At 36.7% G+C, this 142,631-nt stretch overlaps 14 protein-coding genes, 3 long non-coding RNA genes and 3 pseudogenes across 26 annotated transcripts; 8 read left to right on the forward strand and 12 right to left on the reverse strand.

Annotated features, from left to right (window-relative positions):
- Positions 1-2,038: 2,038 nt before the first annotated feature.
- On the reverse strand, positions 2,039-3,025 carry LOC137739417 (AP2/ERF and B3 domain-containing transcription repressor TEM1 pseudogene; annotated as a pseudogene).
- A 533-nt stretch (positions 3,026-3,558) lies between these two features.
- On the forward strand, positions 3,559-4,450 carry LOC137739418 (AP2/ERF and B3 domain-containing transcription repressor TEM1 pseudogene; annotated as a pseudogene).
- Positions 4,451-4,624: 174 nt separating this feature from the next.
- On the reverse strand, positions 4,625-5,277 carry LOC148694079 (uncharacterized). The gene is made up of 3 exons (XR_015966483.1): positions 5,186-5,277; positions 4,915-5,081; positions 4,625-4,823 (listed from the first exon to the last, which is right to left on the reverse strand). It is a non-coding gene; the product is annotated as an uncharacterized LOC148694079 (long non-coding RNA).
- Positions 5,278-24,494: 19,217 nt separating this feature from the next.
- LOC148694080 (uncharacterized) lies at positions 24,495-32,109 on the reverse strand. Of its 2 annotated transcripts, XM_088700751.1 has the most exons (5): positions 32,038-32,109; positions 31,165-31,236; positions 29,435-30,864; positions 25,495-25,561; positions 24,495-24,693 (listed from the first exon to the last, which is right to left on the reverse strand). In XM_088700751.1, the coding sequence occupies exons 3-5, from the start codon at positions 30,858-30,860 to the stop codon at positions 24,687-24,689; spliced, it is 1,500 nt and encodes a 499-aa protein (XP_088556877.1). In that variant the 5' UTR covers positions 30,861-30,864; positions 31,165-31,236; positions 32,038-32,109; the 3' UTR covers positions 24,495-24,686. The 2 variants fall into 2 exon arrangements, with proteins under 2 accessions (XP_088556877.1, XP_088556878.1); XM_088700752.1 differs by lacking the exon at positions 24,495-24,693 and having other exon boundaries at positions 25,491-25,561.
- Positions 32,110-43,541: 11,432 nt separating this feature from the next.
- On the forward strand, positions 43,542-45,129 carry LOC137740235 (LOB domain-containing protein 41-like). The gene is made up of 2 exons (XM_068480080.2): positions 43,542-44,026; positions 44,143-45,129. The coding sequence occupies exons 1-2, from the start codon at positions 43,837-43,839 to the stop codon at positions 44,874-44,876; spliced, it is 924 nt and encodes a 307-aa protein (XP_068336181.2). The 5' UTR covers positions 43,542-43,836; the 3' UTR covers positions 44,877-45,129.
- Positions 45,130-47,994: 2,865 nt separating this feature from the next.
- LOC137739420 (uncharacterized) lies at positions 47,995-51,542 on the reverse strand. Its single transcript, XM_088699686.1, has 6 exons — positions 50,859-51,542; positions 50,596-50,728; positions 50,017-50,120; positions 49,741-49,912; positions 49,493-49,624; positions 47,995-49,262 (listed from the first exon to the last, which is right to left on the reverse strand). Exons 1-6 carry the CDS (start codon positions 50,897-50,899, stop codon positions 48,162-48,164), a joined length of 1,683 nt encoding a protein of 560 aa, XP_088555812.1. The 5' UTR covers positions 50,900-51,542; the 3' UTR covers positions 47,995-48,161.
- A 2,347-nt stretch (positions 51,543-53,889) lies between these two features.
- LOC148694081 (uncharacterized) lies at positions 53,890-56,694 on the reverse strand (annotated as a pseudogene).
- Positions 56,695-58,860: 2,166 nt separating this feature from the next.
- Positions 58,861-60,041, reverse strand: LOC137741183 (NDR1/HIN1-like protein 6). The gene has a single exon (XM_068480990.2). It carries the CDS (start codon positions 59,792-59,794, stop codon positions 59,060-59,062), a length of 735 nt encoding a protein of 244 aa, XP_068337091.2. The 5' UTR covers positions 59,795-60,041; the 3' UTR covers positions 58,861-59,059.
- A 758-nt stretch (positions 60,042-60,799) lies between these two features.
- On the reverse strand, positions 60,800-61,574 carry LOC148694082 (uncharacterized). The gene has a single exon (XM_088700606.1). The coding sequence runs from the start codon at positions 61,510-61,512 to the stop codon at positions 61,117-61,119; it is 396 nt and encodes a 131-aa protein (XP_088556732.1). The 5' UTR covers positions 61,513-61,574; the 3' UTR covers positions 60,800-61,116.
- Positions 61,575-70,373: 8,799 nt separating this feature from the next.
- On the forward strand, positions 70,374-71,082 carry LOC148694083 (protein EPIDERMAL PATTERNING FACTOR 1-like). Its single transcript, XM_088700217.1, has 2 exons — positions 70,374-70,546; positions 70,660-71,082. Exons 1-2 carry the CDS (start codon positions 70,453-70,455, stop codon positions 70,917-70,919), a joined length of 354 nt encoding a protein of 117 aa, XP_088556343.1. The 5' UTR covers positions 70,374-70,452; the 3' UTR covers positions 70,920-71,082.
- Positions 71,083-71,793: 711 nt separating this feature from the next.
- LOC137741046 (uncharacterized) lies at positions 71,794-80,233 on the forward strand. Of its 6 annotated transcripts, none has more exons than XM_068480852.2 (10): positions 71,794-72,255; positions 73,156-73,261; positions 73,593-73,687; positions 73,965-74,033; positions 74,330-74,445; positions 74,572-74,626; positions 74,722-74,842; positions 75,022-75,069; positions 75,210-75,304; positions 75,770-75,995. In XM_068480852.2, exons 3-10 carry the CDS (start codon positions 73,610-73,612, stop codon positions 75,869-75,871), a joined length of 684 nt encoding a protein of 227 aa, XP_068336953.1. In that variant the 5' UTR covers positions 71,794-72,255; positions 73,156-73,261; positions 73,593-73,609; the 3' UTR covers positions 75,872-75,995. The 6 variants fall into 6 exon arrangements, with proteins under 6 accessions (XP_068336953.1, XP_088556341.1, XP_088556338.1 ...); XM_088700215.1 differs by having other exon boundaries at positions 71,796-72,255; positions 73,602-73,687; XM_088700212.1 differs by lacking the exons at positions 71,794-72,255; positions 75,770-75,995 and adding exons at positions 72,620-72,780; positions 79,957-80,233.
- Positions 74,927-76,968, reverse strand: LOC148694084 (uncharacterized). Its single transcript, XR_015966711.1, has 3 exons — positions 76,698-76,968; positions 76,519-76,616; positions 74,927-75,775 (listed from the first exon to the last, which is right to left on the reverse strand). It is a non-coding gene; the product is annotated as an uncharacterized LOC148694084 (long non-coding RNA).
- LOC137740984 (xanthohumol 4-O-methyltransferase) lies at positions 77,860-79,303 on the forward strand. The gene is made up of 2 exons (XM_068480793.2): positions 77,860-78,734; positions 78,917-79,303. The coding sequence occupies exons 1-2, from the start codon at positions 77,946-77,948 to the stop codon at positions 79,214-79,216; spliced, it is 1,089 nt and encodes a 362-aa protein (XP_068336894.2). The 5' UTR covers positions 77,860-77,945; the 3' UTR covers positions 79,217-79,303.
- On the reverse strand, positions 77,931-82,434 carry LOC148694085 (uncharacterized). Its single transcript, XR_015966712.1, has 5 exons — positions 82,143-82,434; positions 81,965-82,061; positions 81,028-81,264; positions 80,053-80,884; positions 77,931-79,962 (listed from the first exon to the last, which is right to left on the reverse strand). It is a non-coding gene; the product is annotated as an uncharacterized LOC148694085 (long non-coding RNA).
- A 976-nt stretch (positions 82,435-83,410) lies between these two features.
- Positions 83,411-84,813, forward strand: LOC137740961 (xanthohumol 4-O-methyltransferase). The gene is made up of 2 exons (XM_068480765.2): positions 83,411-84,244; positions 84,427-84,813. The coding sequence occupies exons 1-2, from the start codon at positions 83,456-83,458 to the stop codon at positions 84,724-84,726; spliced, it is 1,089 nt and encodes a 362-aa protein (XP_068336866.2). The 5' UTR covers positions 83,411-83,455; the 3' UTR covers positions 84,727-84,813.
- A 1,271-nt stretch (positions 84,814-86,084) lies between these two features.
- On the forward strand, positions 86,085-88,109 carry LOC137738679 (xanthohumol 4-O-methyltransferase-like). Its single transcript, XM_088700366.1, has 2 exons — positions 86,085-87,446; positions 87,641-88,109. Exons 1-2 carry the CDS (start codon positions 86,652-86,654, stop codon positions 87,938-87,940), a joined length of 1,095 nt encoding a protein of 364 aa, XP_088556492.1. The 5' UTR covers positions 86,085-86,651; the 3' UTR covers positions 87,941-88,109.
- A 241-nt stretch (positions 88,110-88,350) lies between these two features.
- Positions 88,351-88,659, reverse strand: LOC148694086 (auxin-responsive protein SAUR72-like). The gene has a single exon (XM_088700169.1). The coding sequence runs from the start codon at positions 88,657-88,659 to the stop codon at positions 88,351-88,353; it is 309 nt and encodes a 102-aa protein (XP_088556295.1).
- A 13,791-nt stretch (positions 88,660-102,450) lies between these two features.
- On the reverse strand, positions 102,451-106,208 carry LOC137740060 (uncharacterized). Its single transcript, XM_068479847.2, has 6 exons — positions 105,134-106,208; positions 104,747-104,967; positions 104,138-104,360; positions 103,631-103,716; positions 103,238-103,329; positions 102,451-103,104 (listed from the first exon to the last, which is right to left on the reverse strand). The coding sequence occupies exons 1-6, from the start codon at positions 105,221-105,223 to the stop codon at positions 102,845-102,847; spliced, it is 972 nt and encodes a 323-aa protein (XP_068335948.2). The 5' UTR covers positions 105,224-106,208; the 3' UTR covers positions 102,451-102,844.
- A 17,012-nt stretch (positions 106,209-123,220) lies between these two features.
- Positions 123,221-124,086, reverse strand: LOC137739619 (photosystem II repair protein PSB27-H1, chloroplastic). Its single transcript, XM_068479251.2, has one exon. It carries the CDS (start codon positions 124,069-124,071, stop codon positions 123,457-123,459), a length of 615 nt encoding a protein of 204 aa, XP_068335352.2. The 5' UTR covers positions 124,072-124,086; the 3' UTR covers positions 123,221-123,456.
- An 11,259-nt stretch (positions 124,087-135,345) lies between these two features.
- LOC137739749 (putative protein phosphatase 2C 52) lies at positions 135,346-140,215 on the forward strand. 4 transcript variants are annotated; one of them, XM_088699541.1, is made up of 7 exons: positions 135,385-135,724; positions 137,120-137,169; positions 137,318-137,824; positions 137,911-138,258; positions 138,336-138,453; positions 138,544-138,767; positions 139,418-140,215. In XM_088699541.1, exons 3-7 carry the CDS (start codon positions 137,564-137,566, stop codon positions 139,880-139,882), a joined length of 1,416 nt encoding a protein of 471 aa, XP_088555667.1. In that variant the 5' UTR covers positions 135,385-135,724; positions 137,120-137,169; positions 137,318-137,563; the 3' UTR covers positions 139,883-140,215. The 4 variants fall into 4 exon arrangements, with proteins under 4 accessions (XP_068335540.2, XP_088555667.1, XP_088555668.1 ...); XM_068479439.2 differs by lacking the exon at positions 137,120-137,169 and having other exon boundaries at positions 135,346-135,724; XM_088699542.1 differs by lacking the exons at positions 135,385-135,724; positions 137,120-137,169 and adding an exon at positions 136,250-136,520.
- The last annotated feature ends 2,416 nt before the right edge of the window (positions 140,216-142,631 follow it).

The following is a 142,631-nucleotide window of genomic DNA, read 5'->3' on the forward strand; positions in this document are numbered from 1 at the left end:
AAGAAAGACTAAGGAGGATGAAAGTGAATCGGCAGCCACATTTCTGCCTAAATGCAACTACACAAACACAAACACACTTGATACATACAGACGCAGCGGAAGAGTACTGGAGAATACACTCTTACGAGTCTCGTCCGTCGTCACGCACGCGCCCACTCTTTCTCTATCTTTGAGATTCAGGGGAGCTTGGAGTCAGAGAGTGAAATCAGTAATGGCAGACTGAGACACACCCATCCTTCCTAAGAATCATAACCCTAATTACCAGGGCCCAGCAACTGGAACTGTTCCTCCTGCTCCTCCACCTTCATTGCCTTTGGCTACTAGCTAGGAAAACACAATTAGGCCGCTAAGATTTGGTTATATATTAATCTTTTTGGGGATGTATGGTAACTTATAGTTGACTGATGCGGTGGGATTTGGAAGCCGGAGACCGGTTTGACAGCATGTTCGTTGGGGAGGGATTGTAAGATAGACTGATGCAGGTGAGAAAATTGTAAACCCTTTCAGTGGAAAACGAGGCATATGACGGTTCTACCCATTCAATGGAGTGAGACATACGTGCTCTCGTTAGATTTTTTTTTTTTTTTTTTTTTTTTTGGGGTTTTGTTATGTTCTTACTATTAAATAAAGTTGTTAGATAATTTTGATTAAAATCCAAAATTTTAAAACTCTTCTTATTAGTTTCCTAAAATTTTATTATGATAAATCTACGGTGTTTCAGCCCACCAACACCAAGTGAGTTTCGGGAAGAAATAAGGATGCTGCTAATCGTGTCAGTGGTGCCTTATCATGAAAAGTACTTGGGCCTACCTACAATTGCAGGAAAGAACAAAAGCAAAATGGTTCCAAATTTGAAAGAGCGTCTTGAGGCTAACATACAAGGTTGGGAGGGTGAACTTTTTATCTAAAGCTGGAAATGAGATTCTAATTGCTAAGCGATTCCGAATTATACGATGACGTCGATGAGTGTATTTTGGAAATGAGGTTCTGTATTTTAATTGAGTTTAAGAAAGGGTACCTAAAAATAAGTAAAAATATATATAAAATGGTAAATCAGATGACAAGTATTTCGAGCACATATGAGAATTTTTCCGATTTCTGTACCGAAAAAAAATCTATCATGGTGACCATTTTACACAAGAAATACCTTTTGAAAAAAAAAAAAAAGGGGTTTTCCGTAAAGAGATAAGATAATAGCACATGTGGACCAAAAAAGGAAATACAACACATCAAAGGTGAGATTACACCCTTGTGTTATTTTTTTTGGTTGGAATGAGATTATAAAAGGCACCAAGGCTCAGAGCTTGGGTGGTTTCCCAGAGCCTTTATTTCTTACTTATCTTGGTGGTTGGTTGTTCAAATTTATATTAGGTATGCCAGTTAGTTTGTTCAAGTTCCTTTTGTTTTTCCTTGGTTTAGTTTTTCACACACATACGTGTGGATATATATGTTCAATTGACATCATATGGATAGGGTCAGTCCAGAGATTTTTGGGGTCTGATGCGATGTCAAAAAATGTGCCATAACTTCATATAAGAAAATTATTTATTTTCACACGTAAGACATCGATAAATTTATACCAAGTGTTCGACAAAATGTCTAAATGAAAGGCGACGGCAAGTTTGCCATTAGGGAACTCAAAAAAGTCGAGCGTTGGCGGGTTCTTGTTCAAGATACAGAGACGAGTCGAAGGAGGTGGTGGTCGAGATCGAATCCGCCAGAAAATGCACCTGAAAAATCTGCAGAAAAGCGGGTCGAGAGGCAGGAAACCGAGTCGTCGGATTGGCTTCGTGGGTCGGCCTTTACAGAAATGGTAAGGCTGCTTCAGCTTTGCTGGAGCTGCTATATGTAGAAGGTCCAAAGATCATGTTGCCCTACCTTTGCTCGCTTATTTATCTTTCGTTACAACTCTATTTCGCAAATAGCCTTTTGGCTACACATTCATGTGATCGAACTCTATCCAAAAATACCAATATTGACCACCAAAAATTTACAAAGTTTTAACTCATAACTACGGAAAATCAGACTTTGTAACTAGTCAACTAAAATTTTAAAATGAACAAGAAAGAAAAAGAAAAATGTGCTTTATCATTTAAACTTAATGAACATTCTACAAAGCCTCAAATACCTGCTATTCTCTACAATGCACAGGTTTCCGTGATATGTTAACTCCGAACAGCCTCACCTCTCCATGATCTTGAACCGTCCTTAAAGGGTCACCGACCCTACCATGCATCTCTCTGATCCCCGAAATGTCGAGGTTTCTAGGTCTACAATAAATGAACATCTTCTTATCCTCCCCTACCGCTCTCTCAAACCCTCACAACATCACCAACTTTCAGCTTCTTCTCCTTCACAAAACGAATCCACCCTTTGCTCAACACGTAACTAACTCTGACTACTACTCCAATAACAATATCCAAACCTCCACACTTTCCCCACCTCATCCTCAAATTTCAACAAGACCCCTTTGCCAAACCCTACACACAGATGAACCTGAAAATGCTTCTCGGCATGTTGTTTTGGTATAACCATGCGGTTCAATCTCCCTACGTCGCTTGGTGTTGCCACTTTCTCGAAGAGCAACTCCCTCCAGCTACTACACGTGTCCCTTAAATCAAGGTAATGCTTTCCACCATCATCAAGGCCTACGGCACCACCATTGTACAACTTATACTTGTAAATCTCGAGCTCGTTGGCATAAGAATGTTTTCGAAGCATGTCAACGATCTCAGCCTTGGAATGGGACTCCAAGAAAAGAGCCTCGATGACATCACGTTCGTAGGGTTTCATTTTGTTTCGACTGTTGTTTGTGATGGCATCAAGACCCCGGAACTTTAACGAGGCAATGTCGCAGGTTTTGGCAGCTTCTTCTTCATCCTTGAAGGTTCCCAACCCCACACGATGACTCTTCTCGTATATTTGAGCTCCCCATCTTCCATTTGACTGGAGCACTACTCCTTTGTACCTAGAAGGCATGCAGCGTGTTTGGACTTGCACCGTTTGCTCCATTCATTGTTGAGTATTCACTAGGATGGGAAGATACCCACGGATATGAATAATCACAGTTATCCGTCTATATATATATAATTTACGATTGCGGTTATGGATAATCATTTAAACAAATACACAGATACGGGTATAACCATTTACCCGTGAAATATAAATGGATGATTATGGGTATTACCCGGGGTTACAAACGGGTATCCATTTAATCGTTTGTTTTAATATTTGTAAAATTTTTAAAAATAAAAATTAAAAAGCCTAAAAACTATTCAAGGTCTCCCAGACTCCCATCACCGTTTGTTTACCCGTGAAATTTTAATTTTAAAAAAATTTACAAATATTAAAACAAACGGTTAAATGGATGTCCATTTGTAACCGCAGGTAATACCAATAGTCATTCATTTATGTTTCACGGGTAAATAGTTATACTTGTATCCGTGTATTTGTTTAAACGGTTACCTATAACTATATCCGTGAATTTTATATGGACGGGTAACTGCGATTATTCATATCGGTGGGTATCTTCCCATCCTAGTGATTACTCAACAAGGAATGGAGCAAATGGTGCAAGTCCAAACAAGTTGCATGCCTTCTTCTAGGTACAAACGAGTAGTGCTCCAGTCAAATGGAGGATGGGGAGCTCAAATATACGAGAAGAGTCATCGTGTGGGGTTGGGAACCTTCAACGATGAAGAAGAAGCTGCCAAAACCTACGACATTGCCTCGCTAAAGTTCCGGGGTCTTGATGCCATCACAAACAACAGTCGAAACAAAATGAAACCCTACGAACGTGATGTCACCGAGGCTCTTTTCTTGGAGTCTCATTCCAAGGCTGAGATCGTTGACATGCTTCGAAAACATTCTTATGCCAACGAGCTCGAGATTTACAAGTATAAATTGTACAATGGTGGTGCCGTAGGCCTTGATGATGGTGGAAAGCGTATGAAGCATTACCTTGATTTAAGGGAAACGTGTAGTCGCGGGAGGGAGTTGCTTTTCGAGAAAGTGGAAACACCAAGCGCCGTAGGGAGATTGAACCGCATGGTTATACCAAAACAACATGCCGAGAAGCATTTTCAGGTTCATCTGAATATAGGGTTTGGCAAAGGGGTCTTGTTGAAATTTGAGGATGAGGTGGGGAAAGTGTGGAGATTTGGATATTGTTATTGGAGTAGTAGTCAGAGCTAGTTACGTGTTGAGCAAAGGGTGGATTCGTTTTGTGAAGGAGAAGAAGCTGAAAGTTGGTGATGTTGTGAGGTTTGAGAGATCGGTAGGGGAGGATAAGAAGATGTTCATTTACTGTAGACTTAGAAACCTCGACATGTCGGGGATCAGAGAGATGCATGGTAGGGTCGGTGACCCTCTAAGGACGGTTCAAGATCATGGAGCGGTGAGGCTGTTCGGAGTTAACATATCACGGAAACCTGTGCATTGTAGAGAATAGCAGGTATTTGAGGCTTTGTAGAATGTTCATTAAGTTTAAATGATAAAGCACTTTTTTCTTTTTCTTTCTTGTTCATTTTAGAATTTTAGTTGACTAGTTACGAAGTCTGATTTTCCGTAGTTACGCATTAAAACTCTGTAAATCTTTCGTGGTCAATATTAGTATTTTCGGATAGAGTTCAATCACATGAATGTGTAGCCAAAGGTTATTTGTGAAATAGAGTTGTAACGAAAAATAAATAAGCAAGCAAAGGTAGGGGCAACATGATCGTTGAACCTTCTACATATAGCAGGTCCAGCAAAGCTGAAGCAGCCTTCCAAGCCTTAATTTCAGCTTCTTTTTCTTCTGGTGTTTTGATAATTGGTAAAGATCCCTAGAGAAAATAGGTAAATGAGAATATATGAAATAAGTATGAATTTATATTCAATCCAATTTCCAAACAAAATGAATATCATAGAACATACATCAGTTGGAAGGGGGTCAATAAGAGGCGGTTCTTTATATGTGCCTTCGACGATATCCCAAAGATCTTCTGCCATCAAGTAAGTCTTAACCCGAGAACTCCATTCATCATAGTTTTTAAGGTTAAGAACTGTAGCAACAACACTATATGCTGCCATGTTCAATCTGCCTATTTATTGAATGAGATTATGTCATTTGAGCTTTGAGCATATGTCAAAAAAAAAATACAAGGTAAAAAGTTTGAAACAAAAGTCTAAGTATACTTAAGCATACCTAAAACGATGAGCAGATCAAGAAATCAGTGACTAGACGACCCAAATGTGAGATGACAAACTTGAACAACCACCAAAGCATGTAAGAAAAAGTGATCAAAGAAACCATATCCGTTACCCCCGAGCTTGGGCGCTATTTATAATCTCATTCCAGCAACTATTCAAAAATATCTCACCTTTGATGTGTTGTCTTTCATTTTTCCAAGATGCCTCTTTCTTTCTCAGATAATTTGAACTTTAAGTCCAAAAATCCACAGTACGAAAATGGTCACCTTCATCAAATTTGTAAAATTTTAAATTATATCTCACATGAAATTGATGGAAGATTTTTGTTAAAAAAATTGGAAAATAATTTATACACCAGATACATATTTTACATTATTTATTATTGTATATGTTGTATTATATTATGGATGAATGACAATAACATAATAACGTTAACAATAAAGTTAACGATGACTTTAACACCAATTATCTATCTACGTACCCATCTCCCACATTTTTCTCCAACGTTGAACGCGCCAGACACGCTTTTTTGGACACTCTCGACTAGAAATCTGCAGAACAAGTGATCTGTTGGTCACACAAAGTGTAGATTCCTGTTTTTTTTTCACCCCAAAACACATACAATTTGATTGATTGAGTTGGTGCCGGTTTAAAAGTCATGCAATTTGATTGACTGAGTTGGTGCCGGTTTAAAAGTCAAAAATTCATTGCAATGAAACTTGCTTTCTCACAAAAAAATGCGAGCTGAGAAATAGTCAGAACTATTTAGCAGTAGAAAAAAATAAAAAATTATGATAAAATTAGAAAAATAATAATGGATAAAAATTCAGGACTACCTGGCTACTAAAGGCAAAATTGAGAAATTATAACAACTACCACTACAAGTAAGAAAAGAGAAATTTTATTTGAACTCATATAACCTCTTTCTACGTCTAACTTTTTCTTCTCACCCATATTAACTTTTATTAAACTATCAATATCTCTTTAAACTCATATTTACTACCTAAATTACCATCATAAACCCAATTCAATTTGTAGATTTATCCGTACACTCATTTAGACATAAAAACCCAAAATTTGCAAAGAGAAGTCCATTTCAAGTTAGGACTACAAAAAAGTGTACAAATTCTTAATCCAAACAGTATGATCGTCCTTGCAATCATATTGCAAAACAGCTTGTCGCACTAGTTTAAGAATTTTTTGTTTGTTTCAAATGGTCTGAATCTGAATTCTAAATGCTATTGTTTCTTTATTCTTATTTTTCTTCCTGCTTTGGTTTAAGTTTAAGACCTCTCTCTGGTTGTAACTATCTATCAATTAAGTACATGATTTAATTGACTATTCTTAAGGATGAATATTTATCTTTAGGATGTATATTGTTGGATGAAATTTCATATCTTTTAGTTTTATTTACCACATGCATGCATGGATGAAAATAAAGGTAGGGGGATATATCATATTTGTTTGTGATGATGAGTTGGATTAAAGAGATAATTATTTTCTTCAAAACTCCAACTACCTCAAGATTTCCAAGCCCTCGGCATTTTCACATCTGGTGTGCTGGATGTCATTTTTTGTCCACTTGTATTCTCATATTTTCTCTCTTTGCAAGATCTAGAACTACAAAAACATATAAAAATACAAAACATGCTTACCCTCACCAAACTTCAAAAAATTAAAGAGAGGAGTTTAGATCCTCAAAATCAAGGAGGAGTTCTTTCTCAATCACTTAGTTGCTGATTAATAAAATTTTGTACTTATGATCGAAATCGTTTATTATTACAGATCAATCTGCAAAGGTTATTTAAAAAATAAAAATAAAACTAAGGTTGTTTGGTCAATCAATTGTAGCAAATAAATAGATACTCTGTAATTCATTTATTAAATCCGTCAATTTGTTTTAATATAGTTCGATAAAGCAAACCTTAATTTTCAGAGTGCAAGTAGTGTTATTTTTGTTTCAGGGATAAAGTGGGATTGAAGTCAATTTTCAGAGGAAATTTTCAAAAAAAGGATATTGCTTGTATCGCCCATGAGAGGACTTACTTGTTCTCTCACTTACTATTAACGAACTTTACAACTCGAACAACATAATTGGAACCATGTTCAATCTCTTTATCTTTATCTAAAGATCAGATCTACAAAATAAATAAATAAATAAATATAAATAAAATAAATAAATTCTATTTGGAGATCTTTGAGCCATTCATATGCATAAACCATTGATTAGTTTAACACGTACGGATGACTAAACGATCTCCAAAATTGAATGATTTTTTTTTATTACGTATGATCTTTAGATGATAATAAAGAGAATGAACAGTTCCAGTTATAATGTTCAGGTGATAATGGTTCGTTAATTGTAAGTGAGGCGACAAATAAATCCAATGAAGGGCACAAGCATTAGTAGAATATCAAAGTACACATAACAAACATACAAATAAACGGATTACCAATTATGTTATTTCATTAACGGAAAAACAAAGAAACTGTATTGCCGAATGGCGAGATGTCTACACTTTAGAGACTACATTGTGAGTAACTTATTATTTTGTGGAGTTACAAAGTCATATATATAAAAAATTAATCTAACCCTAATAGGCAACAAAATGAAAACTTAATACCAACGAATACATATGGATGCAAGCTCTGTTATGCTAACTTCTAATGCCAATTTCCCTATGAAAGTTTATTGGTACAAGTAAAAGATTCCAATATCTGTGCCACTAAGATTTCAATATCAATGTCAATGCAAGATTGTAATGTCAGTGACAATACAATACTGTGCAATACCACGTGGAATTGGTGGAAGAAGTAACTATCTGATAATATGTACAACCAAACTCCCATGTCCCCTTCTTCTGATAATACGTACAACCTAACGCAATGCGAGTGTGAACATCCTTTGTGGCCTCACTGCGAAAAGCCTTCTTATTATGGGCTGATTTGGTATTATTGTACTTTAAAAAAAAGCTATTTATGTTGTGCTGTGTAAATAAGCAGCTGTGAAATAAAGCAGCAGAATATTTGGTAAACTTTTTTGTAAAAGTGCTTTTGAAAAAAAAAAACAGTATTATAGTGTTTGGTAAACTTTATATAAAACAGAAGTGAAAAAAAACCAGTTTTTCAAAGCTGAGTTTTGTAGCTTCTTGTTTTTGGCTTTTTTCCACTCAAAACTGTGAAAAAAAAAGTTAAAGCTCAATGTTTACCAAACACAAAAATAGCTCCCAGTTTTTTTTTATACTAACTTTTTTCAGAATCACCTCAGTACCAAACCAGGCCTAAATCTACGGTCATACTCATATTTTTTTAAGCTTGATGTGTGTGCCAATTTTTAATTTTTGTCACTCAATTCATTGGATTATGAGTATCCATTTATTCCTTAATTTATAAAATACCTAATGAGCTTACAAAAAAAAAAAAAAAAACCACAACACCACCACTCCACCCCCCGTCACCTATGTCAAATGGTGCCCAGTGAAACCCATCTAAGCGGTGGCCTCATCCAACGCTCACACACGCATACCCCTCCACGACGTACCTAGCCCACCCTCTACGACCGAACCTCCACAATTCGATCCACCACTCCCCCCTTCGAACCACTCATGATCTTGTTCCCCGTCCTATGAGACCCATCCCACCCAAACCCGACCCGGATCTGTGACGTTGATAATGGAAGAAGAAAATAGAGAGATAGAATGAGAGGGCAGAGACGAGAGCAATGTGGTGAGAGATTGAATTTCCAAACAGGGTATGTTATCATCACCTGAGGTTTATATAAAAAACAGTAAAATTTGTGTTCATGAAATTACTAAATTACCTATTATTTTTGTTTCTGTTCAATTTCAATTATAGAGTTATATTAGAAATTTACGAGTGAGACATCAAAGATTTTATTCATTTAAATGACGAGTTTAATTATATAAAAATTAAAATGTGTTGGTTCAGTTTCTCTAGCGCGCTGTTGTAGTGATGTGAGTTCATTAATTGCAATCCAATAATTTATTGAAATCAAATTCATAAGACATGATTATATATACTCAACAGCTAAACATTTATATTGAACTCAATTTATAGGAACCCAAGCTTATAAGCTGAGTGTCCTTATTTTAATAGAAAATGTATGCTACATTGCTACTCATCTAGTCACGTAACACAAAATGTTTCTTTTTCTTCCTAATTATATAAAACAGAAGTTTTTGTATACCAAATGTTTCTTTATGTAATAACTCTTGCTAACCAGGGTACCAATCATTATTCTAGACGAAATAATAGGTCAATGCTAAGGCCAAAAAGAAAGTAAAATGAAATTGAGAAATGAATAATAAGATTATATAGTACCTTAGCAACAAATATATACATATAGGTCAGATCAGATGACACACCCTTAACACACTTTCTTCTAGTTACTATTTTGTAAATTTTTCAAAGATATCACCCGTCTGTGTCAAAAATTAGAGAACTCCTAAACTGTTGAAACATTTATTTGTAGTGAAGAAAATGGACGAATATGATTCTATAAAAAAAAAAAGTAAAATGACTATCTTTTAATAGAAGTCCTATGATTTTAGATTAAAACGTTGGCGCGAGAATCAAACATTACTGTGAGGTAATAGATAATTCATAAGAAAAACTAACGAAAAGTCTTTAAAAACTTTAGTTTTAATCAAAATGACAAAATAAAGGTGTAGGTGAATAATACATGGAATGGCTTTTTAAGGTAAAAATGTCCTTAACTTTAAAAGTAAACAGTACCAAAAGTGTTTCGTTAAAATTCTCAAATTCATAAAATGAGTTTCAATTCAAAAAAGTCTCCTTAGCATTTTCCAAAATTAAAAAGGGAATGCAAAGATAAAATAAGTGTACATATATTATCATCTTGTTGTATATAGGTAGAGTCACTCCCACAAGCCACCAGCCACCAATCGCGAGGGCAAATATAATATAATAATATTAAAGCTTTGTTTGGTAGTTTGACAATAGTGACTATTTTAATCGAATATGATAATTAGTCATCGGATAGCATTGATTAAATTAATAATATTATTTATACTGTACCGGATAAGAGAATTTCAAATTTTTATTTTTTTTAATAGAAAAATTGATGATTAATGAAAAATAAAAAGAACAAGAATTAAAAAACAAAGTTGTCATCTGCCATCAAGTTGGAGATGCAAAACAAAGTTGTTCAACTGCAAATAAAACCCAATCGGTGGCACCGCCACCGTTGGCTTCCTCGTATCTCGTTGTGGTCCCTAATCCATTGAGACCTTAATCCAAATCAGAAATTCTTGAAAACCCAGCAGCCATTACACCTTACCCACGTGAAATCTCTCCCAATTTTGAATTTAATTCCCTCACATCAACAAAATCAATTGGCAATTAAGCCACAAACCCAGATATTCGAAACGCCACCATAGATGAGTCAGAACAGAAACGGAAATCGCGATGCCCCAGAACGGAGGTCACCATGCCCTGGGTTCGATCTGCTACCTTTCGTTCTCTGTTCGTATCTGCTTGGTGTGGATAGTTCGATATGATTTCTCTAGATCTTTGTTCGTATTTGCTTAGTGTTGACCGGAGGTCTCGATGCCCAAGAGCAGAGCAGACGTCGGGATAGGTCGGAAAAAGTGGGCGTGATTTTTCTTTGGTTGGGTCCGACTAATAATACCAAGGTTTTGGAGGGGATAATTAAGCGGGCAGAAGGGGCATTAAAATAATGGGGCCAGATTAAATAATTCGATGCTTATTTAATGTAAAATTTACCAAATATATGTTTCGTATTATTAGTACTATTCGATGTTCTTAAATAATTCGATGTTTATTTAATGTAAAATTTACCAAACACACGTTTCGTATTATTAGTACTATCCGATGATCTTAAATAATTAAATATTTATTTAATATAAAATTTACCAAACACATGTTTCATATTATTAGTATTATCCAATGATCTTATACAACGTGACAAACAAGGCCTAACTTTCCTGATGAGTCGCCCACAGGCTAGGCAATGGATTAGAAAACTAAAACTAGGGGCATTGGCGAGTGGTATTTGTGAGAGTCTATTGATCATTTGGTGATGGAGAGTTGAACAAATGACTTCTACCATGGAAATTTGAGAAGCTTCCCAAAAACCAGGAGCTAATAAGACACACGACTGATTGGACAATCATCCAATTGTCATTCCTCAGAAAAGCTAATCGCCCCGTGCACCGTCCTGACTTCTCGTTTCTGTTCACAACCTGTGCATGAAAGGCACATTTTAACTATCCTTGTATTTATCCTACACGTACTTTGTTTGCTGTGAGCCTGTGACTGGATGAAAAGATAACAAAGTAATACAGGGAAGGGCATGTCCACCCTATCGATTTTTGTGGTCATTTTATAATGAGACACACTATACTTACTTTGATTGAAACCAAAATAAGGTCATAAGGAGGAAGCTGGTGCAAGTCTTTGTCTTCCAAGTAAGATCATATAGATAATTGTAAACAATCACGTGTTTTGTGCATATTTAGTTTTTTTATGATTTAACTATAAAGTTAATCAGAAGAATAACTTTCCGTGTTTGGGTGGGAAAACAATCATGTGTTTTGTGTATTTTTTTTTTTTTTTTATGATTTAACCATAAAGTTAATCAAAAGAATAACTTTCCGTCTTTGGGTGGGAAAACAACCATGTGTTTTGTGTGTGTACCCAATGACACTCGCTTATTTATATCTTATGTAGTAATTTTTATCATGAAATGAAATTTGAACTTGAAATTTTTTTAATAATAAGATAAAGAGGTACAATTAGACGAGGAAATACTAACAACTCTCTCACCAAACAACTGAGTTGAGAGCTCCATGATCCGGAGTGGATTCAAGGGGAAGGGCAAAGCCTTAGCGTGCAGTAGGAAAGTGGTCGTTGCTAGGATGGGTTCAAACGGGAAAAATAATAATTGTTGTCTAACTCACAGTGGTTTAGCCGTCGAGAAATGTACCATTCTCTTCGTCTCATCGAGAAGTATGATTTTCGTTTTTGAATCACTTGATTTTGTTAAGTATTGAAGAGTTATGAGTGTTTAAAGTTTACCTAGTTTCCGACGAGTTTTCCAGTTTTTCCGCGGACCACTCACCTTTCAGGCTATTTTTCGGCCATCTCCGGCAACCATTGGGCTTCCAAATAGGTATAATCTTGTTCTACACTTTCCTATCTTCTTATATTATGGGTCGAACTTGGTTAAGAAACAATTGAATTACTGTTTGGATCCAAATTTACACCATCGGCCCATGCAATCAAGGTCATTGAGTGAGTATAGCTCTCAATCGTCGGATGGAAAAGTGAAGATAATTTTTGTCATTATTAAAGGATAATATTATGTTTTTTATCATAATAATTATATTTTAATATGAATTATCGTAGCATCTTCTTCAACCAGATAAATAGGGTGCGAATTATATCCCGAAACAAGTGGTACAGTTTAAATTGAGTTGGATTGTGTGTGGACGTGTGGATTGGATATGCTGCAAGATGATATTAAAGATGATGGCTTTGGGTGATGATGAGACAAGCCTAGAAAAGCTAGGTTTTTTGGTGGTGGTGTAATGATGACTTAGGAAACCTAGGTAGGCTAGGCTTTTCTTGTTTTTTGCATGGTGATGGAAGTAAGAGTTTCTACTGAAGGTTTTTAATGAGATCAGAAGCCTAGGTGGGCTAGGTTTCTGATGTGGTATGGTAAAACCTAGATAAGCTGTTGCTTATCTAACTGACGAGTTTGAAAAGTCAAGGAACAAATCCCACAGATCAATTTGAAGGATATGCTTCAGTTCCGCAAATTAGGATTGCAGTGGGACTCTACAAAATTATTTGGCCGCACCACACAACATTTGCCTATAAATACAAGACTCGGGGCAACGAAAGACGGACCTCCAATTCAACACACAACTACCCTGCGCAAAACCTCTCAAACATCTTGAGATTTTTTATTTTCTTTTTTTTGCCGACACATCTTCAGTTTGGATAAACAACACTGTGAAGGCAACCGGCGAACATCTTCAGTTTGGATAAACAACATTGTTGCCGTAGAATCAGCCGTTCCCGAAACACCTTCAGTTTGGATAAACAACACTACATCGAGGCCAACTGGTTATTTATCCAAGTCTCGGTCGAGAAGGATTTTCGAATCCTTATTGGCAGAGTGTTGGAAATGTGCCCTAAAACCAATCATATGATGATACTTTATGGACATTTCACATGTTAAACTAATCTAGTTTAATATTAAGGGCAAAGATTATTGTTTGAGCCGTCTCATATAAATGTTATATGCTTAAACGATAAGTCCAAGGAATATGTGATTGGAAGAATGCGATCTAAAGAAGTTAGATTCATGAGACCATTCTTTCGTAGACACATCCTAAACTTTCCTGATCATAGGATTGCCAATTGGGCATTGACAGTCCGTTAAGATCAGTACGTGCTGTGTCTTCTCTCAGGGAGAGTGACTAGTCTCGAGTCATTGGTGTGAGTGACACCAAGACAAGCATGTAGGTGCTCAATAGAGAATGAGTTCACTGAACACGATCAACGAAGAGTTCTCATATTCATGTCACATGAGAACTCATGGTTGGGATAATGCAAATTAGTCTTTTGACCTGAGGCATCACAGTTGTCTTGTGGTTAGGTCCTTAATCTTTGATTATGTCAAAGTCACTCCATCAGGAGGGTGTCCACGACATCGTTGGGGTTAAGCCACTTAGCCATGGAGGCAAGTGAATGCGCAACAAGGGATCTCTAACCTTCAAACTGTTTGAGGGAGAATACTCTATGATATGATTTAGAATCTCTGGCCAGAGTATGAATGAGATGTTGGAATGTGTTCCAAATCACATTCAAGGTAATCATATAAGCACAAGACTCACATTGGATAGTAGACATGAATAAACTATCAAACCAAACAATGTGGTCAAGAGTATTGTATTAGAGAAAGACCGTATTGCATTTGTAATCCTAAAACTGAATAGGTTCTCCACCTCTTCTGATTAGCTTGGGTAACCATGACATGCTGCTAGGCGTCAACCATGGTTTGTGGAAGCCCTAAAAGTGTATTATCACTAACGGGAGAATTGAAAGTAAGTTCCAATTCACAATCGATTTGAAAGAGTTTGAATCGCCCAGTGCCTCGCTAAAAGGAACCTAATGGATCGTACACCGTGTAAGGTAAAGATTGAAGATTCAACGGAGATGAGTAAGAATAATTAAATGGTTTAATTATTTATGGCAAGGATTAATTAATATGTTAATTAATCAAACGAATAAGTTCGTTAAAGACCTCGGGATAGTTTTGGACCTTAAGGCCCAATGGGCTTCGAACGTCAAGTCCATTGACTTAAGTTGTATGACAACTTAATGAATAATGATTCACAAAGACCCAAATAGCCCAATAAATCCCCTTAAATTCGGCCATTTAGAGGAGGGTAGTGAACTTGGCTTAATTGCAAGTTTGCCACTCCATTGTGAGGTGGTATAAAGACATCTTTATAGCCATTTCATCCTTAGGGTTTTCTTAGGAGTAAAGATGAGAACAAAAACCTCCCTTTGCTCTCAAAGAGGCCGGCCACCCTAGGGGAAAACATCTAGCAATCTTACTTCCTCTAGGTCACTCATTTCTTCTACAATATGCCTTGGTGTGGAGACTTAGAGGTTCTCAATTTTGGGAACTTGGAGAAACCTTTTCATCCATCCAAATCCATGGATCTAAGATGCAAGGAATGAAGGCCCTTTCTTTGGGTGATTAGCCTTTGCTTATGCAAAGAGGAATCTACAAAGGTATTGATTTCTCAACTCACTTTGTTTTGAGTTGAGTCTTGGTTCACCTATCTACTAGGCTTTGAAGTTCATGGGTTAAGTTTTGTTTTTGAGTGCAAATAAACATGATTCCGCCTTTTAATTGTTAATTGCATGTTGTTGATGTTGCTCAAATGAACTTGTTTTTCACAAATCTTCCTTCACAGAGGTCATCTTATTAGCCTTTTTGACGAAGTGAGGTGTTACCAGGTTACTACATTCGGCACCTTAAGAGCCGAATTTGATATTGAACTTCACAGAACTAGCAGCCTTGTCTTCAGGCTCGAGAATCCAAATGCCGAGATTTGTTCATTCCTCGACCGCAGTCGCAAGATAAAGAAATCAGCAACGTGCTCAACGCAACATCAACAAATTTTACTCATCGGCCGACGAGTTAGCACGCCCTGCATTCAACCGAATGACGTAGTTAGCTTATTAGTTACTCGGTCTACGCGCCACGTAGGCTTGGCAGTTTTTTAGGGTCAACATTTTGGCACGTCCAGTGGGACCCAGTGCTAAAACTACGAAGTTCATATGATATATCAAGATTCCAATCTGGCTCAACGTAGCCGATTGTACGAGTGCCTAGAGGAATTGAAAAAATACAATGAAGAACGAAAAAGATCTTTGGAAGTGGAAAAAGTTCTTCGTGGCCATAAAGAGATGCAAAAGCCATTCGTTTACAAGTTAAGAATAAAAGCTCATGTTACCCTGCAAGAGCAATGGGTAAATGAAGACAAGGCTCGATTTAATGCCTGGCTAGATGGAGAATATTTTCCTTAGGCTTTAGACTACAAATCGATTCCATTTAAGGAATGATTGGTTGAAAAGACCAGGGGCAATTTTCCGCTCCGGCCATAATCAGACATCGGGCTAAGAAAATTGTTGATTTGGCTAAAGAACAAAGGCCACCTATTTTCTCGGTCAAGACTGAAAATGTGGTAAGCCTATAAGAAAATGTTCAAGTTTCTGAGCCAAAAATTGACTAAGAAAATGATTCGTCAGATGAGTGTTCCAATGACGAACAAGACCAATACACGACTTCAGACCATAAAGCCACATCAATTGATATGGTAATTGGAGACATGGTTTTAGACACCGAAACTACACCAATCGATATGATTGTTGGTGATAAAGCCGATATGGAGAAATCCCGTTTGGCTAAGTTGTTCGAGTTAAAAGCCAAAATTGGCGAAGAAATTATGCCTGGGGGGCATAATAATTGTCCAACACATTCGGCGGTCGAAGGTAAAAAAATATTTTGCCAAGTTAGAAATATTTGGAGAAAATTCTTTATTCGGCCAAGAGTGAAAACAATGTGAAAATTTTGATATAAAAAGATCTCGGCTTGGAATAAAGCATCTTTGGCCTCCTCATGATTATGGTTCAGCCATTTTCATTTTCTTTTGTTAAAAAGAAAAAAATGATGAATAAATTATTTTCTTAACCATTCGGCTCATTCTCCTCAGCTGATGCATAAGAAATTACGGGGGGCGACGTGCATCCTGACCTTGTACAAATCTATAAAACAAAATTTTCGGCTGTCTAGGCCGAGAGTAAGCAAGCTAGGTTGGTGGATTTCAAAGGCCGCGAGTCAAGAAGAGAAACTAGAAAGCCTTGGATCTCGATGAGGTGAGGGTTGTTGGTATTCAGCCGTAGCGACCATGTCACTCGTCTGCAAACGGTTGCATTTGTTGAGAGGGAAATGTAATTTCTCATTTGGTTGGAGGGCTAAGATAATTTATCTTTGACTTTTGGGGTTGCAACATGCAGTATGTATATAGAGCCCTAGTGTTGGACAGAGCATGCAACTAACAAAGAGGACAGGTTATGTACTACTGGTAGGATTTGGTCGAGGGGAAATAGTCATCGAATCATGATTAGTCTCCAAGTCATAAAAAAAAAATGTCTCTATCAAGATTTATGGCAGAAAAAAAAGAGGGTGTTATTTAGTCCGAGGTCTCTGATGCACGGCCACAGGAAAGAGCATAAATTATTTTTTTTTTTAAGTCCATAGCCACTTTTCTTCCTCGACAGGTGGCCTACTCGGCAGGATGCTTAGTTACATTCGGTGGACAGTGCATGGCACACGACCAAAATTACACCATTGAGCGCCGAGTTGTCAGTTAGTAAAATAAAAAATTTTAATGGCAACTCTTCAACTGGTATATTTGGCTGATGTATTCGGCCAGTTATTGATGTGATTTCGACTGGCTGTGGAGACACTTCAAAGCAGTTTGTTTTGTTGGTTCTTGGCCTAATAAGCAGATAGTAGAAATAATTATAAGGTTTTTGGCAGAGAAGTCTCTACCGAGCTGTGTATAGAGATAATGGTAGCCGATCGAAGTACTCCTGGGTGGTTGGAGAGACTTAATTTCCTTAGTCATTTGGCTTTGATTGGTGACAGACCAAGCTGCCAAGAAGCTGCCCACAACGGTTTGTTGCCCAACCTCAACCCAATTTTTCTTGACCTCTAAATTTTTTCTCGACCTCGACAGTTGAGAGCTTCTGCAGCTCTCTCGTTTTTTACATTAAATAGAATGCATGCATACATGTGCATGGAAGGGACAAGTGGCGTACTTGACAAGGCCATTGATAAAAGCCAGGCTGGGACCCCACAATGAGGTTGGAGGTATGGAAAATTACCTATTTTTGAAGACCAGAAATTTGTAAGGCTTAATTTCCTTTAGGTGTGTCAGAGTAGCCTATCAGTAAAAAGAGATTATGAGAGGCCATTCCGTGGAAAAGAGTTGGGCCAATATTTAAATTTTTATGGCCTTCGTTTTCACAAAGCCATTTATTGTTGGCATTAGTTCGATTGATAAATTTCCTTAACCATTCGGCTTACGAGCCGAAGCTTAAGAAAATTACGGGACAATGTTCGGATCCAAATTTACACTATCAGCTCGTGCAATTAAGACCGTTGAGTGAGCATAACTTTCAATCGTCGGATGGAAAAGTGGAGATAATTTTTGTCATTATTAAAGGATAATATTATAGTTTTTATCATAATAATTATCTTTTAATATGAATTATTCTAACATCTTCTTCAACCAGATAAAAAGGGTGCGAATTATATCCCGAAGCAAGTGGTACGGTTTAAATTGAGTTGGATTGTGTGTGGACGTGTGGATTGGATATGCTGCAAGATGATATTAAAGATGATGGCTTTGGGTGATGATGAGACAAGCCTAGAAAAGCTAGGTTTTTTGGTGGTGGTGTAATGATGACCTAGGAAACCTAGGTAGGCTAGGCTTTTCTTGTTTTTTGCATGGTGATGGAAGAGTTTTTGCTGAAGGTTTTTAATGAGATCAAAAGCCTAGGTGGGCTAGGTTTGTGATGTGGTATGGTAAAATCTAGATAAGTTGTTGCTTATCTAACTGACGAGTTTGAAAAGTCAAGGAACAAATCCCATGTATCAATTTGAAGGATATGCGTCAATTCCGTAAATTAGGATTGCAGTAGGACTCTACAAAATTATTTGGCCACACCACACAACATTTTCCTACAAATACAAGACTCAGTGCAACGGAAGACGGACCTTCAATTCAACACATAACTGCCCTGCGTAAAATCTCTCAAACATCTTGAGATTTTTTATTTTCTTTTTTCTGCCGACACATCTTCAGTTTGGATAAACAGCATTGTGAAGGCAACCGGCGAACATCTTCAGTTTAGATAAGCAGCACTATTGTCGTAGAATCAGCCGTTCCCGAAGCACCTTCAGTTTGGATAAACAACACTGCATCGAGGTCGACTGGTTATCTATCCAAGTCTTGGTCGAGAAGAATTTTTGAATCCTTATTGATAGAGGTCATCTTATTAGCCTTCTCGACGAAGTAAGGTGTTATCAGGTTACTACATTCGGCACCTTGAGAGCCGTATTCGATATTGAACTTCGCAGAATTAGCAGCCTTGTCTTCAGACTCGAGGATCCAAAGGCCGAGATTTGTTGCTTCCTCGGATGTGGTCGCAAGATAAATAAGTCAGCAACGCGCTCAACGCAACATCAACAAATTTTACTCATCGGCCGAGCTCGGCATACGAGTTGGTATGTCCCGCATTCAACCGAATGACGTAATTAGCTTCTTAGTTACTCGGCATGCGCGCCACATAAATTTTGTAGTTTTTTAGGGTCAACAATTACGAAGCCTTGAAAATTGCCCAAAGAGTTTTTAACGAAAGAACCAAAATCATAGATGATGGATAATCTTAAGGACTATTTCTATTTATTATGCAAATTCCATGAATCATTTTGATTTTTTAGTCAAAAAAAAAAAAGTTAAAAGTAGCTCTGCGGGGAAAGGAATTATACCACGTGATGGAAGAAGTGATGAAGTAAACACTCTGTCTGATAATATGGACAACCTAACTCCCGTGTCCCCTTCTTCTACTAGTCAATCGCTTCTACTCACTACTATAATTGAATCATGGATTGTGGAGCCTTCTTGTCTGCCTGACATAAAATTGTTTGGAAACAGTGAGTGTTGTTCTTTTGCCACAAGTGCCGAAAATATTGACATGTTAACTCTATCTTTATACTGCGGGTTTAAATTTTATTTTCAATTTTTTTATAAACAATACTTTTAAATAAATATGTTGCAAGACTCAATTTGTTAATTCGAATAAATAACAAATGTTGTATATTCTCAAGGTTATTAGTTAATTCTTTAATTTATTAATTAAGTAGGTATTTGCCTTGAAGATTTTTTTCCAACAGAGTGTGAATTTAACTTCATTATCAAATAGCGCCTCCCTAAACAACACTTTCAACTGTGCCTGATTGATCCCAACCATTCACGATGGGATAGCCAACAGAGCAAAGATATCCTTAGATACTAAATCTACGAATTATAGAGAAAAAAATAACTACTGCTGAACAAAGTACTCTTAATATCGCCTTAAACTCAAGATGGTACACTATAGCCTAGTTTAGTATTGTTGTGCTTTGAAGAAAGAAAGAAAAAAAGAAGAAGATGTTTTTGCTATATTGTGAGAATAAGCAGCTGTGAAATAAAGGAGTAAAGTTTTTGATAAACTGTCGTTGTAAAAATAGTTTTACAATAAGAAAACAGTGTCATAGTATTTGCTAAACATTTATGTAAAACGGTTGAGATTGTGTAAAATATCCAAAAAAACATAATGTTGGATGTGCTATTATTTGACAAATAAAGGTTAATTATTAAATATACTTTAAAAAAATATTTATATCTTAATTTAAACATATCTCAAATGCTTATTAGTACAACAAACTACATTTTAAACTAAATAGCTAGGATTCATTAGCACAAGCTGCACAACATTGGTGTTGCACCTCTGTTTGGACCCGATTTTACATTATTGGCCCGAATAATCAAGTGCCGTTAAATGACAAGGTGGTTGAAATGATTTTTAATTATTATTGAGAAATAATGTTGTGATTTTAATCATGATATTATATCGTAGTAATATGTTAAATTATTTAAACCTAATATTTGTCTAAATCCTAATTAATTTGAACACATAGAATATTGGGATATGCACGGTATCAATTGGATGAGTGCATGTATGGTTAGATCATGCATAAGCCTAGATAGGCTTGGCTTTTGGTGGTGATATGATAAGCCTAGGATTGATGGTGATGGAGTTATGATGAGGTAAGAAGGCTAGATAGGCTAGACTTTTTGATGATGAGGCTTGAAAAGTAATGATGCATGGATGGGATGAAATTATGAGAGGGTCATAATTAGAAATGAATTTAATATTCATTTAGATAAAGCCTAGGAACATAGGTTTCTTGGAAGGCTAGGTTTTAAACGCATGTTTCTCAGGTTGGTGCTGTGAAGATGGATGGAGGAAAACAAGTGGTGAAGCCACGTCACCAAAGATCAAATGCAATCCTTTAAAGATCAAGTCACATCAGATACATAGGACTTTGAAATAGGACTCTACCCGAGGATCAGGCCGTGCCAAGCAAGTACATCAATCCTATAAATACATATGCAATGGCAACAGAAAAAAGACCTCCAATTCAACACACAACTGCCCTACGCAAACCTCTCAAACATCTTGAGATTTTTTTTATTTTCTTTTTTCGCCAACACATCTTCAGTTTGGATAAACAACACTGTTGCTGTAGAATCAGCCGACCAATGAGCACCTTCAGTTTGGATAAACAGCACTGCATCAAGGCCGACTGGGTATCTATCCAAGTCTCGGTTTTCGAATCCTTATTGGCAGAGGTCATCTCATTAGCCTTCTCGGCGAAGTGAGGTGTTACCAAGTTACTACATTCGGCACCATGAGAGCCGAATTTGATATTGAACTTCGCAGAACTAGCAGCCTTGTCTTCAGACTCGAGAATCCAAAGGCCAATACTTGTTCCTTCTTCGGCCGCAATCACAAGATCAAGAAGTCAGCAACGCACTCAACGCAACATCAACAAATTATACTCCTCGGCCAAGCTCGGTCGACGAGTTGGCACGCCCCGCATCAACCGAATGACGTAGTTAGCTCATTAGTTACTCGACCTGCGTGCCACGTAGACTTTGTAATTTTTTGGGTCAGCAATTACTTATTGTCTCGATTTACTACTGCGGTGAACAGTTCAAGTTCTTCCACATCCACTGCGTCACCAAGTAAATCCGATAAGTATTCACTAGGGTAGGTTCAAGTCTAAAAGACATCACTCCCGATGCATCTCTTGTCCGCCTGTACTCTCAAATTCTTCCTAATTTTTCATTCATGTGGCGGATTGTTGGAAATAATATATTATAATATGAAATATTGTAATATATAATTTTAATAATTGAATGAAAAATATTGTTAACCAATTTCTTAGAAAGCTTATGTTGTTTAAGTGTATTCCCTTGATAAGTGATGTATACTTAGAGATGAAAAGCTACATCTCTTTAATAAGTAGAAGTTGGATTCTATATAAACCCATGAAACCATTGGTATTAGATATAGAAAATTATAGTTAATTTTGAGTTTTGAGAAATAGGGTTTCCCCATTTTGTTTCTCTCATGCTTCATGAGTCAAATTCCGAGTCGTGTCTTGAGAGTACGGAATATATAAAGTTCGCTAGAGTCCGAAGATTGAAGTGCTTTGACTTTGGATTATAGATTGTTGAATCCTAGGAGATGAACGCCTACCGAACTACAAGCACAAGAATATGGGCGAAATTCTATCTTTAGGACATTGCATTTATGCAAACCTCAATCTCCAAGTTTGTCAGTTATTCTAACTTTCTCTCTAGTTGTTTCTATTAATCTCATATATAATTGATGTTGTAAATTTCTTTATGATTATTATCATTGGAATTATATTGTTATTTTCTATATTTTCTAATATTGCTCCAACACTATTAACAGATTTATACAATCTCTTTAACAAAAGCACGCATACATGAAGCTACTGTGTTACTAATAACAAAGTAAGCATAAAATTTTAGCTGTACCAGACTTGGCTATTCATATAACCATGCTCAATCATTTTTAGCCTCATCAGGTCAACCAAAACGTGTTTCTATCATTTTTAGCCTCACCAGGTCAACTAAAACGAGGCTCAATCATTTCAGCTAGGCAAACATTGTTGGTGGTTCGGTTGTAACACACCAGCCACTTCACCCCATCTAGGCTCAATCATTTTGCTCTGCCTTATAGTTGATAGGCATTGTCAGACAAGTGGTCGGCAAGAAGCATAGTTGGTAGGCAATAGATGCAGATATCAAATGGATTGGTAGGCAAAACAAAAGAAGACAACACGGACAATGCATAGGTGTATTAGATTGAACAACTGCAGTCTTAAAGCTAAGTCCTGCAGGTTCTATGCAAGTTGATCCCAAAAGCCCAGTCATTGTATTATTAAAGTCTTCAATGCTTTTATCGCCTTGTTGGTTAGACGGTTAGACCGTATGTCAATCTCTAATTAATAAATCCAAGCAAAATTAGATTTCATATACAACATTGCTAAATGATCCCAAACTTCTCTAAATGTAGAAAACTTTGCAAGTTGCACGCCAATGGTCAATTACAACAGCATTGATGATCCAAGTAATAATTTTAGCATTGTTCATCTGCCAAGTATCGAGCAATTCAACACGCTTTTACTCCGTAGTATCGGATGTAACGGTAACATCTTCACATACATAACCCTACATTCCTTTTTCCATCGACAAATTCTTTAGTCTCACTCCAATAGCTTGAAGAGATTCATCTTTTACACCACCAAAAAATTAGCAAAACATTGAAATTGAAAATGCCAAAGCCATCGTCCTTAACATGCAGTTATCTGACTCTCGCTAGCTCTACACGCATCAGTTTCTTCTCCTCATATTCCAATTGTGATCTCTCCAAATGCAAATGCAATCACAGAGAAAGTTACAGTATCCTGCAAAGTGACCTGCCACCAATCGCTTACAAACATAAGAATTTTTCTAAGGCGGAAATAGTTGGACTTCTAATCTCGGGGAAACAGTTGGAGCATTGAAGTTCCACTTTTCCCTGGTACAAAATTTTATCGACTTCTTATCCAAAATAACTACGAAGAGTAGAGAGCTCGGGTGATGGGAACAATGTTGATCTTCTTTATTTACTTTCAGTTTTATTAAATCATTTCAGAAATAACTTGTAAATCACCGCAGAAACACCGCTCTCATATAATTTTGTTTATTTTTTGGATTTTTATATCAATTATCAACATCAAAATTTGCTAACGTTAACTTTGACCAACGGCATATTAACCATATATCAACGGCATATCCACATTTTTAAAATATGCGATTAACCACACCATTGAAAAACCATATATCTATTCAGGTCAGATTGAATTCATCCTTCATAGCAGATGCTTTAATAATTTTGTAGAACAAGAGCCATGTTCCAAATCTTCCAGGACCCAGCCCAGTTAAATTCAGAAAAACGAAACTTTGGTTTACAAAGAACCACTCTATAGATACTAGCACATGAATAATCCAATAGTAAAGGGCCATTTGGGACCACACAATACAAAAGTTTAAAGACCAAATGTTAAACAGCTAAGTGACACATTAAGAGGACAAAGAAGTCACAGAACCAACAGTCTGTTCATTGATGTTCCACCCAAACACCAAAAAAAAAAAAAAAAAAAAAGGGCCTCCTTTACCTAAAGCCCATTTAGCAACGTTTTGAGGTGCCACATTTATGGAGATAAATCATGCTTGTTATTTCTTTTCCGTTTGGATCAAGAAATTCATTCGGCTTGACTGCTTGGGCATTTTTGAAAGAAGAGGAGGCACCTTTAAAAATTCAAGTATCTTTTTCGTGACAATTTCAGTTAATTTGTCCAACTTGTTACTAAAACTCTAATTTTTTTACTCGTTTCTAAAATATATTCTCTAATTGTTGTATTATTATTGACACACCCCGACCGAGATCGGAGCGTGCTGGCCGTCACACGAAGGTGACGTAGCCATGTGCACGTGCGGAAGCTAATAAAGTAGTAATATAAAGGTACGAATAATTAAAACTAGCATACAAAGTCCTAGAACAGGTGCTAGCACAAGGGAAATAATAATTCAGAGCAGGTCTATAGCAGTCCAAACGAAACGACAATAGTGGTACGCTCGAAGGCGACCCTACAATGGTGAGTGTCTGTCAGAAACGCCGAAAAGCCCTCTGGGGAAACCACCGCAACGGCTAAGCAACTAGAACCTGGAGGGGCGCAAAACAAAAGCGTGAGTGGGCAAAAACAAAGCTTCGAAAACCATTTATAAAATACCTTCTAACCCCTCGCCGTAAAACCTGTATACTTCCCAGAAAATATATATACGCATAGTACATGTGCTAAGCATGCTCAAATATATGCCATATGCTCGATAATATGCCATGCCGACATCTCATAAAGATATGCAAATGCTCAGGTATAATCATATCAACATCGTGTAATCTGGCAGCCGGAGTCACCTAACGTGACCTGTACGGCTGCATATAGAGCTCTAATCTCAATCCCAATATCTGAACCTGACCACGAGTCGGAACCACCTAAAGTGGTCTATGCGACAGGACTGGGTGTAAATAAGTGCTACGATCACGTGAAGCCTGGGCGAATAATCGCGGGTCACCTACGAGTCGGAACCACCTAATGTGGTCTGTACGACAGGACTGTGCACCTAGCTTGGATCCAAGCTGAGCATAAGGTGCGGGAGGTGAACATCACGTGAAGGCCTGTGCCCTGCTCAGGGCGGGAGCACTAACACCGGGGGTGCAGGTTATGAGCTCTCTAAACATCTCAAACTACTGCTGAATGTAAATGCGAATACCACTTACCTGGCACTTACCTGTGCGTCCACAGCACCCAATATGCATATATATATGTATGCCACTACTAATGCGTGCAATGATGCATAAACGATAATAATAACAAGCATGGCATAAGGCAAATAACCCTTTTTAAATCAATTTCTGGGAATATAAATGTATATAGGTATATACGGAAAACAAAAGCCCACTCACTGATACGTGGAAGGGTCGTAGCCCCCCTGCCTCGCGTGACCACGCTCGTCCTCGGGGTACGTGTCACCTGTGCAAGCTTTCCAAAACCGGCCAACTCCACAACCAAGGATTCTAACGTCCAAATTCAACCAACGAGCCACTCCCAAGCTCCTGGGAACCTCACCAACACATCTACAAGCTGAAAATGGTACCACTGGACTCCTCTCAGCCTCACGAGCTTGATGGTGTACTTAGTTCCCTCGATCTGCTAAGGTTTGAGGGGTTTTGGGTTTGTCCGTACAATTTCAATGGAGAAGAGAGAAAGGGAGCACGGGAGAGACAGAGAGAAGACAGAAAGAGAGAGAGAGAGACAGTATCTGTGTGTGGAAGTGTGTGTGTGGTCCAACACATGCCACCCCACACAAAACAACCCACAACGTGACAAAAACGAACTAGGGGCAAAGTCGTAATTTCACACATGCATTTCGATATTTCCGGGACGGGATGTCACAACCTTCCCTCCTTAAAAGAATTTCGTCCCGAAATTCAAAACAACCAAATAATGACCCCTAGTGGCCAAAGAACAAACGAGGATACAAATCCCTCATCCGGTCTTCTGTCTCCCACGTAGCTTCCTCAACTGAATGGTTCCTCCATAAAACCTTCACTAAATTCACCGTCTTGTTCCTCAGAACCTTCTCTTTCCAATCGATGATCGTCACCGGTTCCTCGTCATACGTCAAGTCTGGATTAATCTCTAACGGTTGAGGAGGTATCACGTGAGATGGATCAGCAACATAGTGTCGGAGTATAGACACGTGAAAAACATTATGCACTCTAGCCAACTCTGGAGGTAACTCCAACCTGTAAGCTACCTCACCAACTCGTTCTGTGACCACGTATGGTCCAATGTACCTGGGACTCAACTTCCCCTTTTTCCCAAACCGTACGACACCTCTCCACGGTGAAAGCTTCAGAAATACCCAGTTTCCGACCTCATATGTTCTGTCAGTAGCATGCCGATCCGCTAGACTCTTCTGCCTGTCCTGAGCTGCTTTCAGGTTAGACTTGATCACCTGAACATTCTGAGTAGTCTCCTCGACAATCTCTGGACCCACCAAAACTCTCTCACCAACCTCTGACCAGCATAACGGTGTGCGACAAGCTCTGCCATACAAAGCCTCAAATGGCGCCATGCCAATGCTCGAATGAAAACTGTTGTTGTAAGCAAATTCCATCAAATCTAACAGCTGGTGCCAAGCATCACCAAACTGCAACACCGAAGCTCGCAGCATATCCTCCAAAGTCTGAATAGTTCTCTCTGACTGTCCGTCAGTCTGTGGGTGATACGCCGTACTATAAAGTAATCTCGTGCTCAAAGCTTCCTGAAAAGCCACCCAAAACTTAGATGTGAATCGTGGGTCACGATCCGAGACAATACTCACTGGGACACCATGATACTTCACCACCTTCGAGATGAACAACTCCGCTAAACGGCTCAAAGAATACTTCTCTCTCACTGGAATAAAATGAGCCGATTTAGTGAGTCGATCAACGATCACCCAAATGCCGTCAAAGCCATTTTGTGTACGCGGCAACTTGTACACGAAATCCATGGTGATATTTTCCCATTTCCACTCTGGAACGGGAAGTGGCTGCAACAACCCAAACGGCTTCTTCCTCTCTGCTTTAACCTGCTGACAAACAGCACACCTACTCACATACTCGGCTATCTCCCTCTTCATACCCGGCCAATAATAAAATGGTCGAATGGTATGGTACATTTTAGTAGCTCCTGGATGCATGGCATAAGCCGAGATATGTGTTTCATCGAGAATTTCTTTCTTCAATTCTCCACTATTAGGCACGAACATTCTACCCTCTAGCATTAACATGCCATCCGAATCTCGAACTCTGAGATCTCGCCTCTTTCCTTGCTCTCGAGCTTGAATAAGTTCTTAAGTCTCCTGATCAGCTACCTGAGCTTCAAGCACCCGATCAACAAGTATCGGCCTAACTTGGAAATTAGCAAGTAACGCCACATCTCGATCTTCGGTTTCTAACCTCACTCCCGTAGTACGTAAATCCGCCAAAAGAGGAATACGACTAGCGTACAACGCATTAATGCGACCCTGAGACTTCCTGCTAAGTGCATCAGCCACTACGTTCGCACGACCAGGATGATAATCAATCGTGCAATCGTAATCGCTGAGCAACTCCAACCACCTCCGCTGGCGAAGGTTAAGCTCCTTCTGAGTAAAAAGATATTGGAGACTCTTGTGATCTGTAAAGATCCTGCACTTCTCTCCGTAAAGATAGTGTCTCCATAACTTCAACGCAAAGATGATAGCAGCCAACTCCAAATCATGCGTAGGGTAATTCAACTCATGAGGTTTCAACTTCCGCGAGGCATAAGCAATCACCCTACCATGCTGCATCAATACACATCCCAGACCATTCAAAGAAGCATCGCTGTAAACCTCAAAATCACCACTATCGTCTGGGAGTGCCAAAACAGGTGCATGAGTGAGACAATGCTTCAACTGCTGGAAACTCTGCTCACACCTATCATCCCACTCAAATTTAACATCCTTCCTCGTTAACCTCGTCAACGGCAAGGCAATCACCGAAAAATCCTTAACAAACCTCCGATAATACCCCGCCAATCCAAGGAAACTTCTCACCTCGGTGACGGTTCGCGGTTGCTCCCAACTTTCTACAGCTGCAACCTTCTGAGGGTCAACCCAAATACCCTGAGCAGAAATGATGTGCCCCAAGAACGTAACTTGATCTAACCAAAACTGGCACTTGCTAAACTTAGCATATAGCTGGTGTTCCCTCAACCTCTTCAACACCAAAGTAAGATGTCGAACATGCTCCGCTTTCGACTTAGAATACACCAGAATATCGTCAATGAAGACAATAACAAATCTATCCAAGTAAGGTTGGAACACCCGGTTCATCAAATCCATAAAGGCGGCTGGTGCATTCGTCAAACCAAATGGCATAACCAGAAACTCGTAATGACCGTAACGAGTTCTGAACGCCGTCTTAGGGACATCATCCCTACTGATCTTCAGCTGATAATAACCAGACCTCAAGTCTATCTTGGAAAATACACAAGCGCCTCTCAGCTGATCAAACAAGTCATCGATACGAGGCAATGGATAACGGTTTTTAATCGTCATCCGATTCAGTTGCCTGTAGTCGATGCACAGTCTCAAAGTTCCATCCTTCTTCCTCACAAACAGAACTGGAGCGCCCCAAGGCGAAGTACTAGGCTGAATAAATCCCTTATCCACTAACTCCTGCAGTTGAACTTTCAATTCCCTTAACTCCGCGGGAGCCATACGATAAGGAGTTAAAGAAATAGGATTAGTACCTGGAAGTAACTCAATGGTGAACTCTACATCTCGATCTGGGGGTAGACCAGGTAAATCCTCCGGAAAAACGTCAGGAAAGTGTCTGACCACTCTCACATCCTCAACTCTACTAGGAGCGGCCTCATCCAACACCACATGTGCTAGGTACCCCTGGCAGCCTTTAGACAACAACTTTTTCGCTCGCAGCGCCGAAATAACACCATGTCTCACCCCACTTTGCTCACCCACAAAAGTAACCTCAGGTAGTCCAGGTCAGTGAAACGTAACTACTTTCCCGTAACAGTCAATGTTGGCACGATAGAAGTGTAACCAATCCGTGCCCAGAATCACATCAAAATCCACAATATCTAACGGGATAAGATCAGCTGACAAGGCAACACCCTCTACGATCACTGGACACCCTGGGTAAACACAATCTACAACACATCTCTCTCCTCTAGGCATAGCGAACTCTAAATCGTACCCTAGAGGTGTGGGGCGAGGTTGCGTCACTTGAGCATATGTATGAGAAATTACGGAATGTGTAGCTCCACAATCAATTAAGACTCTAGCAAAACAACCAAGAATGTTCAACGTACCCATAATCAAGTCTGGGTTGTTCTGTGCCTCCTGCAGAGAAATATTGTGAAGACGCCCCTGTCCCTGCTGACGCCCGCCGCGGCCTCTGCTCGCCTGAACGCCGCGTCCCTGAGCACCACGCCCTTGACTGGGCTGACCCGACTGTCTCGAAGACCCTGCACTGCTAGTGGCAATCTCACCCTGCTGATACTGTCCTCCCTGGTACCACTGAGAACCACCTACTGGAGCTGGAGGATACGGCATATAGCCGCCTGAATACTGAGGATAGCCACCCTGGGAATAGGGATCCTGGGGGTACTGATACTGCCCCGGAGCATAAGGGACAGCATCACCCTGATAGTGGTAAGCACCACCTCGACCCGTCTGGCCGTAACTACTAGGACCCTGGATCTGCTGGAGCGGTGCAGGTGGTGGCATAAAGGTCTGCTGCGGTTTCTGCTGCTGCTGACCCTGGGGACAATTCGCCGCTCTATGTCCCACCTGTCCACACGTGAAGCAACCACTGCTACCACGTCTACACTCGCCGAAATGCCGGTTGTTACACCTGCGACAAACTGGGGCTCTGCCTCGCCCACCATCACCCTGCCTCTGGCCTCTAGCGCCACCAGAAAATCTACCTCCACGACCCTGTCCAGTGGCACTGAAGCCACCACTCGAAGAACTCGAGCTAGCACCACCCCTCTTGAAGTTCTGAGTCTGACGGGGCCCGAGCGATGCCTGACCTTTACCTTTGTCGTCTTTCTTCGAATTGCCATCTTTCCCTTCATCACTATCGCTCGACATATTCTCAGAGTCTTCGATCCTCACCAATATCTCATAGAAGTCCTGGTAAGTCTCGTTGTGGACAGCAGTCGCCATCGAACGCCATTTCTTCTTAGTACCTTGGCGGAAGAGACGGAGCATCTCCGCCGGATTACCAGCGACATCAGGATGATAACGAGACAAATCTGTAAACTTGCGGTAGTACTCATTCGCCGACATCTTCCGCTGCTTCAGTTCAGTAAACTCCTGTTTCTTTCTATCGATGTACTCAGGGGGCACATACCTCCTTTTGAACAAATCTGTAAAAACATTCCAATCCGTCCTCTGCTCTGGAGTCAACCTGCGAAGCTCCTGCTCCCACCCAGCTGCAGACTCAGTATCCAGGAACCATGTGGTCGTCTCGACCCACCTCTCCATAGGGAGATTTCCCTGGTTATGCAATACACGGAAGGTCTTTTCTACGTGTTCTAGCCAGCGCTCTGCATTCTCATGCCCCTCACTGCCCTTAAACTTATCCAACTTCAGATTATACATAGTCTCCAGAGGAGTCCTCTGGGGAGGGCGCATCACTGACTGAAGGGCTGTAGCGAAGACTTCCCCCAACTGAGCGACATCGGGGAAGTTAGACTCGGAAGTACGACGTGGTTCCCGACGAGGAGGCATAATTCTGACAGAAGACACCAAAATCATTAGAAAACTCACAAGGACACAGGACTGCCAAACCTAGGCTCTGATACCAAACTGACACACCCCGACCGAGATCGGAGCGTGCTGGCCGTCACACGAAGGTGACGTAGCCATGTGCACGTGCGGAAGCTAATAAAGTAGTAATATAAAGGTACGAATAATTAAAACTAGCATACAAAGTCCTAGAACAGGTGCTAGCACAAGGGAAATAATAATTCAGAGCAGGTCTATAGCAGTCCAAACGAAACGACAATAGTGGTACGCTCGAAGGCGACCCTACAATGGTGAGTGTCTGTCAGAAACGCCGAAAAGCCCTCTGGGGAAACCACCGCAACGGCTAAGCAACTAGAACCTGGAGGGGCGCAAAACAAAAGCGTGAGTGGGCAAAAACAAAGCTTCGAAAACCATTTATAAAATACTTTCTAACCTCTCGCCGTAAAACCTGTATACTTCCCAGAAAATATATATACGCATAGTACATGTGCTAAGCATGCTCAAATATATGCCATATGCTCGATAATATGCCATGCCGACATCTCATAAAGATATGCAAATGCTCAGGTATAATCATATCAACATCGTGTAATCTGGCAGCCGGAGTCACCTAACGTGACCTGTACGGCTGCATATAGAGCTCTAATCTCAATCCCAATATCTGAACCTGACCACGAGTCGGAACCACCTAAAGTGGTCTGTGCGACAGGACTGGGTGTAAATAAGTGCTACGATCACGTGAAGCCTGGGCGAATAATCGCGGGTCACCTACGAGTCGGAACCACCTAATGTGGTCTGTACGACAGGACTGTGCACCTAGCTTGGATCCAAGCTGAGCATAAGGTGCGGGAGGTGAACATCACGTGAAGGCCTGTGCCCTGCTCAGGGCGGGAGCACTAACACCGGGGGTGCAGGTTATGAGCTCTCTAAACATCTCAAACTACTGCTGAATGTAAATGCGAATACCACTTACCTGGCACTTACCTGTGCGTCCACAGCACCCAATATGCATATATATATGTATGCCACTACTAATGCGTGCAATGATGCATAAACGATAATAATAACAAGCATGGCATAAGGCAAATAACCCTTTTTAAATCAATTTCTGGGAATATAAATGTATATAGGTATATACGGAAAACAAAAGCCCACTCACTGATACGTGGAAGGGTCGTAGCCCCCCTGCCTCGCGTGACCACGCTCGTCCTCGGGGTACGTGTCACCTGTGCAAGCTTTCCAAAACCGGCCAACTCCACAACCAAGGATTCTAACGTCCAAATTCAACCAACGAGCCACTCCCAAGCTCCTGGGAACCTCACCAACACATCTACAAGCTGAAAATGGTACCACTGGACTCCTCTCAGCCTCACGAGCTTGATGGTGTACTTAGTTCCCTCGATCTGCTAAGGTTTGAGGGGTTTTGGGTTTGTCCGTACAATTTCAATGGAGAAGAGAGAAAGGGAGCACGGGAGAGACAGAGAGAAGACAGAAGGAGAGAGAGAGAGACAGTATCTGTGTGTGGAAGTGTGTGTGTGGTCCAACACATGCCACCCCACACAAAACAACCCACAACGTGACAAAAACGAACTAGGGGCAAAGTCGTAATTTCACACATGCATTTCGATATTTCCGGGACGGGATGTCACAATTATACACTCACTCATACTAACAAAAATATGCAATTCAACACTGTTTTATATAATAGAGTGAGAAAACAAAAAAAACGAAGGAAAAGAACTTAAAAATTCAATAGAAATTTTGTAAATACTTTAACTATGTTAATATACAAATTTTTTGGAAAAAAAAAGAGAGGGCACATTTCCGTATAAATAAAAATTCATAAACCTTCAGGCCTCGCTTAGTACGAGGAATTAGACTGAAATGAATAAGCAACTATTTACAAAGTACGTTGAAAGAAGAAATGAAAAAACTAAGACCAACTTATCCATTCCGATCATCTCCAAAATGGGAGCATAAGAAAGGGAGAAATTTATTCTTATTTAATCCTCTTACAATCTCTCAAAACGAAAAATAATTCTCATCTATCTTCCATATCCTTGAATGGCTGGAAATACATTATTTCATACAAAAGTACAATAGCAACAGAAAAACAAAATTAAAAGGAAAATATGGCTGGAATACACATGCATGCAAGAACCATATAAGTTGAATACATTGAACCTTGCTACAATCAGCAGAGTCAACATATTTTTCTAATGTAACTAGAAGTTTTGTATTCAACATAACAAAATATTGTGTGCTTAGATTTTATTTGGCACACAGTATTGTTAAGCTAGATTGTGAACTAATAAACAATGAGATTATACTTTTGGTAGATGCTTACACTAATTTTAACAGAAAGACACACAAATAAAAAACCATATTCCACAAATAAAAATAACAATAAATAAATAAGTAAACAAATTAAAAAAATAAAAAAATGCTAAAAACTCTTTCAAAAATAAGACTTTCTATAAAAAAATTTGTCATTTCATTTTTTCTTTTACGCCAAGTTATAATTAACGTTAAACTTTTAACTAACAGAGAATCCACCCGGAGTCGTTTAAGAAAGCCTCCTAATCATTTCTGCAAAAACAAATGCAAATAGGTTTGGGAAGCGCCCATAGACCCAATAGCGGTATTGCAAAGACCTCCTCAAATTTAGGAGCCGAAGTTGTGATGCGGGTAGAGATAATTACGCAGGTGACGTTTTTCCACGTAACGTGGGTGGAGTCTGACATTCTCAGATCAGAAAAGTGGTGGTCCCGCGCAGTTATCGTGAAGTTCATGTGTTGTTGGAAGGCATATGCATTTTGCGTGGTTGCCACATGCTCCCACCTTTCCTCTGCGTCCTCCACGTGGTATAGCGTGTCCAAATTCAAAATTACACAACTTTTCCTTGACGTTCTCGTGTCCATCTTTCCGCAAACGCCAAAGCCCAAAGGTCTGGAAAACTTGTTCCCTCGATTTTTATATTTTGAGTGAAATTATTCATATTATAATTTACTTTACAAAAGTTTAATAAGGTAATTTGGTTAACAAATATATAGATAATTTGTAATTAAATTCAATTATTTTTTACTTTACAAGTATTTTTGGTGAGTTTCTTGTACATCTTTCCTTTGAGTCATGGCACACGAGTATTCGCTCATCTTGAATTAATTGAGGTTATTGCCATTATTAGTTTGAGGTTTTTAATTTATAAGTGAGACATCAAAGACTTTATTCATTTAAATGACGAGTTTAATTATATAAGAATTAAAATGTGTTAGTTTAATTTCTCTAGCACTCTGTTGTAGTGATGTGAATTCATTGATTGCAATCCAATAATTTATTGAAATCAAATTCATAAGACAATGATTATATATACTCAACAATTAAACTCATTTATATTGAACTCAATTTATAGGAACCCAAGCTTATAAGTTGAGTATCCTTAGCTTAATTGAAAGTGCATGCAACATTGCTACTCATCCAGTCACGTAACACCCAAAAAAAAAAAATTCTTCTTAATTATATAGAACAAAAGTTTTTGTATACCAAATATTTCTTTATGTAATAATTCTTGCTAACCAGGGTACCAATCATTATTCTAGACGAAATAATAGATCAATGCTAAGGCCAAAAAGAAAGTAAAATAAAATTGAGAAATGAATAATAAGATATTATATAGTACCTTAGTAACATATATATATATATATATATATATATATATATATGGTCAGGATCAGATGACACACCTTTAACACACTTTCTTCTAGTTCCTATTTTGTAAAATTTTCAAGATATGACCCGTCTGTATTAAAACTTAGAGAACTCCAAACCTATAGACATTTATTTGTAGTGAAAAAAATTGACGAATAGGATTCTACAAAGAAAAAGTAAAATGACTATCCTTTAATCCAAGAGTCATATAATTTTTAGATTAAAACGTTGGCGAGAGAATTAACGTTAAACTGTGAAGAGACAGAAAATCTATAAATAGAGTTCCATTTCAAGAAAGTTTCATTAGTATTTTCCAGAATTAAAAGGGAAATGCAGAGATAAAAAAAGTGTACATATAGTATCATCCTGTTGTATATAGGTAGAATCATTCCTACAAGCCACCAGCCACCAGCCGCGAGGGCAAATATAATTATATTAACTTTCCTGACGAGTCGCCCACAGGCTAGGCAATGGATTAGAAAACTAAAACTAGGGGCATTAGCGAGTGGTATTTGTGAGAGTCTATTGACCATTTGGTGATGGAGAGTTGAACAAACAACTTCTACCATGGAAATTTGAGAAGCTTCCCAAAAACCAGGAGCTGATAAGGTGGATGACACACGGCTGATTGGACATCCAGCCAATTGTCATTCCTCAGAATCTAATCGCCACTCGTCTCTGTTCACAACCTGTGCACGAAAGGCACATTTTAACTATTCTTGTTTTTATCCCACACGCACTTTGTTTGCTGTGAGTCTGTGACTGGATAAAAAGATAACAAAGTAAATACAGGGAAGGGGATGTCCACACTGTCGATTTTATGGTCATTTTATAATGAGACATTATACTTATTTTGATTGAAACCAAGTAAATAAGGTGATAAGACAGGACGCTGGTGCAAGTCTTTGTCTTCCAAGTAAGATCATATAGACAATTATTTAGTTTTCTCATGATTTAACTATAAAGTTAATCAAAAGAATAACTTTCCGTCTTTGTGTGGGAAAACATTCATGTGTTTTGTGTATGTACCTAATTACACTCGCCTAATTAGGGTGAAATGTTGTAAAATGTATTTCTGTCTTGTGTAGTAATTTTTATCATGAAATGGGATTTGAACTTGAATTTTTTTTAACAATAAGATAAGGAGGTACAATTAGACTAAGAAATGCTAGCAACTCTCTCACTTGAACCTTTCCGTTCTACCTTCTTGGCTCTCTTTTTCATTCTCCAATAATGTTTTTGATGATCAAAATCGTCTATTTTTTAGATCCCTATTTAAAGATCAATTAAGTGTGCAAAAATAAGCAGAATAGAAATTGTTTAACGATTTGATTAATGTTGTCAAAATTTAATTGTTTAAGTAAGAAACATAGTTCATCTATTTATTGGATAGCCATTAGATGACTAAATGATTTTAGGTTTAGTTTATATTTTCGTATATGATCTTGAAAGGGTGATCTAGAAAGTAAACGGTTATCATTGCAAATACATGAGGTTCCCTTATCATCAAGCAACATTGTACAATAAGAATGATAGCCAAGAAGGTAGAACGAGAATTTCAAGTGAGAAGGTTATTAACGTTCCTAATGATACGCTAATACCTAATTGGTATTCTTATCTGTTAAATATATATACACTCAACTTTACTTTAAGGACGTCCTCAAATAAGCTTATTTAAGGGACACCACTTATAGGCCGTGGCGGATCTAAGACTCTAACCTTGTGGGGTCATAGTGTAACAAATCAAAAGCTCGTAACATGTAAAAGTTCTTCAATTTTTTGCACAAGATACCATTTAGTCGAGAACTTACTGGACATATGTCCTTATTTACCGAGACATGTCGATAGCTTCCAAGGCTAGATGTCGAGCATCGCCTAGCTACCAAGTTGTGCTGCCAATGCCTATCGAGCATGCATCACTTGTCAAGGTTTGCCAAATTATGCTAAAGAGACATTTAATCGAATAGTTTGTGGGCATATCCAAGTCTGATAACAAATGACCATAGGCCATCCTACAACCTTCACCCCAAAATTCCCAACTTCATTAGATTCCTGAGACCTAGTAGGACCTTGGCATCGCACATTCCGCATTGTATTTCAACGATCCAATGATTTGTTTTTTAGATGTGCCCAAATCAACAACCCTAAATAAATATATGACTATTAGATTAAATGGTGGTCATTTTAATATTCCTTTGGAGCACTGTATTCGGTTCAATACAATTAGTTGTTTTTAATGATTTGAATTTGTCTATTTTTTTGCTAGTTGACCTGTGATAAATGATATATCATATCATATACTTATACAATTCACTTGTTAATAAGGCAGCATCGTTAATCACTTGTTCGCATATCTATTTTTATCACAATTATGTAACTAAATAATTTTTTATTTGAGTGATTTTTTACTGGAATGATCATTCAATACAAGGGCCTAAAAAATAAACTATTAGACTCATGACATAGGGTTTAATTTAGAGTGGGACCTAACTAGTAATTAACATCGTATTACCTTATTAATTAGTTAGAACTCGAGCACTACTCTATTACAATTTTACATAAAAATATGCTCTTGTTTAGTTACAATTAAGTCATGTGGGATAGTACAAGCCTGCATTATGAATTTTTTTACAATTTGCACTTTCACGGAACGTATACTGTAGAAAAGCTTGATAAGTGCTCTTTCTGCCTAGTTGAATTCAAGTCCGAAAAGGCTCCTACAAATTTCGAATCTTGAGAAAGCCAAACTTAATAAAACTAATGCAACTATGTCATTAATTAATGAAAAATGCTACAAAGACCATCTATTTAGCCTATTTATAGATCATATGATATGTCGCCAATAGGAAATGAGTTCATTAATCAAACACTTAAGTAATAATTTTCAATTATCAACATTCACGTCATGTAGCTTATAGAATATGATTTAGATAGTTAATCTTCCCTGCATTATTTATAATATATAATCTATGTGGTTGTGCTTCCATCATTATAAAGAATATTATTAATTATTTATTAAGGAAAAAACATCATTAGGGTCACTGCAATAATGTCCAAATAAAAGAAATGGGACAATCCAAATCTTGTGTTCGAATTCACATGAACTTTGAACTAACTGATGCACGAATTAATATATCGTAATGCAAGTTGTGCGTAATAAAACATAACATTAGCAAGTTTGTTCGCACAGATACATAGTGCTATTAAGTACCTGAATTATTCCCCCAACAATATTAAAGCACCCGTGTTTTGTTTTCTAACACAACTTGTCATTTTTTTTCTTAGCAAAATAATAATTACTTTTAGTTTATGATCAACTCAAATATAATGTTTAGTTTTGACAAAAAAAAAAAAATATATATATATATATATATATATAATGTTTAGTTGAAGGCTTGATTTATAAGAAGGCTTTTTAGTCAAAATGATCTTTGAGATTGACATAACTCTTCACTTTGGTCCTTGAGATTTGAAATCGATAGAAGTAATCTATGAATTTGTTCATCATCCATCATTTTGGTCATTCCATGTAAAATTCTATTCAATAAGGACCAAAATAACAAAAATATCCTCAATTAATAAACAATGGGTCAAAATCATTTGACAAAAAATGAGGATATTTTTGTCATTTTATCATTATATAATAGAGATTCTTCATGGAAGAACTCAAATGATTGATGTTGACAAACTTAGAGATCACTTCTATCGATTTCAATTCTTAGTGATCAAAGTGATGAGTTATATGAATCTCAATGACTATTTAGGCTAAAAAGCCTTATAAGAATAGTGCTATGAAAACTACAATTTTATATCAGATTTTAATACCGCAAAATGCTATATACAATTAACTATCAACGAGTTATAATTATTAATAAACATAATATGTACATTCATTGCCGACGATAAACGCATTATATGATACTAATACATACATAGTACAAAAATGTCGTATTTCCTAAAATTAGTGAATTCATAATCATAGTCAGAGTCTTAATTAATAGATTTGTCGCCAAGCGCAAACATTTTTCAATCAAAGCAAGATAAATTTCCAAAATAGCAGGGTTTGCATTCACCAAACCTTTTGCTTTTAAGAATAAGTATATATTGTCCCCATTGTTTTCAACAAAAGCAGGAGGCAGGACACAGATTATGTAAAAGGTGGTAATGGTATTTTGAGCCTCCTAAAAACCGGGACGGAGGCTGCTATGCAACTATGTCGGTTCCCCGTGATATATGACTATATATGATTAGGTATCCACAACTTTAGAACCTTGTGCATGTAACCGATCGATCAGCTTTCCCAAAGATTCACGAGTGCATTTTCCAATTAAAAATAAGTTTAATTACAATAACACCTTCTAAAGATTATTATATTTTTACAATTTTCTACGTTTGAGAAATAATTTTTAAAGAAATTTTTTATAGATAAATTGAAAAAATAGAAATAAAAAATCGCATTAAACATTAAAAAAAAACAACAAATACAAAACTTGTGTTCAATCTGGGAGGTAAATTAAAAGGAAGGTCAATAAATTTTCAACCAAATGAAATTGGCACCGAGGAATCTCATTAAATTAAGTTTTTTTTTTTTCTTTGAATTTATTTCCAATTCTTTGTAGCCGCCTACTGATCGAATGCATTTGGAAGAAATTAGGAAGGATAAAAAATGGATAGGACTATACTCTTTATGCATACATGCTTTTATTTATTTATTTACCAACAATACCAATAATAGATTAAATTGTTAAAAGTTGGAAGGGAGGAAGATCGGTAAGCATCGAACTCGTACCGGAGTGCATAAGCATTATTATTTTCACCCACTGCAATGAAACATCATCTGATGCATACATGCATTTCACCTCATGTTTTTGGTAATTCTAAACGAAGAAAACAACAACTATTTAACTTCTTTATTTGGTACCACTGCATCTCTATTGCATTACGAAATTACTGACTTTTGAAGAAAGAAAAGCAAGGAAAAGAGTCCACATGCATTAGTGGTTAGTGAGAGGTGTATAAGAATGAGCAAGAATTAAGATAAATCTACATTCAAGGAGGGTTAGCTAATGGCTAGGTTTCAACTAACTTTGTCCTTACCTCATTGCCTGCAAAAATTGATCATAAAGCACATTCCTAAAAATTGGAAAATATTGCTGATTCCCTCCTAAATAGGAATTACATGAAAGTCAATCACAATATGATTTTATTCTTCTGTTTTATAGTAAGTTATTTATGCACACATATTAATTTGCGATTGACAACAAAGACAAGAACGTATGACTTTTTTCTTTCAGAAGCAATGCACCTAGAAAAATTAAATTTTCAAGAGCATCTCTTTAGCTAATGATGAACATATATAAGAATATGAGTATGACACGACATAAAAAAAAAAAAAAAGAATATATATGAGTATGAAAGTGATTGTTATAACCGGCTAATTCAAATTGGTGCGGAAAAGTTTTAAGAAACGCAAATTACTGTCCTAATTTGTATGAAATCGGACTTGGTATGTAAATTTGTTTTTACCACATATAATTTGATAAGGAGACTGTTTTGGTGATCTATGTGAATTCTAATAGGAGAATTATATGATTGTTTGTCTATATAAATAGTGGCAACTACTCTCACTAAAAAAAAAAAAAAAAAAAAAAAAAAACCTAGCTCGTTATTGAACTTAAACTTATTCTATGTTGAACATATTGTTTCTGCAAGAATGGGAAAGCTTACTATTGAAGTTGACTAGAAGTTCATCTTCTTTGTTGTTTTAAAAGTTAGATTACTCTTACAAAATAAGAACATATCCAATGCTCTCTTTGAATAAGTTCCCTATAAACCTTCGAGAAATCTTAAACTTGAAGAGATAAAAAAGATATCCGATCTCCGAGTTACTACTTATCATTATTTGAGTGTTTTAACATCAGTGAACTCATTATAAGTCTATGACTTACTATACCAGGAAGTATGGTTGGATTAAATTTTTAGAAAACTTCATTTTAATCCTTGGTAAAGATGACTTTTAGATTAAAACCATGAGTAAGATCAAAATCTCATTTTAGTCCCTTGATACATTAATAAACACATTTATTAATTATATTTTGATTTTTTAATTATTTCTCTTCTTCTTCCTAATTTTTAATGTATTTATTTTATTTCATTTTCATTTCATTTATCGTCATATATTTTGTTCTAAAATTTAGATAAACTCATTTTTGTTATACAATATATTTCAATGTACTTTGTCTTCTTCATTTAAATACATTAAATTATAATACATTCGGTGCATAGATTTAGATACACATTTCGGTACATACATTTTGATATAAACATTTAGGTACATTAATTCAATATAATACATTTCGGTGCATACATTTTGGTACACATATTTAGATACATTAATTTAATATAATACATTTTGGTACTAACATTTAAATACATTAGTTCGATATCATACATTTCGGTACTAACATTTAGGTACATTAATTGAGTCTTTCAAGTTTGAAGAATGTTAAATAAAATTAATAAATTAAAAAACTCTTTCTTGGTAAAAAATAAAATTTCAAATTTGTATATTAATAAATTTAAATATTTAATGGGAGACATTAAATAAAATGCACATTAATTATTTTGAATTAAAGGCACATCAAGGGATTATAATCAATATGTAATCTAACATCAAGTTTATTTTAAATTTCAATTTTCTTGAAGGATTAAAGTTAAAAAGCCCCTTAAATTTTTATATAAAGCTCCCAAGATAATTTTCTAGTATTTTTCATGAACGTTTAACTTTGAATTAGAGAATATGATTTGAGATGTTCTCTTAATAGATATTTTTTTTTATTAGCACTACGAAGTAATCATCATATACTCCGCACTCCTTATTTTCACTAGAGATGAGTATGACGACTTTATTGGATCAATAGTAGCAATTAATAAATATGAAAGTATATAGACATAAAATTGATAAGATATTTTGGTGTTATAATCAAACTATTGCGTAGTTTTATCAACTAGTGTTTGAATACAACTGACATTGAAATACTACGAGGAATGATGCTCACACCTAAAAACTCACTCATAAAAAACGAATTAGTGTTATTATATGAATAACTTGATAATAGCATGTTGATTGTTGCGATATGACACAAATAGAAATTCTTGTAAAACCAAATCAAACCATTTTAAGATAAAATTTAAACCGTAAGAAAAATAGCTGAATCATTACAAGATTAGTTAAGAACATTTATGGTAAGATTTTCTATACCTCTTGAAAATATGCGACAACTTGTAATTTAAAATTTAAAACCTGATAGATTTTTGGTAAAAGAAAATAAAAAAGTTGAAAATAAACCCATAAAATTGGAGTTGCGTGTGGCGTGGTGTTCGGACGCAGGTGTCGGCAGTGTCAACGTAAACTAATCCAACTAGGACGTCCGGGTCCTGCCTCATAGGATAAGCATCATATTTTAATTTCATAAACAAAAAATAAATAAATAAAAAAAAAAACTAATGAAAAGAGTTTGAAAACTTTGAGTTTTAATGATAAAGACAAAATAAATGATAAAGTGAATAGTATCATAATTGACTTTTTAATGTAAAAATGTGATTTTTCGTTAAAGTGAACGAAAATTTTCTTAAAAAAAAAGGCCAAATATTAAAAAAATAATTAAATACTAATTTGAATGTGTAAATCGTGAGCAAGAGACCGCTCCAAAACCGTTGGCGAATAGGTCACGTATTTTGCAGGGCGCCCACAGTCCCGTACAAAACCGGAAACCGACACCCTGTTTTTTCTCCCCTCACCCGGTTTTCCCCGAAACCAGTACGACCTCCCGAAAACCGGGAGCTCTTTTCTGTGCTTTTGTACTCCTGTTTTTTTTAATTAATTAATTAATTAAGGACCCCACATCACTGATATGTGGCGATTCGACCGCACTCTGACACCTCAACGTGACTGCCACGCGCCGCTCTCTTCCCCTCCCTGGTTTTGTCCTATCTGCATGCCTATCCACCCTTTTCCCCCACTTGTATCTGCCTTTGGAGCCTCCGTTGTCGATTTACCATCTTACCCTCGCCATTGCAATTGTAATTTTTTTGAATTCATACACAAGTTCCTTGTAATATAGAGCAATTCAAACTCAAGATTTTTGAATATGAAAAGTGAATTGATTTTTCAAATGCTTTGTTCGGAAATACTTTTAAAATTACTAAAAGTGTTTTTAAAGAAATTGATATTGGTTTCAAAACACTTAAGCACCTTACAAGAAGCATTTCAACATTTCTGAAATTCATTTGGATTTTTACTAAGGACTTATGATTTGTTTAAAAATATTTTCACCAAAAATACTTTCAATCATTTCAAAACCATTTCCAAACGTCTTAAATTTATAATTCCCTATTTATAAAAGGGTATTGAGTTGATATTTAAATTAAACTTCACCATGCACAACGCATCGAATTCACTATTTATATAAATTGACTGTTAAATTTTTCATTTATTAGCGAAGAAAAATATATAATACGAATGCATCCATGATGTTTTGTTTAATTCATGATTTTCTGAAAAAAAAAAAAAAAAACAATTACTTCAAAATCTTGAATAAAAAATAAAATGGTTTTCCCAACTTTTTGAAACTCATCCTATCAAAAGGGTGAATCCCCAACCCCAATGGAAACAGGCAAGGGGCTCCCACTAATTGGGAGTACGTTTCACGCACTGAAAACGAGAGTCATGGATGAAATTAGTACAATGGATTAAACAATAATAAAAGGATTAAAATATAATAAACTTTGTAGATTGCTTAGAATTCGGTTGGTAAAATTTTAAATGCTTTTTTAAGTTAATTGACAATTTACTAAACACTAATTCTAAAAATATTTTTATCAAAATACGTTTAATTATTTAAAAATACTTTTAAACGAGGGCTTACTTGAAAGTACAGGAGAGAGAGAGATGAAGGGGACCCTCCTTGAACATGGAAACCAGTGTCTTGCTTTGCACACAAGAAAAATTGATAAAACAGCTGCGTCCCCGCAAGCCAGTGGGCAGAGAGAGAAAAAGAGTAAACCCAGCAGCTCAACCCGTAAACCCAACCACGCACCCCACTTAAATACCCACCACCCTCTCCCATTTCTTCTCCAAAATCCTGAAACCCAAAACCATCACCTTCTCTCTCTAAAATTCCCAACTTTCTCTCTCTAAAAACCCAGAAAAACCCATCTCTCCGTTTTGAAGAAGAACAAGAAAGCGAAAATGCGGATGAGCTGTAATGGATGCCGAATACTCCGAAAGGGCTGCAGCGAAAATTGCAGCATCCGGCCTTGCCTGCAGTGGATTAAGAGCCCGGAAGCCCAAGCAAACGCCACCGTTTTCCTCGCCAAGTTCTACGGCCGCGCCGGACTCATGAACCTCGTCAACGCCGGCCCCGAACATCTCCGCCCTGGTCAGTTCTCTTTTTCTTTTGCTTTTTCCCGGTTGCATGTATTTTCCGGCATTTTGTTTTTCCCGAGAAACAAACAGAAGACTTGGGACTAATAGTTTTTGGTTTTGGATTTACAGCCATCTTTCGGTCTTTGCTATACGAGGCATGCGGTCGGATTGTGAACCCGATTTACGGGTCGGTCGGGTTGTTGTGGTCCGGGAGCTGGCAGCTCTGCCAAGCCGCCGTTGAAGCCGTGCTGAAAGGCCAGTCGATTACGCCGATTACTTCCGAAGCGGCGGCGGATGGGCATGGCCCGCCTCTCAAGGCCTACGACATTCGCCACGTGTCCAAGGATGAGAACTCGGCCGCGTCCAACGATCCTCAGAAGGTTAAGACTCGGTACCGGTTCAAGCGGTCCGTTGTCAAGCCGAAGACCAACAAAGTAGACTCCGGTTCTGGGTCGGGCTGTGGCTGTGGCTCAGGAGCTGATGACTCGGCCAAGCCGAGTTCTACCGGTTGCTGTGGGAACGAGTTTAACCGATCGACGAGTCACGAGTCGTCGCTAAGTCACCAGTCCGAGGCGGCTGCCAACGTGGACGGTGACAGCAAGGAATCGGAGAGCATGATTTCTTCCGAGACGGCTGAGGCTGAGCTCTTTTCCCGAGCCGAGCCCGAGCCGGCTCACAAGCGGAGGGAGCCGGTTCAGGATGGGGAGCTAGCTTTAGAGCTGACGCTTGGGTTGGAGCCGCCATCACGCGGCCACCACGTCGTTCCGGTTAAAAAGAGAAGAATTGAGGCTGAATACGGCGGATCATCGTCGGCCGACGACGGCGCGTGTAAAATGGAGCTTGGGCTCGATTACGTGGCCTGAGCGGTGGGGCAAAAGTAAAAGTAAAAAATGGTTCAGTTTTGACGACTCAAATCGGCTCGTTTGTTTAGCTTTGACGAGATCAAGACCCTTGCTTTTGTTTAGAGTTGTTTTTAGTTTCGAAGTTTCGATTTTTGACTTTTTTACCCTTTGTGAAGGTGAGATCAGATGTACAAATGTGGTTGGAACCTTGAACTTGCATATACAAGATGGTAAATGAACAGAGGGACAAAAAATCAAAATCCTTTTTTTTTTATTTTTTTTATTTATTATTTAGATTTTACTGATAAAAGGATAATATTTAACTGAGAATTACGCCTTTATCCAGACAAGCCTATTACAAGCAATGTTTGAAATATTATCGGTAGATATTCTTCGATATTTAATCGATACGTGGATATACGAAAATTTATTGATTTTAGCTTCAAATTAGAAGTTTTTCCAATAGATTGAAATTCAGATTTCATCTCTTTTTTATTTTATTTATATTTTTCTTTAATTTTAAAGATATTTTCACGAAAATATATTGAAGAAATTTCAAATCTTAGCCGCATGAGTAGTAGTGTAGTACTGTAAGGTACAAGGGGGCATTCTTGCTGTATACTCATCACTTTAACGATGATAAATAGTATAGTAAGCATATGAGTAAAAATGCACTCAAAGTACAAGGTTGGTTCTTTGGACATGTGGCATTGCGCAAGCAAGAGACTTTTGTCTGGTTTTGTGGGGTTGTTTTGCCAAAATCAAGGATAAGGATTATCTAGTTCCCCAATAAAACAAAAATTAAGGATAAGGATTACCTCAGAACGGACGCTTATCTTTTTCTTCTCTCCTTTTCATCTGTTATTAGTCAAATTTTGCAGGCTCCCTTATATGCTTCCCTTTCGAGTTATTTTGAGCGTTGATAGGGAGAAAAATTTGTGACGTGGGACGCTAGTGTACTCGTTTTGTACAAGTTCTCTTGATGCATCTATTCACCTGTTAGTTTAGTGTAATTCGGTCGATCTTTCTGTTAATGTCTATGAGGTGGTTGGGAAATATATGAGGTGAGTTGGCATACAAGTAATTGGACGGTGTGACTACAATACTCTAGAGCATAGAATATTTTGCAATTTAAAGCCTTAAATCCAAGTCAATGGCTTTTCAATTTCCTTTTACTACAGTGGATAGGGCCGTTTCTGAGAGATTTTAGGAGCTTTATACGAAATTTGTAAAATGGGTCTTTCTTAAGATAGTTTTAAGTATGAATAAAAGTATGACAATATATTGATACTAGAAAACATTCACTTAAATTAAAACAAAGCCACTTAGTACTACAGTCTAGTGGTATTCCTCTTCACTTGGAAGTGAGAGATTTTAGGTTCAATTATCGTTAAAGACAAATTTGAACAACACTATTGTTAGCCCATTGTGACGTTTAGCCTACTTCCTCACCTCCTTAGTGTATATAATATTAGTTTGTTTAAAAAAAAAAAAACTAAAAAACTAAAAAACAAACTTTAGCACTCACTGATTGCATGTTTACAAGTGTCATTAATGATAAGTAAAAAGATCTACAAACATAACCTTTACTAAATAATCAAAATCAGTTTTATCTTAAACAAACAAACATGAAAAAAAAAACTTCAAGCCTATAAGTTTTAAGTTTTACTTGAATATACAACGTTGTTATATAATAAAATTAAGAAACTTTCGTTTTTAAGGGTAGACACTCAAAATATCTCATTGTACTCCAAGTTTTTATATTTAGAAGGAAAACCAAATACTCTAATAAGGAGTGCACAATGCGGTTTTAAAGTGCTAACAAAAGTAATTTTTTAAAATATAGGACATTGTTACATGATGTTAGATGGCAAAAATTTAGGGGCCCCATACGACTGCACTTTTCGCTTCCCCTCAACGCCCCCTCTACAGTGGAAATGGCACTATGACATTCCACGGTGGATAGAAAAATCGAACGTGATACTAATAATACAAGTATCAAACTTCTACTGTGGGTTGCAAAATATGAGTGCTACTCTTATTTTTGAGTTTAATCTATGGAACTTATGAGTGTAATGCATATACAATATATGATAATTAAGAGAGATAAAAGAGATAATCAATCTAATATATAAAAGTCATTTTATCAACTCGCACTACTTTGACAATATGAATTCAACTTACAGTGCCTAATCCACATATATAGGCATCGCTCAATACGAATTCAACTTACCGTGTCTAATCCACATATAGGCGTCACACTTATTAAACTACCATGGAAGGCCTAAGTAGTGTAATTTTTGCAAGTTGTGAAGTGTTTTGTTGTGTGTGTGTGTTTGTGTTAATTATAGCACTCCTTGAATTGTTTAATTTTGTAGTCTCCTATTTTGTTTGCCTTTTGGGTTCGCTTTCGATTAAGTGGCATAATATTTCAATACTCTGTACACTTTGCTGCTTAAGGACCTTTAGATCTGTTGTATAACACTCCTTGAATTGTTTAATTTCTTTGACAACTATTTGATTGAATTATATGTAGAAAATTTATGGATTTAGTGAAATACCACAATTTTCTTAAGAATTGGCCACTGAACCCAAAACAAACGGAGAAAAATGACGGAGGAGGACTAGAGTGCGACAATGACCATACCGGAGGGCTACAAAATTTAACCTCCACTGAGGAATCAGAGTATTTTAGGGAACACAGTTATATTTAACCCTGTTCTTTTGTTTGTTTTGTTTTTTATAAACATCTGTGTCTAAACTGTGAAGTGTTTCATGAAAATTATGTGGAAAACGAATACAAGAATTGATGAGTTTATCATATGATCTGGTCTGCCGTCTGCACTGTGAAAATTCTAGCAAGAAGCTTGGATTGATTTAGCATGGACTTAACTTTGTCCCATGTTTGGTGTAACTTTGGAGTAGAAGGAGGATAGTGCTAAATAATCATTTAAATTTGATGAAAAGCGGATAAGGACTAAATACAGTAATCCGTAAGGATAATCAGGTGAAACAAACGTACACTAAATTCTTGGATTAAGCCATCAGCCCACGCTTGGGACTCAAAACTGGGTCCGGGGTTTAAACTTTAAACATTTCCCTTTCTTCTTAGCGTAACCTAGTAATATCGCTATAAAATAACCAAATAAAATGAATGATGAGAACAAGTTGTTCTAGACATTGTCTTAGACTCTCTATTACATGGGAATTTAAAATAAGACATCCTGAAAAGACTTGAAATGTGAAAATGAATTGAAAGATTGCACAGCTAGTGATCCTATATAGTGCAGACTACTTTGTTGTAAGCTAAATTTTCTGGTTGTTGCAACGATGCTTATTTTGCAGACGCTCTTTCTTCAGTGCCATGAATTTAGCTGCTATATCATCATAGTCAGGCAGCTTAGGGTGGACATGAGTAGGATACTGGAAGGCATCGGAATACGATCGTCGGAAGTCATCTTTGTGATTGTCCTTAGCTCTTTCGGGCGGCATTGTCACGGCTCTGGAATTAGGAGGTAGTGTTCCTTTTCTTGCACTCCAAGAATTAGTCACATGTGGAGAGGTGGAATTATATGAGGCACGCCTGCATCGAAAACTCGATTCCTCTACTCTTCCTTTGAGCACTTTGTTTTGCATAGTGGGATGCTGATGATCTGGATACGTGAAAACGTTATACATCATTGCTTCATTGCCATAGCTCTTCCTCCTCATTGGCTCTGGACGCACTGCAGGCCATTCGATTCCCCTGTTCAATTGTTCATGTCCATAAGTTGGAAATCCAACCCTAGCTGTAATCCCTCTCTTTTGCTTCCACGGTTGAACTTCTTGATGCTTTCTGCCATAGTAATTTAGACATTCATTATCCTTAAAGCATTGATTTTCCTGAGAAATCGATCTCTTCCTCGGTCTTCTCCCACTTCCCTTCCACCTTGATCTCCTTGGGCTTTTTGACTCGCAATTCTCACTCCAAGTCTCATAACATTCCACATAACTGAGATCACAACTGCTTTCAAGATTCTCCCTCTTCGGTGCGATACCTTTGAACTTGAAGAGTCTTTGGTCCTGGGAGTCTGCATCTCTTGTTGTAGAAAACTGAACCTCTTCTATGTCATCAAGGTAAATCACAATATCTCCATCTCTTGTTGTACCATGACTTGTGCTACCAGAAGTACTGCACCGACTTTCTTCGGTGCCCGGAGCTGATATATTTGGAGAACCAGCTTCAGAAAAATTCCCTTCAATCGGTGGCATAACTAATGAAGAACTAGCAGAAGTTCTAGATACATTAGAATCAGCATCTACGGCTTCTCTTTCCATTTCCTCGACGTTTAAAACTTGCATTCCAGATGTTTTGGTTCGTCCATAATAATCTGCATCCAGTACTTGATGTCCACTAATTTCCTTCACCTAATATGCATTGAACGAAAGGACTAATATTTTAATTTCAAGTATGATAAAAGACATAGAGTACTGGGAGCTAACGGAAGACTTTGCACAAAATTGAGCACAGTAGCGTTCTAGGATTCGTACAACCAACTCCACTTAATGAGATAAGACTTTGTTGTTGTTGTTTATAAAAGATATATAATAGCATAAATGTTCTAGACATATTTATTGAAGTACTAATGAGTAATTACCTTTTGTTGCCATTCTGAATAGTACTCAATAGCTAAAACCTGTGGTTTGATGCAGTAATTTCTTGCTATTTCACTGACCAATATATGCTTCATATCATCTGTTACTGACTTTTGGGAGAGTTTCTCTATTACCTGTAGTTTTGGATTTTGTTAGTTCACACTCATGTATAACTTCCGATAACCTTATGAGATCAACAGAAACACCCTTTAAAAAATTTGTTGCAAAATCGTAAAACTTGACATCGTACCTCACGGCTCACCAGATTCCCAGGGAGTAGTTCAAGAGCACTCATTGTGAATTTCTGCCCGTAACGTTCTCCGAATAGCTTCCTGATCCCCCTAAGCTCAGGCAGATCCCCACATCTTGCAGAAGCATATATAAGACTTGAAACTGCTTCATTTATGTCATTTGGGCAGTCCCTGAACAACCACCAAATTGCAGCAGAAACACAATTACTTAAGATCAAGTGAGGAAAGCATAAAAACTTGGGAACCAAATAGAAAAAATTCTGATCAAGGCGTACTTGTGTCTGCGGATGTAAGGAAGGTGGATGAGGATGAATTCACAGAAATTGTCCAACACTTCATATAATGCCACTACGGATTCGTCTTTGATTATCTGCTCAACCTGAAAAATCAAATGGCCCAAATTTCAAAAAGTGTTGGTAGTAATTCGATACTCGAGTTGTTCTTGGTAGCACTTTAGTTTAACCGCACCACTTTTGTCACCCAAAAGTGCTTTGGGGGAATCACAATATCCCAAATCAGAAAACATAACATTGGATTTAGTATGGCAAACCCAAAAAAAAATTAGAGAATTCAACGAGAAAAAAAAAGGTAAAAAAATCCCAGAAGACTCAGAATTGTTGCCAGCACAATAATATTAAAAATTTCCAACAAACGCATATTTTCTGGTTGTACTTTCAGTTTTAACTACTCAACTTTCTCAACCAAAAGTTGAGGAATGTGAACAAACCCAGGTGCCAAATTAGTTCAACCAACTATATGTACTATGAAATAATTAATTGACAAGAATATTCATGACGAATTAAAATTAGAAAAGCAGAGAAGATATCACGGGATTTCTACTGTTACATTCATACCCTGTTGAAGGCTTTGTCTTCGTGACCGTGTTTGATCAGCTCCGCCACGTCTTGACGTAGTTGCCTGACAATTGCTTGCCTCTTGTTTTTCAACAACTTGAGCCGGCAGTGCACCTCTTTGATCAGCCTCTTGCTGCAATCCAAAAAACAAGCACACACAAAACAAAACAATACAATGATTTTGGTTTTATAAAAGATAAAGCTATGATACAATTGCAACAAAAGAAACAGCTTCAAAGATTGCATGGTTTGAATTAAGTTACCACTTCGAAGCCCTTCGCCACCCGAATAAGATGTCGAACATGTCTACAATTGCGGAATAAATTTTGGATTGTTTTGAAGGTGAAAGAACAAAATGGTAGCAGGGAAAACCAGCTTCATTTGCAGCTGAAGCTTTGAGGAATAATGGGAAAGAGAGAAAATGTGAAGGAGAGAAGTTGAAGAACTAGTAACCACCAGATGACAGTTGGGTTGATCACTTTAGAGGGGGTTGCATATATTTAGGAGTGGGTTTGAAAAGGTTTAGAGAGAGAAAGAGAGTGGAAGAGAGAGGAGAGAGAGATTGTGGAGGCACGAGACAGTTGTTGGTCTCCTTGAAAAACTGCTCCCGCTACTACAAGTCGTTTGGGACACTTGTGAGGCTACTCTGGAAACCCTCGTTAACAGAGATAGAGCAACAGGACATGGGGTTAGTTTTTTTGCGAAGGTCCGGTTCCAAATATAATTTTGATAATTGTGTTGTAAAGGAAAAAGGCTCATTCTTTATCATTGAAGAGAAAACCTGGGAAAAAAGATTGGATAATGATGATATTTGATGACTCCAGGAGGAGACAAAATGAAGAAATTGTTGATCAAGCCAAATCATAAATATCTCTAAAAGTTCATCAGAATGAAGTCAGCGGGCTCCTAAAACCCAGAAGTACGTGGTCATGAATCAATTAGAAAGTGGAAAAATCACAAAAACACAAGAGCTATATAAACACACGGAATACAAAAAACGAATTGGACGAAAACTGGTTACAGAAACTTTGGTAGCAGAAAGTTTATATAGGCATCAAGATTCCTAATTTTAGATAATGTTGAAAATATTGTGTAATGAAATTGTGCACTTTTAAGTGGTAGGTGTTTTCTGAAAAGTCTCAGTTTAGAATCACATAAAAATATAAAATAAACATAGAACTTTGGTTTTTTTTTTTTTTTTTTTTTTTGGACCTATTGTGTGGCTTAACTTGACTCTGTATCATTTCAATTGTATTAGATTTTTCTAAAATGACGCTTAACGACTCTCCAATAGAACAAAATATCGTTAGAAAAATTAAAACATAGAAATAAAATGATCCAAGTGTTGAGTTTTTCTTTTTCTTTTCTGAAAGAACAAGAGAAATCTTGTAATCACGAATAAAAAGTACAAATGGAATACGTATTACTCATAAACATTGTTGAGCCGAAAAGATTGGTATGGTTGGTGTAGTTTGTGCATATCAACTGACCTTTGTAATTTGTATTAGTTGGACGTTATTGTATTTTGCACACAACCTTAAGACACACTCATTGACATTGGACCCCCATCTGCTCATTCCCCTCCTTGTCGGATAAATGTGAAAAAGAAAAATAATATGCGAACACAGAACCTGCTTCACCAAAACAAATGCACAAAATGGCTGCGTGGTTGGTTGTTTTCTAGGAATAGGTAATCAAACCCACCCCTCTCTCTCTCTCTCTCTCTAAACTAGTAATTTATGTGTAAATATTGAACTGGTGACCAACTGATGCCACAGGGGCATGCTGCATACATGAGACATGGCATGCAATAAACTGCAGGGTTGAGTGGAGGGAGCAAGCATGGCGTGGTGGATAAAGGCAAAGCTCCAATGATGAACGATGATGCTCAATTTATAAGAAAACCAAGAAGGTGGCTTGCTGACTCTCACAACATTCTTTTATAGTGTTTCTTGCTTTGCTAATCATTAGTACACACCGCGCAGTAGCACAACACCCAACAGGATCCTCCTCGTAAATCATGTCCGTTCATCGTACATTATGTAATCAATTTTTGTCAAGTACTGTTTGTATTTAATTTTAAATAAAAATATTTAAAATAATTTCTAACTGCATGATGTACGATAAACGAATATAATTCACGGATCTTCAGCATCCTCACAAAGAGAATTCGGCAAGAATTCGGATTCGCACAACACAACTAGCATCCATTCCTTGGAGGGTCTTGTTTAATATTATAAAGAATTTTACTCGCGAAATGCATAAAATATAATTTTGTGCTAACTACATTTACACTCTTCATGTTGAGATGATTTTTAAGATGCTGAGTAAGGTTTTATGTTTTTCACCTTGCATCTGATATTTTAAAATTATATCAATTTATAATTATATATATATATATATATATATATTTGAACAAATGATATTAATAACACTAAGGAGTGAAGGGATGGGTTAAGCGATATTATCTACACTAAGGTCATCTCCAACCGATCCGACCAGAGAGCAAAATGGTCAAAAATAGTCTGAAATGACACGAAAATCGTCTTCAACTGAGCGCTAGGCCAAAGGGCTTGTAAGCCCCACTGGGCCAAAATCAACCAATCATGCTAGCGGGCTGGCCATGTCCAGCTAGCCAGCCCACTTTATTTTTTGGGAGGATTTTTTTTGCCCAACCCACTTTTTTTTTTTTCATTTTATATATAAATTCTATTTTTTTTCCTACGCAATTTCTCACATACTTTTCATCATTCCATACTATCTTACCTCGTTTTATTTCAATTATTCACATTCCATCTTTGACCTCCTCGATTGGAGATGATTTTTTGTCACAAGGATATGTTTAGCCTATGGCCCTTTGGCCCCTTGGTTGGAAATGGTATGAAATATGGACTGGTATACAGAAATCTCTTTCGTTTCGTTCTCATCTCTCTTTCTGATATTTCATTTCTTCTTGCTATTTTGTTAAGAGCTCTAACTAGTACGAGCGCAAGCTCATAGTCTAGCTCTTTGACTTGTCATTGTCTGAACAGTTCTACACTCTAAACAGAAGAATATGCGAGTCTACCGTAAGAAGAGTTCGATTGATAATTAGTTATTCAATTTCTAAAAAATAAATACAGATCATGACTTATTTCTCTTCCAACAATTACAACAAAAACACCAGTCAATTAGCTAAGAGGTAACTGGATCTTATTATTCACTTCGTACAATGAACAAAATCAACCAAAGATAAACATCAAACATATTACATCAAGAGGAAAAAAATACATAAAATTACATGGCATGAAGAATTTAATTTCTGCGTTTCTTTTTTTTTCCAAACTTTCCTGGTCCATAAGTATAAATGCATGTGTCACGAAGGAGGGGAAATTGCATCCACACAAATGAGGCGATTGGAAGAGTCGCAAGAAGAATAACTGGGATAACAATCCATGATTGTTTGTCAAGCATAAGGATAAGGGCAGAAGAGAAGGCCAACATCATGCGGCGATAGAGAAAAAAAGGGGGAAAAGGCCTAATATCATTTTTGTGGGTAAAGATATGAGGAAGTCTTCTTCAGAATAACGCGATGTGAGCAACCCTAAGAATATCATTACTGAAGTTGTGGAAAAAAATAGCGATATAGAATCTGACATTATAAAAACCATGAACAGCTTTTTACCCAAAAATGTGGGATAGCCCTTGTCTTGTGTGTTTCCTCCAGGAACTGTAAATGCTGCAGAAAACATCATTGTAACAATTAAAGCACCTACAACTGTACAAGAAGTTGCAGTCGCTTTCATCGATTTCTCACCCTCCACCAATTCTTTGTGGTTTTGGTAAATAATGCTCGAGCTGTCATGCGATCAGTATAATTTATCAATCCAGGGACATTGTCGGGTACAATGCTCTCGACCTCCTACATTTCATTAAATAAAAACTTACCAACTACAACCATTTAAGAGGTACATAGAGGTTAGTAGAAATAAAACCAGGCATCTTAGGATTTTTTTTTTTTTTTTTCCTATTTTCTACCTTTTCCCATTTTGCTGCTAGCAAGTAAAAGTTTAGTAGTTTATTGAAGCGCATGTCTGAACAACTGTCTCATAAGACTACAGAAAAGCATGCGCAATAGCGATAGTTGCGACGGGCAAACGATGTTTCATGGCTTGTGTCGTTATCAAAGCCATGGGTTACTGTAGATCAGGGGTGTCCATTGACCAAGCAATGAAACTATTATATCTGGGGAACCCTTGAAAGTCAGAAACCGTAACCCATCGTAAAAGGTCAGATGATTTTCACAGCCTCTAAATAGTTATAGGTTCTGTTAGCCTAGAGGCTAATCCTCCAACCCCTCTCCTCCACTCATTGTTTTTTTAACAATCGATATTATCAACATTAAAAACTCCCTTCTTCCCTCTTAGTGTAAATAATACTGTTTGTTAAAAAAAAAATATATATTAGCATGAGTTACATTGTAGGGATTCTATGAGTTAAATTTTAGGGATTCTAGGAGATCTTTCAAGAGTCCCTATTTTAGTAGGAAAAAGATTACGTATTTTTCTTTCATTATAAAATTAGGTTTTGTATATGTAAATATTGTAACCGCCTGTTTTAGTGAAAATATAGAGTTTTGGGTTATGTTATGTATATACAATTCTACTCTAAACCCTACAGAAAAGCCCTAAAAATATGCGACCCTTTGTGTCTTCAAACATATTTTTATTTTATAATTATATCCTATAGATCACCTACCATTTACTCCAATAAAAATCTAAAAGATGTGAAATTATCCATCATTATTATTGACTTTTGAGCTATTTACTTCCATGTTTAACAATATGAAAATATAATGACAACATTCAGCTGAATTACAAAAAATGTATAGTCACACTATAATCATCAAATTTACAGTGCAATCTTACATACGCAAAATATCATTGTTATTATTGTAACAAAGTTGGTTTTTCCGTTGTGAAGATCTTATTACATTGTCAAGGTGGGATCTTATGTGTGAACATAATGGCATTAATGACCAGATCATCGTTTCAATTAAAGGATATTGATACCCTTGTTTTAATGGGTACTCTAACTAACCGGTAAATATTGTAAACTAGCATACAAATTAATTTCATTAAGAGATTAGGCATCTTACTTCCAACGTTACATCTTGTAGGCTATGGACAATTCATTATGCACATGTATAATGAATTTAACAATAGCTTTTCTCTCTTAATACTATAATCGAAGATGTAGATTTCTCTGCCTTTCAGTTTAAAGTATTTATGTGTGTTATATCAAAAGTAATTAGACCGCTAGCTTCGCTCGCTGTCAGTCGATATTGGGTTAGACTTGTTAGGTGGCAAGTAGAGCCATGGCCATATATACATGTTGGGTGAGAATAATTTATCTCATGAATATGCAGTGAGAAATTAAGACTAACCTTGAACCATTGCAGTTCGCTTTGCATTTGCAGCGCTGCACCCTGAATAAGATTAAGGTTCGCAGATAGATTCGCCGCTGAATGTAGAATACTATTGTTAAATGTATCTGCAGAACGCAAAGGATTTCTAATATCAGTTTCCATCAGCACTCCGTATAGAAGGTTATAAATTTTTGCTTGACGACATTCCACGGCATATGCAAACGCTGCTTTGCCTTTTCCATCTCGTATCGCAAGGCCTCGTATCACAAGGCCTGGATTAGCCTTGATTCATATGACCGCACGATTTCGATAAACGGCCACGATTATGTTGTCCACTGGATCCGAGAGAAGCTCCCAGCTGATCTGGATCCCATGACGATGATTGTCAAAATGCATTATTTAGATTTATAATATGATAATAATGTAAGGCAATCTCCAACCAAAAGGTCCAGATGACCGAAAATAGTTTGAAAATCGTCTCCAACCGAGGGCTACGCCAAATGGCTCGTAGACCCCACGGAATCTAAAAAGGCCAAAGAGCCAAAGGGCTGGCTGAAAATCAGAGCAATCCTGTCGGATATAATTGATATGAGTATATTTAATATAAATATATTCCTGTCGGTTATATCAGGATTGCTTAAAGAAAAATCTGAATCAAACGGCTAGTTAATGCCAATTACCGTTGGATTCATTTTATTTTTTTTTCTTTAATTCTTAAAAATTCTATTTTTTTCCCCTATAAATACCTAAACCATTCATTTATTATTCCTCACAAAATTTTGACCATTTCAATTCTCATATTTTCTTTCCTCTTTCAAAAATCTATCCTTCAATTTTGTCAATAATTTTCAAATGGCCTCATCTGCAATGAAAGGTAGGGTTTTGAGCCTAAAAGAAGATGAAGCTCTTTGCAAGACTTATAGATGGGTGTCAGAAGATAGTGTGAGGGAGAATTGTCAAACAAATGACGGTGTTTGGACTTGTGTATCCAAAAAATACTTAGAGTTCTATGAAGGCACCACTCCACTGAATATCTGAAACCACGAGAGTAGTTCTTCAAGATGGAAGAAACATCTTCAGCCAAGTTTGAACAAATAGCATCAAGCATTGTTAGCAACCGCAAGTAGACATGAAAGCAGTGTTAATTGCTACGATGAAGTAAGTGTTTTACAATTTATTTTAAATATTTAATTATATTACATTTAATTTCATAAATTAATTTCCTTTAATTTTTGTAATTATATTTTCTAGGTATGCCAAGCGGAGGAATTGTATATAGAGAGCAGCTCGAAACCCTTTCAGTTTCAGTTTCACAGTTGTTGGGAAATTTGTAAAGGGTGGGTGTTATTTGAAGATCCACCTCAACATAGAGCTCATACGCTAGTGTTCAAAACTGCATCCTTAGCTGCAGATATGGATAAAGATGGATCTCCTACCATTCGATAAACAAGGGTAGAAAATCTGTCTTCGGGTGAAGGTTCCATACCAAGGGCTATGGGACAAAACAAAGCGCGAAGGTTGAAGGAAAAAGGCAAGGCAAATGATGATTACGCCACTCAACATGAAGTGGCGGTCTCATTGCGATTAATGGCGGAGCAAAATGCCCTTGAGGAGGAAGAAAGGAAGTGTAGGCATGAAGAATGGGCCAAACAAATACAAGAAGAGATGGATGATAAGAATATGGAAAGGAACACTTCGAATTACACTCCAATGAGTAAGGCTTATTTTGACAGAAAAAAAAAATTATGATTCAACTGCAGTTGTTTACCTCTGACTATACTCCTACAATGGCGGATGATGAAGATGATGTTAATTATGGATATTAAATTTAAGTTGTTGTAGTTTTTAAATTTAATTTGTAGTTTTAAATTTAATTTTGTAGTTTTTAAATTTAATTTGTCGTTTTTAAATTTAAGTTGTAATTTTTAAATAATAAATTATGTTTAGCCCTCGGTTGGAGACGGTTTTTTGTGACAAGGCTAAAACGAGCCCTATGGCCTTCGATTGGAGGCGGAGGCAAATATGACCCTGTATTGTTCATTAAAATATTAATATATTGGAGAACCAGAGGACTAAAACGAGTCTTCTGACCAGCCCTCAGTTGAAGATGACCTAAACATTTGTCTGACAATATAGGGTCGGGCCAGCCCTCTTGACCTGCAGGTCTACAACCAAATGATGACCCCTACGTGTATGTTGAAATTTTTTTATGAATGCCAATAGCAGTGGACATGTCCAATATGACTATATCATAAAATGTTTTTTTTGTTAATAAAATGATATAATTATTGAATTAAATAGTTGTTAGAGAGAGAATTGATAGGAATTCGAAACCGCACAATAGAGATTTCAATCAACTCATTAATTTTAGGCACATTAGCATTTTGACACACAGATTTATTGTCTATTTCACAATCCGACTGATCCAATCCACAATGTTTTCATGATCAATTTCTTCTCAAAATTGAAGGGAAATAATATGTGCAAAAAAATTTCATGATCAGTTTATTCTTAATTAATTATATGTTTCTGTCCCCATGAACCTTCCGACATATTATAACACTTATCTATGCCAATGCACCCATAGAAAGAAAATTAATATTTGGTTTTGTTTTCTTTCTAGTGTGTGTGTGTATAAAGGTGGTTCTTGAACGAAAGCACCCATAAACCATGCACGTACACACGCACACAAAAAAAAAATAATAACGCTAACATGAAATTTTCTTAATTGATATATACACATGTGTGTGTGTATATATAAAGACTTATTTACAAAAACGCTAACATGAAATTTTCTTAATTGATATGCAATCTATCTACAAGATTGTTCTTGTACGAGAGTACCGGTGCTACTAAAGTGAAAGATGCAATGATTTTTGTATATTTTACATTTGAAAGAAAAGAACGGAAATTCTGTTGTGTGCAAGAACCACATAATAACTAACCATGCAATCGATCTTCCCTCTGCAGAAATTAAGCAAATAGCTTGCCGTGCAAATGCTTAACTTCCCACCTTGTACATATTTTGAATTCGAAGTTATGACATTCATGAATTTATCATTTCTTGAACTTATATCCAAAATTAAAGTGATATTTAGGGTCTGAAATCTGTACTTTCTTATCTGGCTGGGACAAATTGTTGACCACCATGGAGGCGTCAACATAAATCCCGATTGGATCCGGCAATACATTGTATGCTCCGAGTCCTACATTGACCGGCACCCTAACCGAAACAGTCACAGGGATCCTGCCACTCTTGATTTTCTGCATAAGTGACTCCCCGATAAGGCCCTCAAAGTCACTCCCTTTCAAGTCTCCTCTCAAGTCCACGTCCATCAAGGTGGTATTTCTCGTCGGTTGACGAAAATGTGGGACCACCCCGGTACAAAGTTTCATCACGGAATACTTGAGCTGCACGGTGCTGCCCTTCCCATATACAATGGATATTCTTTTGTTGGGATTCTCGGCCTTTACCGTGACCACAAATTGCGCATGGAGGTTGTAATCAGGGGTGAGGTTGAATGCCTTGACAGAGAAGTCACTAATACTGTATTTGGGCTTACGGGGATTGATAATTACTAGGCTGATGGCCACGGCAGCAATGATTACCACTAGGGTTACGAAGATGCAACAACAACACCAACAGTAGCATCGCAGACAACTGTTTTTGCGGCGCCCATTAGGGCGGTACTGGCCATTAAAGCGAGGAGGATTCCGGCCATTGGGACCTGGATAACCTGGATCTTGATGCATCATGTGTGGCGGTGGATGTTGATTAGGACCAGGGTGCATAATATATGATAATTTCGATGGTATGACTAGGTAGCAAGAGCAATTGAATCAAGTACGTATGTACGTACTTAATCCTTCAATTACTTAATGTGCATTCATAGATTGTACGTATGTTCTAGGTACGTATTTAGAGATCGAAGAAGAAAAAGAGGTACTTGATCTTTCTTCTTCTTCGATCTAATGATGGTCAGGTGCAGATAATGGAGCCCGAAGGTGGCCGTCAAGGTGAGGAAGGGGAGGTGGGATTTTTTGCAGGGATATATATGGTAATTTCCATTGGTTAAGGACATTGTTACATATGTGTGGATATCGTCAAACATTTGACTCCCGCTGGCCTTGTATTGTAATTGTGCGTCAAAACGGGTTTTGTGGGTTTCAAAACTCAGAACACCAATTTTCTATTTTAGGCTCTAAATAATCCGCTAAATTTACTGCCTTTTGTTGTAATTGTAAACTTTCTGAAGAGTTGAGGCTTCGTAATAAAATTAATTGGCAATATAAAAGTCGTCCAACCTCTTATAAGTTATTGCAAGGTTTCTTCTGATATGTGGAGTAATCCAACCTCTTATAAGTGATTTCTCCTTGTACGAGGAGTAGTCCAACCTCTTTTATAAGTCCTTGCAAGGTTTCTCCTTTCACTGATGTGTGACTTTTTTATCTTTACATCTTCACACGTCCGCTCATGTATATGGCAAATTTTCAAACCAAACATGTGAACAACATAAATTAGGTGACATGAAACATGTATGACCGTTGAGCTTCACACGTGGACCAACTTGCTTTTATACCATGTAAATTTCACATGTAGGCCAATTTGCTTTTATATCAAGTAAACTGTGTAATGCTCATTGATTTCTGTAATGCTACTGTACATCGTTTTACAGAAACAGATACAAGAGTCCTATCTCATCGAGAAAATTACATCTGAAGTTTAAAATACAATTCAAATATACAAAGATAATTAAGAGAATTATCTCTAACTAACTGCTCTTACTAACCGCTCTTACTAACCGTAAATGAATGCAAATGTTAATTGAACTGATTTGGATAACTTCATAATTAGTTACAATTTAATCGAAATTACATATATACATAAACCAAATCGATCTCCCTACTATCCGAAATAACCAATTGGCAATGAATTTTCAACTCATCTCTAATTAACATGTAATTTATATACGAGCAAGATTCACTTAAGAGTCACTTCCTACAATGAAGCCGGTAATACTCGAGATTTATAACTTCCAGATGTAAGAATATTAACTCCTGTACAAGATTCTTAATTAGCCTATTTTCATACCAGTGAGAAAGAAAGAAAAGATTTAATTCCTCCGTGGCGTTGGAGAGGAGGCGCGGATGGCCTCCCGACAGTTACAAGATGGGTAAGCTCCAATTCGAAAGAATGACGACATGAGCTTCACCGCAGCAGTCTTAACCTTACAAGCCACCCTGTTTAACTTCGTACATCTTGAGCGTTGTGACCTATCGGGTGATTCAAACCTGTAGGAGTTCAGGAATATCTGGCGCTTCTGCTTGGCTCGGTCCTCATTATTCCTCAACGGAATTTGTGCCACTTTCTTACGCTCAAACGACATTGATCTCCTCCCTCCAACACCATGCCTGTTTGCAGTTGTCTTCGCTCGATCCAATGGCTCGTAACTATAAATATCAAACCGCCGGCTCATGCTGGTGGTGGCGCTGCGGACTAGACCGTCCATGGCTGTATATATGTGCTTAACTATGGCTGTTAATAATGAGATCAATTATTGAGCTGGAGAAGATTTTGGGTTGCTATAGCCTATTGCAGTTCACTTTGATCTTATATACAAGAATAAGTAAAGAATTTTTATTTTATGGTTTTACACGTTTTCTTGGTTTGAATGAAAATTTGAAAGTAGTCGTTGACTGCTCCTTTTTTTTTCTCTTATATTTCTTGGCTGGCGCACTCTCTAGCATACCAATTGTAGTGTTTGAAACAGCAATTCAAATACTCACAGCAACCACAAGGAACGTCTTTCAGTAGTATTTGTACAACCATAAAATTACACGTGGCTATGTTGAGACGACAAATTTTCAAATTTTAAGAGATTGAAGTCAAGCTATTTAGTAAGGAATGGATTACCAAATGTTGATGGGGGACTAGAAAATCCTCATATGAGCATTATTGTAAAGACATGTGAGAGAGATTTGCAAATCGCTACTTAAAATGAGTCATTTACAAGTCTATTTTATAATGCTTATATGATAATTTTTTTAATCCCTCCTATCAACATTTTGTGTTCTATTTTATAAACTAGACTTTAATCCCTTAAGACTTGGAAATTCCTCACACAAATATAGCATCAGGAAATGTACTAGATTGTCTTTCATTGCAGATAAGATCATTTATACCTAATTTTTAGTCTTACCTATGAAAATTCATGTGTGTGGTTTTCACAAATATCTAGTGTTACTAATTCACATACTTAATACAATAAAAAAGTACGACATACATTTTAGGGCATAATCTAACGTGGTAGGCCAATTGAGCATAACAATGTCCTCGACTTTTTCACTCATATTCGAATCCTTCTAGTAGAATATCATTTTGTTAACAAAAAGTGTAGTATAAGATGTCCAATACCAAATTAAGCACGACTACAAGCATGGATCTGACCATCAATATTTTGGAATCCCAATTACATGGGAGTTCCCTTTATTGACATTTGACCAACAAGTGCATAGTATTTAATCAGATAGGTGTAGAATATTCGATGATTTTCAAGCAAAGTATTTCTATCTAGAAGTGCAACGTATGTATTTTTATATTGGCTTTGGATTTTGCTTACGAATTTGAAAGCCTTTCTTATAACAAATAACAATACGATAAACGATGTCCATTACAAAAATGATAAGATCGATCGATAATACATTTGCTCTTTCAAATCGGCTAAATTAATGGACTGTTAGACTAAAAAACAAATTAAAAAGCACACACCAGAATAAAATTAAACATTTCCCTAACCTGCACCCTTTGGAGAAAAAGCTTAATAAAAAAGAAAAGTACATTGTTCTTATCTAAAGATTCAAGATATATCGATCTTCTACATTCTCTCACCCGAACTTTAAGTTTACCAGATTTGAGAAGAGGACCACCAATTTTGAGAGCTATATATGGGATGGACCTTCTCGTGCTCATCTATTACATGTACTGCATGCTTAATCTGCAATACCCAGGCTTTTAGGTCTTTAGAGCAACTCCAGCGTTGGAGCCCTCCTCCCAGGCTATTCACTATTAACTGCCTTTAATGAACAGTAACTGCCCTTAATGAACAGTAATAGCCCTGGCAATAGCCTTTGCATCTCCACCGTTACACTTCAATAGCCCTGGTAATAGGCAATAAAATATTAGTATTTTTTTATTTATAAAATAATAAAAAATAATTTTAATTGTAATTTCGGATAAGATTTTTAATCGTTCTCGTTGCGCCACGTGTCATTATCCGAAGTGTTATTAAATCATACAAAATAATTTTATTTGTAATTTCGGATAAGATTTGTAATCGTTCTTGTTGCGCCACCTGTCATAAAATCCAAAAAGACAATTATTGGGGATGGATTTCCGATAAAATTTTTAATCGTACTCGTTATGCCACGTGTCATTATCCGAAAATACAATTATTGATGATGGATTTCTGATAAGATTATTAACCAATCACGTCGCGCCACGTGTCATAATCTGTTTACAATCTTTGAGGATAAATTTCCATCGGATTTTTAATGATTGACGGCATGCCACGTGGCATTATTTACAACCTAATCCTTTCTGAATCCTCCATATAATCCACCATCCATCCTCACAAATCTCACACCAATTTTCTCAAGATCTCTATCATTATTCATAGTTTCTGCTTCCTTTTTCACAAAAATCTGTATCATTATTCATAGTTTCTGTTTCTTTCTTACAATGTCTTCTTCTTCCTCAAGGATGATGTGGGAACTCGATCAGGAAGAGGAAGAATTGTTTAACCAATCAGAAGGAATGTTCAATCACCAGGTGGCAAAAAATGAGAGGGATGAGGATGAGGAGCGTAGAAGGAGAGATGACGAAGTAAGAATGGGTAGAGCCTCACATTCTTGTCGAGTCATCCAAGCTGTGGCTCGATCTGCAGGCCCAACCGTTCCGGAAACCTTGATAGAAGCAGGCAACAACGAGGTATAGAACTCTTGGACGATTATTTTGTCCCTAATAGTGCATTCCCTGATACGTACTTTAGACGTCGTTTTAGAATGGAACGAAATTTGTTCAACAAAATTATGATTGCTGTTTGCAACCATGATTCTTACTTTGTGCAAAAGAATGATGCTTTTGGTGCTATGGGTCTCATTCCTGAGCAAAAAATTACTGCTGCCTTGCGGATACTTGCATATGGAGTATCTGCAGACCAAGTGGATGAGATAATGAGGATGGGGAAATCAACAATTCTTGAGTCCCTGATGAGGTTTTACGAAGCAATCGAATCTATCTACACTGCTGAGTACCTCCGCAAACCTACAAACATGGACTTGGAACGGCTTCTGAAGAAGGCCGAGATGCGTGGTTTTCTTGGGATGATTGGAAGCATTGATTGTATGCACTTGACATGGAAAAACTGTCCAAGTGCATGGCAATGCGCTTATGGGGACAGAAAAGGAGCAAAAAGTATCATTCTGGAGGCGGTGGCATCTTTTGATATATGGATTTGGCACGCCTTTTTCGGGGTTCTAGGAGCTCAAAATGACATCAACGTCCTTGCCCAATCCCCATTGTTCAACGATGTCCTGCAAGGAAAGGCACCAAAAGTCACGTATGAGGTCAACAGACGTATGTACGACGGGCCATACTACCTAGCTGACAGCATTTACCCGCGATGGTCAACATTTGTCAAAACAGTGCCACGTCCGCAAAGTGCAAAGGAAAAACACTTTGCAAGCTGTCAAGAGGGGTGCAGGAAGGATGTGGAGCGTTGTTTCGGTATCCTCCAAGCTCGTTAGGCGATCGTCAGGGGTGCTGCCAGATTGTTTGATATAGAGTCGCTTCGATCCATCATGATGATGTGCATCATTCTTCACAACATGATTGTGGAAGATGAGTACGATTATGAAGCCGTTGATGAATATGAGCCAGACATGATGAACAATTCAAGAACACGTATATATTGTGCTCATGATGCCACCGATGAGCCCGTGCAACATGAGCCATTACAAAGGGATAGACGTTACAATGAAAGGCTTATTCAATGATATACTGCATTTCAAATAACAGACATGCACAATGCCCGACAAATTGACTTGATAAAGCACCAGTGGGCATTGAAACAAGCTGAAAATAATTAAGTTCATTTAGTGTGTTTTTTTTAATTTGGTATGTTTATGTTATTTTATTTGGTGTGTTTTATTATTTGGTATGATTATGTAATTTTATTTGGTGTGTTTTATTATTTGGTATGTTTATGTAATTTTTTTAGTGAGTTTTTTTTATTATTTGGTATGTTTATGTAATGTTATTTGGTGTGTTTTATTATTTGGTATGTTTATGCAATTTTTTTAGTGAGTTTTTTATTATTTGGTATGCTTATGTAATTTTATTTGGTGTATTTTTTATATAACTTACCAAATTCATTTGAATAAATATTCAATAAATTGGAAACAATATAAGTACTATATTCAATAAATAATAAACTACAACCCAAAGTGATTGGAAAATTATGGGCTCCAATTACAAAAACTATTGTATTCATCATCACTTAACCAATTTGTGGTGCTAGGATGATCTTCTCTTGTGGTGCTAGGACCATCTTGGCTTGCTCTCGCTTCTCTTGCACGCCTCCTTCATACCACGTCCGCTTTCTCTGACTTCCAAAAAAATTTAGAATTTGGAGACTTCCCTTCTAAAGGCGTGTTCATAATCTCACGATCTCGTTGAGCCTGTCTTTCTTCTCTAACATGTTCCCTTTCTTGCCTAAATAGCTCTCTTTCTCTCTCATTAGCCTGAAATTCTCTCTCAATAGCTGCAGCTTTTGCGTCATCTCTAGCCTTATCAGCCTCATATTTCGCCAGTTCCCTCACCAAAGTCAATTCACCTTGGCGAGTAAGTTCTTCCATGAACTTTGCATAATCATTCTTGGAAGCACTCCTTTTTCTCTTTGAAGCCTTCTTACCTTGAGGCCTAACTGGATAACAGGTCGAACTCGACGCTTGTTCAGGGAGGGGCGTTTCGGGCACTTCTTCTACATCATCTTCATGAACATGCGAGACATGATCGGGTGTAGAGTGTAGAGGGGTGCTGTTCATGAAAACTTCTGGACCGACAGACACAACTCTAAATTTAGGACAATCTTTGACAATATTCCAACATTCCCACCAGTTGAATGATTTATTTTTGCTTTTGGTTTTGGCAGCGTACCAAGCTTGTGCTTGAAGTTCCTACACAATGCGGGAGAAGAAATAATTATAATGAAAATAAGTAACAAATAAATAATACAAACAAATAATTATAATGTAAGTAGGTAACAAATAAATAATACAAACAAATAAATAATATATTGTTACCTGATCCGAGTAATTTTCCCCACTTTGAATATTACTAAACGATTGGCTAAGTAATTTCCAACGACTGGACATCGATTCTTTGGTTCTTTTCCTACCAATTTTCTCAAGATAATTGGTATGAATAAGACTCCACATTTCTCGCAACTGCATCTCATTACCCATAAGCGAACTATGAGTAACTTCAACCTAACTAGTACACAACGCAACATCATCAAGAAGCGACCAATTCGTACCTGCATCAGTATTCATTTTGTTGAAAAAAAAAATGGATTGAAACTTTGAGAGAAAGAAAAGAAAGTGATTGAAAGTTGTTGAGAAAATATGAAATTGTGGTGTAAGGTAGATGATAATGAAAAGGTATTTATAGAAAAGTAAAAACAATTTTTTTTTAAAAAATTTCAGATTTTTTTTTTGAATTTTTTACAATTTTCTTTAAATTTTTATTCAACTAATTAATCTCTGCCGTTGGATATAAAAAATTTTGAATTCCAACACTCCAGATTGTGCCACGTGTCACAACGGTAACTTTTCTTAATTTTAAAACTATTTTTTCTTTTTTATTTATTTATTTATAAAGCATATTAATATCCACCGTTGATCTCAGATCGAACGGTGGATATTAAATAAGACTTTTTTTATTTTTTTTACCGTTGAGATCGAACAGTCCAAGTTAAAGATCCGTTGAGATCGAACGGACCGTGGGAAGCCACGGGGCTTCCCAACGGTAACTGAAAAGGCTATGTTTTTTTTTTCTGATTTTGTGTTGGCGACGCGCCCCCACGCGCGAGTGGGGTGCACGCGCCTGATAGAAAAAAAATTTAAAATGGCCTGACGTCAGCGCTAGCGTTACATCCACTCGGGCTCTCGGGCTAGCAATTCTTCACGGGCCCGGAGCTCGGGCCTCCACCTTCACTCAGGCTCTCCAACGCTGGAGCCGGTCCACAGGGCCTCGGGCCCCTTTTCTCTGGCCTGTCCCCCAAGCACCCAGCATCATGCATTTGCGTCTGGAGAAAAATATTTCTTTTATCACAAGTTATATACAATCAGGCATATGGTTTTATTATTATGCAATTAGTTATGTGATGAGTGATAGACACATGCATAATTGAATATAACGAGTGACAACCAATAATTTTATTGAAAATCTCTTATCGGCGAATCAACAAAAATTACAATATGTAATACAAGCAACCTCACACCTCGCACAGTTTTGCATGTGGGAGATAATTGTAAAAGAGATAGTGGAGAACTATTGTTAACTACATTGTAATGTTTTGGAATTGAAGAGAAAATCAAGAAGGAAGATGAAGAAGAATGAACACAGAGATCTTAGAGAGAGAGAGAGAGAGTTTAGAGAGAGAAATATGATTTATATTAACTAACTAAATGAAGATTACACCCACATTTTTTATAAGAGAAATCCCGACTACTTTAACCAAATCCTAACAACCTTCTAACTATATTACTAACTGCACTGTATTACATTTGTACCCTTAATACTCCCCCTTAATCTCAACTGGGGTAACCCAGTTTGAGATTGGAGAAACATTTATGCAATTACTGAACACAATGTTGAACCATCTGCAATCTTGCAATCCCACAACAAAATCTCATATGCAACTCTGTTGACACAACAAATTCTTTATTGGAAACCTTGGTCCCACCAGCCACAGTCACTTCCAAACATGTGACTCCACGGCCTTAGGCAATATTAACAATCAGCTGCAAACACATGTGCCATGGCCCATGGCATAGCAATTGCATGAGAACCCACAGATTATCTGGATAACCTGAAGAACAAAGACGCGATTGACTAAGCAAGGGGATGCAATAACATTTGAGTATGAGGTGGACAAAGTTTATCTCAGCACGCCTACAAAAATTGCTATTCTGGACCATGAAAGGAAGAGAACATTTGTGTTACGGAATGATGAGAAATGGCTATCCACTTCCCAAAGAATTTCAGCCTCTCAAACTGATTTCTACACCGTTGTAGCTACTGTTTTCTTTGCGATAAGGTTTCCAATATTTCACAATCAACATGCCTAGAAGACCTTCAATTTTCACAGATTCCACTGTATTTTCAAACATTTTGATTTCTCTAACCAAATCCTAACAACCTTCTAACTATATTACTAACTATATTACAATCACAGAAATCAAGAAACACAACCTTCTTTGGCAATCAGCCTTCAATGAAGAAAAGGAACAAGAACTGCACTCCGACAATTGGCCTTAATGGAGTTGCACACAATAACAACAAACAAAACTTTTCAAGAACGTTACTCCAGCTATCGGCCTTCAAGGAGTAACACATAATATCTAAGACAGAACTTTTCACTCCGGCTCTCGGCCTTATGGAGGAAACAATTTGCATTCAACACACACTTGGTAATTGGCCTTTTTTGAGTGCACAAATCTCAAACAACCAAGAACTAATCACGCAACACAAAGGAATGGCTATCGGCCCTTGTATTCCTTCAACAATCTCACAGAAAATGGCTATTGGCCTTAACATATAAACTTGCATACAAGAAACCCTATCGAAGAAAACAAATTTTCAATGCGGCATTTAAGCAAACAGATAGAGTGCAGAATTTAGTAGCAAAACCAGAGACTCGAGCTCATGATCGGAAAACCCAACCAAAGAACCTCCACCAAACCACCAGCTACCAGAAAAAACCCCGACGAACAGAAAGAAACCCTCAACAATCACAACGGAAGGACAGCCCCGAAGATCAAAACAATTATTCAAACCCCGAAAAGATTATCAAAAGTGAGAAGATTTCGTGCCTTACTTTGGATGAAACTCATTTCATTTCTACAAATCTTTTAGTTGTTCTGTCGTTGTCTTTGCAAGGGGAAAGAAATTTAGGGAATCTGGAGAATGGCAAAGTGCCCCAAAGGAAAGAGAGTCAAATTCCAGCAAGCAATCAGACTATTAAGGTTAGAACTTCAAGACGCCGCATGCTCACGATCTCCATCGAGGTAGAGAGGAGGACCAGACGAAAGATCAACCAAAAAGTTACAGTACTATCGCGGAATCACCGAAGAAAATCTAATGAAAAACGATGAAAACGACGAAATCTAATGAAAAACGGAACCACCAGAATCCATGGCATGAGCCTGGTGGCTCTGATACCATGTTAACTACATTGTAATGTTTTGGAATTGAAGACAAAATCAAGAAGGAAAATGAAGAAGAATGAACACAGAGATCTGAGAGAGAGAGAGAGAGAGGGAGAGAGTTTAGAGAGAGAAATCTGATTTGTATTAACTAACTAAATGAAGATTACACCCTTAGTTTTTATAAGAGAAATCCTAACTACTTTAACCAAATCCTAACAACCTTCTAACTATATTACTAACTGTACTGTATTACATTTGTACCCTTAATACTATTGGCCCGTCTCTTTGAAATTTAATAACTCTTTCTCCTAAGTTAAGAATATGCAATACTAGCCAGTGACCACCTGACAAAGGGGCTTCACATTTGAGACGGTCCATGAAGAACAATAGAGTAGCTTATCAAGTTCACCAAATATAGCAGCTACCTATCCAGCAAGCGGAGATGTTATTAATGGAAGTCACAGGCTCCCAGCAGATCCACAGTGCCAAATTTATTATCAATCTTAACCCTCAATTTTCATTTGTACGAAAATACATAAATTAATGAAGCTTGCATTTATGGCTGTGTATGCGTTTCCAAAGTCTGAGTCAGAGCAGTTCACGTAAAAGAAAGCACCCTTTTAATTCAGTAAATTCTTGAGCAATTAGCCGTATCACCATTCTTCCATGGAACCACAAGGGCAAAGCTTGATGAGTCCTGTGACTATCTGTTACTGTAAACAAGCAATCTTGTAGCTTTCATGTGACCTTTTCTTTTCATACCACTTTCTCCTGTGATTTGGTTCAATACTTTCTTCTTAATTTTTCTCATTTCTCCAGCCTCATTCCTCTATATATTCATCTCCTTCAACCCTTTTCTTCTTACCAATATCTCAATCCCACAACATCCTCTTTAGCTTGCAAAACCCTATTATTTTCCGAAACAAAAGAAGAAAAAAGAAACAAAATTAAACAAAATCATGAAGGGTTCAATTTGTGTAGCTACATTTCTTGTTGTCATTCTTTTCCTTCCACAATCCATATCCGCAAGGTGCATAGCTCGGCCTCATTCACGTATGATTACTCTCGATTAAACTTATTTATTATAAACTGTAATTAATTAACATTAAACAAGTCTTCGTTTTTCCTTTTTTACATTTTTTCTGATGATTAAATATGTCATACAGATCATCATGGGCGCCGTCTGAAGAGTACACTTAGAGAAGCATTAGTGGATAAAAAGGCAAGTAATTATAAGAGAGTTAGGGGGCCAGATACAGTCCAAGTGGCAGGGTCGAGCTTGCCAGATTGCTCCCATGCTTGTGGATCTTGCAGACCATGCAGACTAGTGATGGTGAGCTTTGTTTGTGCATCAATCACTGAGGCTGAAACATGTCCAATGGCTTACAAGTGCATGTGCAAAAACAAGTTTTATCATGTTCCTTAGTTTCACTAGTTCATCACAGTGATTATTCAACGTCAACTAATGTAGTCAAATTTTCCTTCTTTTTGAACCCTCCAATTTCTTTGCTAGGTAGAGATTTTGTGTAACCAGAGTGTTTGTTACTGATGTTTAATATTATGAAATCACCAAAGACTCAAATTTTCTTCGTTCAGTGGGTTCAAAATTATCTGAAGTTTAATTATCACGAAGAGCCTTTTATGTTCTCAATTTCATATGTAACAAGCCAAGAAAGTAAATTAGTTAAGCATATAAGGAGCTCCATCCTCTGGCAACCAGCATCTTGGATGTTAAAATTTTATGAGTAAAAGATGGAACTAAAAAAATACAACACAAGTTAAGGTATTAATACGGTGGTGGATCGCCTTTGCTGATATAGGTAGCAACGTTGAGTTGAAGCTTATTATTTTCGGTGACCCTCACAACGCTAGCCCTTTTTTGGATGACTTAATAGGTATTTCTGGGCTTTGTTACATTTGTATGGCCATTGCCCCAAAGTTACAAAAAAAAAGAGGGGTGGGGTATGTTAAAATTAGTTAAGCATGACATTAAACAACACTCTTAAACACTTCAACTGTGCATATTCATCATATAAAATAACACTCTTTGTGTCATAATGATCATGAAGAATGACCTCCAACAACGCATTTAACACTCAAAATGAACAGTTTGTATGGGTTGTAACTTGTAGTGGATTGACTATTTATGTAATCTCACATTAATTTTATGAACGTGAGGTCATTGTGGATTTTGATGATGAATAATTGAACGAATCATATAGGGAGTCTAGACAATTATAATTATTGGAAAAATAAAAAAAAAGAAATTAAGGGCCAAAATTACACCATAACTAGATTTCAAACTCAAATAGGTATAGGTGAGCATATAATTTATATCGTCATGTTTATATTTGTGAGTCAAATGATTTTAGTTGGTACATACAAACCGGTGTTAGAGTAACATATTTTTGCACGTGCGAGGCCACAGGGAACAGAACAAACCTGCCTAAGGCCAAAAGAGAAGCACCGGAGGGAGAGCTAATGTCTAGGCTGGTTTGCAGGAAATTGACTGGTTTGAGTGCCATTGACAGATTGAGACAAAACCTCCCAAAACAAAACATTTCCTTTTTTGAATGCAAAACTGTCAACTCTGAAAAAAACAAAAAAAGGGATGATGTCATTCTTCTTCTTCCTCCTCCTCCTCTTCGTTCTGTATCATTCCTGCTCCCACCACCACCGCTCTCTTCCAGTGGGCCCTGCCGTGACACCATCATCGCAACAGAACCACCACTGCCAACATGTCTCCTCAGATGCCATAGCAGGTACTCTCTCTCCTCTATGGATTGTATGTTGCAACGTACATAAAATTTGTCTTGTATGTCAATGCTATGAGTGCCGAGGTACCCACCCACCTCACCTTTTCAGAAAGTTTCAATCTTTGATCGTAAATTATGCAAAAGGAAGGCCATTAATTGTGCTATTAATCTTTTCCCTCTGAAAAGTTCCCATCTTCAAAGCTATTGGGGCACCAAGCAATTATGCCATGATTCCATTCCTTGATTTTCTGTGTTTTTCCTTAAAGTGATTTGGGGTAGAAAAAAGGAGAGAAAGTTGAATAATTGTGAGGTTAAATTATAGGAGAATACTGAAGGGCATGAGTTGTTGAGTGCAATCATTTTGCCTTTGCCACCATTTTATTTTCATATCCTTTTTGTTTTTGGCCTTTTCGCTTTCGGTTAAGGAGGGTGAAAGATTATCTCTTTCTCTTCCTCTCTCTGGATTTTAGCCTCCTCATGAGATCAAGGAAGCGTAGACAATGCTTTCCTTCTTGCTCTTCCTTTCGCAAAGTGAGCTTTTAATTAGTCCCATCTCTCTCTGTTTGTGAATCGAAGATTCGTGTTACTAACTGTTGATTTTTTCTCCCCACTGATATTTACTCTTAGAGCCTTTTCTAATGGTTCATGATAGGCTTTGTTTTTACTTTTTCCTCAGAACGTGTTTATATCAGTTGAACCATTTTATTTTATTGTGTTTGCCACATTTTTTAAGGAGTTAGAACTTTGCCTTTCGTTTGTGTGCTCTGCGTGCTCTGTTGGCTTCTAAATGTTTGATGTTATCACATTAGATTACAGGTTACTGGATCGGTCCATAATTTGAAACCTTTTCTATGCTATCGTGTGATGTGCAACAATTTATAAGTATTGAAATGCTACCAAATGTAGGTTGATGAGGATGAAAATTATAGGAGACGGAAAAAGTGCAACGAAGAGTTGGAATGGCCACACAATTCATCAACTCATGTCAAATCGCAGTTAGCTCAATGTTTTAGTGAGTAGACTATCTCTCTTCCGTTCTTCTTTTGTTTCCCAACAGAGGAACACTGTGTCTCGTGTATTTCTATCAATAATTATGGTGACGACATTTACTTCGAAATGAGGAACAAAATGCCTTTAGTTCGTGCACGCATTTCATCTGTTATATCGTATGCATTTGACGACTTGAAGCAAATCTCTTGAATTGTGATATCCGTTGTATACACTGAGACCAATGCTGCTGATCAAGTTCTTGTTAAACTACCAAAAGTTTATAATAAAATTTGTACATATGATCCTATTACACTCTGTTCACAAAATTTCAGTTTTCACTAACGAGATTTTAGTCGTTGTAGTTAATGCTATGGTTGGACCACGATCATGGACAGGACTATTTACCCGCTCAAATAACAGACGAAATCACTCTTTAAGTCCTTTTCAGGTATATAGTTGTGGTGTTCCCTTGCCAACTTTTGCTTCTGATGTTGAATTTGTTTATGAACAGTTCATTTCTAAAGACTTGTATAGATACATGTGAAACTGCCGTAGCGTGTGAAATAGTATGACATTGTCACTTTGTATTTAAAAGCTTTCTTGGAATTTCTGAAGACTTGAGCATGCAATTCTAGCTTTGGTCACTTTTAGGTTCTTAAAGTTAAGTACTTTGCTGTTATCCACCTTACTGGACTTCCAATGTAATTTTCAACTTCTATATACAGGAACAGAGACTTCTGAGGCTTCAAGCACGATTACAAGTACCTTTTGACGAGAATCGCCCTGATCATCAAGTATATTCTTCATGCTGGTTCCGAACATATTTTTTTATTATTACTCTTGTCCATTGTTTTCTTGGTTTAATGTGGTTAAAATGAGCTACGATAGATTGTAATGACCGTTCATTGTTTATTTCGTTATCTATGATTCCAGTCTGCTGGAGAAACGATTTGCTATCATGACTACACCATTTGATTGCAATTTAAATCTTATCTTGTTACCATTATCCTTCAGGAAGCCTAAACCCCTTTTCATTAGCTATTTGGTTCTTCATCGTTGAATAAGTCTACATTATTCCATTTAAATTCAGGAAACCTTGAAAGCATTGTGGCATGCTGCCTTTCCAGATGTTGCTCTGCAAGGTCTGATCTCCGAGCAATGGAAAGAGATGGGTTGGCAAGGTTCTAACCCCTCTACCGACTTTAGGTAGAATTCTATCCGATTGACACAAAGTTAGTCTGACAGTTTGAAATTGAAACACTTCGTCTTATTACTAAACTGTACCATTGCAATTCCACATTTTATTCTCTTTCATTGAAATGCTCTCTTCAGGGGTTGCGGTTTTATCTCCCTCGAGAACTTGCTTTTTTACGCCAGGACTTATCCAGTATGCCTTCTTGACTGTTGTGTAGCTCCTGCAAATATTCACATGTTTTTTTTCTGTGCCTTTAGCTTACTAATCATATAAAATTCAAAATGAAGGCATCTTTTCATAGGTTATTGTTCAAGCGAGAGGGAAATCGAGCAACTTGGGAATACCCGTTTGCTGTTGCTGGCATAAATATATCATTTATGTTGACTGAAATGCTGGATCTTTGCTCAGGTTTGTAAAGAAGTTCTAATATCTATACCATGAATAGATTTTCTTATCATGTTTAATTGTAACGTCAAATTGAAATCATCTTCCTTCTTGAAGCGATTCAAACCATCTGTTTCACAAAATTTTATATAAGGAAAGCTAATTGTTCTTGGATCTTCCTTGTCTCCTCATATACTTTGCAGAAAAACCAAGGTGTCTTCCAGGAATAAATTTCGTGAAACTATTAGGAGGTAAATGAACATCTCAGACAAGGTTGTGCTCGAATGTCTTCTGTTTGGTTACAGATCAAATGTCTTAAAGAGTTAGAGAACTGTTAAAAAACAACACAGGTTACTGATATCGACCCTCATGAATTATGAGTTGCTTGCAGAAGATGAAGCCGCCTTTGATGTACTGTATTGTATAGCTTTTGAAATGGTTGATGCTCAGTGGCTCGCAGTGAATGCGTCCTACATGCAGTTTAATGTAACTCTCTCACTCTAAGCATGCACGTAAACAAACACGCACATTACCACAAGCATGCGCGCACAACTTTCTGATGTTCGAATTCCTCAGAAATCATGCCTAGCAATTTCAACACTTGTCAAATATTAGAAGAATGTATTTGATACCTAGAATTCTACATATTATCCTCGGCTGTAATAACTACTTAACAAGACATACTTCAACTATCCCGTACCAACGAGAACGTGCGAACCTCATTTATTTGTTTTTCAATATGCCCTTTACTTAATGCTGGTTTATGTTTGTTCACTCGTTTCTTAGCTTATCTTTGATAGCACGTCTTCCTGGTAATTTCAAACTCTTTAACTATTAGAGTTGAGCATTCATTGCAACACAGCTTCTTGTTTAACTTAGGTCGAATTGGCTTGTTTGTTCTGATGAGCTCTCCAATCATTAGCCCTTAATTTTCTGCTTTCAATCCTTCAGGAGGTTCTGCAAGCAACAAGGACGCAGTTGGAAAGGGAATTGTCTTTAGAAGATACTCAAAGAATACATGATTTACCAGCTTACAATCTACTGTACCAGTAGCTAGCTTTAGAGGTAGTACAAAATCCCCTTGAAAACTTGCTTGAATGGTTGCTGGATAGGAATGAATAATGATGATCAAACCAAGATTGCAATGATTTGAGTATCTACAATTATTGTTGGAGAATTTTTGTAATGCTTCAAGTCGCGTAATAACTTCGTTATCTTTCAAACTCCATTCACCCCACATCTAATGTTAAAGCGAAAATACAAACAAGTTTTATGGGTACAATGAAGACCAACCTAATGGTATGTGTTACCGTTGTGTTTGTCAATGGGTTTTCAAAGGTTTGGGTCTAATGGGTCTAATGGGTTTAAATAAATAGGTTTAGGGTTAACGGACCGAAGGCCTAAAGGAAACGGCCCAAAAGCCTTTAATTTAAATAGGGATAAAAATAAAACAAAACTAAAAAGAAATGGGCTTGGGCTTAGTGATCCGGCCCAAAGGCCAGGATTCGGATTTCAGACTTGGGCTTGGTCAATTGGGTTGGACCATGGGTTAATGGGTCGGGTTGATCCATTTTTTCGGGCGAAGGTTTTGGCCGGTTTCTGGGCAAACTTCAAACGCCCATAACTTCTTTGATACTCAACGAAATTGGGTGAAACAAAAATGAAAGTTGTAGTACTCAGCGAGGCGAAGAGATTGATACCTTGCACGATAGCCAACTCGCCGTGGTTTGGCCGGAAATTGCCTCCAAAGTGGCGGTGCTCTCCCGGAAAATTTGGAAAGGCTACTCCGAGCTATTTTCTGCGATTCAAATGTATACACAACTTAAAACAAGCTTCGATCTAACCCTAAAACACATCCCAAGGGTTTTTAGAAGTTTACCAACGTCGGAAAAATACGAAACACGACGGAGAAGATGATGAACAGTACCGGCCGAATGGAAGAGAGGGGTTTGGGGTGTTCTTTCTTCGTTTTTGAGAACACAAGGGTGAAGGTGATGATGTTTTGTTGTTGTTGTAGTGATTGATGATGAGGGAGATGAGGGTGTGCAGGGAGAGAGAGTCAAAGGGAGTGATATGGGAAAGTGAGGAAGAAGAGAGCACTGAGAGAAAAGGGCGAGAGAGACCGAGGACACAAATCACGGGTCGGCAGCACACCATTTAAGACCCAAAAATCATTATAAAAGAAAAATATCCCTCAAATTTAGTCAAAATACAAAAATATCATTTGTCTTTCGTAATTCTCGGAACGGATTGTTATACATTCAACACATTTCCAATTTTTAATTGATTCCTTCAATTTCAACTGCTACCTGCTACACCGACTAAGTACTACACTTTAACAAAAAGTTTCAACATTATTCAGATTATATAATATTTAGTATTATTGATTAGAGTAACGTAATCCTTTAAGTATAAATTATCACATTGTTTCTTAAACAAATAGCAGTAAATTTGTTCGCTAGTTAGTGCATGTGCATTAGGAGGTTGATTAATCCACACCTTCAACACATTTCCAATTTTTAATTAATTCCTTCAACTTCAAATGCTACCTGCTACACCGACTGAGTATTACACTTTAACAAAATGTTTCAACATTATTCAGATTATATAATATTTAGTATTATTGATTAGAGTAACATAATCCTTTAAGTATAAATTATCACATTGTTTCTTAAACAAATAGCAGTAAATTTGTCGGGTAGTTAGTGCATGAGCATTAGGAGGTTGATTAATCCACACATTCAACACATTTTCAATTATTAATTGATTCCTTCAACTTTAACTGCTACTTACTACACCGATTGAGTACTACACTTTACCAAAAGGTTTCAACATTATTGATATTATATAATATTTAGTATTATTGATTAGAGTAACGTAACTCTTAAACAAATAGCAGTAAATTTGTTGGATAGTTAGTGCATGTACATCAGGAGGTTGATTAATCCACACATTCAACATATTTCCAATTATTAATTGATTCCTTCAACTTCAACTGCTACATGCTACACCTAATAAGTACTACATTTTACCAAAAGGTTTCAACATTATTGAGATTATATAATATTCCCTTCTTTATATAACTCATGTAATTAGCACCACTTTCAAAATTACTCTATAGATTAAAATGCAGGAAGATCCAGAAATTGAGGCAAGCCTAAGAGGCCAAGCAGATATATGGAAGTACATGTTTGGTTTTGCTGATTCCATGGCCTTAAAATGTGTTGTGGAGCTACGCATAGCCGATATCATACACTCCCATAGACCTAGTGATGGTGCCCCAAACTCAAACCCTATGATCGCTTTGTCCCAAATAGCCTCATGCATAGCACCCTCCCCAGACATCACTTACCTCACACGCATCATGAGACTTCTTGTCCGCCGGAATATATTCGCCGTTCATCACCCATCTGATGGCGGGGAACCTCTTTATGGTTTGACAGATTCATCAAGATGGTTGTTACATGACGCAGAGCTGAGTCTAGCGCCTATGCTTGTGTTGCAAAATCACCCCTGCCTAATGGCTCCTTGGCACTATTTTAGCCGAAGAGTCAAAGAAGGAGGTCCATGTGCCTTTAAGATGGCCCATGGGCTTGATATTTGGGACTACGCTTCTCAAAATCCAGAGATCAACAAATTGTTCAATGATGGCATGGCTTGTTCTTCTAGGGTTGTGACGAAGGCAATATTCACAGGTTATGAACATGGGTTTGATGGTGTGGGATCGTTAGTGGATGTAGGTGGTGGGACTGGAAGTGCGGTGGCTGAGATTGTCAAGGCCTATCCCAACATCAAAGGTTTCAATTTTGATCTGCCCCATGTCGTAGCCACAGCACCGATGTACCATGGCGTGTCACATGTAGCTGGTGATATGTTTGAGGGCAATATTCCAAATGCGGATGTAGTTTTCATGAAGGTAATTCTCTTTTACATTCCAGTTATGGTATGATTGTAGCCTTGTAGGTAAGGATTTCTTTCCTTTTGTCACCTTCAAGGGGACGATCTCGTAGTTTTTGGTTTGTGAAGAAACGTTGTTAGTTAGACATAGTATTCTTGCCTAAAATTGAAATGACACTAATTAATTTTTTATTAATGTAGCATATTATGCACGATTGGAGTGACAGTGATTGCATCAAGATTTTGAAGAATTGCCGAAAAGCAATACCAGAGAAAAGTGGGAAGATCATTATTGTTGATGTAGTTCTAGAGCCAAATGGTGAAGGGACTCTGAATGACACACAATTGATCCTTGATTTAGTGATGATTGCACACGCGTCAGGTGGAAGGGAGAGAACTGAGATTGAATGGAAGAAGTTATTGGAAGAAGGAGGTTTCCCTCGCTACAAAGTCATCAAAATTCCAGCTTTTGCATCCATTGTTGAGGCCTACCCTATGTGAACTAAATTCCAGTATCATGCAAATGTTGTAGTTATTATGTATTGTCAATAAAACGATGCTCAATCGTAGTGATTCCAGCTGGCTTAAGCACTTGCTGTACTTCCATTAGAAACTAACATCATTCATTCGAATAATTGCATCAAACAATTTACTTACTGACAAACTCATGACTACTAATTAATTAAACTGGTTCAATCTTGATCATCCACTACTCTTCAAAATCCTTGGCTTCGTATGGAATCCTCAAAAACCCATCGTCCTACATGCAGTTTAATGTAACTCTCTCGCTCTAAGCATGCACATACACAAACATGCACATTACCACACGCATGCGCGCACAACTTTCTGATGTTCGAATTCCTCAGAAATCATGCCTAGCAATTTCAACACTTGTCAAATATTAGAAGAATGTATTTGATACCTAGAATTCTACATATTATCCTCGGCTGTAATAACTACTTAACAAGACATACTTCAACTATCCCGTACCAACGAGAACGTGCGAACCTCATTTATTTGTTTTTCAATATGCCCTTTACTTAATGCTGGTTTATATTTGTTCACTCGTTTCTTAGCTTATCTTTGATAGCACGTCTTCCTGGTAATTTCAAACTCTTTAACTATTAGAGTTGAGCATTCATTGCAACACAGCTTCTTGTTTAACTTAGGTCGAATTGGCTTGTTTGTTCTGATGAGCTCTCCAATCATTAGCCCTTAATTTTCTGCTTTCAATCCTTCAGGAGGTTCTGCAAGCAACAAGGACGCAGTTGGAAAGGGAGTTGTCTTTAGAAGATACTCAAAGAATACATGATTTACCAGCTTACAATCTACTGTACCAGTAGCTAGCTTTAGAGGTAGTACAAAATCCCCTTGAAAACTTGCTTGAATGGTTGCTGGATAGCAATGAATAATGATGATCAAACCAAGATTGCAATGATTTGAGTATCTACAATTACTGTTGGAGAACTTTTGTAATGCTTCAAGCCGCGTAATAACTACGTTATCTTTCAAACTCCATTCACCCCACATCTAATGTTAAAGCGAAAATACAAACAAGTTTTATGGGTACAATTAGGGGTGGTTCGGTATGGGATCCCATACCGAAACCATTGTCCCGATTCCCAAACCGAAATTTTTGGGAATCCCAAATTCAATCCCAATCCCAAACCAAATTTTCGGGAATCCCAATTTTCGGGAATCCCGAAATAATTTTGGGATTTCGGGACAAATCGGGAATCCCGAAATGCTTTTGGGCTTTTGGACTAAAATTTGACATATTATGTTTTTGGGCTAAAATAAATCACTACATTCTACATTCTATGAACGGCAACAAAGAGTTTATGACAAGCAGAAGGGCAATGAAGAACACATGCCCATAGATTTTCTATGAATGTTAGCAACTCCTGCACATAATAAGGCCGTCTTAAATGTTTCTTACAAATACGGGCAGTGAAATGAAGCAGTTTTCTTTACATTAACAAAGTTCATCACAATTTACATCCTGCTGGTGATTTGCAAAGGTAAGAGGCGGCTTTTACCTGAGCTCTGAGAACTCCAGTCCAACCAATATTATTTGAAAGCAGCCACAGCAAAGCTCAAGTTCAGAATCACATATCTTGTATGAGATTCGCAATCAACAGAACAATGCCTAAATAGGAAAATAAAAGGCTGTTGAAGAAGAAACAGGTAAAATAAAACTGTATCAATTCATTTGTAACTACTCAAAAAATGTAACTACAATTCGGTGAATACATTAGCAACTGCAAGCTAGAAAAGTGCACAATTGACAGCAAGTACAAAACAAAACGAACCCGCGCAAAAGCATAGTCAAACAAGCTGGGTGTTGATTTGTGAAGGAAGGCTGAGCCGCTGGAGAGTCAGAGACGAGAAGGAAGGCTGAGCCGCTGGAGAGTCAGAGACGATTCGAAGGAAGGCAAGCTGGGTGGTGATGGCTGGTGGCACAGCACTGGCAGTGGGAGTGGCACAGCGGCTGCGCTGATGGAAGTATGGAAACGGAAGTGAAAACTGAAATGGGGGAGAGATCTAACCTAAAAACAAATGAACGGCACAGATTAAATCTAAAACAATGAACGGTTGAAATAATTCTCTTATAATTAAAAAATAATATATATATATATATATAATATTTATTTCGATTCGGTATGGGAATACCGAAAAAATTGAACTGCAATACCGAATACCATACCGAAAATTTCGGTTTGGTTCGGGATGAAGTACCGAAAATTTCGGGAATTTTGGTTTGGGATTTTTTTGGTTTGGGATCGGGATTTTTTCGGTTTGGTTTGGGATTTTTGGGATTTTTTTCCAGCCCTAGGTACAATGAAGACCAATCTAATGGTATGTGTTACCGTTGTGTTTGTCAATGGGTTTTAAAAGGTTTGGATCTAATGGGTTTTAGGGTTTAAATAAATGGGTTTAGGGTTAACGTCCTAAAGGAAATGGCACAAAGGCCTTTAATTTAAATAGGGATAAAAATAAAACAAAACTAAAAAGAAATGGGCTTGAGCTTAGTGATCCGGCCCAAAGGCCTGGGTTTGGATTTCAGCCTTGGGCTTGGATAATTGGGTTGGACCATGTGTTAATGGGTCGGGTTGATCCATTTTCAGGCCAAGGTTTTGGCCGGTTTCTGGGCAAACTTCAAACGCCCATAACTTCTTCGATACTCAACGAAATTGGGTGAAACAAAAAGGAAAGTTGTATTACTCAGCGAGACGAAGAGATTGATACCTTGCACGATAGCCAACTCACCGTGGTTTGGACGGAAATTGCCTCCAAAGGGGCGGTGCTAGCCGGAAAATTTGGAAAAGCTACTCCGAGCTATTTTCTGCGATTCAAATGTATACACACCTTAAAACAAGATTCAATCTAACCCTAAAACACATCCCAAGGGTTTTTAGAAGCTTACCAACGTCGGAAAAATACGAAACACGACGGAGAAGATGATGAACAGTACCGGCCGAATGGAAGAGAGGGGTTTGGGGTGCTCTTTCTTCGTTTTTGAGAACACAAGGGTGAAGGTGATGATGTTTTGTTGTTGTTGTGGTGATTGATGATGAGGGAGATGAGGGTGTGCAGGGAGGGAGAACACGGGTGAATGGGAGAGAGAGAGAGTCAAAGGGAGTGATAAGGGAGAGTGAGGAAGGAGAGAGAACTGAGAGAAAACGGAGAGAGACCGGGGACACAAATCAGGGGTGGACCTTTGGGCACACCATTTAAGACCTAAAAATCATTTTTAAAAGAAAAATATCCCTTCAACTTAATAAAAATACAAAAGTATCATTTTTCTTCTGTAAACCCCAGAACAGGTTGTTATACATTCAACACATTTCCAATTTTTAATTGATTTCTTCAACTTTAACTGCTACCTACTACACCAACCGAGTACTACACTTTAACAAAAAGTTTCAACATTATTCAAATTATATAATATTTAGTATCATTGATTAGAGTAACGTAATCCTTGAAGTATAAATTATCACATTGTTTCTTAAACAAATAGCAGTAAATTTGTTCACTAGTCAGTGCATGTGCATTAGGAGGTTGATTAATCCACACATTCAACATATTTCCAATTTTTAATTAATTCATTCAACTTCAAATGCTACCTGCTACACCGACTGAGTATTACACTTTAACAAAAGGTTTCAACATTATTCAGATTATATAATATTTAGTATTATTGATTAGAGTAACGTAATCCTTTTAAGTATAAATTATCACATTGTTTCTTAAACAAATAGCAATAAATTTGTCGGGTAGTTAGTGCATGTGCATTAGGAGGTTGATTAATCCACACATTCAACACATTTCCAATTATTAATTGATTCCTTAAACTTCAACTGATACCTGCTACACCGACTGAGTACTACACTTTACCAAAATGTTTCAACATTATTGATATTATATAATATTTAGTATTATTGATTAGAGTAACATAACCCTTTAAGTATAAATTATCACATTGTTTCTTAAACAAATAGCAGTAAATTTGTTGGGTAGTTAGTGCATGTGCAGTAGGTGGTTGATTAATCCACACATTCAACATATTTCCAATTATTAATTGATTCCTTCAACTTCAACTGTTACCTACTACCTGCTACACCTACTGAGTACTACACGTTACCAAAAGGTTTCAACATTATTGAGATTATATAATATTCCCTTCTTTATATAACTCATGTAATTAGCACCACTTTCAAAAGTACTCTATAGATTGAAATGCAGGAAGAACCAGAAATTGAGGCAAGCCTAAGAGGCCAAGCAGATATATGGAAGTACATGTTTGGTTTTGCTGATTCCATGGCCTTAAAATGTGCTGTGGAGCTACGCATAGCCGATATCATACACTCCCATAGACCTAGTGATGGTGCCCCAAACTCAAACCCTATGATCGCTTTGTCCCAAATAGCCTCATGCATAGCACCCTCCCCAGACATCACTTACCTCACACGCATCATGAGACTTCTTGTCCGCCGGAATATATTTGCAGTTCATCACCCATCTGATGGCGGAGAACCTCTTTATGGTTTGACAGATTCATCAAGATGGTTGTTACATGACGCAGAGCTGAGTCTAGCCCCCATGCTTGTGCTGCAAAATCATCCTTGCCTAATGGCGCCTTGGCACTATTTCAGCCGAAAAGTCAAAGAAGGAGGTCCATGTGCCTTTAAGATGGCCCATGGGCTTGATATTTGGGACTACGCTTCTCAAAATCCAGAGATCAACAAATTGTTCAATGATGGCATGGCCTGTACTTCTAGGGTTGTGACAAAGGCAATACTCACAGGTTATGAACATGGGTTTGATGGTGTGGGATCGTTAGTGGATGTAGGTGGTGGGACTGGAAGTGCGGTGGCTGAGATTGTCAAGGCCTATCCCAACATCAAGGGTTTCAATTTTGATCTGCCCCATGTCGTAGCCACAGCACCAGTGTACCATGGCGTGTCACATGTAGCTGGTGATATGTTTGAGGGCAATATTCCAAATGCGGATGTAGTTTTCATGAAGGTAATTCTCTTTTACATTCCAGTTATGGTATGATTGTAGCCTTGTAGGTAAGGATTTCTTTCCTTTTGTCACCTTCAAGGGGACGATCTCGTAGTTTTTGGTTTGTGAAGAAACATTGTTAGTTAGACATAGTATTCTTGCCTAAAATTGAAATGACACTAGTTAATTTTTTATTAATGTAGCATATTATGCACGATTGGAGTGACAGTGATTGCATCAAGATTTTGAAGAACTGCCGAAAAGCAATACCAGAGAAAAGTGGGAAGATCATTATTGTTGATGTAGTTCTAGAGCCAAATGGTGAAGGGACTCTGAATGACACACGATTGATCATTGATTTAGTGATGATTGCACACGTGTCAGGTGGAAGGGAGAGAACTGAGAATGAATGGAAGAAGTTATTGGAAGAAGGAGGCTTCCCTCGCCACAAAGTCATCAAAATTCCAGCTTTAGCATCCATTGTTGAGGCCTACCCTATGTGAACTAAATTCCAGTATCATGCAAATGTTGTAGTTATTATGTATTGTCAATAAAACGATGCTCAATCGTAGTGATTCCAGCTGGCTTAAGCACTTGCTGTACTTCCATTAGAAACTAACATCATTCATTCGAATAATTGCATCAAACAATTTACTTACTGACAAACTCATGACTACTAATTAATTAAACTGGTTCAATCTTGATCATCCACTACTCTTCAAAATCCTTGGCTTCGTATGGAATCCTCAAAAACCCATCGTTGCAAAACCCTTATTCCTCAGCTGATCTATAGAGCAGCTGCAAGAACTTTTCGTGAAGGAGCAACTTGGTATGAACCACGAAACGCTTCATATCACTATCCACACCAACACAAACAGGCACGTAACCTTTCGGTGTTGTAGAAAGAGAACATTTCAGTCTTTTCGCTCCTATTAACTGGCTTAACTTGCCGCTTCTTCTCACCCCCATTTAATGAAGGCAATCTTATCTTTTCTGAGAAAAAAATTCAGGTGTCGTATTCTGATTTTTTGAGATTATTTATGTAATTATTGTTCATCGAATTTCTTAGATCCAAACTAAAATAATAACATCCCTTTCATATGCTTTCCTAATACATATGGATATATTGACTTCACGTTTCAGAAATTCTCCCCGATCCCGATCTATTTGAAAATAGTTATAATTCATTTATCATGTTTACACATACATAAGAGCTTATGTCCGAAGGAAGCCACATATTATATCATATTTTACTAAATAGATATCTGTCTTATGATATGATTTTGAATTGACCTATTTACTAAAATGTGCAATATTAAACAGTAATCTATTGTAGACTTAGTCATATTGATTAGAGTAATGTAATCCTTTATTGCACTTAAGTTTAAATCGTTCTGTCCGTAATAAAGATAAATTTAGTATAAATTATCACATTATTTCTTAAACAAATAAGAGTAAATTTGTCGGCTAGTTAGTGCATGTGCATTAGTTGGTTGATTAATCCACACATTCAACATATTTCCAATAATTAATTGATTCCTTCATCTTAACTGCTACTTGCTACACCGACTGAGTACTACACTTTACCAAAAGGTTTCAACATTATTGAGATTATATAATATTCCCTTCTTTATATAACTCATGTAATTAGCACCTCTTTCAAAAGTACTCTATATATTGAAATGCAGGAAGCAACAGAAATTTAGGCAAGCCTAAGAGGCCAAGCAGATATATGGAAGTACATGTTTGGTTTTGCTAATTCCATGGCCTTAAAATGTGCTGTGGAGCTACGCATTGCCGATATCATACACTCCCATAGTCCTACTGATGGTGCCTCAAACTCAAAGCCTATGATCACTTTGTCCCAATTAGCCGCATCCATAGCACCCTCTCCAGACATGACGTACCTCACACGCATCATGAGACTTCTTGTCCGCCGGAATATATTTGCCATTCATCACCCATTTGATGGCGGGGAACCACTTTACGGGTTGACACACTCATCAAGATGGTTGTTACATGACACAGAGCTGAGCCTAGCCCCAATGATAATGAATTTTTAGTTGAGAGATCATTGCTTCAATTGAGTTAAAGTTAAGAAATCATTGCTAAAATTTAATCAAAGTATTACAGCTGACGTGATGATACAGTACTATCTAATGATTTCTTCATATGCTTTTGGGTTCATCGAAGAGGAGGAGAAAAAACTAAGGTAGAGAGAGAAAAGATAAATTTTAATTGCAACATTACTTGCTCCACCAATTGAGTATTACACTTTACCAAAAGATTTCAGCATTATTCAGATTATATAATATATTTTTTTCCCTTATCCATATAACTCGTATACACCATTGAGACTATATACTATATGTTTCCCTTCTTTATATAACTCATGTAATTAGCACATCTTTTCAAAAGCACTCTATAGATGGAAATGCAGGAAGCAACAGAAGTTGAGGCAAGCCTAAGAGGCCAAGCAGATATACGGAAGTACATGTTTGGTTTTGCTGATTCCATGGCCTTAAAATGTGCTGTCGAGCTACGCATTGCCGATATCATACACTCCCATAGTCCTACTGATAGTGCCTCAAACTCAAAGCCTATAATCACTTTGTCCCAATTAGCCTCATCCATAGCACCCTCCCCAGACATGACATACCTCACACGCATCATGAGACTTCTTGTCCACCGGAATATATTTGCCATTCATCACCCATCTGATGGCGGGGAACCACTTTACGGGTTGACACACTCATCAAGATGGTTGTTACATAACGCAGAACTGAGCCTAGCCCCAATGCTTGTGATGGAGAATCACCCTTGCCTAATGGCCCCTTGGCACTATTTCGGCCAATGCGTCCAAGAAGGAGGTCCATATGCCTTTAAGATGGCCCACGGACTTGAGATTTGGGACTATGCGTCCCAAAATCCAGAGTTCAACAAATTGTTCAATGATGGTATGGCCTGTACTGCTAGGGTTGTGATGAAGGCAATACTCACAGGTTATGAACATGGGTTTGATGGTGTGGGATCGTTGGTGGATGTAGGTGGTGGGACTAGAAGTGCAGTGGCTGAGATTGTCAAGTCCTATCCCAACATCAAAGGTTTCAATTTTGATCTGCCCCATGTCGTAGCCACAGCACCGGTGTACCATGGTGTGTCACATGTAGGTGGTGATATGTTTGAGGGCAGTATTCCAAATGCTGATGCAGTTTTCATGAAGGTAAGTCACCATAAAATCTTTTACATTCGAGTTATATGGTTTGGTTGTAGCCTTGTAGGTATAAATTTCTTTCCTTTTGTCACCTTGAAAGGGGCGATCTCATAGCCCTTGGTTTTGAAGAAACGTTGTTAGTTAGATATAGTATTATTTGTTAAATTTGAAATGACAAACTAATTAATTTTTTATTAATGTAGTGGATTATGCACGATTGGAGTGATAGTGATTGCATCAAGATTTTAAAGAATTGTCGAAAAGCAATACCCGAAAAAAGTGGGAAGATCATTATTGTTGATATAGTTCTAGAGCCAAATGGTGAAGGGATTCTGGATGACACACGATTGGTCTTTGATTTATTGATGATTGCACACACGTCAGGTGGAAGAGAGAGGACTGAGACTGAATGGAAGAATATATTGGAAGAAGGAGGTTTCCCTCGCCACAAAGTCATCAAAATTCCAGCTTTAGCATCCATTGTTGAGGCCTACCCTACGTAAACTAAATTACGTTATCATGCAAATGTTTTAGATATTATGTAATGCCAATAAAACGGTGCTGAATCATAACGTCAATAAAACGGTGCTCAATCATAGCACTTCCATTACGAGGGGTTAGGTTTATATCCCCTAACTAGTGTAACTTCTTTTTCATTATCAATAAAATTACTTCGTACCATCGAGGTTTTCTTCATTAAAAAAAAAAAAAAAAAAAAACCAAACACTTCCGTTGGACTCAACTGACTAGGTGTAACTTTTTTTTTATTATCAATAAAATTACTTCGTACCATCGAGGTTTTCTTTAAAATAAAAAAATAAAAAAACACTTCCGTTGGACCCAACTAAGATCATTTATTCAAATAATTACATCATACAATTTACTTACTGACAAACCCATGACAAATAATTAATTAAACTGGTTGAACCCTGTAAATATTAGGTTTGCGCATCTTGATCATCCAATACTCTTCAAAATCCTTGGCTTCGTATGGAATCCTCAAAACCCCATCATTGCAAAACCCATATTCCTCAGCTGATCTATATAGGAGTTTCAAGAACTCTGCATGACGGAGCAACTTGGTATGAATCATGAAACACTTAGTGTCACCATCCACAAACAGGCACGTAAGTTCGTAACGCTTCGGTGTTGTAGAAGGAGAACTTTTCAGTCTTTTCGCTCCAATTAACTGGCTCAATTTACTGCTTCTTCTCACTCCCATTAGCAAATAGCAAAGCACTCTCTTCATCTGCAATTCTGGATTAGTACTTCAAAATTTTTTGGTAGCGACAAGTATAATTCATTTCGGTACTTACTTCCTCAGTACAAATTCAAATTTAAGGCCATGCTATCTTCGTATACTATCTACGTACCGATTAGATGTTGGTTAGTTAACGATGTTTTTAAAGTCAATAACTTAATGATTGTGACATGCATCTTAATTTACATGTCATAAATAAAATGGTAAACTGCAAGGTACAAATAGTCTTTGTAATGACGCAATATGACATGACTACAAAGTTGAAAATAGATTTAAATATTTTATTTTTCCGGCTACTACTATTTTACTTTGTGATTGTCACATTATTCGTGTTTTAAATATGCCCTATTCACTACCACAAAATTTTACAATAGTTAATGACGTTAGTTGCACATAATGTAGTGTCTAATGTGGGTATTAGCCACCAGTATACCTTTCATACAGCTCATTAGTTACCAATAGATCTTTTATTCACCTCATTATGTGCAACGACGATAATTATTGCCAATTTTTCTAGTAATTAGAACATATTATGTCTCTGTCATTTGAGTTTACCTAAAACCTATGAATTCAATGAGATGACTTTAAATTCAACCTTGCCATCTAGGAATTTCGAAAGCTAGATAATAATCTTCCAAGGTGTATAATTATGTATTTAACTACAAGTGAATATAAATAATCGAGTCTGTTTCCTTTAATTTGTTCACATAAGCTACTTCCCTATCTTTGACCCATGGTTATAATTCTGGCTAGCTTGTGGCTGCACCATGAATGAATTACTTAAAAAAAAAAAAAAAAAAAATTGGTGCCGTACGCCATCGACCACTGCCTCGGCGACAATGCCTCCTTATTACCAGCAGCAGCTCAACCAGATCAGCATCATCATCATCATCTAAGCGACAACGTTCGCCGTTCTACTAATTCTTCGCATGTTTACTATTTTGCCCAGTAATAATACACAAGAAGAGGAAGAGGATTATGCGGAAGCCACGAGGCTGCTTGAAGGATGAGAAATCGGGTTGAACCTAGCATCTTTTTTTCTTTTTTTGGTCAAATGAAAACTTCATTAAAGACCCGAAAAGGGCCAGCAAGTACAAATAAAGCCTATGATAGCCCAAAGGCAAAACCCAAAATAAAAAAGAGAGTGCAATCGATACAAACTAGGCAGCAGTAGCAAAATACAGCTTAGATAATCAAATAAATACTACTGAACATCACTCAGGTGAAACAAAAGAGGAAGAGGTTAATAGTGATTCCATTATCAAACATCAATTAAAAGATGATGGAGGACATGAAAGCCCATCCCGAGATAGCACTGTAACTAGTGAGGGAGGGGGCAAAGTTGCCCATGAGAGATTATGTTTCTATAAACTAAGCCTAATCCTGAAGGTAATTTTTTCTAGTTACTTTAATAAAATAATTAGTACAAAATAACTAGGACAACTCATAATTTGTGTGAAAATAATATCATGACAGGTCACAGTTTTAGTGAAAACTGAAAAGTTCAATCGATGAGTTTTAGCAAGATCTTTTAAGTGCCTTCGAAAAAATAAAGGTTATTAGGGATTCGGAAATGGTCTTACAATTCATTATGTGACATAAGTAATAAAAAGTTTATCTTGATTCTTGTACATTTTCTCAAAACCAATAAAAAAATGGTGACTTGTGGCTCATAATTTTTGTGAAAAGATCGACGGTTAAATTATAGTCAAATCTTTTGATCGTAGCAAGAAAAATGTTGTTGTCTAGAGTAAATCTCATATCGAAAAACTAATAGACCTTACATGCACTTATATGGGTAAACCCAATAGTTGAGCACGCTTTATTGAGCCATATAAATATTCTTCACTAAAATTTTAACCTAAATAACAGAAAAATAATTCAAAATTACTAGTTCTGCCTCCGCTATGACTCAATAAATAATAAGAATCGGTAGCAAATAACCTAGTTATAATTTTTCCTTACTACGAATGCAAAAGATCTTGCAAAAATTAGATAGATGATCTAGAAACTTATGTAAATCAATAAAATGATGCAGCACGAAGTTAACATGAGATACCAACGTAAGTCCTTAAAGAACAAATTCTAGAATCCACTAGATTTTGGTTGAAAATTTAAAATTTTGTTTGATTATTGATTGAAAGACGACATTACAATGAAGCCAACAGCTTTAACAACATAATCAAAATGCAAGCTCAAGGGCTTTAGGGAATTGAACGAAATCAAAACGATATTAATAGAATGGCAAACGAAAAGTCCAATTTTTATTACAAAAATTAAAAAACTATTTTGGAAGTCTAGACGACCGCAGATGGCCGAAATCCATAGTATATCATAGCAAAGCAATGTGTTTGAACCATAGAGTCGTTCTCTTTTTTGAGAAGTATCATGGGCCCAAATTGGAGCTTGGACGTCAAATTTGCAAATTCCTGCTGCGTTCTTTTGACTTCCGTGGGTCCATTGCGTCTTCTATCCTCTCAGCCATCTGTTTATATCATAAAATACTTATTTGACTTAATTTTATTCTCACGAATATATATATATATATATATATATATGTAGATATATGTGTGTGCGTGTGAACTTCAAATAAATATCTGGAGTGATCCTTTTGTGTGGTAGTAAAAGGACCAATAATCATATGTAGGACAGCAGAAAGAGGTTAGCAATACAAGAAAAAGACCAAAAAACAAAAAACAAAAGCAAAAACAAAAACAACTAAGCCTGCGCAATGCGCAATATTCCCATACACAACATGTTCTTAAAAGATTGCTTAATATATTTATAACTTCTTTGGGATAAACACACTAGAAGGGGACGTTGGACAAACCGGCCTGTAACAAGGCATTACCATCTCTACCTATATATATGGCTTTACACTCTCAACAAATCATCAACCAACACTAAACAGAGTTAGCTTCTTACTAAAACTAATTACAATCACATATAAAGCAATAATGGCTGTGATTGTCTCTAACAAAAAAGCAGCCATGTCCCGTAATTTGGTTCTCTTGTTCTGCCTTCTTCTCATCATCTCCTTTGCTGAGGGAAAACAACTAGGCAGCAGTAAGCTTTACAAGATTAGAATTTTAATTATCTAGTTATAGACGATTATCTATTTCGGTTTGAATAAAATCAATGTTTTACTGAATTTCATTTTTTATGTATACGTTGGATACTAATACGTTGCCTTTTGTGTTTTAACTTCTCTTTTTTCTTTCTTTTGAATATTCGATTGTGCAGTTGGGTTTGGGGGCCTCAAAGCAGCTCCAAGAGCCCCAAGATGCCAAAAGGTATACGGGGCAAAACTTGGGGATACTTGCGATGGAATCATTCAGAAGTTCAAACTGAATGCTTCTCACTTCTCTGAAATCAATGTTGAATTAGTGGCCAAGTGGCCAAGTGGACAAATGTCCAAGAAAACTTTAGGTGATTAAACAAACCAAAGGTGGAAACACCTTTCCTTGTTTTGGGGAGGAAAATAAGGGAAAAGACCATTGCTTTTGAAAAAAGAAATAGATATGAGAGAGCTTGTTCGGTTGATGAGAAAAAGAAGAAAAAAAGAAAGAGTTTTCTTTTGAAGAGAGGGCAGAGGGCAGTGAGCAGAGAAGTGTGCACCAGAAAAACAGAGAAGAAGAAATAGAGGTGTCGCAGCCCCTCTTTGAAGAGAAGAAGAAAGTGCTCCTCTCTTTGGTTAGTAATCATCCACCAAAGTAGTTGTTGTTGTAATAGCTTTGAGCTATATGTATAGAGAAGAAATTATTCATTATATTTCTTTCTCTATTTGTTTCTTTGGTGTGTGAGAGCTATTGGGTGTATTGGGCTTTTGGGTTGTGAGATTGCCAACACTTTGTAAACTCCCATTTGGTTGATAGTGGATTATTGGGTGAGCTCCTACTGCTCCGAGGACGTACTCCAGTTACACTGACTGTGGAGGAACCTCGTTAAAATCTTTGTGTCTTTTATATTTTGTTCTTGCATTTTATTTGATAAATTTCCTGTGGGTTAGCTTCAGTTGGTTCCGCGTGGTTTGGTGCTATCCTAGCACAACAATTGGTATCAGAGCACTGGTTGCTCTTGGGTACTGTCTAGTTGCCAAAGATGTCAGACGGGCAAGATGAGAATCCTTTTGGAAGCAGCTCCGGGTTTGCAAGAACTACGGTGCAAAATGCAAAGTTCGAAGTGGAAAAGTTTGATGGCACAAACAACTTCGGGATGTGGCAATGTGAGATTAAAGATGTGTTGGCTCAACAAGATCTTCTTGCCGCCTTGGGAGAGAAGCCTGAAGCTATGTCAAAAATGGAATGGGAGAAATTAAATTTGTGGGCTTGCTCTTCAATTCGGTTGTGCCTTGCAAAAACTCAGAAGTATTTTGTGATGCGGGAGACTTTGGCAAGTGTGTTGTGGCAAAAATTGGAAGACAAGTATATGACGAAGAGTGCAGAGAACCGGCTACACTTGAAGAAAAAGCTCTACCGCTTCCAATACAAAGAAGGTACAAAAATGATTAGACACCTTGATGCTTTTAATAAGTTGATTGCCGACTTGTTAAATTTAGATGAGGATATTAAGGATGAAGATAAGGCCTTAATATTGTTGAATTCCTTGCCGGACTCTTATGAGCATTTTGTTACCACTATTATGCATGGTAAAGAAACTGTGAAATTTGAAGATGTGTCAAATGCCTTGATGAATTATGAAATGAGGCATAGAGATAAAAATCATGATAGTACCTCTGAAGCTTTATTTGTTAGAGGTAGATCATCGGAGAGGAGATCCTCTTCTAGCAGGAAAAAATCACAGTCTCGACCTAGAGGAAACTCTAAAGGTAGAAAACCTTTGGAAAGGGATGAATGTGCCTTTTGTCGTAATAAGGGCCATTGGAAGAAAGATTGTCCTAGATTGAAGACCAAAGGCAAAGAAAGTTCTGAAGCTAATGTTGCTGAGGTTGAAACAGATTTTTCTGATTTTGCTTTAACCACTTCCTCATCATTTGATTGTGCTACTAAGTGGGTGTTGGATACGGGTTGTACTCATCATATGACTCCTCACAAGGATTGGTTTTCAAGCTTGAAAGAGTTTGATGGCGGTGTTGTGTTCATGGGAGATGACAATCCTTGCACAACAAAAGGGATTGGTACAGTTCGTTTGAAGTTGCATGATGGCATGGTTAAAGAGTTGACAGGTGTTCGGTATGTACCGAATTTGAAGAAAAATCTTATTTCTTTGGGAACTTTGGAAGCCAAGGGCTTCAGGTTTCATTCAGATGGGCAGACATTGAAGGTGACTTATGGTGCACTTGTTGTGATGAAAGCTCCTCGATGTGGCCATTTGTATTTATTGCAAGGAAGCACTGTGACAGGTGAAGCATCTGTAGTCTCAGAAAATATGGGCACATCCAATTCTGATACTACTAGATTGTGGCATATGAGATTAGGCCATGCCGGTGAGAAAGCTCTACAAGGGCTTGTGAAACAAGGTCTTCTAAAAGGTGCCACGACTTGTAAGCTTGATTTCTGTGAGCATTGTGTCTTGGGGAAGCAAACTAGAGTGAAGTTTGGTACTGCTGTACATCAGACGAAGGGCATTCTTGATTATGTGCATTCGGATGTTTGGGGTCCTACAAAGACTCCCTCTTTGAGTGGTAGACATTGGTTCGTGACCTTTGTTGATGATTATTCAAGAAGGTCTTGGGTCTACACTATGAAGCACAAGAGTGAGGTGTTGAGCATTTTCTTGGGTTGGAAGAAAATGGTTGAGAACCAGACTGGGAGAAAGATTAAGATTTTGAGATCGGATAATGGTGGTGAATACACATCCGACCCTTTCTTTAAAGTTTGCAAAGAGGAAGGGATTGTGAGACATTTTAGTGTCCGGGGAACTCCACAACAAAATGGAGTTGCAGAAAGATTGAATCGAACCTTGCTTGAGAAGGTTAGATGCATGTTATCTCAGTCGGGTTTGAGCAAGTCATTTTGGGCAGAGGCAGTTACTTATGCATGTCACATCATCAACCGGTTACCCTCAGCTGCTGTTCAGGGTAAGACACCAATGGAGGTATGGTTTGGAAAATCCTCTTCTGATTATGACTATATTCGTATTTTTGGTTCACCCGCTTATTTTCATGTAACTGAAAATAAACTTGATCCTAGAGCCAAAAAGGCTATCTTTCTTGGTTTTAGTAGTGGTGTCAAAGGTTACAGGTTGTGGTGCCCAGAGATGAAAAAACTTGTAATCAGCAGAGATGTGACATTTGATGAAGAAAATATGTTTAGAGACTCTGAGAAGAATGTGAAAGATGTCCAACAGGTGGAGCTTGAGAAAGTTGCCTCTAGTACTTCAAATCCTATTTCCGCTGATGTCGAAGCCACTACAAGTGAAGAAGTGGAAGACCATGAGGATGTTGAAGAAGTTGAACTTGAAGATTCTATTCAAGTTGAAGAGCAAGTTTCACCTCAAGAGTCTATTGCTAAGAACAGAGGAAAGAGAAATATTACCAAGCCAGCTCGGTATAGTGACTATGTTGCTTTTGCTCTTCCTATTATCACTGATGAGATTCCATCCAATTTTGAGGAAGCCATTGAGAGTGAGGAAAAGGAGAAGTGGTGCAATGCCATGGGTGATGAGATGAATTCTCTCTTGAAGAACAAGACTTGGGAGTTAGCTAAATTGCCTAAGGGTAAGAAAGCTATTGGTTGCAAATGGGTGTATGCCAAGAAGGAAGATGTTGATGAGAAAAGCAATGTGAGATTCAAAGCAAGATTAGTTGCTAAAGGGTATGCACAAAAGGAGGGCATTGACTACAACGAAATATTTTCTCCAGTTGTGAAGCACTCCTCAATTCGTATTATGTTAGCTCTTGTTGCACAATATGATCTTGAGCTTGTGCAACTTGATGTGAAGACGGCTTTCCTACATGGTGATTTGAATGAAGAGATTTATATGTGTCAACCGGATGGGTATAAAGTGAAAGGGAAAGAAAATTTGTTTTGCAAGTTGAAGAAATCACTTTATGGCTTGAAGCAATCTCCAAGACAATGGTATTTGAGGTTTGATAAATTTATGAGAGGCCAAAATTATTCTAGAAGTCAATATGATCATTGTGTGTACTTCAAGAAGTTGCAAGATGGGTTTTTCATTTATTTGTTGATATATGTTGATGATATGTTGATTGCCTCAAAGAATGTTGAAGAGATTGAGAAATTGAAGAAGCAAATGAAGAATGAGTTCGAGATGAAGGATCTTGGTGAAGCAAAGAAGATCCTTGGCATGGAGATCACTAGAGACAGAGAGAAGGGTATGGTTTGTTTGAATCAAAGACAATACCTTAAGAAGTTGATTCGGAAGTTTGGAGTTCATGATTCAACTAAACCGGTTAGTACCCCTTTGGCTCCTCATTTTAAATTGAGTTCTCTACAATGTCCTAAAACTGATCAAGAGAAGCTACAAATGAAAAATATACCATATGCAAATTTGGTTGGTAGTTTGATGTATGCAATGGTATGCTCTAGACCGGATATTGCTCATGCAGTTGGCATGGTGAGTCGATATATGCATAATCCTGGTAAAGAGCATTGGAATGCAGCTAAGTGGATATTGAGGTATCTCTATGGTACTCGAGATGTTGGTTTATGCTTTGAGAGGGATGACTCTGGTATTGGTCATTTTGCTGTTGGTTATGTTGATTCAGATTATGCAGGTGATCTGGATGGAAGGAAGTCTACTACAGGCTATGTGTTTACCATGGCTAAAGGGCCAGTTTGTTGGAGGTCCATTTTGCAGTCGTCTGTTGCCTTGTCTACTACAGAGGCTGAATATATGGCAGTTGCTGAAGCTATAAAGGAGGCCATTTGGATACATGGACTGATTAGAGATTTGGGGGTTGATCAGAAGCAGGTGGAGGTGCATTGTGATAGTCAGAGTGCCATTTATTTGGCAAAGTATCAGGTTCATCATGCGAGGACCAAGCACATAGATGTGCGTTATCACTTTGTTCGTGAAGTAGTTGGTGAAGGAGAAATCATTCTCCAGAAGATTCCAACTAAAGACAACCCCGCTGATATGTTGACTAAGGTTGTTGGTGTAGCCAAGTTTGTTCATTGCTTGAACTTGGCTCACATTTTGCCTATATAAAGAAGGCGTTGAGCAGTAGGAGTTTTGAAGCATTTGGCTCGGCATGAGTTGTTCTCTTGCTAGTGATTGGGAGTGATGTTGTGTGTCAATTGTGTTGGTTGGCTTATCATGGCGTTTTCGGAACTTGGCCAAGGTGGAGATTGTTGAATTAGTGGCCAAGTGGCCAAGTGGACAAATGTCCAAGAAAACTTTAGGTGATTAAACAAACCAAAGGTGGAAACACCTTTCCTTGTTTTGGGGAGGAAAATAAGGGAAAAGACCATTGCTTTTGAAAAAAGAAATAGATATGAGAGAGCTTGTTCGGTTGATGAGAAAAAGAAGAAAAAAAGAAAGAGTTTTCTTTTGAAGAGAGGGCAGAGGGCAGTGAGCAGAGAAGTGTGCACCAGAAAAACAGAGAAGAAGAAATAGAGGTGTCGCAGCCCCTCTTTGAAGAGAAGAAGAAAGTGCTCCTCTCTTTGGTTAGTAATCATCCACCAAAGTAGTTGTTGTTGTAATAGCTTTGAGCTATATGTATAGAGAAGAAATTATTCATTATATTTCTTTCTCTATTTGTTTCTTTGGTGTGTGAGAGCTATTGGGTGTATTGGGCTTTTGGGTTGTGAGATTGCCAACACTTTGTAAACTCCCATTTGGTTGATAGTGGATTATTGGGTGAGCTCCTACTGCTCCGAGGACGTACTCCAGTTACACTGACTGTGGAGGAACCTCGTTAAAATCTTTGTGTCTTTTATATTTTGTTCTTGCATTTTATTTGATAAATTTCCTGTGGGTTAGCTTCAGTTGGTTCCGCGTGGTTTGGTGCTATCCTAGCACAACAATCAACCCTAACCTCAACCGTGACAGTATCTTTGTGGGTCAATGGCTTTGCATTGTTGGCACTGCAAAATAAACTGCAGACTGAAGGAAGAAAGTTTGAGTTGAAGCAGAGAAAATAAATGCATGAATAAAAGAGCACTAACAAGCATCAGTGTTCGTCCCAAATTCCACTTTGCTTTAATAGTTTTTACATTGTTGTAAATTAAAAAAAAATTAAAAAAAATCCTATTGTTGAATCCTGGTGTTTATGCTGAATTTTTCCCTTTTGGTTTTTTTCTTTTAATAATTTTTAATACTGGATTTGTTGAAATGACAATATTATACTTCAATTTAAATTATATTAAAGAAAATTCATACTCGAGCGCGGCTAATATGGCTACACACATCTGTTAATTAAATATTATTGTTTCCCTTTAAATAAACTACGGGAATTTATAAGTTTTACACGGGATTCTTGATATTCGTCTATTCATTCGATCCGACGGTTGAAAATTGAAAGTTGTGTGTAAGAGGAAAAAATGAGTGCATAGATAGCACAACTCTTTAGGAAATACAACATTCATTAAGAATAAACAAGTTAAAAGGATTTTTTTAATTGCACCTCTATTGATAATAACTTTTTAAAAATATAAAATTAGTTTGATCCCAATACTTTATAAAGATTTTACCTGTATATAATGAAGCGATTAAATACTTTGCATGCAATAAGTGATTTGGCTGTACAATTATATTGTTTAAATACAGTGGAATACTCGAAAGAAACTCTGAAATTCTCAGTGCACTTAAGGGCAAAGTTTGATAACTTTCCTTGTGTGTGTTCATCATTGGCAAGGGTAGATGTGAGGAGGTTCGGTTCGGGTTGGTTCGGGTTGAGTCACAACCCGCTAATCAATTTATTAGGCTCGGGTAGCCTTTATCAAGGGTTTAAATATGCTGGGCTTAACCCACTAGCCATTTATCAATTCGTTTGGACCAAGTCCACACGCCGAATATAAGATCACAAAATCAAGAGCCAATTCAGGGAGTAATGTCTGCTACTATCGATCGCAAGATCAACAGCCAATATCTTTTGGAAACCAAGATTTAATTATATAGTAGCTCTCAACCTATACGTACGATGCAAAAAATAAATAAATAACTCAACAATTATTTGGTTATTATGTAAAACTAGACACAAGAGAATAATAACGAAATAAATAAAAAATTCTATATTCCACATAGAGAATTGGATGTACAAGTTGTGATTTGCTATTCACCCAAAATTATTAGAGTGCTTTATTAACATGACTAGTTTAGGATGTACTTAATGCGACTTCACATATTAAACTCTGAAAAACATTTACATACTTAATTTAGGATCCATTACACAATCAATCACTTTACTTATACAAGGCTTGTTATGAAGGTAGGAGTCATATATGGTGTATGTAATATACATGAAGTTTGAGACAGCAAATATATTGAAATTCTCAACTTAATGGTTGTTGTTTTTAGCTCATGTGCTCTTAATATCGAAGGTCTTTTTTGACCAAAAAAAAAAAAATATATATATATATATATATATAAAAGGTCTTTTTAACAAAAACAAAATATCGAAGGTCTTTGATTTGTAGCTAAAAAAATTAATTAGTAGGTATAATATACCACTTGGAGAAAATTTTACTCAAATACTTACAAAAACACAGCAACTTATTCAGAAGGAAAGCATTTGTTTCTTGTTAGACTTTTTTTCTTCACATAAATGCTTATGTCGTTATTTTTTAAATTACAAATTTGAACAAGAATTCAGTGAACTAATAGAAAAAACAGAAGAAGAAGAAGAAGACCAATGTCTAAGTGGGTTATCAGATTGAGGTTATCAGATTGAGTGCAGTATATGAAGTGCAATACAGCAAACCCATGACCCATCCATGATCAATGTCTCTAGACCCACAAAACCCAATGGCAAATGCTTGCCCATGCGTGGTGCAATTTTGATGTATGTTGGTAGTTGGACTCCAAAAGTCCTTGCTATTTATATCAGTTCATACACAACATGTTACAACATATGGTTAGTGGTTGCACTTTTAAGATTAAAATGATGTGACGTTTCTTTGTTTATACATAAGATAGAGAAATTTGGTTTTTCCCCACTTTTCAACCAAAGCCACAAGTGGATCACATAGTCGGTTGCACTCAAAAAGGACCTCTCAGATTTGTCAATGGGATTGTCTTTAGAAACCACTAACATTCTACATGTGCCATGTGTATATCTTAGTATATTTAAATATAATAATTGGCATTGGGGTTCCGATGGAATGGAAGCTAGAAGTGGGTTTATAATATATAATTTTATATGCAAAGAATTAGGTTATGTGCTGTATGGATGACATGACATGGCCAAGAGATAAGTAATCGAGCACTAAAATCATCTTCAACCGAAGGGTCAAGAAGATCAGAGGACCAAAAATAATCCTAAAATCGTTTTCAACCCAAGGCCAGATCAAAAGGCTCGTGGACTCCACTAGACAAAAAAGGGCCAAAGGGCCAACTGGGCGGCCCAAATGAGCCAGCCAGCCAGTCGGCCTGACCACATGTTGACGTCATATTTGATTTTTTTTTTTTTTTTACAATTTTTTAACTGTTTTTTTTTTATTATTTATTTTATATTAAGTAACATGAAAAAATATTAAATAACATTAAGCATTAAGTAACATTAAAGAACATAAAAAATTTTAACAACATGAAAATTATTGACAATCCATAACATAAAATTATTGAGGTAATTTAATTTAAGTAACCATAGTAATTCAATTAAAATAATAAATTATGTTTGGCCCCTTGGACCTTGGTTGGAGATAGTAAGAAATATGATCATGCACTGTTCATTAAAATATTAATTTCTTGGAGAACCAGAGGGCTAAAACGAGCCCTCTAGGCTCTGGCCCTCCTTCTGTTGGAGATGACCTAATGGGATTCAAACACACTCAAAACCCCTAAAATACTCCTAGAGTGAGTTCTTCGGTTCTTCCCCATCTCGAATGTTCAAAACCAATCCATGGAGTCAAGACTAACATTCATGCATTTTAATTGTGGTTGTGTGCACTAGGTTTACAAACTAAAGATTTTTTTTTTTTTTTTAAATCATTCACAAAAGGATGTCAACGTAGATAAAATCGTAACATATGCCTTTAATTCATCGGTGCAAGGATGGGCTATTTCCCTGTGTCATGCTAGTCATTATTGTCTTTAAAGAGTTGAAAATCCAAGGGGGAGAGTGATAGTTTTCCAGCGTGCCAACGTTCCTTTAAAACTGTAGGCTAGTTAGCATGTTTTGACTCGATGCAATAGGCAATAGCTGCCGAGAGTCATGCCGCGCACCATTCTCATATCTGGTCCCATATGTTAAAAGGTAGAAAATAAAATGTTAGGGTTTTGTGCATAAGTAAATACTTTTAACGACTTAAACTAAAAGTTAGCATATAGAAATTTCACCCAAGCACCTAAAAGAGCTTTTGATAATAACACCTTTGATACTCTTAACTCCAAGCCCAAACAAATTCTTAAACCTCACCAAAAATGAATATCCCGATGATAATTCATTGGTTAATGATTTTCACGTTCTTTATTTTTAGCAGCTTTTGAGCTGAATAAATCGAAAGATACTCATTGAACACAATTAAATAAATGAGTGCAAAAAGTACACAAATCTGCATGTCGACCAATTTTCTATATTTTGACACGATGACACCCACCACATCATTGTGCCACAAAGCAAAAAATGAAAACGAAAGTTGAAAAATCTGCATGTTGATCAATTTTCCATGTTTTGACACGATTACACCCACCATTTCACTGCACCACAATTAAAGCATGATTACTGGCAGAGTTATGCTGACTCTAATCCCAAATATAATATAACTTCGTGCAACCAATCTACTTAAAGCAAACAACTTATGTCTTATGCGGTGGTTCAATGGACGCGAGCACATAGAATGATATAAAATTGGACGAAGTCAAGGACTCTAGGCAACCTTTAAAGCCATAAAGTGTTTTGGTTGGTTGTTTGGTTTTGGCATTCCATGTTTCCAACTAACAAGATGAACTAGTCATATTACACAGAGCTACCCTAAACTAATAAAGCGAGGTTTTGGTTGATGCAAGGACCACCAAGGACACTTCACTTCTCTATTTTTATAATTTTTATTGACATTATCCACAAAAGCCCTCAATAGGCTTATCCTTCTAGTCGACATAAGCCATATCTCTCTACTCTACAGACTCATCCTTTTTACTTTTCCTTTCTACCAACTTTTTCCAGAGAACAAGTCTAGGGGAGGATCGCAGCTCGCAACAGTGTTCTCGTGTCACAGAATTCCTTCTCATCCAGTACATATCCTGAGCGCATCATTAGTATTATAAGTAGAGTGGGATATACATAGTCGTATGCAACATTCTCTCCCAATTTGTTGACAACCCAATGTGGTCAAGAGAAATGACCACACGTTAGGGGTAGGCCAATATTAAAGAAAGATTAATGTTATTCATACCATGTTTTTATACCACATTTCTATACCACCTTATGTGACATCTGATGTGGACAACCACATCATTTGAAAAATTTGCAAAACCCAAGAAAATGAGTAAGAGAGACTCCTTGTATACCACAATCATCATTTAATTAATTAGTTTTTCTTAATTATTAGTTTATTAAATAATGAACTAAATTTAAAATTCTGATTAATTCAAATGATGTCTCTGTCCACATCAAATACCACCTAAGATGGTATGAAAATGTAGTACAAAAACATAGTATGAATAGCATTACTCTAAGAGAAATATTAAAATAAAAAATTGCAAAAGCATAGGGCAATTTCCTCGTCTCCCCAAAGTTCCATAGACGGTCAAGAGAACATATAATAATTTACACAAACCACTATAAACTCATGATTCAAGGAGCCTCTCTCTAACCTCACCCGTCTCTACTACATACAAAGTCCCAACAAAAGGAGTCAAAGTCATTCATCACATACCCTCATCTACTGACCTCAAACATGAGCTCAACACTAAAACACCCTAGCAAATAACCACAATCCTTAATCAGCCTCATCGGCTAATTAAACTCCAAAACAAAAGGTCAACGAAAACCAGATTATCCGAAAAGAGGAGTTCAGCGGTCCATCACTTTCACTTTCAAGTGAAGGAGTTCTTTTAAAACTTAAAGGTAGTGGCACTGGCCACGCCGAATAGCTGTGAAATAGTTGAAGTCATGGTGCTGGACCCTAAGCTGCTTTAGCCAAGAATCCGCCACGCTCAATAGCGACATGAGCCTCTCTCGGTCCTTTCCACAATTGCCTGATACCCACACATTTCCTTGCATCTTGTAAGTGGCCAAACCAAATGGAGGGAGAGAGATGCCTTCCCCTTTCTTACGCTTTTGTTGCTCGTTGCTCTCAATATCATCCTCAAGGTCCATGTCTACATAGTGCATATCGGGCATGTAAGTAAATATCGTGCATATACATAGCTATCGAAGAACTTAGATATTTATGATGAAAAAGGCTTGAGCATGGAAACAAAACTGAGCGAAATGGACTTGGAGAATACATACCTTGAAAAGAAGATGAAAGGGTGTGGTAAGTGAGGAAGGATGTGGACAGATCCTTTATAGTCCTTCCCATTGGAATGTGATAAATTGGATACCTGAAAATAATCACATCAACAAAGTTAAATAACTTTTGCTTTATCCTAATAAGGAAGCATGCTCGTCTGTGTAATCACGGTCATTTATAAGCAGTATTTATTCTCTACAACGTGTAATTATAACCGACGTCGGAGTGATTTTCCAAAAATGTTGCCCATTCAGTGCTTTCACAAGCAACAAAACAACAAAGTTAAGTAGTATGCTCAAGACAAATTGCACGCTTTACTCTGATTCTATTTTGGTAATTATTTGGGTGTCACATCACATGTTAAGGCATGAGAGAGAGAGAGAGAGATGTACCAAGCAACAGCCATCCAACTAGCTGGTGAGAGATCAACGCTCCTTAATGACATCAAACCAGGGTATCTTTGAGCTAACGAATTGATCTGAAAGCATATAACGAACAAAGTGTCAATCAAACCGACATACTTTTAGTATGCCTATAACAATATGGAGTCTGAGAAACTAACAAGCATAAGTGGTCACGATCGTCCAAAAAATTAGAACCTCATATCTTGAAGCGTATTATATAATATTCTTCTTACAAAGAAAGAGTCAAAAAGATAAAAGAACAACCAAAACAAGAACATATTCTCATGAAGAGAGATGGATTTCAACATATCATGGTCAAAAGTTTAGATACCTAAACAGGAGAAAGTAATCATGTGACTATAACAAACCCGTTAATTTATTACTACTACCAAGTTTAATCAGATCAGACACAAACCAAACCGGAAAAAAAAAAAAAAAATTAGAAAGGCACAAAGTAAGGGTTGCACAAGAGGAAAATGAACAACAAAAGGATACCTTATCCATGAGAGGAACTCTTCCATAGGGAGTAGATCTCTCAAAATACTCAAAATATAGGCACCCTAATCTATCATTCACATGCCAGAGATTGTCTTGCTCGAACCCGCCATCTTCCGAAGAGCATCCATCCCATCTGCACAACTTATCACTTTCACTCTCAAAGCTGCACGAATCGCTAAACGAATCCCTAGTCTCGCAGTCGCCTGATTCGGCCTCTTCCCTGAAAAATTCATTGGAATGTGATTCTGCCATTACAGCAACTTTACAAAGACAGTTACCCCTTTTTGCTAGTAAATTACACGAAATTACAATAAGTAAAACTGTATCCGATGGCGATGGGCATAGAATCACCAAATCAAAGTAGTCCAACTAACCCATATCAGAATCTTAGCATTTCGATTGTCTACAACAATTCACAACCAAAACTTAATTGATTCAATATCGGTTTTAAGCCAATTCAAACCAGCATTTACAAATTCGATCACCACAACAATCAGGTTGCGAAAATCAAGCAGACACAGCTACTACAAAGTACAAATGCAATTTAATTTCAACATTTTAACCCGAAAAGCGAATTTGCATGTGTGAGACCTGAAATATTGATACCTGAAGCTATTCACAGATGAATTGCTAGTGAAAATTTGGATAGCAGAGAGGTAAGGCACATAGTACTGCACAAGGGTCTCGCCGCTGTCCATGGCGATCGGAACTCCGGCGCCATAAGCACTCCATTCATCATAGCAATTCCAGAGATCACTCAATGTGAAATACTCAACCTTTTCTCTCTCCCACGGATGCCATAGCCGATTGAGGTTCCTCATCTCAGACTGCAACACCAAACGTCCAAAAAAAGGAAAAATCAGCATACAAATTGATAAAAAAAATCATTCATTCAAAAACAACCCAGAAACAGAAAATCAGGCTGCTGCACAATCAGCAATAAAAAATCAGCTTGCAAATTGATGAAACAACCCTAAAGAGTAAATTACAAACCTTGGGTAGGAATTGGGGTCGGAGCACTGGGGTTGTACAATGGAGGAAGCAGTCAAGGTTTGATTGCATTGACCCTTTGTCCAAAATCATTTCTTTTTCTTTCCTCTGCAATTCTAGAGAGAGAGAGAGAGGAGAGAGAAAATTTGAGTTTTTCGCTCACCCTGAATCAGAGAGAGAAAAAAATGTTTCTCTCACCCCAACCAGGAAAACAGAACGAGCCTTCTAAAAGAGAAAAAAACAGAGAGAGAGAGAGAGAGAGAGAGAAAGAGAGAGAAAGGAGAGGAGAGGAGAGAGAAAGCGAGAGAAATGGGAAAGAGAAGAGAGACTGAATGTCGGGATTAGATTTCCCTTGACAAGTGAGAGAAAAATGGGAAATGGGCCTACGAAAGAGTTCTATTTTTTAACGTTTGGACACAACAATTCACGGGCGAGTCTTCGCTTCTCTGTTTTTTCTCTTCACAGATAAGAGTCTTCGCTGGCAATGCTATCAATTCCCAACGGATTTCCGTTGGCCGGAGAATTCAAATTCCGGTCAATCCTCCGGACACGGAATTCTCTCCCTGTTTTTTCGGGTTTTTGTAATCGTTTTTCTCTCTTCACCAACCTTAAAGAAAACTCAAGTCCCTTGATCACAGTCACGACAATTCAACGTTAAACCTTGAAGCTAAATCAATCCCACAAATCAAAATTATAAAAAACCCAGAAGAAAAAAACCTGCCTTTCAATCTTATTTTCCCGAGAAAATGACAGAAAAATTTTAGAAAACCAGAACAAAAAGAGCTGAAAACCAAGTTTTCTGCGCGAGAGATTTCTGGGTTTTTGTAGTTTGGCAACCAAAGACACGATTTGTAACAGAACTGCGAGAAAATGATTCAACTTTCCCGGAAAAGCAGAGAAAGCAAAGGAAAAAAAACAGAGTGTGAGAGACAGAGGGAGGAAAGAAGGAATCAGAGAAAATAGCAACTGAGCTTTATGTTGTAGAAAGAGCGAGATTTTGTAGAGATAATGGATTTGGATACCAACAATAATTAAGGCATCAGAATACCAGATTTATTATTTATCAGACTCATCTGTCTCAATCAAAGGCCCCTCCTCCCCTCTAAAAAGATGAACCATATAAATTTATGAATTTTCCTTCTTGTTGCTTATATTTTTAATTTCCGTGGATTTTTTTTTAAATTTCTTTGGATATTATAATATCTTTAAGACCAACTCTAATGGTAGGCTAAAAGCCAAATTATCCTCCAAAATTTCCCCCCAAACCCACTCCAATCTAAGGGGAAATTTTGGGCTAAATACTAAATGATAAACCAATGCCAAATTCCCCCCAAAATTTAGCCCAGAAATCGGAGTGGATTTCACCCAATATTTATCGGAATTTAAATTTTTTTAGATTAAAATATTTATAAAATTAATTTACGATGATATACATATTTATTTTTTTTAATTTAATTTAACAAAAAAAATAGCCTAAGTTCATTCTTTAATAATTTTGGGCTAAAATTTTAGGCTAGAACGGTTAAAGCAGAAAATCTATTTATTGGCTAAAAGCTAAATTTTCCGAGCTAAAAAATTTGGTTTTTAGCCCAACCATTGGAAATGATCTAAGAGCATCTTCAATGAAAATGTTAAAAAATAAATGTCAAATATTAATTTGATAGATAACGTAATAATGTCAGATTTTTTTCTTTTTCCAACTGATGTATTTTTTTTATTATAAATGATATTTGTAAAGCTCATTTTAAAAATAAATCAATTAAAATAATTTTTTCAAGATCTATAATTAATGCATTAATGAGACATACACAATAAAATAATTAAAAATTATTGGGTAAATTACAGTTTACCACCTCAGGTTTGAGGTCTATTACAACCTCATAGAACATCTTCAAAACACTTCACTTTCATACCTCACGTACTATTTTATTTCAATATAATACATCTGTTACATTTTCCATTTATTGCCCTGTTAAGAGCTGACGTAACTGCCACATTTATATCACGTGGCTAAATAATTTAAATAATAAAAAAAATAAGAAGAAAGAACCCAAAAACCCATTCCACACCCCCCCCCCCAACCCACCCATCTCCCTTTCCTCCACTTTTCACCTCACCTGCCATCCAAAAACCCACCCCCACTGCATGTTCTTCTTCTTCCGCCTTCGAGCGGTCCCTCACTCTCATAGGTCTCTCCTTCTTCTTCCTCCCTCATCTCTCTCTCGCTCCCACATCTTCTTCTCCACCTAAGAGGCTTGTTAACTGAAGACGGTGTTACGGAGGTCCCTGAAATTGGGGTCCCAATGTTTAAACAGATTAAAGAACGAGAGGTGTCGGGGACGAATGTGTATAGGCCGTTGGAGCCTCTGTGGTCCTCGAGGCTTACCATTGTCGAAAACGATGAGAACTTTGCCCAGGGAAGTCAAGTCCGAGACGAGGCTCTTCGATTCGAGGGCTTGGGGTTTGAAAATCACCAAGCACATACTTGTGTTTGTTCCACGAGAAACATTGGGTCATGGTGGTGGTCTAACATCGACGGGGAACGATGGTGTAGCCGCCGTTGGAGTCGTATGGGTGTGTAGGGAATCGTCGGAGAAGACAATGAGCAGTGGGAGCAACCACCTGGGAGGTGGGGATGGGGTGGGGCTTGCGGGGGAGGTGGGGGTGGGGTGGGTTTTTGGATGGGAGGGGAGCTGAAGAGTGGAGAAGAGGGAGGTGGGTCGCCGGGGGGGGGGAGGGAATGGGTTTCTGGGTTCTTTCTTTCTTTTCTTTTCTTTTTTTTTTTAAAAAAAAAAACTTTTTAAAATTATTTATTAATTGTTTAGCCACGTGGCACAAATGTGGCAGCCACGTCGGCTCTTAACTGAACAATTGATGAAAAATGTAACGGATGTATTATATTGAAATAAAATAGTATGTGAGGTATTACAGTGAAATGTTTTGAAGATATTGTATGAGGTTGTGATAGATCTCAAACCTGATACGGTAAAGTGTAATTTACCCAAAATTATTTGACAGCACATTTTCTCATATGTCAAATTTGACATATGAAAACTCATATATCAATCCACATAAGATTGACATATGGGTTGGAGCTTGCTCCTACCTTCAAATTTGATTACATGACATTCCACTTAGGATTTGACATCTCCTTTAGACATGGTCTAAGAAATGTGATATCCACACACCCTTTTTACTTCTCATACACCTTTCTATTCGGTCGTCGGATCAAATGAATTAAAGAAGATTAAAGGACAAAAATGAACAAGAGGTGTGTGAGAAGTAAAAATAAATGTGTAGATAGCATATCCTATCCTTAATACAATCCAATAGGAGAAGACAAGCTTTGGTATAAAGAAAATTTTATTTATTTTGACCTAAAGATCATGAATTTGAGTCGTGATAACAACTCTTTGTAAAATAAAAAGTAAAATTGTGTACGATAAATGATCTCCTACCTTCGCAAAGCACGAACCTTATTGGTTTGAGTCGCCCTTTAATTCAATAGGAAATGCAGGCAGTAGAAGATTTTTTATTTTTATTTTTCTTTAACTGGATGAGACTTGGTCCATGGCTTGCTTGGTAAGTAGCATAATCGCCTTTGAATTCTTTATTTTCTTTTCAACACTATGCAATTATCATAACAAAAAATAAAATAAATAAATAAATAATAGGAAAAGGGGGATTTGAAAGGAAAAAAATCGTGCTTAATTTGGTTCATAATATTGCCAAATAATGTCGAAACTCTTTATCTTATTTTAACCGAAAATTAATATGTTTTTAACTGAAAAACAGTTTTTACAAGTAGAATTATGGATTTATTTTTTGACTAAGATAAGATCATAAAATTCTTTATGAAAAAAAAAAAAAAAAAAAAACTCTTATTAGCACTCCAAAAATCTCATTCTACACTCCTATGTATTTTTCCTTTCTAATTATAAAAATCTTGAAGTGCAAAATGAGATTTTTAGAGTGCTAATAACAATTCCAAAATAAAACAAAAAAACTCTCAAAAATTGAGCGGAGTAAAATTAATGCATTTATCTTCTTCTTCTTTTTTTCCCCACATAAATTAATGCATTTATCACTACACCACATTCAACAATAAGTTATGAAGATTTCTATAACTTCATTAGTGGCCAATCTCAACCTGGGAGTTGTATTTGCGTTTTATTTTCTAGGAGTTTTAAAGCTAGTCACAAGAGGTTGTCCATGTTTCAATTTTTTTTAGGCGAAGCGGCAGTGTTTATTGATAAAATTAGGCAGTATTATAATGGTCACGCTAAGGATATCAAATTTGAAAACTAAATTTGCAAACTAAATGATGTGTTATCAATAAGAATAAGCACATTTATCAACGTGTCAATAATAAATTAATTATCAACTTTCATATATTTTAGTTTTCAATATTTTTTTTACAAATTTAATTTTTCTAACATTACTTGTATTATAATATTTAAAAAATCTGTTCTAAATTAAATTCGAAAGTTCTTCAAATCAACAAAAATTAAAAGCTCATGACGAAGTCAACTTAAAACTTACAAAGCCAACTTAGCCATTTTACATGTTATTGTATTGGCAAATCTACGAATACGACAAATTAGGGATGGCTCAATTTTTTTAGTGTCCTCTGCAATCAATCTCGGTGGGGGTGGGGGGGGGGGGGTTGCGTTGGTGAAGGCTGGCAAGAGACTGCACCACCACCAAACTAGGGATGGCTCAATTTTTTTAGTGTCCTCTGCAATCAATCTCAGTGGGGGGGGGGGGGGGGGCTGCATTGGTGAAGGCTGGCAAGAGACAGCACCACCACCAACGCGTCACTCTCAAGAACCACCTTCTAATCTCACCATTCTTTTTTTTTTTTTTTTTTTTGGAATTTTAACGAAAAATTCATGGTATTGTTCATTTGAACGAAAAGTCCATGGTACTGTTCATTTTATCGAAAAATCATATTTTTACATTAAAAAATCAATCCTAATACTATTCACTTTACCTCTTATTTTGTTCTTATCATTAAAACTCAAAGTTTTCAAACCCTTTTTAATATATTTTTTTTCTCCTTTGTAAATATCTCACAATTTATTCTTATATACTTAAATTAGAGATTCCGCCATTTCCAACTTCTAAAATTATGGACCCGAAAAGTGCAAGTATTCTCTCTCTTTTAGCAAGAAAGTGCAGGCAATTTATCACTAGTACATCTCATAATTGCATCATTTTATTTTATGCCAGTAAAATAAATAATATATCATCGCATGTCCCCTAACACAATAAAAGAAATAAAATAGTCCAATCCTTCTACACTTTTCATATCATATTAAATTTATGTTTATGATGTCGACAAAAACGTATCATTTTTGTTTAGAATGTGAAGAAATTGACAAGAAAATATGGATTTTAGGCCTAGGAGACCAAGACTCAGAAGGCGAACCATACCTACTCCAATTGAATTAATTTGTAATTATTTTATTAATACTGTTTTTGTTCCATAGCTGCGGAACATTAACTAGTTAATTTCACTTATTAATAATATTATTTCCTATCACAGTCAAAGTCATTGCTGCAAGGCAAACTAAGGTTCGAGGAGAAGAAGCAAATCTTGGCATTTGGGAAACCGCGTGAACGTAACAACACCACCACTGTCGCAAAATAATAGGTAAAATACAACGACGTAGAATGTCTGTAACTCCCCTTCCCGCTTTAATATACAGAAGCAATTAGCTTTGAGTATATATTATTTAAAAAAAAAAAAAAAAAAAAAAATTTGTTAGCAATTACTCAACAGTATGAACAAGTAGATAGATATCCAGCACGACAGCGTTGATGTGGAGTGAGTTGATCTTGAGATTGAAAATGAGAGTGGGTCCCTTCCAGTTTGACGAGTAGCTTGATGGCATTGTGTTTTGCAGGTGATAAGTCTGACAGTGATGTGTATGAACATGTAGAAGATCATATGCATCCGAATTTTATGCAGATAACACCACGAAAGATTAAGACACTTGTTTAATCCTAAGTTTAGAAGACAAAGTTTTGGGGTGTGATGTGTCGTTTTGGCAACATGTTTCACGCTTTCTATGCGTCCTTTTTGAATAATAATATAAAATAAAATAAAAAAGTCACTTTTATCTTATTTTCTTCGGTTACCTTGTTCAATTTCAAATCTAGAATTAGCTTAACGAAAATTAATAAAAAAAAAGTTTGAAAACTTTGAGTTTTAACGATAATGACAAAATAAAGGGTAAAGTGAATAGTACCAACATTGACTTTTTAGTGTAAAAATATGATTTTTCGTTAAAATGAACAGTACTGCGAACTTTTCGTTAAAACTCTCATTAGCTTAATTAACCTAATGGATGGCTCGGAATGATGATTTGATATCAGCGATATTTAATTTTCACTTTGTTAAAGAGAAAATCTTGATTACTGAGTTACCAAGTGAACTTAGAACTCAGCATAGTATGAAAGTAGTTGAAATTATGATGGAAGCTAGCTAAACCAAAGCTTTATAGTTGTTATTTGTTCAGAAAGTTGTTGGTGATATCACATTAAGCACGACTTGAGTCTTTAAGTTGGGCACAACTCCATCCAATATATACGTAACAAATCAACTCATCTCATCTTGAAGAAAATATCGAGTTCAAATCATATAGACAGTCATTGTGCGATGCATAATGAATCATATAAGCACCTCAATGGGTTGTCGCATCTCTCTTCTAAGGATTGAGATGCTAAATTCAAAGTAAAATTTTGAAGAATTGCTACCATTGCTCTGGCTGAAGTAAAAATGAAGGTCTGTTCCACCTCCGAAGTCATTAAGTCAACGAGAAAGTGAACTTTAACGAAAAGTTTTTGGTACTGTTCACTTTAATGAAAAATCGTATTTTTACACTAAAAAATTAATTCTGATACTATTCATTTTACCATTTATTTTATCCTTATTGTTAAAATTTTAAAATTTTAAACCATTTTCATTATTATTTTTTTTTATAATAATTACTGAATTTCTCTGCAATATTGTTGTGACATGTTGTGGTTACAGAAGAAGAAAATGACACCAGGGATGCGTTTGTAAGTCTGCAACTGCAAGGTAGTGGTGCCACGTTTATCTGTAGAACATTCTCGCAATGTCACTGTATTTATCCATGATTCCATGTGCCTTGGATTTATTTTCCAATGATATTTAACTACTCAAAAATTAGTTAGAACTTCTATTTAAAATTTATCAAAATTGTTCGTTGTCAATTTATAGAACTATGTATTTATAATCAGAACTGTTCATATTATAAATCACCATATAAATATCGTTTCTGTAAAAAATCAATTAAAACTAAGATCATTTAGTCATCAAACTATTTAAAAACAAATGAACGGTATTGATAAAAACATTATGAACCGTCTCTATATTTGTTATAGATGATTTTTACAATGTGATTTTCATAGTATGAACAATTCTGATCGTAAGCACAAAGTGTTGCGATTAAAACACTAAGAATTTTGAGTATGAGTTCCTACTTATCTTTGAGTAGTCAAGTATTGTTTCTTATTTTTAGGCACCTCGTTGAAAAGTGATCCCTTCCTTCTGATTCATCAAATCAGGGAATCTGTGCCATTGAAATTTGATCCAAAAGCTATAAATATGAACCTACTTTAAAAATTATAATAACTTCAGCTATTGGATCAATTTTTAATGACACGGGTTTCTTGATTTTATGAATTAGGAGGAAGGGATCTCCACCTCCTCCATCGCTAAACAGTATCAGAAGCAAGCAACCTGCTTCAAAGGGGACCCATCTGCAACATGTTTTTTCTGCATATTTATTTGACGTGGTCTTCCACCTATATATATATCACGATGATATTCTGGAAAAGAAAACAAATCCTTGTTGCCCCCACTTCATGAATCTACCGTCTGCTAGCTAACAAGAACAAAATAAAGTGTTGCCTGTAACAAGAACGAGCTACTTCCAACATTGTTTAAGGAAGTTAATTAAGGGATCCTAGATGATGATTAATTTCTGAAAACTATATATATATATATATATATATATATATATATATATATATATATATATATTACAAAATATATTATTAGAAGATGGATGACACAGACTTACAAGTTAACCGTGTTGCTAAAAGTTGATAAGAGAGTACGTTTTTACTCAATTATTTTCGTAGGAAGAGGTTGCATTAATTTTATATGGGTAATGCCAAGGAAATCAATTTTTTTTTTTAGAATAATGCTAGGGAGATTAAATTAGTAGACTAAATTTGAAAATTAAATAATGTGTCACTAATAACAAAAAAAAAACATATTAATCAACACTAAGTAATAATCTAATCATCAATTTCCATATCATTTAGTTTACAAAATTTAGTTTGCAAATTTAGTTTCCCTAGCATTACCCAAATTTTTAACCCAAATTTGCAAGTCAAATAATGTGGTTATAGATAATTGGATTATTAATTAAATATCAATTAACATGCTTATTTTTTATTGATGATATATCATTTGATTGCAATTTGATTTAAAAATTTTGTTCTTCGTAATATTATTCATTTTCTATACCAAATGAGTTTTACTGTTTTCAGGACTCTTGGAATTAAATAGAAACCATCATTGGAATTGATGTAACAACAGATCTGCCCAACCCTTGCGGATGGCAATTTTAAGATTTTTGACTGAGCATCTTCAATGAAAATAGTTAAATTCATTTGATCCTGGCATGACGATTTGAAGTTAGATGTTAAATTAGGAAAACTAATAAAAAAAATTTGAAAGTTTTGAGTTTTAACGATAAAGATAAAATAAAAGATAAAATGAATAATATCAAGATTGACATTTTAGTATAAAAATATAATTTTTTGTTAAAATAAACAGTACCGGAAGTTTTTCGTTAAATTTTTTTTTATAAAAAATGAGTCAAATTATTATTTTTATATACAGTGGGACCTACAGTAAAAAAATTGTGGAAATTGGTTTGGGTACGGTATGTGATTGATAGATCCGTAAGAGACAAACATTTATTAAATAAATCAAATTAATGAATTTGATATTATTAGGCTATTTTTTTTTTTTAATTTAACGGCTTTAGTACCGTTTACTTTTGACAAAAATAACATTTTTAATCTAAAAAGTTAATTTCTGATACTATTCACTTATAACACATTTTTGTTATTTTGACTAAAACTCAAAATTTTCAAGTCATTTTCATTAATTTTCCTTTTAAAAAAACGCTAGGAACGTTAAGCGTCAATTCAACTTCATTTAAAACTCATCGATCGGAAGAAATTTATTATCTTTTTATCCTATTTGGCACTTTTGATATTTTTTTGGATGTGAGCTAAAATATTTGATTTAGCAGCCCATCGTGATGCTTCTATCCTAAACCCATTAATTGACAATAAATTCTACTTAAGTTCTCTTTCAAATTGTCGCATTATACATGCCCAACGCTCTGCAAATGTCGTGGCATATAGATCGACCAAGTTGGCTTTGTTCTTTGATCTTGAATCTTTTTGGTTTATTTAACCTCTGGATCTTATCTGTGAGGTTCTTTTGGAAGATTGCAATGCTTGATTATCAATAAAATACTATTGTTTCATCTCGAAAAAGTGTTTGATATAGTGATATTTCTCTTCAACTTATCACAAGTTATATCCCACATTCAAATATGTTGGAAAATATTAAAGTTAGTAATTTGGTTTATTTTTATGCTAGGGTTGTTTGGTATTTATGCATTCTATCACATGAATTATATATGGTTGTCAAATGCTAATTATATTACATACATGTAAGTATTATAGTCAAACTCATGATTTTGATTGCTTTCGAATTATTTATCAGGGTTTACTATTGCTTTCTTGTTTGTTATCAATTAGGTCTTTATACATTCACCCTCTAATTATTTTCTGAAAATATGTAGTCCTTCGATTATGTAGCCGTCTTAGCAATTTGTAGTCTTTTTTCTTTATTTTGTAGTCTTCTTTCTGTATTTTAGCCAATGAAATAAGAATATGAATTTGTATGTTTGTTCTTCATTTTCCGTCCTTTCAAAAATTTCAACTACATTCTCCAGTCTTCCTTTCAAGAAAGAATAAATTTAATTTGTTTCTCTTTATTTTTGGTGCTGAACTGTTGGAATTGTTGGATTTCATGCCAAAGAAAAAAATTCTCAAAAGATTAGTAAATTCAACCAGATTCTGTATTATAAAGGCATATAACTTGTGTTAACTGGCTGAAATAGCAGTCTGATTAATTTGTACATAAATCTGATCTAAGTAAGCATCAACTAGAAGCCTTTAACAGATTCTGTGATCAGTTTAAATCAAAACCCGGATTCTTTTCCCACCTAGCTAGCTTGCATGCAACATATAACCAGACTGCAAACACGTACAATGGAGGACAAAGCTTTATAATTATTATGATATTATATACGGCTCTCCATTTTTCATAGGGTTTTTATCACAAGATGTACTTTCCTCACTTGCTCCTGCCAACCCAGTCACATGATCAGCTTCTCGGAGTTTCGGATTGTTGAAGAGAAAGGGATTTTTCTGTAATTTTCGTAAGAAAGTTACAGGAGATAATTGGGTGGGGATACTGTACGGAGGTGGTGGTCGTGGGCTGGTGGGAAGGTGGGAAGGTGGGGAAATTGGAGGGATTGAGGAGACAGTGGTGGATGTGGTTTTTATTTTGTTTATTTTTCTTTTCTCTTCCTGTTTTGTTTTTATGGATTTTAGATTTTTAAATAATTTTAAAAATCATTATCTTTCGTATATTTATTTTTGGTCAATGTCTTTTGTATAATTCACTAGGCATTATATTATTAAACTTGTGGACTTTATATCTGTATCATATCAAGACTTAAATAAAATAATTAAATTAAGAGAAATTCTTATATATTTTATAATATTAACACAATAATTAACATTAAATTATAAAATAACAAATAATTCATAAACAATCTCACTTTAAGAAAATTTCTTTAACATTTATCTTAAATTAATGTATAGTAATAATATTTAAAGATAATGTCGATCTTTATTGAAGTCGATGCACTGAACAAAAAGAGAGGTCAATTTCAAGAATCTATTGTAATAGAAGTCTTTCCCGTATATATTGCATCAATCATTCAATCTGATAACTTTCTGACTCTAATTGAACGTCAAACTGAGGTGCATTTGATTTGATTTTCATAGGCCATTAGCGGAGCACTTTGAAAGGGAATTGTACCATGAATATAGAAACAAAATAGTTAGCAAAAGTGGTCAGTGCCAAAACGTCATAAGATTTCTGGTTCGTTCGAACTTAAAAAATTATATATACTCAGGAAAGAGAAAAAAATATAAAAGGGCAGCAAGCTTGAGAGGTGGGGAAGAAATAAGAAAGAAAAAAAAATTAAAAGAGAAGTACCAAAAGTTTTTGTCTATTTAATTTATTTTAGGTGGTTATCGGAGATTGTTTAGGTGGTTAGTTTTTTTCTTTTTCAACTCATTGCATTTAAAGTTTAAATTCTCATCTTCTCATTATTTAAATAAATTTAGTATAAATTATATGTTTGTTACAAAAATTTATTTTTCATACTTCATAGAATTAAAAAACTTTTTAGTGTAATATAATATATATTAGGTCAGTCATCAGCAAGTAGACTGTCTCTTTATGGCCCTGCATTAAAGTTGAATGGTTAGGTCATCTCCAACCAATCCGGTCAGAGGATTATAGGGTTAAAAATAGCTTAAAATGATACGAAAATCGCCTTCAACCGAGAACTAGGTCAAAGAGCTCATGGGCCCCACAAGACCAAAAACACCAAATTAGTCCAACCAGCTGGCCCAAATGAGCCAACCCAAAGTTTGAATAGCAACAGCTACTTGGCGTTGATAGCTAACATCATGCTAACGCTAGGTTACTGTTGTATTTGAATTTTTTTTTAGACAAAATTTTAAAAATAAAAAATTCTAATTTTTTTCCTATAAATACCTAAGTCATTCATACATCATTTCTCGCATATTTTTCACAATTTCATATTATCTTACTTCATTTTATTTCAATTCTTCACATTCTATATTAATTCAATTAAAATAAGGTAGTTTAATTTAAGTAACCATGTTTAATTCAATTAAAATAATAAATTATGTTTGGCCTATGATCCTTTGGCCCCATCGGTTAGAGATGATTTTTTGTCACAAGGCTATGTTTGGCCTATGACCCTTTAGCCCCCTCAGTTGAAGATGGTAAGAAATATAGCTTGACACTGTTCATTAAAATATTAATTTCTTGGATGGCTATAGGGCTAAGGCCATCTCCAATTGAGGGCTGGCCAGAGGGCTTGTTTTAACCCTCTGGCCCTCCAAGAAATTAATATTTTAATGAACAGTACGTGGCCATATTTGCTTCCATCTCCAACCGAGGAGCAAAGGGCTATATTGCTCGTTTTATCCCTGTCACAAAAATCCATTTCCAACCAAGGGCCAAACATAATTTATTATTTATATTTAATGTTGTTTCATGTTACTTAATTTAATTTAATGTTGTATAATGGCTTAGGAAGTTATAGGAAACAAATAAAATTAAAAAAAAAAACAATTTAAAAAAAATTTGTAAAAAAAAAAAAAAAGTAAAAAATAACGGCTAGCTAACGTCAACTAGCCGTTATATTCAAAATTTTCCATATTTGTGTCGGTTATAACTGACACTACTTCTGTCAGATAGCCATTTATTTCAAAAAATTTCGGCTATTTGTGTCGGTTATAATCGACACCATTTCCCTTATTTCTGTCGGTTATAACCGACAGCAAAACCGACACTTTTCAAAAATTTCTAGCCAGCCCAGGATTGGCTGCATGTGGCCAACCCTTGGGCTCTTTCAGATTCCATGGGGTCCACGAGCCCTCTGCCCTAACCCTCGGTTGGAGATGATTTTTGGACTATTTTCGGCCTTCTGGATCCTTCGGTTTGAGGTGGCCTTAAGTAGTAGCCGGAGGATCCTTGTAAGGATTCTAGGGATCCTCCAATTATATCCGTTTATCGTACATTGTGTGGTAAAAAATTATTGTAAATTTTTATTATTTAATATTAAATATAAACAATACCTGACAAAAACTGATGCACGATGAATATATGTGATTGAAGGATACCCGAAATCCTCATAAAAAGGATCCAACGAGGATCCTCGCTCAAGTGGTAGTAAGCTAGCTGCTAGTTGGGGGTTGGGAAAACAAATGCTCCTTCAATCCTCCAAATTGTGAAGTGTATGTGTAACTGCTCCTTGTTGGGTGTTTTGGTATAGTTGACTCCTTTTTATATATATATTTCTGTTTGAGTTATATTCTATACATGAAGCAAAAGGTTTCTACCTTCTAAAAACAAATTTTCAATTAACTCATTACTTTGGTCTCTGATATTTAAAATCAATATAACTGGTTTTTTAGATTGTTCACCCCAATCATTCTGGTCATTCTGTGATAAGTCTTTGTTAAATTCAGGATGTTTTTGTCAAATCAATCCCTTCCTTCGAACTGGTGATTTCTTCAATTTACTGAAGATTTTTCACATAATGACCAAAACGATTAATGGTGTACAATCCAAAGAGCATTTCTATTGAGTTTAAATCTCATTGACCAAAGTGAGAAGTTATGGCAATCTCATAGACCATTTTGGCTAAAAACAATGTAAAAGAAATTCAATATACAATTACTTCATTTGGAAATGACAAATACCTAAGGGCCTGTTTGATATCCTATTTGAAAATTTTAATCATTTCTCAAAATAGTTCTTAAGAACATTTCTTGAAAACAATTTTCTTTAAGACTAAAAAACTTGATTGGTTTGCGATTTAAAAATTTTGATATCTTACAACCTAAACCAGACAAAGAGATTTAAAAAGATGGGTCGCATGAGAGGGAGAAAGAGGAGAGAGAAGGGAAGAAAGTAAGAGATGATTGAAGAAAAGAGAAATAAGAGAGGGGATCAGACGAGATAGAGAGGAAGAGGGGTGAGAGAAAGAACCAAGATAATGAAGCTAGCGGATTGGATGAGAGACAAAAAAAGTAAAAATAAAAAAGAGGAGAGAGAGAGATAGATTTGTAGTGAGAGGGGAAGAGTAAGAGAAAAGAAATGAGTGAGTTTTAAAAACTCTAAAAACTCACTTTTTATGTTTTTAGAGAATATATTATATTTTTGAGTTAGTTTTGAGTTTAGTTTTTGAAAATAGTTATACCAAACAAGTTTTTAAGGCCTAAAACTTGAAAATTGTTTTTTAGTTAAAAAAGTTGGATTCAAATAGAGTACCAAACAGGTCCTAAGATTTTATGATCATAAAAAAATTCTCTATAGTTAAGAAGAAAATAATTGATACCTAAAAAATCCTGTCGTGACACTGAAGAGGCTCGGTGTGTTTAAGTACACGGTGACTAAATTTTGTTACTAGTAGTCACTTGCTACTAAAGTTTAACGGTATTGTTTCCTATTTGTAAGTGGGAGTTCAAATCGCCCACTTCTTTTGTGTAAAGAAATAAAGTTTGACAATCACATTTCATGCTAGTACGTATAAATATTTTGGTTATTTATTTCGACTAAATTTTTTAGGGAGAAAAAGTGAGCGGCTATTATTTCAACTAAAATGAACAAATATGTAACTGTATATAAAAAAAAAAATCTAAATTGAACAAATATAGAATTGCATGGGCAACAAAAACGAGAAGTGCAGACTTTACGTACGCATAGACAACACATGGTTGATAGTGCAGCAATATTAAGCAATTGTCAAAACCTTAGGACAATAATGTCAGAGTCAAGTGGCGATTGCACTGATCCACTAACAAAATTACAAAAAAAGTTAACAATGAAATAATAGGATCTATGTTGAGGCCCTATTTTATCGACTCATGTGGTAAAGAGTTGTGAATCGTAACACGGTGATGAAGTCTCCACCATCTTTTGGTATGCTACTTTCGCACGCAAGAGACCAAGATTCAGAAAATTACAGATTCGTATTCAAGCTGTGACAAGCTTTCCGGGTTCTCTATCTAGATTAGAAATCAAGTATTATGCAAACTTTGGATTTTGATTTTTGGAAAGATTTTGACGGGGATATCTGGCAAATGAGGTTGGGGTAACGAGAGAGAGAGAGAGAGAGAGAGAGAGAGAGGATTCAATAGCTTGAGTTTCTTGTACATTCATGGCAATGGCGTGGGAAGTAATTTTGCTAGGATTCTATAGCAAATCTCAGTATTTGGGACTGAGGTGGGAGGCATAGGAAAGGCCGGAAAGGGTAGGGGTGGGTGGCGTGGGTGATAAGGGCGGGGAACATTTTTTTTTACCGATTCATTTAAAAGTAGTATCTCGTCACAGAGATCACAAAAAAAAAAAAAAAAAAAAAAGTGTAGCTTTTATATTTTGTTGTTATTTTGTTCTTTTCAAGTTGTAGTATCGCTCTTGAAGAATATTATAAGCATGACTAACTTTTTCAATAGCCGTCAAATTTTCACAAATTATCTTATTAGTCCCCGCAATTGAAGGGGATTATGAAGTCTGAATATTCCTGGGGAAGAAGATGAAAAAATGAAATTTAATTGGAGATTTTTGTGCCTTAATTGACTCCAACTCTAATTAATTCACACGTCCATCTCAGAAAATAAAATTAAAATGGGCAAACAAAAATTGGATGATGGGTTTTTAACTAAATAATTTAGATGATAGCTTAAGATAGAGGGACGTAGATGGGTTGGTGATGATACCTAATGGGCTTGGATGGATGGAGTTATTACCCGAGTGTCCCCCCTTAAGCCCCATTGAATTTATGTCTTTCTAAGTACATGTTTGGTATTGAGCTGCTTTTATAAAACGTGAGTATAAAAAAAAAGAAGCTCAAAAAAATGTTTGGTAAACACTTAAAAACAGCTTATTTTCACATTTTTGGGTGAAAAAAGCTGAAAACGTGAAACAACAAAAATGAGTTTATTCTCACAGCACAGCAGAAACGGTTTTTTTTCAAACAATACCAAACCAGCCCTAATAGTAAGCGTATGAGTTTTGCTCTCCTGTCGTCGTGCGCATGAAAGGAATAAATGTCAACGGTTCTCTTTTGTGTTTTCATGCGTAGGAGGGTAGGAAAGCTAGACTCATATAGACTTTTCACTCATTTACTCGTAAAAACACATGTATGGGGATAATTCTGGGGCCTATAAATGCCATCAAGCACCCCCTCAATTCCCCTTTACAAAGGTTGAAGTACTTGCTAGCTGGCTGCCAGTCCAAATTGTTGTCGAAGTTTTTGGTACCTAAAGATCAAAAGGGAGTATATTCGCTAAACAACACCAAGGGATGTCGTGCTAATTTGGTGCCTACAGGATATTAGGTTTAACAGTGTCTAAGTGCAACAAGCATACTTTTAAAATTGCAAGATTTCTAGCAGCTAAACTATTCCATGCTGAATCTTTGAACTGTATAAGAACCCAAATTCAGATGATGTTAAAGTTCTGGTCAACTTGTAAACGAGTTGGATCGCTAACGGGTTACTCATTAAGAATTGAACAACATGGATCTTGTCCATAATTTGGTTTTCCTATACACCATCAGCTTGTTCCTAGCGTGAGGTTAAAGGTAGCGATGGTGTCAACCTAATCTATTAAGGCCACACAACTCTTTAATTCAGTTTCATACACATTATAATTAGTCAAGGGCTAAACTCATACTTCCAATATCACTTGCATAAGATTTATCATAATTCTCAAGGAAAAATTCGCACAGAATATTTGCCAGAAAAGTGGATTTTTGGATTATCTTGGCATTGTTTGACTTTAAAAAAGAGTTCCTCGTGGCCGGTTAGACTATTGAATAAAATTGGACCCTGTTAATTATGAAATAGTTAACAGTTGCCAACCATGCATGCTGATAATTAGATAAGATTATATGTTAATGTGCATGGTCGTAGGATTTGATTTTGGAATATATATATATATACAGACTAGAAGGTAAGCAAATTGTTAACAAGGAGAGACCACCAAACTAATTGCTTCACTTAATTTGACTAATCAACATTCTCTTATAATTAAGAGAAATGTCAGCAAATTGCTTGTGATTTAGGACAACATCCCGTGCCAGCAAGCAATTTTTGCCTTCTTCACTCTCTTTAAGTGCATTTGTTAAAGAAATACATGCCCCTTGAGTAAAACTACCGCTCTTTGCCTGTTTATTAAGGCCCAAATAATTGTAGCCACCTGATTATCTGCAAAGTTCATACTATTCATGTATAGTATATTAGCCGCCCATATGCAAATAGGACTATTTTGATAGTTTTCTGCACAGCCACCCCAAAGTTGCCTTTAATTTTTCTTTTTCTTTTACAAACGATATACATTAGTAGATTAAATTGTTAGTTGTTAACGAGAAGAGAGATCAGTGGGGATTAAATCCACACTAGAGTGCACAGACATTATTACTTTTTACCACTACGGTAAAGCGAAGATTTTTAATAGAATGAAAGCATTTTCATTAAGAAAAAGGGTCCTTGTGCTTACATTGTCGAACAAAAAATAAGGAAAAAGGTACCAGTTAAATGCATTTTCGGCCCTTGTATATTAGCAAGTAGAGGCCTCCTATATATAAAAAGGTCGTGTATGGACAATTACTAAGCCCAAAATGAAAAATACTGAATTTATTAGGGCAAAGACATACCAGGCCAGATTTTGGAACTAATATACAAAAGCCTTTCGAAAATAGTTTTGTCGCTGTGGAGCTTGAAACTTCAATATATTTTGGATTTAGAATTTTCGGATATTGGAGCTGGATTCCATTTTTATACAGATTTTTGTTCTGCAGTAAGTACTCAATCTGTTGCAGGAACATCAAATAAATGGAGATCGGATGTACGTGCAACCTTCTTCATTGAAACTTCACCATATATCATCTATGGTACAAAGATAGCAATGAATTTTAGCTAAGAAAGTTACATAACAATTAGCAAACAATAACATATCATGTGTCGATGCTTTAGTAAAACACAACAATTTCTCCGTGTTCATTTTGTAGTTAATAGTAATAGGCTTTTCAGAACATAAACTTATATACCTACTTACACAGCACCACTGTTAATGAGGATAAAGCATGTTGTAGAGGTGTTATACATCAAAGAGGATTTTCATGATAGTAAAAACCCTACCAATAATCTCACTCTGTAACCTCACGTAACAAATAAAATGTAAACAATTAAACAGTACAAAATACTAATTATAGTAATAATACAAAAAGAAACACAAATTAAAATTTGCTCCTCTCTCATCTCTCCATGAATACTGATCAGTTACCAGTACATCTCTTAACAAATTTATCTGCCCCTTAACAAAGCCTTCTCTGCAGTTTCCACCTCTTCTAAAATCCTCGCCTTTCTCTTCGCCGGAAGCGGAGCTGTCGGTCCAAAACTAACATAATGCCCTGAAACGGCATTGATTGCCGAGTAAATGTCTCTAAAAGAAACCCTACTGAGCAGAGTCTTCTCCCTCCTGTACTTGGCCACCCATGAGTTTGATGTTTCTCTCAGCTCCGCCACGGCAGAAGCCACATTGGGGTCGTTTCTATCCATGTTAATGGTCGTTCTGACCTTGTTGATAATCTCCTCCGTTTCTTTTACGTACTCCTCGTCCGAAGCGGCAAATGCTGCTGGTGTGAGCGGGAAGAGCCATGCTGGCGAGGACAGAGTTGCTACTGCTGCTGCCGCTACGAAGGATAAGAATTGGCGGCGTCGAGGTTGTGGGATTGTGGTTGTGGTGGTGGTAGTGGATTTGGTGGACTTGATTGGAGGAAGAGATTTGAGTTTAGAGGTAGGAGTTAGGAGTGTTGGTGAGGCCATGGTTGGGAGTGGAGGAAGAGAGGATTGGGGAGGAGAGAGAGAGTGTTTGTAGGAGTAAGCAGTTATTGGATTTGTGCCACGTGTGCTTATCATCTTATCTTATTTTTTGGTCTTTTGGATGAGAGGTGACCCAATGAGGCATTGTATATAGATCTGCTTGGGGTGTATGTGTTGTTAATTAGTTTCACGCTACATAAAGTTGTGAGGCCTTGACTGTTCTAAAACAACAAAATTAGAGGGTAGAAAGTTGTGCAAGTAACACTAGACTTGGAGTATGGTGGCCAACTTGAACTAAGCAATAGGGTGTAACAATATTTTGGGAGATTTCAAGCTCGACTTATATGGATCTATAATACTATATATAACTAACTTACTGTATGATTTATAGGAATAAAATACTATTATTTCAAAAGAAAAACTTTGTATGTTGTATGATAGATAAAAAGAAGTCAACCCATGAAGTATGATATAATAGAAAAAAACTTACATACACCTAGAATACCATTGTCAGGTTGATAATATCTGAAATCAAGCATGCATTGTCATTTATCATTTTAATTTTCTTTATTTGTTGCTTAAGCCATAAATAAAATTAAGTTTTGTTATAGGGCTAATCTATCCTTATTTACACAAAGTCGTACAACTCCAGCTCACCAACTTCGAATCTCAATTTGTGATCCTATTCCAGGACTCAGACAATCTCAACTCGTTCGAGAGCTCAGACAGGTTTATCCCCAGAAGTGTGTCTACCACACAGACCACCACACTCGGGCATATCTCGCCTTCTTAAAGGCCAACACACGTGTCACCTGAAACGCTGACGTCGCAGCTGCAATCGTGCGAAACATAACAGGACACAACTAAGGCCATCAATAAAGACTTACAGTCATTGTCAATCCCAACTTACCAATCTACCCCGGCTCCAACTCAAAATATATGATTGAGGTTGTTCTTTCCTCATTGCCTATAAATAGAACCAGAGGCCTTTAAGCTCAGGACCTTTGTCAAATTCAATTTGTATGATTATACCCAACCTAGAGGAATTCTTCAATCAACCTAACTTATTTTCAACACAACCCCAATTGTTCTTCAGCAAACGTCTAATTCTTCAACTACAATCTCAAAAGCCTACATTCGAAGCAAACATTGCTTACGATCCCTGTGATCTAAAACTTTTACAGCTTTGCCATCTCGTGAAATAATTCGGTTGACATGCAATTCTAACCACCCTAATTTTCTCTCCAAGGCACATGTTTTGTACCAAGTCCAATATGATACCAGTGAGCTTAGTGGGCTATTCTAGCATTATCTCACCCTTCATGGCGTGAATCCTACTGGAGTTTTATTGGTTTCTTTATATTTTCAGTTTATTTACATTTCAAGTCATGTAGCTTGGCCCATCGGCCTAGATTGTACTTTTGTAAACGTTGTAATCTCAACTTCATCATGAAATGATTATATTCATTTGTTTCTCACTTTAGTTTCCATTTCTCTTTTATTTACATTTTTGGAAAAAACACACAAATTTACATTGAATTTTAAGTCGGCGTTTGCTTGAGGCACATAAAAGAACATAACTGGACCAACGTCCTATTCAGTGCACAATAATTTGGTTAAGAAGTCAATTTACCCACAACTTTCACAGACATTGCCTGTTTGCAACTTCTAAAAGTGGCACGCTTATCTCTCTTTCTCTCGAGCCATCTGTAGTGTCAAGACTGAAAGCAACATTCGGGTTAAATACGTATTGAACCCAGCTCAAACTCTGTTTGAGTTTTGACACCAAAATTTATAATGTGTAATCAACTTCAAATATCAAAGGGAAGTGTTATTGACACTTCAAAAATCTCATTCTACACTCCTCATAAGTGTATTTTTCATTCCTAATATAGAAAATTTGAAGTGTAGAATGAGAGTTTTGAAGTGCTAATAACAATTCTCATATCAAATTCCAATTACAAAGAATTTCTCTCTTGGAAGGAAACATCCCCCAAATCCCTCAGTCTATAAATATATTGAGCCCAAATAATTCAGGCAATAAAAACATTGGGTTATAGATTTTGGACTCTGACCAAATGTTCAAATCTAAATGGTCTTGTTTGGGCTGGTGTTCTGTCAAACTCATCCCCTAAGTCCCTCAGTCCCAGACTCCTAAGTGGAGTCTACAAAATGCATTCTGCCGAAGAAATTTCAATAGCCACTTTCATTGCCTTTACACAAGTGGAGTCTGCATAATGCATTCTGTTTCTAAAGCCTAACAAAAAGGTAATTACATCTCTTGTTTTGTCCCCCAAATTCTTCATTTCAGTCTTTAGTGCTTGCCAAATTTTACTTTTGAACTTTATTTACCAAGACCATGTTGCTCAACCTCGGTTTTAGTTGAGATTTTATTCTTTACTTTGTACGTATGAACCCCACCCAGTCCCTATCTTTATATTATTTATAGTATAATTTGGATGCAAAAAGGTAATTGGGTACAAACTTCTTGCTTCATAAAGAAGCCAGGGTAAACATTTGTGTTCCCTTTTCATCATTTTACCTTGCACCCATACATCTAAAAATGAAATTGTCCTTAACTTTTTTGACTTGCAATGATTAGTTTGGTCCAGCGGCACACAATATTCACTTAACAAAGAATGTTTCGAATTTACTCTCACAAAACGATAATAATATATTTATAATGAGTACGATATGGTGCATTATGGTTTATTGTTGCTGAGTTAACAGCCTAATACAAAGTGAACTACAAGCCTTTTACATATAAAATGCATTTGAGCATCACTGCCAATAATAATTGGGAAGCCTTTCGTGGAAAAAATAAGCTAAAATACAAAATAAAATTGAAAAGGAATCCGAGGGCCATGTTATGAATGTATTGAACAATGGTAATTACTAATTAGAACACTAGATGAGAATTATGACACTTTGCATGATCATTCCATATGGTTATGAATCATGATCAGTAATCATGATCAAATAATCATTTGTAATTAAAGAATTAATTATATGTGGACTAAAATTCAATAGACAGGTAGAACACAACAAAGTTGAGATAATTGAGGGCCTACACTTTAAGAAAATTTGGTGTAAAGATAGAAAGCAGCAGTAAAGCCATGACTTTAAAAAGTTTGTGGAAAGGATATACATTGGTTCTTCTGAATTTTGATAGACTATGAATAAACAGGAACAAGAAAGTAAGAATTCAATTTCAATTTTGGTTTAGTGCTTGGATTTTTCAAATAAACAAATATATCAAAAAGCTAAAGGAACATAAAAAGTTAGAGCGTATCCATAACCGTTTGTCCACATATCCAAATTATGGAAAAAGTATTCTAGTTTTATTTATTAAAAAAAAAAAAGAATAAATTTTGGATATGTTGATATAAACTACATTGGTATGAAACTCGTCATTAAGAAGTGATGGTGTTAAAACTCAGACAAAATTTAACTGGGTTTAAAACGTATTTGTCTTGAGTGTTACTTCCGGTCTCAATGCAGTGAGATGGCTGGAAGAGAGAATATGTGTGCCACTATTGGAGGCTGCCAACATATAGTGTTTGTGTTTGAATGTTTGTGAAAGTTTTGCGTAAAATCAGACTTTTTAACCAAATGATTGTGTGCCAAATGAGATGCTAGTTCAGTTAAGTTCTTTTTTATGCCTCGAGCGGACTTAAAATTCAATTTGAAAATAAGTGTTTGCCTAAGTTAAAACTGAAAATGAGATAAAAGTGTAGACAAAAAACTAAATGTAATCATTTCATGATGGAATCGAGATTAGAACCATTTACAAAAGAGAATTGGGCAGATGAACCAGTCTACATGACTTAGAAAGTAAATAAATTGTAAAATATAAGAAAAGCAGTAAACTCTAACAATATCCAGGCCATGTAATTAAGGTAGAATTGTAACATCCCACATCGCCCAGGGAAGTGATCCTTAAATGTATATTCCCATCTCTACCTAGCACGAGGCCTTTTGGGAGCTCACTGGCTTCGGGTTCCATGGGAACTCCGAAGTTAAGCGAGTAGCGCACGAGAGCATTCCCATGATGGGTGACCCACTGGGAAGTTCTCGTGTGAGTTCCCAGAAACAAAACCGTGAGGGCGTGGTCGGGGCCCAAAGCAGACAATATCGTGCTACGATGGTGGAGCGGGCCCGAGAAGTGGTCCGCCCCGGACCGGGATGTGACAATTGGTATCAGAGCCTAACCCTGGCCGTCGTGTGCCGACGAGGACGTCAGACCCCTAAGGGGGGTGGATTGTAACATCCCATATCGCCCAGGGGAGTGATCCTTAAATGTATATTCCCATCTCTACCTAGCACAAGGCCTTTTGGGAGCTCACTGGCTTCGGGTTCCATGGGAACTCCGAAGTTAAGCGAGTAGCGCGCAAGAGCACTCCCATGATGGGTGACCCACTGGGAAGTTCTCATGTGAGTTCCCAGAAACAAAACCGTGAGGGCGTGGTCGGGGCCCAAAGCGGACAATATCGTGCTACGATGGTGGAGCGGGCCCGGGAAGTGGTCCGCTCCGGGCCGGGATGTGACAAGAATAATGCTAGAGGAATTCTTTTACCATGAGGGTGGACTGAAGGGAAAGCTTTGTCTCAAAGAAGTGATTAGTTTTGGTTGGAATGTTCATTAACCGAATCATACCATGAGGTTGCAATGCTATAAATGCTTTAGATCCCAATGATCCTAGGCAGTGTTTGCTTTGAAGAAAGCTTAGGGTTGTAGCTGAAGACCTGGAAAGTTGCTGAAGAGCAATTAGTTTGTGTTGAAAAGCAATTAGATTGATTGAAGAACCACTTAAGATTTGTAATCATAAAGATTAAGAAATGACGAAGATGCTTGGTTTGAAGGCCTTTGGTCCTATTTATAAGCCGTTGGGGAAGAGCAACCTCGATCATATAGCTGAGCTGGTGCAAGGGTAGATCAATCATTTGATGCTAACAATAATTGCAATTCTTGGTTGCTGGCCTTCATTTGGGAATCTGGCTCTAGCGTGTCTGGTGGCCTTCTGCTGGGAATCTGGGACCGGCGTGTCTCTTTAATGCATGTCTGGTGACTCGTTGTTGGCCTTGTTACGATCGTTGCACAATTGTTGCGCATGACACCAACATGTCTGGTGATGCGTCCCTCATTGTTTAAGGAGATGAGAGATTATCAGGATTGGTCGTCCACATGGTAGATGCGCTTTGGATGGGTAGAGTTCGAGCCCTTAAACAGTTGTGGAATAGTGAAAAACGGTTGCCCAAGCCTTAGGGGATTATCCTAAATTGGGCCTTAAAGTCGGTGGGGCGTTGTCGCATGACTTTTGTAAATATAAATAGATTGATTTCATAGCAGCCTTATTTTTTTTATAGTCTAAACAAGAAGAGTCAAAATTAAGACATCTTACTTATCACTCGACTAAATTGAGAAGCTTCAAAGGGATCTACCTAAACATAACACAAAATGAAAAATTTAAAAAAAAAAAAAAAAAATCTCAAAATTAGGATTTCTTATTTAAAATTTCGGATTTTGCTACAATAGATATAAGTTTGTAGGCTGTCCCTAAATTTTCATCTGCTTGATTTTAGTGTCATACTTGACCAATATTATCTTTTCCATACTTAATTTTTTATTCTACATGTTTGAGCCAATGTCGGCATTTGATGCATTATTTTGTAGGTCGATATCGAATCATATATTCTGCAAAATAGGTCATTATTTTGGAAGTCCGTTTTTTTTTTTTTACTTTTTAATCTTATAAAAATAAATGCAAACGCATGTTGGTTGGTCAATGCTTCGGGTTATAAATTATCAGAAATGAAAAAGCTAATTTTGGATTTGCAGACATGACCTTCATTTTCAGAAGAAAAAGAGGCCCATGTGAATGTAACGTGCTCTTCTCATACTTTCAAAGAAAAAAATATATATCTTGAATGATATTATTTTCTAAAATACGTGGAGGTATATTTTTCGAAAATATGTATACATATGTCAACAGTGACCATCTCACAAAATAATGTGTTATTTTTTAGACGAAATTGTGTATTGTTTTGGTAAAATGAAATACGATTATATATATGATTTTGTATGCATCTGTAATTTTAATACCACTGAATATTTGATATCCATTTGCAATTATTTTTGTAAAGAAATTATAAGGGAATGTAAAAGGCCTATTCCTTTTGAGCTGGGTTGCCTGCCCTTCATTATCATTTCCAGTTCCACATGATCTGGTTTAGTACTGTTCCAGCCTTGCTATTCACGATGAAGGGGAACACAATTTAATTGGGTCAGACTCACAAACCTCACCTTGCAACTTGCAGGCTAGATGTATACAACTACAAGATTTGTGGTTATAGATTAGGGTTTAAGTTTGAAACTGAATTGTAGGGTTGCAGTACTATCTCAAATGGATAACATGTGAACAAAGCACAAGGAGAACAAGAAGTTCTTAGGTCGTCTCCAACCGAGAGCTGGCTAGAGGGCTCGTTTTAGCCCTCTGGCCCTTCAAGATATTAATATTTTAATGAACAGTACAAGATTATATTTGCCTCCGTCTCTAACCGAGGGCCATAGGGCTCGTTTTAGCCTTGTTATAAAAAACCGTATCCAACCGAGGCCCAATGGGCCAAACATAATTTATTATTTAAATTTAAAAACTACAACAACTTAAATTCAAATCCAACAACAACTTAAATTTAAAAACGACGAATTAAATTTAAAAACTACAAATTAAATTTAAAGGAATGGTGAATGAAGGGTTTACGTATTTATAGGAAAAAAAATTAGAATTAAAAAGAATTAAAAAGAAAAAAAAAAGGCCCATAAAACCTATTAAAAAAAAATTCAAATGCAATCGCAAGCTAACGTCAGTTAGCTATTGCATTTGAATTTTAGCTTAAGGATTCTTGTCGGTTATAACTGACAGGAATAATGATTTTTCTGGCCAATCATGCAGCCAGAAATCCAGCCCTTTCAGATTCCGTGGGGCCCTCTTAGATTCTACTAGCCCTTTGGCCTAGCCCTCAGTTGGAGACGGTTTTCAGACTATTTTCGGGCCTCTGGCCCTCTGAACTATTCGGTTGAAGATGGTCTTAGGTAGTGCAACTATACACAGAGGGCCATTGGGTCTTATGGAAGAAATGCAAGAGCAATCATCATAGCGGGAGAGAGTTGTCTTATGCGACGTAGTGAACTTGCATGTCACAGAAGTATATTTATCTTATGTTTCTATGTTTTCTTCTTCTTATGAGACAAAAGAACACGTGATGAGAGATAAACAAACAAAGAGGGTATATTCGTGTTTTAGGATTTTTTTTTTTTTTTTTTTTTTTTTTCATATGTGACAACTCCAAAGAATTTTTACGAGTGAACAAGCTTTTTCTAGAGCCAATGCAGATGAACTTTTTCAAGTGACAACCGAATTTCTCTAATTCATGTTCATCCAAAACTCACTATTTACGACAATGATCAATGATGCTTTATGTTATATGTACCATCATTTTTCAAAAAAAAAATTATGCTCATCTTCCCTTCAACATCATATTGAGACAGCTGCATAAGGAGTTTAAGTAACAGACAAGTTTGGTTAAAGCCTAATCTTATGCCATGATTTGTGTTCTTAGAAGGAAATCTTAAATCCCCACGCTTTTAAAAGTTTTAAGTAGGGTTGCTTACTTGCTTTCATTTTTGCCAAAATTGTCATTGCCAACCGTAGCTTAGTTGTTAGCTTATCCCCATCTCCTTTTCTTTTTCCCTTCCCTCTCTTCATTTAAATCATCATACTTGTGATCGATCCATAATGGAACAAGTAGAATGTGTCTATGCGTCTAGAGTCAGATTCAACTTCATCATACAACTAGTTACAACATACGCCATTAGGCTCAACATTTAAATCACAACACTTTAAACTTGATATTTATATCAAAATAAAAGGACAAAGATCCCAGCCAGATCTCTGTCTTTTTATTTTGATATAAATAAAATGACACAGATCCGGATTCTTGAAATTTGATCTAACGGTTACAATCAATAGCCCATTCTAAAAGTGATAATAATTGTAGCTGTTGTATCAAATTTTAAAGGTCCAAATATTCAGATCTTAGAATTTGGTAGGAGAGATCCGGAGATCTCTATCCAAAATAAAATATATAGGAAGAGAAAGAGGAAGGGAAAAAGGAAAATGAGGCGGACAAGAAAGCTAGCACGGACGGGGAGGTGAGTGTGTGTGTAGGGTTTATAGTTGATGGGGAGAACCGAAGGACAGAGTGAGGGAGGGAGGGAGGAAAGTTGGGCAAGTTGGCAAATTTTGTTTACGTCGTCGTTACTTTGAGGGTGGGACATTCGGCCACGGCACGTGTCCCGAGTTTGTGTCAGTTTGGTGGGTGCCTTTCTGTCTTTTCAACTTCGAACAGTAACACCAGTTCCAGGTTCACACTCTTTCAGTCTTCACTCCGTAATAATGGACTGGATTCTCTTCTTCTTATATCTCTCCCTTTTTTTTTTTTTTTACCATTCAAAAAGAAATTTAATAACTTAGAGTTGTATCACATATTTAATGAGTTCTATTTTTCAAAATTTTTTAGTTGAAATAGTCATTAATATTGATGTAATGTTTTATTTTGATCTCTAAGATCAATTCCAATGGTGGGCTAAAAGCCAAATTACATTACAAAATTTTCCCCCAAACCCACTCCAACCCAAGGGGAAAATTGGGGCTAAATGCTAAATGCTAAACCAATGCCAAATTCTCCCCAAAATTTAGGCCAAAAATCAGAGTGGACTCTACCCAATATTTATCGGAATTTAAATTTTTTTAGATTAAAATGTTTATAAAATTAATTTACGATAGTCTACATATTTATTTATTTTTTAAACTTAATTTAACAAAAAAAAAAAACCTAAGTTCATTCTTTAATAATCCCGGGCTAAAATTTTAGGCTAGAACGGTTGGAGCAGAAAAGTTGTTTCTGGGCTAAAAGCTAAATTTTCCGAGCTAAAATATTTGGCTTTTATCCCAACCATTGGAGATGGTCTAACAATAAAAATCGATAGAAATGATGTTTGAGTTTGTTCACTGTAGATCATTTTGATCATTCCATAAAAAAAACTATTAGTATTCTTGTTAAATTGTTATGTGAACAATCACTGGACCCATCTTTTTAAGCATATTTTTACCAAACCAACTTATCCACTTAACGAGGATATTGATAGGTTTTTTTTTATGGAATGATCCATAATTTACGGTAGACAAACTTCAGATCACTTATATCAAAATTCATTATTAGGGATCAAAATAATGAATTATGCCAATTCATAGACTATTATAGTTAATTTTTTTTTTTCTATATGGTTTTTGTTCGAAAATCTTTCATCTTCTCCACCATTATTCACATCGGAAAAGGATCCTTGTCGAATCATTTTCCTGAGGATTCTGAGAATCCCGTAATTGTGTCAATTCATCGTACATCGTTCAGTCAGAAATCATTTAAAATTTAAAATTTAAAATTAAATATAAATAGTACTTAACAAAAATTGACTACACGATGTATGATGAACAAACACGATCACGAAATTCTCAAGATTTCCAAGAAAAGGATCCATCGAGAATCCATTTCCATTCACATTACTGCTTTCCCTCCTCCTCTTCCACACGTTACTCATGGTACATTTGATGGGATTTGGATCTTCTCCTGAGCTTCCTGAACAAATCACACAGGTCGTTGGATTTTAATCTAATGAATATAATTATTATAATTTTTAGAGATGCTCTTTATTTATAACCGTTGAATCAAAATCTAACAGTCCGTGTGATTTGTTCAGAAGGCTCAGGAGGTTGAGCTCAGCAGAGGATTCATTCTGATGGAAAATTTTGATCGTAGTTTGTGGATTCAATTGGATTTGACCAAAAGCATTAAAAGCAATAAAATAAGGATCATTAAATATGAAGCACAATTTTAAGTCATTTGATTTTTTCTTTTTCTTTCTAACTGTTTAAATTAAAAACAAGGGATGAGAAGAAGAGAAGCGAGAGACAAAAGAATCATCCTCCCATAAAAATAACATGTAAAAATAAATGTATTTTTGTGATATTTTTCATGTTTTTTACCGTTAGTAAACATGCTTATGAACTGGATGAAAACGATTAACCAATAACCAGGTCCAAGTTTTGAAAACAATGCAATATAACATAACATTTGAGACAAATAAGAGCACAAAGTTAACTAACAAAAGATAAAACATTTGATTTAATCACCAAAATATACTTACTGCTAATACAAATTTATTCTACAAATTGACATAACACAACAAATAAGAAAAACACCCTTAAAATAACTTGCATGTAGCGAGACTACATAACACAATAAACTCATGCAGAGTTTCTGGAATTCTTACAAAGAAGGCAAAAATGGGCTAACCAAAACAAAAACCACAGACAAAGAGCACCACTTGTTGTGATTAAGAGCTGCCACCAGGGTCGACCACGAAATAGACAATGTAGCTAAATAAAGCACACCACAATGGCGCATTCGAACCAATTGCCCCAAAAAACTTAAAAGTTCAGGATTGTCATCGACTCAAAGCCAAAGTATCAAGGGTACGGGAGATTTCTCTTTTTCCTTTAATCGGGATTTTTTTTTCCTCTAGGTTTGAATGTATTCTAATCATGATTATGATGATTACAAAATTTTAATATTTTGACTATAACTTTCAATCAAAATATAATTGAAGGGATACTAAGTTAAGAAAAATAAGTCATATAAATCAGGTTCAATGATACATTATAACATTGTAGTTTTCATCATTTACATTTTGATTAAAATTTTAACTTATTTTGATTTCTTACAACTTACAAGCATTCTTTTTGTTGAAGACTTATTACAAGCATAAAAATTGGAATTTCATTTTTCCTTTTGAAGTAACAAATTGTGCATCATAAAAAGAGATTTTCATTATTTCAAATTTTTAGCCACCAACTCCAATGGTGGACTAAAAGTCAAATTACCCTTCAAAATTTTCCCCCAAACCTATTCCAACCCAAAGGAAAATTTTGGGCTAAATGCTAAATGTTAAACCAATGCCAAATTCCCCCCAAAATTTAGCCCAGAAATCGGAGTGGACTCCATCCAATATTTATTGAAATTTAAATTTTTTTAGATTAAAATGTTCATAAAATTAATTTACGATAGTCTAAATATTTATTTTAAAAAAATTTAATTTAACAAAAAAAATAGCCTAAATTTATTCTTTAATAATTCCGGATTAAAATTTTAGACTAGAACGGTTAAAGTAAAAAAACTGTTTCTAAACTAAAAGCTAAATTTTTCAGACTAAAAAATTTGACTTTTAACCTAACTATTGAAGATGGCTTTAGGTGGGAAGAATAAAAAGAAAAAGGAAAGAACTGAAAAGAAAATGGGGATAAGGATGATTGGACGCGCTATGAGGAAAGTGTAATGAACAGTGGAAGTTGATCATGAGATTGATTTCAATCATCGTTTCAGTCGGGAGGTGCACGGCTACTCCACAGTAAACTTCCTTCTCTCTCTCTCTCTCTCCCCCCCCTTTCTGTTCTGCCCTGCTTTTGCAATTAATGCACCGCCTTCCCTTGGGCTCCCTCCAGTCTCCCACCATATTAGTAATCAACTCTCTCTCTCCCTCTCCCTCTCTTTATTTCCTTCTGTTCTGCTCTGCTCTGGTTTTCTTCACTCTGATCCCAAAGCTCCAATCTTGGCGGGCAAAATTCAACAATAAGGTAAGAAACTTGCCACCCTTTCCTCAAATTTTCTCACACACTCCAATTTTACTTCTAATTTTGGATGGTTTGTTTGTTTCATCACTAAACAAGTTGCTTTCCATTTGTCTCTGACCAATAACGTTATTCTTTATTTGTGCTTTTTTTTGTTTGTTTGAATTGAAACTTGAGTGATATGGGGTAATAATCACAGAGCAATCAAAGATCTGCATGTACAACTTCTCTCTCTCTCTGCACTCCAATCCATTTACTTTGATATGTCATTTGAGTTTTGATTTCTGCTGGGTAAAAATTCAGGGGGAGAGGGAGGGAGGGAGGGAGGGGGAGAGAGAGAGAGAGAGAGAGAGAGAGAGAGTTAAACAGCTTAAATTTCATATTTTTGTTGCTTGGCTTTGTAAAAGACTGAAACTTTCACCGCATTCTCATAGAAAAATAAGCATACCATTGGATTTTGATGGTTGTTTGTGATTTGGGTTTTACTGCTCTGTTTGCCCCTTTTTAATATTACATAATCATGTAATATTTGAGTGATCTCTTCTGCTCAAAAGTTTTAGGACTTTCCTTGGTATTTTCTCAGGAACCAAACAAGGATTAACCCTGTGTAGGCTTTTGTTTGTTTGTTTGCTTGATGATGTTACTTGGCAAAAGATCATTCCTCCTCGTCTTTTTCCTGCTTTTTCGAAATTTGCTTTCTCTCTCTCTCTGATTTCTCTCTAGTGGGAAAACAACAGTTCGTACCAATTTCTTTGTTGCCCTTACCTCTCTCTCTCTCCCCCCCTCCCTCCATCCGAAACAGGTCCGTTGACCGACCCTATGCTTTGTTTGGTTGCTGTGAAAGTGGAGGAAAATTTAAAATATACTAAAAAATTCCAAGTTGTCAAGAATATCTCGTTCTGGTTTGCTTAATTAGTATCCAATTCAAGTCGGATAAGCTTGATTGTTTCTTCATATGTTTGTGGGCACATATAATTGAGTTAAGATTTTCGATAGTCTCATTGTTCTTCTGGTTTTTTGCATCTCTGTGCAGTTCTGTTTTGCTAAGGATCTTTTAAGCGACATATGTTTATTTTACTTATATTATTGAATTTTGATGAGTCCGAATCGCATAGCTGGCTGAATACAGGGTATTTTTGTGTTGTATGGTGCATTTCTTGGTTTCCATCTATCCGATTTTACGTGGTGCGTTTTTATTTTGGGGGTCTGAATCTCATAGTTGGCCGAATACTGGGAAAATTTCGTGTTCTTGTGGTGCCATTTCTCCGTTTTTCTGTCTCCGTTAACCTCTGTTTTTATCAAGCGATATTCTAATCTAATTTATATTATAATCTACTGGTCTTTGCCATCTATTTTATATGAATCAAGTTGCTCAAAATCCTACCACTTGGTTATTATCAGTGTGATTCCTCACGAAGGGAAATAGGATCAGGGGAGGACAGCCTTTCTGAGTATATTCTATTCCTTGTTTCACATGGAATTGTGTTTTTTTAATACATCTTGTTTGATTTGGTTAGTTCTTTACATGCTGCCATTTTTGCATTCTGTGTTGCCAGAGAATAAACAAGTAATTAACTAATGTCTTCTCGTTCGCCTCAGCTGGTTTTATCATTGATTCGTGATACATCCACGGATTTCATTTCACCAAGATAAAGTGACCTCATTTTTCTACATGGGCTTGTAAAGTGGCTAGTGGTTTGGATGTGTGGGAATCTTTGGTACTTGGATAGTCATTTGCTCGGTTGACCATTTGTGGTGAATTCCAGAATTTCGTATGAGATCTGGTTGGCAAAAGTAGGACTTATCCCTTGTTAAGTTAGATGTTTTGTTTGTTGAGCTGAGGAAATGGGGGGTTGTGTTTCGACTAGTAGTCGGAGTACTCTTAGTAGCAGGAGCAATGGAGAGAGAGTTGCGCAGACAGGCCTGGGGATTGGATTTTGTGGCCAAAAGAGAACGAAGAAGACATTTTCTGATCATTCCTATACTCTTCAGAACTTACACACCTTACCCAACCGCATTTTTACCAACGGAAAGAGTCAGACTTCTTGCATATTCACACAGCAGGGCCGCAAAGGCATAAACCAGGATGCCATGGTTGTGTGGGAAGTAAGTGTTTCTACTCTGCAATCGAAATACTAATTGAACATGTTGGTAGGTAATTTCTGAACTCTTGATTTTGTAATCTTTTGAAGGATTTCATGTCCGATGATGCGATCTTTTGTGGTGTTTTTGATGGCCATGGTCCGCATGGCCATCTTGTTGCACGTAAAGTAAGGGATGCATTGCCTGTGAAGCTGCTATCCTTCTTGTATTCATATCAATCGAGGTTAAAAGGGTCCAGTAAAACATGTTTCAAAGGGAGCGTGAAGAAGTCAGATGGTGGAGATACTGAGAAGGATGGTTCGGCTGAAGAAAAATTGAATTTATCATGGAGAGACGCCTTCCTGAAGTCATATAAATCCATGGACAAGGAGCTGAGGTCGCATCCGAATTTGGATTGCTTCTGCAGTGGTAGCACTGCTGTCACTCTAGTCAAACAGGTACGGCAGCAAACACCTTCTGCACTCTTAAGTTTTCCCATTTCGTTTGCTTTGTTCTTGATTGCTTCACTTTGCAGGGGTCAAATCTTTTCATGGGTTATATTGGGGATTCTCGAGCAATCCTGGGATCAAAGGACGGTAATGATTCAATGGTGGCAATCCAGTTGACTGTTGATTTAAAGCCCGATCTTCCAAGTATGAACCATATATATTTCTCCTCATCAATGTTTTGTCTGCCTGCTTGTTTTGAACCTAACTTTGTTGGTGTTATGTAAAATTTTGTAGGGGAAGCTGAAAGGATCAAACGATGCAAGGGTAGGGTGTTTGCTTTGCAAGATGAGCCCGAAGTGTCTCGAGTATGGTTGCCTTTTGATGATGCCCCAGGCTTAGCAATGGCTCGAGCCTTCGGTGATTTCTGTTTAAAGGAGTATGGAGTGATCTCAATACCTGAGTTCTCACACCGGATACTTACTGACAGAGATCAGTTCATTGTTCTCGCTTCTGATGGGGTAAAAATTTCGTCTTATATTATATCCTCCTATATTCTCTACAGTTTCTTTCACTACTTCTGTTCTTTTTGGTTCGATGTTTGTAGATTATTTCAATGTGAAAATACTGGCTTTAGTAATGGCCTATGGACCTCCTTATAAGCTGCAAAGAAAACTAGAAAATCACATAGGAATCATACAACAATGAGGAATATCCATTTGTGCTTGAAATGGCTTCCAGGAACCAACCGTGAAGTGATAGAATTACAAACATGTAGCATTTTAAGCATGATCAGGGAATTGTCGATAGATAACATGAGATGTAAAAATCCAGTAAGAAAGTCTTAGGCATCTTGATTCTTAAAACGTGAGTGAGAAAAGAGTGCTCACGTCTAGCATGTTCTTGCTACTTTACTGTACACGAGAAGGTGTCGATATATGTGAAGTGGTTCCAACCTATGAGGACTGCATTGCTTGTAACTGTCCTGATTCCCTGCTAGCTCAGGGAACCTAGGCAAGCCGGAGATAACATAATTGACATTTAAATGATTGCTGCATGTCAATGAGTACTGCTCTGCTTATTCGTGTCCTGCTTTGCACGTAATTGTTAACCTTGTTATGTCTTTCTTAATATAACTTCTCTCAAAGACGTTTAACTTGTAACATTACAGGTTTGGGATGTCTTAAGCAATGAAGAGGTTGTTGAGATAGTATCCTCAGCCCCAAGCCGGGCATCGGCTGCAAGGACTGTGGTGGACTCAGCTGCTCGTGAATGGAAACTCAAATACCCAACTTCGAAGATGGATGACTGTGCAGTTGTTTGCTTGTTTTTGGATGGGAAAATGGATTCAGAATCTGATTACGAGGAACAAGGTTTTTCATCTGCAACCATTCAAAGCAATCACTCTGGCAATGCAGCTGAATCGGATGATGGCCAGAAGTCCGAGCCATCTTTGCAGAGGAATTTCACTGTCAGATCATCTGATGAAAGTGATACTTATGGTCGACTACCGGTTGAGATTGAAGGGAATGAAGAAACAGTGGCAGCTGAAGATCAGAACTGGTTGGGTTTGGAAGGTGTGACGCGCGTGAACTCCCTTGTTCAACTTCCTAGATTTTCCGAGGAAAGGCCTTAGAAATTGTGATTCAAATATAAACGAAACCGGCTAGCTTTTGTTGTATTATGGGATTTTTTTGCCTCATTAAAATCCGAAGGAATGATAAATCTTTCTGGGTTTCAATTTCCTCAGCATTTGTTGTAGAAGGCACAAAAAGTAAGGAAACTGTTCTTATCAGGCAACTGAGGCAAATATAATTGTCTCTGTGTTTCCAAGTGTTCTGTACGTTCTTTAGTTCAGATCAGATGTAGATGCAGCCTAGATTTTAATGTTCTACGTGTCTTCTGTAAATGTATGCAATACATTACTCAGCCGAACGTCTACGTATAAATGTTTCTAATTAAATGATCATATCTGACGGTGTGAAGGATCCCGCAGCATCATGTACGCAACAGTTGATGCATTGTAAGATTCAGCTGTTGAACTGTCCAAACCCATTGCTCCCTGGATCAAGATGCACAGCTTGAATAAAGGCATACTATTGTTTTAGGTAATCAGGCAACCATTTTCAGATAATGTGCATTTAAATTGTGAAATAAATACCTTGCTAAAGATAAGTGGTAGAGGGCAACTGGTAAAAACACCACCTCTTTCCTTTCTGTGAACTTTTAATTTAATGTCACTCGAAACCTTAGGCATTGTTGCAGCTTTTGTCACCTACAAAATAATGGAAGCAATATGCCAATTCATTCAAAATTTTGTTCGAATATATCACCTATAGTCTAACTCCATCTACTTCTGCGTCCCGTGATTTACAAGCAACACTTGAAAATGTATTTTGAAGTCTGAAATATCAATCCACGTCAAGTTTGAGATGCATATGCAACCTTACAGATGAAAAAATAGACGAAGCTGGTCATAAGTGGCAATTACAACATCAAAATTGAGGTGACAGATTACTCAATTTTCCAATTAAGTGGCGTGTTTTTGCAGCAATACCTAACATACAGGTGATGTTTATAAAAATTTTTCTATGGAAAATAACTGATACAACAATAATAAGGGAGAAGACGGGAAATTGCAATGTGGAAAATGACCCCACTAAATACCTTGCCAGTGAAGAAAGGAAAAGGAACAAACCAGAAAGAAGAAAAAAAGGGTAGTTCTGCAAAAATAAAGATGAAACCTTAAATTGCAGGCTCTTTGATTCACATTCACACAGGAAAGAGACGGATCTGCACATGATTAATGGCCGCAAGAGTTGCTGGTACGTATTGGCAGATTTTAATATGTTTAATGTACACCTCAATCTTGGTAACCAAGAAAAGACCCCCAAGTTCTTCGCAATCACTATTCATTAACTTTTAAGCGGATCACATTCTTAAGAATTATAATCATTTTAATTTTTCAAGTTTATTAGAATATTAGTTCGAGAATTATTTTACTCCTTAGTTTTTTTTCCCTTGTTAATAAAACAAGAAATTGAAAAAGTGTGGGTTTCCTCATCAAATCCGCAATCAAATATCTAAAGTTCAGATTTAAATAATTTATTTGATTTCTGTTCCCTTCTTCCTCTATTTTAAAGTTATTTTATTCTTCGATTTCTGTTAAGTAGACATATGCCCTAAAAATTTCTCTGAAGTACTGAGCGCACATGTTAAATATAATAAGGAAGGGTATCTAAATGTTGTTTTCTGGAATTTTTGCAAGAGCCCACAGTCCTTTAAGTGCATCAAAATTATCGACCTAAGAAAAATCCAACACATCACTTCTCTCTCCATGCACGTATACATTTGTATACCTCCTCTCTATCCATGGCTTCGCCTAGAAACTCTGGCAATTAACTCACCGCCAACAGTTCACCCAACTTGCCAAAAATCCTCAGCTATAAGAAGAGCCCTTCTTTCTACATTCCAAATCACCAAGCTAACTGCAGCAAGACCTACCCTTCTCTCTCATTTCTCTCTCCTCGGTTTCTGCAGCATTGCTCCGATAATGGCTTACAAAACCCGCTCTTCGGTGCCCACTCTCATCTCCATTTCCGTTATCCTTCTTGCCCTAGTAGGGGGAGCAGTTTCCGGGCGAAATGTCCGGACAACCTCCAACAAAGATGACAAGAAACAACCTCAGTGGTTTCATAACCATGACGGAAGTTTTGTCATTCCCGGCATTGGGCGTGTGATGCTACCACCACTGTATAATGTTTCACCTTATGCTCCACCCCCTAGCACCGGCAGCACTGGTGGAAGTGTGGGAAGCCCTAGTAGTGACGACTATGTTCCAGGCGGTGATGACACATACGCTCCAACCCCCGGCAATGGTGGCGGGAGCCCTACAGGTGCTCCAACTCCCTGAATTCGTTTGGCAATGAGCTTTGATTTGAATGAGCGCGCTAGGTCATGATTCTGTATCCGTCGATTAGTTGTATGTGTTTTTCTTCTTTTGTCTATTCAGTTTGAGAGAGCTAGAATCTTGATAGACTGCTGCTTCTCTAGCTTCGAATAAAGTAGTTACGTAAATAAATCTATGTTTTGCTGTTTTTATTTGGTAGTTCCACTTCTAGTGTGAATCAATGAATGCTCGTCAGCAGCTGTTATTCTCTTTACTCTTTAACCATGCTTTTGTGTTTGCAAGTATGCGTGTGAGAGAGAGGAAGCTTACTTTTTGGGCAATGATTTTTCACGCTCGTGTTTGCAAGGTTAGGAACTGATTGCGGAAATCACTTCCCTACTATTTTTTTGGTGCAAACCAAATATTTTTACAAGGTAGACCTAATAGAAGAAGCAACTAGACCTACTAATCAGAAACATATTAATTACACCAGCAA

This window comes from Pyrus communis, chromosome 9 (assembly GCF_041283825.1).
Source record: "Pyrus communis isolate YQ-2024b chromosome 9, ASM4128382v1, whole genome shotgun sequence".
NCBI lineage: Eukaryota > Viridiplantae > Streptophyta > Magnoliopsida > Rosales > Rosaceae > Pyrus > Pyrus communis.

Bases quoted from the DNA above. Each gene is read 5' to 3' on its own strand.
- LOC137739420 (XM_088699686.1), bottom strand. From the start codon at position 50,899: ATGTTCGACATCTTATTCGGGTGGCGAAGGGCTTCGAAGTG. The intron at 50,121-50,595 runs GTATGAATGTAA...TTGATTTTTCAG, and splicing joins AAGACAAAGCCTTCAACAGG to GTTGAGCAGATAATCAAAGA. The intron at 49,625-49,740 runs GTACGATGTCAA...CCAAAACTACAG, and splicing joins GGAATCTGGTGAGCCGTGAG to GTAATAGAGAAACTCTCCCA.
- LOC137740961 (XM_068480765.2), top strand. From the start codon at position 83,456: ATGCAGGAAGAACCAGAAATTGAGGCAAGCCTAAGAGGCCAAGCAGAT. The intron at 84,245-84,426 runs GTAATTCTCTTT...TTATTAATGTAG, and splicing joins CGGATGTAGTTTTCATGAAG to CATATTATGCACGATTGGAG.
- LOC137739749 (XM_068479439.2), top strand. From the start codon at position 137,564: ATGGGGGGTTGTGTTTCGACTAGTAGTCGGAGTACTCTTAGTAGCAGG. The intron at 137,825-137,910 runs GTAAGTGTTTCT...AATCTTTTGAAG, and splicing joins ATGCCATGGTTGTGTGGGAA to GATTTCATGTCCGATGATGC. The intron at 138,768-139,417 runs GTAAAAATTTCG...GTAACATTACAG, and splicing joins TTGTTCTCGCTTCTGATGGG to GTTTGGGATGTCTTAAGCAA.
- LOC137738679 (XM_088700366.1), top strand. From the start codon at position 86,652: ATGGAAATGCAGGAAGCAACAGAAGTTGAGGCAAGCCTAAGAGGCCAA. The intron at 87,447-87,640 runs GTAAGTCACCAT...TTATTAATGTAG, and splicing joins CTGATGCAGTTTTCATGAAG to TGGATTATGCACGATTGGAG.
- LOC137740984 (XM_068480793.2), top strand. From the start codon at position 77,946: ATGCAGGAAGATCCAGAAATTGAGGCAAGCCTAAGAGGCCAAGCAGAT. The intron at 78,735-78,916 runs GTAATTCTCTTT...TTATTAATGTAG, and splicing joins CGGATGTAGTTTTCATGAAG to CATATTATGCACGATTGGAG.
- LOC148694082 (XM_088700606.1), bottom strand. From the start codon at position 61,512: ATGGACGGTCTAGTCCGCAGCGCCACCACCAGCATGAGCCGGCGGTTT.
- LOC137740235 (XM_068480080.2), top strand. From the start codon at position 43,837: ATGCGGATGAGCTGTAATGGATGCCGAATACTCCGAAAGGGCTGCAGC. The intron at 44,027-44,142 runs GTCAGTTCTCTT...TTGGATTTACAG, and splicing joins CCCCGAACATCTCCGCCCTG to CCATCTTTCGGTCTTTGCTA.
- LOC137741046 (XM_088700212.1), top strand. From the start codon at position 72,727: ATGAGATCAAGGAAGCGTAGACAATGCTTTCCTTCTTGCTCTTCCTTT. The intron at 74,627-74,721 runs GTATGCCTTCTT...TTCAAAATGAAG, and splicing joins TTTACGCCAGGACTTATCCA to GCATCTTTTCATAGGTTATT. The intron at 75,305-79,956 runs GTAACTCTCTCA...TCAATCCTTCAG, and splicing joins CGTCCTACATGCAGTTTAAT to GAGGTTCTGCAAGCAACAAG.
- LOC148694083 (XM_088700217.1), top strand. From the start codon at position 70,453: ATGAAGGGTTCAATTTGTGTAGCTACATTTCTTGTTGTCATTCTTTTC. The intron at 70,547-70,659 runs GTATGATTACTC...TATGTCATACAG, and splicing joins CATAGCTCGGCCTCATTCAC to ATCATCATGGGCGCCGTCTG.
- LOC148694080 (XM_088700751.1), bottom strand. From the start codon at position 30,860: ATGCCTCCTCGTCGGGAACCACGTCGTACTTCCGAGTCTAACTTCCCC. The intron at 25,562-29,434 runs GTACGTTGAACA...AAGCTTGCACAG, and splicing joins CAACCCAGACTTGATTATGG to GTGACACGTACCCCGAGGAC.
- LOC137741183 (XM_068480990.2), bottom strand. From the start codon at position 59,794: ATGCACCCTGGTCCTAATCAACATCCACCGCCACACATGATGCATCAA.
- LOC137739619 (XM_068479251.2), bottom strand. From the start codon at position 124,071: ATGATAAGCACACGTGGCACAAATCCAATAACTGCTTACTCCTACAAA.
- LOC148694086 (XM_088700169.1), bottom strand. From the start codon at position 88,659: ATGGGAGTGAGAAGAAGCAGTAAATTGAGCCAGTTAATTGGAGCGAAA.
- LOC137740060 (XM_068479847.2), bottom strand. From the start codon at position 105,223: ATGATTTTGGACAAAGGGTCAATGCAATCAAACCTTGACTGCTTCCTC. The intron at 104,968-105,133 runs GTTTGTAATTTA...TTGGTGTTGCAG, and splicing joins GACCCCAATTCCTACCCAAG to TCTGAGATGAGGAACCTCAA. The intron at 104,361-104,746 runs GTATCAATATTT...TGAATTTTTCAG, and splicing joins TCATCTGTGAATAGCTTCAG to GGAAGAGGCCGAATCAGGCG.